We start from the raw sequence: 129,591 nt of genomic DNA, 5'->3' as shown, positions 1-129,591 counted from the left end.
AGTGATATGTTTCTGTATAAATTAAATCAGGAGGAAACAGCGCTACAACCCATTCAACTCTGCTGTGTTCCTCTATATCCCAGCCCCTGTGAGAACACTATGAGAAGAATTTACTTTTTCTCAGAGGGAGGCTTTGGCTCAGCTTGGTATTTGTAGCAGGGAATTAAAACTGGACCTGAGACATTTTTTATCTCCCCTTAGACATTAGACAGGCATATGTTGTGGTTTCAAGGCATAAAATAGAGGCAGGGAGAGGATATAAGGCAAACATCCCATAGGTTTTATGCAAAGTTTTCCCTCTCTATCATTGTTATGATTGCCATTTCTGCTTTCTTGTAAATTAAGGTTTTTTTAATGGAATTGTATTGGTAAAAATGGTAAGAATATTTTGTGCGGCAATGGGATGCACACCAGTGTCTAAATATGACATCTGCACGCATAAACACAAACATACACACACATACACACACACACACACACACACACACACACACACACACACACACACACACTCACACACACACACACACACACACACACACCATAAATGTCATTAGTAACCACCACACTACAAAAGGACTCATAGGTACCAAAGAGTACATAATAATGATAGAATTTGTTATTGTTTTATTATGTTTAGCTTTAGTTATTTAGCTTCTGTTTTACAATAAGGAGTTTTGTTTCACCTCACTGTGCTTCTGTTCTCCCCTTCAGCTTATTGACAGGAAAATCACAGTTTTCTGATGTAACCTCATTTGCCATGCTGCCGAAGATGTGCATGTGTTGATGAAGTGTGTTGATGTGGTAATATACTGACAGTGTAAACTGAGCTTCCTGCTGCGTCACATTAAAACCCTTCCACCTATGAATCACTGTTGTGAATAAATGAGAGGAAGTGCTGACTTAGCTACCAAAGGTGGTGAAACACTGCTTAGTCCTTGTACAATAAGAAAATTGCTTTACAGCTAAATTTGGACACTTTTTGGCTTTTGGGTCTAGTTAGATCAGCTTTGAAGTACCATTATTCAGTTGTTGTTTTTTTGGTCTGACCACTTGCAGGCAGAACAGACTGTAAATCATTTTAGGTTCCTTCAACTTGGACACAGAAGTTCCGCTGCTACCTTAAAAATGTGAGTTAACTGAACTTTGTTTAATAGTTTGTCATTTTATGAGTTTCAAAAATGTAAAACTAGCTAAGTTAACTGAACTTGAGAAAACAAGTTCAATAAACTTTATTATATATTAAGTTGAATCAGTTGTTTAGTCAGATGGACAGTCATGACAGATAGATTTGCTTTTCTTTTATATTTCTTAGTTTGAAGAGTCAGTTTTTCAAAGCATGTGTTGAAGGTATTTTGTACCAGAGTTGGAACAAAGACATCAGGCAAGGCTGGTTGTTCACAGTGACTTTGTTGAATTAACAGTGTGCAGGGGTTAGGACTGTATACAATACTAACCTTCATCATGGTTAACATTGTTTTCATTATTATGAAAATAATAAACTCTGACTTACCTTCACATGTATTAAAGAAACAGCAAGTTTACATCATGTCTGTTTTCTTTGAGATACAAAAAATAAGCTTCTGGAGACTTTTAACTCTAAAACAATGCATGCTGGGGAAGTTTGTTTAAAAAAAAACCTTGTTTTGTTTCTTTAAAAACTTTAATGATTTGAGTGAACTATAAGCAGTTCATTCATTTAACTCTTAATTTCAGGTCAAACGACCTCAAGTTAGAACTACTTGTGTTTAGAAGTTCTAAAGTCGTCTGAAAATTAAAAATTAGACATTCTTAGCTGAATTAACTTGAAATTCACAAACTTACATATTTATATAGCTGATTCTACTAAATTCCTGTATGATGTTTTACAGTTCACAACAAGCTGCACATCACACACAATTAGGCTTATTATAGCCTTATAGTTGTAATGGTGAATATGTTAGCAAATAATGTCTAGTCACACATCCAGCATGGAGCAACATTACCATTCATTTTGAGTCATGTTTATTTCCACCTGGCGAATCTAAGTCCAATTTTCACTCACATTTTGGTCTCCATCAACTTCTGAGAAATATATCTGGCTCTTTAGCTGCTAAATGTTGACCAACTAGCAGCTAAATTTGTCTGTCTGCCCTTTGGTGCTTGGCAGGTAGTATACAATGGGTTTATCAGAGCTTTTTATCTACTTAAAACAGCTTCCTGGTGCAACTGGAAACAAAGCTAATGAGAGAGATGGGAATCAATAAAAACAGAATAGTTGTGGGCCATAAAACTAAAACAATGAGATGAAAGAAGCTGAAAAGTTCTGTGGAGCTGAGGTAAACTGCAGAGCTAGGTAATAATTCTCTGTGGATTTTGTACACCTTTCATGTTACACATTGTCATTTGACCTTTAGTGACATTTTAAATACTGCAAAGGAGTGCTGGAACAAGTAAATATGCAGGTGAACTGGTTAGATACAGAGGTGAAAGTGGCAGGTATGCCGCTGTCTGGGTAAACTTCCAACGCATCCAGGCAAACAACACACACACACACACACACACACACACACACACACACACACACACACACACACACACAATCATACACACACACACACACACACACACACACACACACACACACACACACACACACACACACACATTTTATTCTGCTATTCACACAATCTGTTCGATGTTATGCTTCTGTCGTTGCAGTACAACATGTATGTCACATATCCATGAAGTCTAACACTCTCACAGCCATGAAATTAAACTCTTTTTCCAGGTTCTGTAGGGCTCATCTCCATACAACTGAAGTTATCTTGATAAGTGTCATGCAATACATTTCCCACAGGGGATTTGAGTTCTGGATTTGGATTTTAAGATGAATGATAGACACTTCAACCAAATGAGCCACAAGGGCAGCACATCAATTTGGCTTCAACAGGAAGTGTTTACCCTAGACAGAAAATTCAGTCGTTAAGTGACTACAGCACATTGTTGGGAATTTGGCCCAAACCACATAAATCTTATATAAATCTGTCAATCATCTGTGTCTAAACTTTAGCATACATTAGAATAGCAGTTTTATTTGTACTGTAAGTACATCGATGTCATTCTATCGGTCCATCTGTCCTGATGCTGGTCCATAGTGAAACATCTTGACCACTACTGGGTGTATTGTGGTGAAAATTGGTACAGAAATTGATAGTCAAGATAATGAATTTTAACAACTTTATTAATCGCCTGATTTTTCATCTATTGCACCAGTGGGTCAAAATATACTCAACCCTTGCACTTTCACCTTAATCTTAATATAGCATGTACACATGCTAACATTAGCATTTAGCTCAAAGCAGAAGTGAGCCTTAGTGCAGCTGAGACTGAAGAAGTATAGCTTAAACTGGATTTATGCTTGACACAACGGGATACGGCAGTCCCACCATAGATACCTTCTGCCTAGATTCATTTTTTGAGCCTCAGATTTCACCTGTTGATATAGCACCTCCACAACGCTAGACGCATGTGCTCTTCCATGATCAGGCCTTATTGTGCTTTAATTATATGCCTCACAGTCACAACCATCGCATGGGCTGTGCCAAGTGTGCGACGGCACAAGGCCTCGTGCATCTAGGCTTTTTGCCCTCTTTCCTGGCCTGCAATCCTACAGTTTTTTTGTTGTATGACTGTTCTTGACCCAACATTCTTCTAAAATGAAATTCCTGTGTCTCAGTTCCATTATGCATTGTTTAAGTCACATTAAAAAATCTAACAAATTATTCAGGTTTTTTTATTTTCGATATAGTGTATGTCGTGTGTGCTTCATCTCACTGCTCACTGCAAGGAAGAGGGAGAAGAGGAAACAATGTCGGCTGCAAAGTCGGATGCTGAAAGAAAGGAAAAAAATTAAAAAGAAGGAAGAATTTCATTAGTCAATGCAAGGATCGCTGGATAAATTTGTCAACACTTCCAGAGATGTGATGGCTGAGCAGGCGTCCTAAGCCAGTGCTTGTGAAAATGCTAATATGGCAACAACTAACACCAGCCTCACTGGCACTGTGGCAAGTGAGGCTACCAGGCCGCAACAACAGCAGGACAGAAACATGGACACTGAGGATGACAAGGTGAGGGATGAGGGTAGTAAGTGGCTGTGTGGCTTACAAATATTTATAATCAAGTTTATGCCATTTTGATTTGGACCCAATTCAGTATAAGTCGGACAGCACAATCAATTCCTTTCTTTTTCTGCTACAACTTATTGTGGACTGGGCTGGAAAATGAGGCCCCCCAATGCCTACTGATGAAGAGCATTGCTCAGACAGCGACAGAGAAGTGTCACTGTCAGTGTTTGAGACCTTAACAACCGCGGCAATTGGCCTGTCCATCTAGATAACAAGACAGTGTATTTACTCATGGAAAAAGGCCCTGCATGGTGTGCAAAAGAGCAAAAGAGCAAAATATTTTTCTGAGCTTCTTGACTGCACACCAGATATAAGCCACAAAAAGCAGATTTCACTGATTCCCCTTTTTGTCAATATGACATCATTAGAAGCGAATGTAGAAGAATATTTCATGGATTTAATCCCTGTTAACGACCAAACTGGAAAGGGACTGTCAAATGCACTCTTGACATTTGAACTTGAGATCCTTGGACGGAACATAAATGACGTCAGGGCCAAGGATATAATAACAGGTCGAATATGAAAATACAAACTCAGGGAGTCCAAGCCATATTCTACATCTCAATCCCTGGGTTTACTTCATGCCATGTAGATGAAAAGGTTGTCCAAAAGCAATATCATTCTGCAGCCTTGTACAACAACTTGACATGATATTTGCAGGCTCCTTAAAATGGTAACAAATATTCTACGCGAAAGTCCCGCCTCCAACTGTTAAGCAACTGCCTGAAACAAGGTGGGAATGTCAGGTAGAGTTTGTAAAACCAAACAAACAAGTGATATTAGGGATACTGTGCTTGAAGTGGCAGAGGACTGTAGTGACCCAAAAATTAAAAGTGAAGCCAAGTCACTGGCTAATAAAAGGCAAAGCTTTGCATTAATTATGTCTATAGTCATATGGTACGATATTCTGTTTTCCGTGAACACTTTCAATAAGACATTCCAGTTGAGAGTCATGCACCTGGATGCGGCCTTGCTGCAGCTAAATAGACTTATTGACTTCATGCAAAAATATACAGTAACCTGATTTGTGTCTGCAAAAACCACTTCAGCAGAGATTGCTTCTGATATGGTAATTGAACCTGTAATCAAAGCAACATGACAGGTGAAACGCAAACGGGATGAAAATCAAAATGAATATACTTCAGACCCAGAGCAAGCATACATAATGGACTACGTTATCGAGATAGCGGACCAGGCTCTCACTGCTCTCTGTACCCATTTTAAACAATACTGGCAACATGTTTGGATTTTTTTTCATCTAGCCTCACTGTGTGAAATGGTGGAGACTGACCTGCAAGGACAGTGCACAAGACTGAATGATGCTTTGAGCACATCTGAATCTTATTATATATAAATACACTGGACCTTTTCCACATGTTGAGGATACTTCAAGAGATAATTCCAAATGGAACAACTACAGCACTTCGAACACTTTGTTTCCTAAAAAGGACTGAAGGAACCTTCCCGAACTGTGAGATTGCGCTCAGGATCCTATTGACTATCCCAGTAACAGTGGCATCGGGTGAGCAAAGCTTTTCAAACTTGAAACTAATTAAAAACTATTTGCGTACCGCCATGTTGCAGGACAGACCATGTGGGCTCGTCCTTATTATCAATTGAAAAGGATGTTGCATCCAAACTGGATTACAAGGATTTTATTGCTGGTTTTGCAGCCAAGAAGGCAAGGAAAGGGACTTTCACTTAATCCATTTATGTGTATGGTTAGTCACACTGACTAAGCTTATCTCCTTTTTTTAAGTTACAGTACAGTGCACACTACATTAGGCTAGGACGTGTGTGACCTGACCAGTATGAAAAAAATAATCCTACATCGTAAAGAAGTCCATATCTTAAATGTCAAATTGAACCATCCCAGCTTTTGTTAACCTGTAATTTTTCCATAGAAATGTCATGTCAAAATAGTGAAAGATGGGATGACTGTCATCAGTGGGTGTAAAGCCAATAGGCTAGTTTTTACTAGCCTACTGGCTAGCTAAAAAGAATATGCAACAAGTGATGAACTTAGCTCATCACTCATGTACACATGATACTGTATTATTCTAGCATACTTGTTCAAAATTTAGGGCCTATGCCATATTGTACAGCCTGCAGTAGATCTAAAATAGCTATATCCATGTGACTGTGACTGTAGGATGTGTAAGGTCCAGTCAGAAAAAATGATCTAAAAGCTGAAAGAAATGTCAGCTATAGACCTGAAACATTGAATTGCAGTATACTATCATACTTCAACATGCCATAATAAAGTGTCAGCTGAGCTGACTTGATGAAGTAAAGACAATAATTGTACAGTTGATTTTTTTTCCTTTGAAAAAGCCAAGTGTGCATCCCAAGCTGAAAAATGGTCAACACTGAGTGTAAAATACTCTCTATCTCTGCAGCTTTTTCTCCATCAGATTAAAACAGAGTCAGGCCTTTCTTCAGGTCTGTTGTAAAGTTAGGGAAAGTTTTAATTTCCAGCTGTGTTCAAGCCTATGTCACCAAGTTTTTTTTTCTACTTTAATTAGCTGGCGGCATTAGATAATGTCATTAGTTAAACCAGCTTATTGACTGACCAGAGTGGACTCTGTGGTTGCCTGGCAACAGCAAATGCCTCCAGAGCTTCTGACTGTGCCATTGTAATGTGGGTGATGTAGGTGGGGAGATACATGCTGATAGCTCTCTCCCCACCTACACCACCCACGTTACGATGGCACAGTCAGAAGCCCCAGAATTGATAATTACCTCAAAGAGCAAACGGACATGAACTGAATGGGGAAAACCAAACTTCTACTATGTTATATATCATAAATATTACATACATTATTAAACTCTGACTGTTACCCCATGGATTAAAGGGGAATTCTATCAATTTTACACATCACAGTCTGTTTACAGGTCTTAGGGAGTAGTACTGCATACATGAAAAAAGTTGTATAAAGCCTTTAGTGTCTCCAGTGTGTGAAGTCTGATAAAGTGCCTCAAGTACCTTAACTTGAGTCAGCGTTAAGTGGGGCTGAATTCAAATTTTGAAGATAAAGGCAAGCTGGGGGTATGGAGTTAGAAATACATGAGATTACCATACCACTGAAGCCTACTCCTTAGTTCTGCTTGAGCCTAATGGCTTAAGGCCAAATTAACCATTTGAAGCATAAAACACCTGAACCCTTCACTAAAGTGTTAGAGTTTCCTTTATGGATAATGTAGGTAGCAGTTTTTGACAAGGAGGAAAAATTTGTGGAATAAAAAAGACGATATCTCTGGTTCTGCTGCTGTGTCCAACAATGTCATAGGAGTGCAATACTAAATTGGTGGACTAATCTTTTAAGAGAGTCGGATTTGACATGGCGGAGTGAGCATTACTGCCAATTTGTGACCACAAATTCAACTATAAACTATAGTACTTCAACTAAGAAATCCCCTATAGAGTCCCATTCTAAGACAAATCTGTAAAAAATGTTGACAGGACACCTCAAACATCACACAACACAAGTTCAGTTACTCTTTTTATGATAAAGTTGTAATCCATTTACATTTAAAGGAATAGTTTGAAATTTGGGGAAAAACACTTCTCAGCTTTCTTGCCAGCTATGAGCTGAGAAGATCAACACCATCCAAGAGATTGGTATCATTCTTTTCAGCTAAGTCTCTAAGAAAGTGAATAAGAGTCAAACTATTCTATAGAACTTTGTCAGATCCTAACGGCAAGTTTTGTGTGACACCAACTCAGTGTAAGCTGTACAGTACAAGGTCAGGCGAAGAGACGCTAACACTGTGTCTACTTAAAATGCGTAGCGTGAGCAGCATGTTAGAAGAGCAGTAGCCCCGTTGCTCCCTGTATGCCTACACAGGATGCTTTCAGACAGTGTATTGAGTTGTAGATCACCCACATTTTGAAAGCACTCAGAGTCCAATACACAATCACTGTAAATACATGTGTGAAACGCAAGAAAAGACACTAGTAAAACCCAAGCCTGTGTAGACAGCTGGATTGATTAAAATAAAAGCACATCTGTTACGTCATATGTAACAGGCAACTGAAAAACGCAGCCGAAATGCTTTCTGTGTAGACACCCTCTTGCGGGCAGCAGAATGCAGAGGCAAAGGTCGAAGAGAAAAGACTTCCGTTGCATATGAACAGCGGGGAAAGTGAAGTTTGAAAGAAAGGGCGACATCTTGAAACACAGTAAGGAGTTTTCATGAAATCTCCATGACCTGTGTCATGGAGATATCCTATACCCTGTGTAATCAAAACTTAAAAAGCTGCTGCAGTCACCCACGAGTGCTTAACGTAATGCCAATCTCTCTCCAGATGTCAGAGTTGTCCTTCAACTACTCAGCCTTGTGTCATACACCATTTAAGATTGTACAACAAACACAGAGTCAGCTATTCCCCTGACATTGTAATAATTTGGCTACAGCACATCTGAAATGCCATATGAGCTATTTTTGAGAGATTAACAGACATCTTATGGCTTTTGTCAGAGCTGTAAAAACATGACTTTGTCTTCCGCAGTTTGTGTAAAGGCTAAAATTAAGTTATATATTTACATCAATGCACAGGAAATCAGCTTTTTACCCTTTATATGGCTGGACAAGTAAAGGTTTTTCCCCCAGAAATGATTATCAACGGTCAAATGTGAATAAAAATAATGGTCACTGGTCAAGTAAAGTCAAGTAAATTTTATTTGTATAGCTCCAAATCATTACAGAAGTTATCTCATGGAATACTCTTTATAATAGTACTTTCAGAGACCCAACATTCCTCCATGATCAAGCACTTGGCAACAGTGGCAAGCAAAAAACAAACATGTATGATTATGTATAATATGCATACATATGCATAACGACAGACCTGTGGCTTTTCCAAAAACATACTATACAGTCACTTATATGGTTTAATTGTACAGACGCCTTTTCAGGAAACAGATTGAGGTTTGTTATGCAACTCCAAGATCAATACAATGTTTGTTTGAGCCTAAGCTGTGGGATCGTCCCCCGCTACCACTGTCACAGCAGAGAACCACTCTCTTGTTTTCCCAGTTTTTCATCCAGTCAGCCCTGCGACTGGGGACTGCTTATCCAACATAACCTGCGACTCTGATGAATTACTGCTTTAAAAAACTGCAGCTAAATTGGGTTTATGTTGGTCTGTGGAAACGTTGCACTGGAGACAGACAGGCCAGTCTGTTTGGTAGAAAACAGTGTGTTTATTGTCTTCTGTGTGTATGGAATAGTGTGTCATCCTGTGTTTGTTTCACCATGGAAACCTTAGGTATGATGTCATGTCTTGTAACCAGACGTTTTTCAATGAAAGGCTGGTTTTACTGTGTGATTGATGGTAAACATAACACGCACATGTAAACATTCATTTGCATAAAGATGTCAGTTGACAGATTCATACTTGTAAGATTGAGTTTTGAAAGTGATGTGTTTTTCACAAAGAACAGTAAAGATTGTGTCTTTTTCCAAAGTTGGAAACAACAAGTTTAGGGGCAACAGCTGCAAGTTAGCCCTACTGGTGTTCAATTGCCATCCCTTCCAGAGTAAATCTACTCTTGTACTTAATAGGTTTTGTGCATTTGCACTGAAAATGTTTGTCTTTTCTTTTTTTTTTGGGAACCAGTAATTTCAATTGTATTTAGTTATGGTTTAAATGGAGAGAAGCCTGTGAGCTAGTACAGGAGCTACATTTGATATTTGATCTATTTTATGCTGTCAAAGCTTTTCTTGATCTTTTCTTGCCAGTGCTGCTGCTTCATTGTTCACTACAGGTATCTTCACAGTCATGTTCCTCTTTGTTTAGCATTCAAATCCACCTCCACCACATCTTCCACCGGTAAACTTCCACCTCAGATTAGTTAGAAATTAGGTATTTTCCCTCCCTAATCTCCCTATTTGCAGGTTTAAAGGATAATTCAGGTTGGGACTTATTTTCGTAGTTTTGACCATCATTTCTATGCAAAAATGGCATTCTTGTTGAAAAATCACTGTAAGCGCCAACCTTGGTGACATATACTACATTACATTTCCCATGACAGCTTCACAACAAAAGCCAGCCTGTGTTTGACTAGTTGGATGTCTTCAAAGAATAACCTAACACCAGGCTAAAAAGCAGTTTTTTATGCCCTCTCTGGTTGAAACTTCCAAGCCTGTTTGAAAGAGGGAAAATAAAGCCCTATGGGGTAACAAGATTGCTAATGGACAGTTAGCAAACTCATTTGCAATTTGAGTCCAGTGCAGGAATGGCGTACTCTGCCACTAACAATGAAAACTATAATGTAACGAGGTAATCACAAAATGTAAATACATTGTATGGATGTTGCTTAGGAAATGCTGACCATAATCAGTATAAAGAATAGGGGACTTGGTTTCATGAAAATCTTCTGGATTATAACTTTAAGGTGTATTCTGTTTGGAGTGATGAGGTCAGAGCCTAAATGCCAAACATTATCTGCAAATCTCATCTTTCATTTACATTCGATATAATTACTCCACATGAGGCTGATTAAACTGATATATTATACTATGCTACATAATCTATAGAAATGCTGGAAGCAAGCAAAATGGCTAACAATTGGCACAGAAGCCAGGAGGAGGGAAAGCACAGGGGATTTAAGTGCAAACATATGTTTCACAATGCATGCTGATACACCACAGTGTGTGTGTGTGTGTGTGTGTGTGTGTGTGTGTGTGTGTGTGTGTGTGTGTGTGTGTGTGTGTGTGTGTGTGTGTGTGTGTGTGTACTTGTATGGCTATACATTGTAAGGGCCAGTATGAGTTTTAGACCACTGGCGTGAGGACATTTTGGGAAAGTGAGGAAATTTTGTCCGATCCTCACTTTCTGACACACCTTCAAATGGCTGTGTGAGGGTTAAGACTTGGTGTTAGGGTTCATATTAGAATTAGGTTTAGGTTAGGGTAAGGGTTGGGGTTGGGGTTAGGCATTTAGTTGTGGTGGTTGGGGTTACGGTAAGGGGCTAGGGAATGGATTATGTAAATGAATGTCCTCACAAAGATAGAAGTACAATGCAAGTCTGTGCAATGCAAATCTCCCCAAAAGTGACAAAAGTAAACGTTACCTGAGTGCAAAGTATGTTACTTCCTCGTTGAAAGCATATTAAAAAAATAGCAACAGAATCAGTCATAATCTGATAACACTGTTGATAAATAATAGGCTACTGGCCTATTAACCTCGTGTGCTGTGCTTGCATGGCTAGCTTTGAGATAAATTGAAAGTAGCAGCTCTGACCTGTAACAGACTGAAAGAATTCAGAATCAGAGCAAAACATCGGGTTGTACGAACAGTGGTGCATTCCCTAATGCTGTCAATACTGAATTGCATTTGAACAGTGATAGCTTCACTTACTGTTGAATGAACTGCACAGCTTTGAACGATGATGCATTCACTTACTGTTGTATGAACTACAGTGCTGTGACTGGTGATGCATTACCTTCACTAACTGCTGTTATAGGCTACATAGTGAGGTGGAACTTACATCTTGTGACTGTCAAGAGTGTGAGTGTGTGTGTATGTGCCCGTTGAATGAGCCTAAATGCATGAGACAGAAGTCAAAGGACACAATGTCAGTCATACAGTGCAGTATCTTTCATTGTTCTGCAATGCTGCTTGTGAGTGACTACAGGCCTGATTGAAATGAGGCTCTGCCTCAGCATGTGGGCTGCGGACGTCTGAGAACTGGGCATTCTAAACATTCACATAAAGCTTCCAGTGTACCTAAAATGCACGAGTCATTATCTTAAATGCAGCAAACACATTAAACATGGTCGATAGTCAACAGTCAATAGTCAATACAGCAGATCTGTGGTAATGACATCCACACACAAGCATGTCTGCACACATGACTGCATAATCAGATTACGCAATCTAATGAGAGTTATACATCGAATTCAAACCATTTAGTGGATTATTGTGAGAGATCCACAGTTTGGAAAGGGAGGTAAAACCCTAAAACAGAACATTTCTTTTTCTGATTAGCAATTGACCCCTTAATGGATCTAAGTTTCTTGTTCCTGCCACATCCAGTGTTTCATCATTATTTTCTACTAAAATTACATGCTTTGGGAGAGATGATCTAGGAACCTGCTACTTTCTGGCTGGAATATCAGAGTATCTGCTGCCAGCTGACCTAATAGTGGAAAGATGAATTGAAATATCACTTTTTTTCTCTGCATGGGTTTTGTAGACAACAAATTTTACATCTAATGTGTTATGTGTCCATTGCCACTGGCCTCTTCCGGGGTCACGCCCTGAAAAGAAGTAATGGCTGAATATCTGTTTGAAGATTCTCAACTTTATTTAAAGCTGATGCATGCCAACACATTTTCAATGTGTGATGGCAAAAAAACAATGCTTTTTCCTTCAGCTGTTTCACACCCATACCTGAATCCCGAAAGGATTCACTCTCAGAATGAAAATGACATGGAATAGCCACCGTATCAGCTTTTTCTGTATCCCAACTTAACTGAGCAATCTATCCGTGTTGATTAAGGATTTAAGTGGCTCAGGACTTTTCATTAATATGGGGTGTCAGGTAAGGATGCAGGGACTGGACTAGACTTTACTGATGGTTTGAGGTGTCAGGTACACGGGCACAAATTGCTTATATTGCTTATATTGTTATTAATCTGTCTGTCACATTGCAGGGCTGGGGGAGTCTTGAGTGTGTGTAGTCCAAAACAGTTGAGAGATCTGCATTACTAATGTAAGAAAGAAAGACAGTGTGGAGAGCTCGTGAACACAGGGCTATAAAATAAGCAGTTTAGTCACAGTTCGACAGTCGGCATACGTCTTTTGTAATTTCCTGTTAGTACAAAAAAGCAAACTATATTGGATGCCTGTATATCAAACTGAAACACAATTTGACAATTTATATATAATACATACTGTATGTAGTATGGAATGTAAATGGTTTTCACCATGGTCTTTGACTTATTTCATCTCAGCTCAGACTGAATTCACTTCAGCATGCTGCTTCAGTGGCTCCCGAAAAGTGCAACCAAAGTGAAGAAAGCTGGATCAAGAATTGCTGTACATGAATTGCCATAATAAAGCAAAAGATTTGATCTTAGATGTGTTACAAACGGCTGCCACACAACTCCTATCCAACACTGCCGGCATTTTTCTTTTGCAGAACTTTCCCAATAAATCATCAATATATACATAGATGTAACATGCATATGGCTGCAACCGACTGTGGTGTCATCTTTAAATGGATCCACAGACTTTTTTCTGAAACTGAGACAGGCATTGAATGAGTCTTCAAAATGATACACCAGACTGGATGAGACAGGTAGGTCATTCTGCACAGAGGAAAGGTAGCTCACAGCTGGAGTCGATGCATAGCTCAGCTTTATGAAAAAGGAATCTGGCGCAGTTAAAACCTGCTCAGTATTCAGATCCAGATGATGCAGCATACCTCCAGCACATGGCTGCCTGTACTGCGATGCCATTAATCCATCGGACTGCTTTCTTGTGAGAGCAGAGCCAAATTGACAACAAATGTTGTCCCTCCTTTCTTCGGCCTCCTCGAGATTCTGACAAAGTGCTTCCAGAGGGAGGTTGCAAATGGCTTCATGTCCTGAAGGCTTATATTTATGTGCAGAGAAATGAACTCATGCCTCTTTGGATCCATCAGACCCTGTTTCACTCCTCATGCAGGACTCTGCAGGTGGTTGAGGATTTGTATCCCTGCACCGCAACTAATTTGCTGGTGTTGATTTATAGCATGGCCCTGCCTACTCTCCTCAGACAAACACACAGAGGTAGCCCATGGCTTGCACAATGTACTGTGCTCTTCCCCACTTCAAACTCTATTCTTCATCATCTGAGACCCATTTTAGATCAGCAAACAGACAAGATTCATGATGCATCCCTCTCAAAAATTAACATGTATTAAGAGTGTGGTGGAGTACTGGGTTAGAAAACAAGCCCCAGGTGAGCTAGGGAAACATCTCTGGTCAAATCCTTAGCATGGAAAGTGAGGTTGGTTTCATGGTCTCTGCCAAGTAAATAAACAGGAAGAACACATCACAGCAAGGCTAGAATCAGTGCATTTTTTTAGACCAGATTCCAGTCTAAAAACTGCTTCAAGCAAAGCCTCAGTCCGCATATCCGTGGACTGAAATCATCCAGCAGCAGACATGAGTCCTACTGGGTTATCTAAGGCTTTTTAAACTCACAGCTTCCAACCAGGAATGTTTATTTTAACTGCGTGTCAACACCAACACAGGACAGGCATTTGTGATAACATAATGGATGATACTGCATTTAAATAACATAAAACAACACCCCAGCCTATGATATACTGTAAGAATAGTTAGAAACAGATACAGGGAGCCTTTTTTTTAAGGGACGCAGAGGTAAGCACACATGGAACTGTTGTACAGTATGATTCTGACATATAAAGACAAAAACTAAGCTTGGCTAAATTAAGCTAAACTACAATTAGATGATGTAAGATAGAATAAGATAAAAATCAAATAAAATTAAGAAGATAACGTAAGACATATATCAGCCAAATGTCTTAGCAGAATTCCTTTCTCTGACTGAACTTATTCGACACTTCCTTTTCTGCAACAAGTATAAGCAAACAGGCTACTACTTTCACAGTTAATTTAACTCCTTTTCACTCAGAACGAGAGGGTAACTTCCATGAGCGAAATAAAACTCCAAGAGAGCAACTCAAAGAGTGAAATGCTCAGGTATTACAGGGCAGATATAAGTTTATCTTCACAATGTTCTAAAGATGTTTGTAAGTAGCTAATACAGCACTGGTATCTTGGTGCCAAGAATTACTGCATTTTGTGTGGTCCGCCAACCGCTTGCTCAGAGCAGATCAACTGCTCGGTGCACTTTTGTTCCATCGTGTTTTGGTCACTTTATTCTGTGAAATCACACCCATATAAACCTCCCTAAAATCATGCAACGGCCTTTATTCATGTTTTGCTTGTCTTCCCACTTTTATTTTCTGTTTTTCAACCAGCTGACATATGATCATGCGGACAAAAAAGTTTTTCTGTTTACTGGCAAGACGGAATAAAGAATAATGAGTGATTGTTTCTTTCTTGACTCTGTTATCCAAGACAAGTAGTAGGTAGTCTATACTGACGGGTTTCCGTTACTGTGTTGAGTCTCTTTACAGCCATCTGAAAGCACCAGGTATCTCTTCACTCTGCAGTCGTTAACAGGATTGATGTTGTCACTGTCAAGCCACAATTACTCACGTCTGATCAACTACAGCAACCTCCGTGCTCATGATCACATCAAACATGTTTTAAATAATTATTCTACAGTTTGTACTGCAGATCAACAGGTGGCATGAAAAATCATATATCAGTTAAAATTTCTCTGTCTGCTAATAAATCCCTCTGGACCGTCTGTTTCTTCCCCCTCCCCCTAAATGATTGTCAAAAAGCTCTCTATGGGATCCCCAAACTGCCAGTGCATCCTGATGGGGAGAGTCCTGTGTTTAACGGGGATAAAATTACTGAATGCGATTGACCTTGATTGTCACAACCTCTAACAGAACCACCTACTATGTATGATAATGTATTGTTTCTAATTCCACCCTTTCTCCTAGAGTGCCACAGGTGCGCCAGACATGCCTGGCCATGAAAATTCCAAAGTGCAATTGGCATGCACAGGGCAGGGTGCAATCAACTCGCTATATGCTACTGATCTATTTCTCTCCATCACTTCTGCTTTCTCACGCTGTCAGATCCCTCTATTCACAATCCCAACATCACCATATCTGACCACTGATCTTTCTATCTGTGTTTGCTTGAGCCAATCAATCACTTGGGAATTCTTTAAATATCATTGCAAGTCTGCCCGTCTGTCTTTCAGACCTAAGATTGCTCAATCATGCTATAATGTTTAAAAAACTCATCTCTTTTCCTTGCTACTCACCTTTTCAGTTGTTTCCGATTCTGGCAGTGTTTTTTCGGATGAGGCAGTGATCACTGAAGAAGATCCTGCTCATTTAAACATCGATGGCAGGCATATAGAGACTCTTACATTTGCTCACTGTAGGGTTCAAGCATTCAGGCCTGTACTGTTCTCTTGGACATGGACTTACCCACTTGTCAAGAATATGGTGAAAGATGACTCTCCTGACCATATCACTTTTTTCCTCATCTCTGTAGCCCAGTGCCTATTGTTTTTGTACCACTGAACTCGCAAATGTGCATTTATATTTGTAAGGAGGGGTTTATGCATTGCAACCCCACTATAATATCCTTCTCTATGTAAATGACAACTGTTCTTGCTGACACAGTCTGATCATGTCTTGCATTGACATTCTCAGTCACCTGAGGAAGAGTTGCTCATCTGTTCCTCCTTAAATATCGCACTAATGCCCGAGCATAGTAGCCATCAAATGTGCGCTGTCGACCACAATTTCCAACCCTGTTCCCATCGAAACACCAGCCAGTTGAGCAGTCCTTGTGACTGAAGCTCCTGCCATCTGTGCCCCAACAATGCTCTTTCAAAGCCACTTAGAGCTGCTCCTCCTGCCATTTTGATACAAAATCAGAATCAAATGCCCAATGAGCTCAGCATTTTTATAATGCCACAAACAATGATTGGATGTTAATTGCTTAAAGGAAGTGTAGGCAATTTTGGAGAAAGACTGCTGATATTTGAACTCAACAGCAAAACAAATACATCCTTCCCTTCAAAGCTACTTCAAAACCGCCAAACCTGAAATTCATAGACAAGCATGGCCAAGGCAACGACACTAACAATTGAAGTATCCAAGGTGACTTATATGGCATAGAAATTAATACTCTAAAACCAAACAAACCTTACAATATAAAACGTCATCAAACAAACAAGATGCACACATACAAAGCATCTGAAACACAACAGAGTTAGTTACCTAACCTACAGTGACATAAGAGAGGACTGTAGGTTTGTAGCTAAGATAACAAGGAAGGTAACGTTAGCTGGCACAGCATTTTGCATTTTTTTTCCATCAATTCAAATAATTCCACTATGCTAGCAAACCTATGTTTTTACATCTCTAGCTAACATAACACCAACAAAATATCTTGACAAATTAGACAGTAAGCCAAACATCCATGGGCAAGTAATTTAACATTATCGGACACACAAATGTGACACCGGTAGCTGCTTGCTAACTAACCAGTTGGGATTAGCTATCACAAACATTTGCAAACAGGACAAAACAATATTGGCTCTGTGAAATATAGCAAAACTAATGTTTTGCACACATGTCAAGCAGGAACAGAATAATCTCCGCTTCGGTCTTTATTCTTTTCAACTCTCAGTGGTTTCTCCACCATAGTTGGACTGGCCATTGGGACAACCACGACAATTCCTTACAAAATCCATTAAACTTTCAAACTTTTTACCCCCTTCCACTCTCTTTCCCCGCCCTCTCTGTGTGCCTGTTATTTAGGATGCGGGCCAGGACCAGCGGATAAATCCAGGGCTGAATTCCTTTCCCAGTCCAACCATGCAGTCTCTACCGTTGGTAAGCCTCACTGATGTTAATATGGGTCTTAACAGTCATCTGATCATATCTCTTCTTTTTCAACTTTTGTTCCTCAGACCTTCTCCTCTTGTTAATCGGTGGCTGTTAATCGGCCATCTCTCCTTCCCTGTAGCGCAGCACGTTAGCATTAGTTAGAATTACCATCTCTCTTGCTCCCTTTACCCCCTTCATCCTCCTGTGCACAAGCACAATCACCCCCAGGTGCTGATTGGCTGGAATTGTCGGTCGAGCCACTTTGTTTATATCCCATTTACAGAGCCAGGGCTGTGTAGGAACACCGCATTTTTTTTACAGCACACAGAACGGACAGCTAGCGTGCCTTGAGGAGATATTCCCTGAATTTGACAAAAAGTGTATTAGATTAGAATCACTTACTAAAATTTTTTAACTTTCTGCTTTCTTACAGTGCAGATGCTTTACTGCTTGCATTGCCTATGCTTGCATATTTCTACTGATATTCTTGTTTTTCTGCTGTGAGACAATACGAGCAGCGACTCCTGGATACTGATAAAATACAAGGCGGGCCTTTTTCTCTAATATCTTCGCCAAAAACAATAATAATAATTCACGTGCCTTGTTTGCTACGATCAACAGGTTAACAAACCCTCCTGTGTCAGTAGCCTCTGAACATCTATCCACCAGGGCCTGCAATGAATTTGCCTCCTTTTTCACCAACTAAATTTAGAAAATTAGACAAGCAGTCAGTGCCCAAATATCAGGTACAGGATATGTGTTGCCCCTGTGTACACTTAAAGTCAGTTCAAGTAGCTTGACACAATTTGATCTTATCAACCAGAAAAACTTGAAGGTTATTATACCACATCTTAAATCTTCCTCCTGCTGCCTTGATATTCTGCCAACAGGCTTTTTCAAAAATGTCTCTAATTGCATGGCCTCAGATCTTCTACAAATTGTCAATACGTCTCTTCTCTCAGGTGTGGTACCACAGGTCCTGCTGTCATCAAGCCACTGTTCATCAATAATGAACAATTATAGGCCCATATCAAATCTCAATTTTTCAATCTTCTGTAGCCATGGATTTTTTAACAGCCACATCAAGACAATTACAAAGTTAGCCTACTATTACATTAATAACATATCAAGGATTAAAGGTCTTATGTCTCAGCAGGATTTTGAAAAACTTGCCGCATTTATCTTTAGTTGACGCAACTACTGTAATGCTGTGTGGTTACAGGTCTCTCTAAAAAATCAATCAGACAACTGTCGCTGATTCAGAACTCTGCTGCTTGAGTCCTCATTAAGACCAAGAAAGTTAATCATATTCCTGACTGTCGAAGAATTGATTTCAAAATACTGCTATTGGTTTATAAAGCACTGAATGGTTTAGGGCCAAAATATACTTCGGATCTGCTGCTACGTTTTGAACCATGCAGACCCCTCAGGTCACCTGGGACAGCTCTGATTTCTGTCCCAAGAGTCAAAACTAAACATGGAGAAGCAGCGTTCAGTTTTTATGCTCCACATATTTGGATCAAACTCCCAGAAAACTGCAGGTCTGCTGCAACTCTCAGTCTCTTTTAAATCAAGGCTGAAGACTTTTCCTTTTGCCACTGTCTTTTATTAAATCATATAATTACTAATATCTTACACTGCACTGTAACGTTTACACTACACATTTTTTTTTCTATTTAACTCTTTTTGATTTATATCTTAAACATTTTTGGTATTGTATTATATTGCTTTTAGATTTTGATTGCTTTCATGTTTTATGTTTTGATATATAAAGCACCTTGAATTACCTTATTGTTGAAATGTGCTATACAAATAAACTTGCCTTGCCTTACCTTTAATTATACCTGGAGTGCACCTATGTGGAAGCATCTGCATTTGTTATGTTTTACCCACTTATTGCGGTTTTTCCTCTACCCATGTACATATGCAATCATCATCATCGTCATCTCATACACTTTTCCTGCCTTCCCGACTGTTTTGCTTCAGTCGCGTTACAAAACATTCCAGCACACACATGCACACACACACACACACTCACACACACACACACATATACACTAAAAAAAAAAAAAAAACTTGCCAATTCACCAATCCGGGTGGCATCTGTTTGGCATTAAGTGGGATTCTAAATTCTACTTTGCGGTAATCCACTGGCCCTCCAGCTGCTGCAGCAATTTTCTTCTCATAGATGGTCACCACAATGACTCAAACAACTCTCAAATGAGAAGAATGCTCGTTGCCACTACTAGTCTGGAGTCCCTGAATATTACTCTTGAAAGTCACAAGATGCAAGTTTCGCTTCATAATGTGGCAATGTAACAGTCGGTAACATTTCAGTACTCAAGGCATCCCAGTTCCTACATCACTAATTCGAGGTAACGCATCACTGTTCAAAGCTCTTTAGTTCATACAGCAGAAGGTGAACGGATCACCTTTCTAAGCGCTGCAGTTCGGACAACAGTTAGTGAACGCATCACTGTTCAAATGCAATTCAGTATTGACAACATTAGGGAATGCATCACTGTTCATACAACCCGATGTTCTCCTCTGATTCTGGATTCTTTCAGTCCGTTACAGGTCAGAGCTGCTACTTTCAATTTATCTCAAAACTAGCCATGCAAGCACAGCACACGAGGTTAATAGGTCAGTAGCCTATTATTTATCAACAGAGTTACCAGAAACTCATTGATCCTGCTGCTTGACTGTTTTTTAATACGCTTTCAACAAGGAAGTAACATTCTGTGCACTTAGTCACCAGTGAAGAGCTCCAGTGCTTTATTTGGTCAGTAACTATGGTGAATCAGTTTGTCATTTCAGTTTGGAGATCTGTTTATAAAGATTTATAAGGATACATGTACTGAATACATCAAGTGTAAACTTCACAAACTCCTCCCCCTCATTTCGTTTTACTCAACCTAGCCTTCAGTTTTCCACGGATGCAGCACCATCTGTGGTTTTCTTTGGGGGGAAGGCCCACCATCAAGGAGGCTGGTTTATCTGTGGTCAGCCATCTCAGTTTCTTTGCTCTTGGAAATTTAGCCTATCATGATACTGTATGTCTGGGGTCACGTTTTGCAGCGCAGTCACATATTCATGTTGCATGTTGGAAACATTGGCATTATTCTTCCTCTCAGTCAGCATGCCACTCCATCCCATTTGAAGTGGGATTTCATTTCTTTTTGCAGTGATGTAAAATTAAAGCCTCACATATTTGCAATGACATGGCTGGCATTCTATTTTAGGTTTAAATTTTCAAAACGCATGGTACATTTCTGACACATTATCTTCTTTCTCTTAAATTTTAATAGTTTTCCCGTGTCTAATCTTCAACCCATCTTCAACCCTTCCCTCTCTTGTTCTGCTGGCTCTATCATGTCCTCCAGTCTCCTCAGCCTCTAGCCTTCATCGCAAATCCTCTCCTCAGGCCTTCGACAGCCCTCTAGCTTTCATCCCATGTTAACATCTATGTCTCTCTGCTCGCTTTCGACAGCGTCTAGCTTTCATCGCACGCTAACATCTCTCCTCTGATCATCGATAGCCTCTAGCCTTCATCTAAGACTATCTATGTCTCCACTCTGGCCTTTGACCTCTAGCCTTCGTCGTAGGCTATCATCTATGGCTCTACTACGGCCTTATGCCTCTAACCTTCATTGTAGGCTAACATATAATCCTCTTCACAGGCCTTTGACTGCATCTAGCCTTTGCCACACGCTAACATAAATCTCTCTCCTTTGGCCTTGGAAGGTCCTTTGGCTTTTATCGCTTAATAACATCCGTCTCTCTCCTCTCGTCTCCTCATCCTCTAACCTGCATCTTAGGCTAACCTCTGTTCTCTCTCCACTTGCCTTTGTGAGCCTCTAGCCTTCATTGCACGCTAATTTCTGTCACTCTCCTCTGCCCTCCGACGGCCTCCAGCCTTTATCGCAGGCTATCATCTATCACTCGACTCTGGCCTTTGGCCTCTAGCCGTCATCAAACACTAGCTCTCCTCTGTCCTTTGAAAGCCTTGTAGATTTGTCGCATGCTAACATCTGTATCTCTCCTGGTCTCCTTTGTTGTGCCATGTGCTTGCTAGTTTCCCCAATGTACAGGTCCATGCATTCCTCGCTGAATTGGACTACGTAAACTGTGTGACTCCATCACTAAACAGAGGAGGTGATGACCTACTGCTTTTTGGCTGTTTATAGCTGCATGTAAACACAACATAAAACACTGTACTGTCATATTGATAGCTTGTATTGGTTTTTGTGGAATTTTCGTGGAAAGCCACTACTAACAAGCATTAAAAGTGCGTTAATGTTGTAGAAAAGCTAATCTATTCATACTTGTTCATATCAGTCTGAGAACTTTGTGAAATAAAATCCTCATCGCCTTGGGTGAGTAGTTTTTAATTTATTATCTATTATTGAAACATATTTATACTATATTAATATTTACAAAATAAACATATATTAATCTTGTCGTAACAATTTAGCTTTGCCTCAGGTCACATGGATCATTTCCATCATTTTTTTCCATCATCAGTTTTTGAAAGGGAAAGGAATAAATCTGCACCTCAGAGCTCACATCAGGGGCTTAGAGATGTAATTTACATGTGCTTAATTAGAAGACATGGTTAAAACGGAGTTGCACAAAATATACAGAATATGGTGAATTTCTTCTAATCTTACTGTTTGTGTTGCATGTACACTGACATCATGGTGTATTACAGAAAACTCGCTCAAATATTACAATGGTTAGCGAAGTTCCCGACAGTTTCTTGCTCTCTCTCTCGCTAAATTATTGTCACAACATATTTACAACACTTTGACAGGGTCACTTTGCCAGTGTGTCTCTGGTGCAATGCCTTCTTGCTCAACTACTCACAGTATCTTAAAGATATTTTGCATGCAGGAGATGTTCCTCCCATATATTTTCCTCATCAGATTCACAGACAAATGGTATAACTATCCTTTCCCTCAAAATAGCAGCTGGTGCAAGATGTTTCTGATTTATACTACACTCTAAAATAAGTACTGCAGTCCAGAAACTTTGGGTAACCTTTTTTTCTCGGAGTGGCTCTCAACAGACGCTGCTTAAATTTGTTTTTTACTAGGTAAATATGCAGGTAAGATCTGCTCTTGGTTACATCTGAATATAACATGCGTATAATGCATTTCTTTAGTCTTAACTATCTGCATGGTGTGACAGAGGGGATTTAGTGTGGAAGAGACGAACAGGACCAAACAGCTGGGCAGGCTTTTCACTGTGACACAGTTGGAGCGTTGGGAAGGGAAACACCTGCTCTGTAATGGAGGGGAGACTTTGGATCCGTCCTGTAAATCCAGTCTGCCAGAAAGAGGGCTGATGCACATGTACAATATGTCTGAACGTCTCGCCCTCAGTAATAGGTTTGGGCTACATGTGGGAATGAGTAAGCGTGTGAGCTGGGAATAAGTCGTCACTAATAAATTTACTATGTGTAGTGTTCATACATTATGATTATTATTATTCATTATCATTCATCCATTCCGATGAAGAAATATAAAGTATAAACTTTTAGAGTTTCTCATTATGGTAGATGGTGGAGTTCAGAGTCCAGCACAGAGGAGGTGTCAGAGCATCAAGAAACAAAGTTGAATGAAAATGTAGGTTATGCGGGTTTAAAAAAAACAGCAGTACTAACAATACACTGTTTAAGTTTTTAATCTCATGCCATCCCTGTGGCCGTCATACAAATTACACTAATCTTCAACTACACCGATCAGCTGTAACATTAAAACCAGTTACCGGTTTTAATGTTTTGGCTGAATATGCATGCGGAAATTATCCTCAATATTTCGCCACATTTAGCTTCAAACAACATTTAAAAAGTGATGGGAGTTTTTAAAGTAACTTATTCCCGCTTTACAGCAGCATTTGTGACCTTTGTCACATTTGCTTTTCCTGTAAAAGAAAGTATTGTAATGTTAATGTATATATATATATATGTATATATATATATTCAATATATATATTCAATATAAATATTTAGTTTAAATCTAAATGTTAAATCTAAATGTTGGTGAAACTAAATAATATATAAAATATATAATAAGTAATCATAAATAATCGGTACCAAAATAAAAGCTGGATGCAGAGATCCAGTGATATCCATGGTCTTCCTCAGGTCCAATCCAGCCTCAAAGCTGTTACAATTTTGGTCCTAGGACTGTTATTATATCACTTTACTAAGTTTTGATATTTTTTCAGAATGTAACCATTTAGATTTATAATATGTGGTCAGTTTATCCAAATAATGCCTTCACGGAAATTTGCTCTGACGTTTTCGGAGATGTGAGGCCCCACCTGCCGGATGAGACAGGCGCATCTCAGCTACTGAAATGAACCATAAATGTCTGCCGTTATCCCAGGAGAAAAGTGTTATCGCTGCAAGCCCTTTGGCAATTTATCGGCGGCTCTGTTGTCTGTACCCCACTGTATATATATGTCTGTATCCAATCTATATCTCGACATATGGTGGGCGACCGTCTGCCTCAACGGATTGCGCGAGAGGCCGAGAAAGAGAGAGACAGAGAGAGGAAGAGGGAGAGAGGGAGGGGGAAGGAGGTGGGGAGAGAGAGAGCAAGAGGAAAGAGAATATAGTACAATGCAGGTTCCATCTAAAGATGTATAATGATAATAAGACTAACAATAATAATTATAATACGACAATAACAAGACTAACAATAACAGTAATAAGAATTAGTTGAGGGCAGGAGGTGGTGAGTTTTGTCTCTAATAATTATTATTTTATCATTAAAGCAGCTCATGAAATCGTCACTACTGAGAGCTATAGGAATACATGGATCAATGGAGCTATGACTCTCTGTCAGCCTGGCAACAGAGCTGAAAAGAAACCGAGGGTTTTTATTTTCCTCCATTTTCCTCCATTAGAGATGAATAATAGGCTGCTCTGGTATTACAGAGGGCTTTCCTATAAGTTCTACATTAGAACTGAAGAAGCCTTTCGGATGAGAGGACAAACGTCTTCAAGAACTTCAAGCAAGTCCTGTTGCCTTTGCATAGCACTTACAGAATACCATGACCCGCATGACTGAGAATCTTCACAGACATATGAGTTTTCAGACTATCTTGCCAGGCTAAGTAGGATTCTTCCAGTTTGGTGGTACGCAATATCCTCTTTTGCATTTGCTTTAATATGCAGGGTTGGGAATTAAACGATGAAGCTAACCTCTTTTGTTTATTATCTTCTTTTTTAAAGGGGCAATAGAGTCAAGGGGTCATTTGCATTGAGCCTGCAGCACTATCAAAATGATCATCAGTTTGGGAGGGACTAGAGTTAGCATAGGTGTCCTCTTTTATATTGTAACATGGTAGTGAATTAAGTGCTGATGGAATCACTTCCATACATTTAGCTACAACATTATCAGACAGACATCTAGTACAGACATTTTTGCCATATGGCCTGTAGTCCAATCATAGGAATTCAACAGTAATTAAATAGTTGCCTTATAAATGAGGACTCTGTAGAAAGACTACTGAATTTTCAATTGCAATGCCACATACCAGAACAAGGTCGCGGGTGTGATGGAAACAGTGAGTGGGTTTATTTACACTCTTTGAGAAACTAGTTGAGCCTATTAATGACAGAAACACAGTGCTAAGGCTATAATTGTCAATGTCAACATGAATGTTAAAACCACCTACTATAATTACTTATTCTGTAGTACTAAATGTGATAAAAACTTTGACTATTCAGATAAAAAATCAGAGAATAGGCCAGGAGCACAGTATAACACACTACAAACAGTTATAGTGTTTTCCAGGTTGGGTGTGAAAGACTCAGAACTAGGCTTTCGAATGAGTTATAATTAATTTTGAGTTTAGGGTAGATTCATAGACTTGAGTTGAAACCTCCACCTCCTCGGCCAGTGCCCTGAGGAATGTGAGTACTAATATGACTCTGAAGAGTAGATTCATTTAAGCTACTGTATGCTTCATTACATAGCCAGGTTTCAGTAAGAAACAATAAGTCAATATGATGGTCTGATATTAGATAGTTCACTAATACAGCTTTAGATGGGAGAGATCTAATATTTAATGGGCCACATTTACTTCCCCTATTTTGTTGTATTTCTGCCATGGTGGTGTTAATTTTTATTAAGCTTTTATGAATAACTCCTCCTCTGTTTATTTCAAGTCAATTAATTTAGGCGGTCGGGGGGCAGACACAGTCTCTATGGGGTTTTGGGTGAGTGACTGCTGTAATGGAAGCGCAGAGAAGCATGTAGGACTGCAACTCTGCCTCCTGGTCTCAACTCTAGGTTGCCATGGTTTTGGTCTACTAATAAACTCAGTCAGATTTCTAGGTATGAGGGCCACTCTATCAAATGTGGGACGTATGCTGTCTCACCTAATCAGACTAGGTTCGCCAATGATCTACAAATCACGCCATTTAGTGGACAGCCAGCAGTTGCATGATGACATGCGGCTATACATGTCATCGCTGGTCAGATTAGGCAGGAGCCCAGAGAAAACTACACAGTCCGACATTGTTTTTGCATATGGACACACCGACTCAACAATCATTTTTGTAACGTCCGATTCACATATACTCTATATACAGTATGTACACATCATTCTTCACATCAACAATACTGTAATGTTTATAAGCTCATACACCGCAATTTAATTCCCATACATAATGCACATTATTGTAGTGTGTGTTGTCCCACACTTGCAATTTAAGTGTATAATGTGTCTTTTATATAATTTGTATATAGCTTGTATATTGTGTATTTCCTTTACATACTATGTACACTGTCTGTATATCATCTGCACAGCTTAAGAGTCGAACCAAACCAATCAATGTGTTAACATACTTGGCATATATATATATATATATATATATATATATATATATATAAATGCCTGATTGTATTAAAGTGACTAAAGGTGTGTTTTAATAATTAGAAATATAACGTTTTATTTGTAAGAGATGAAATGTGTTATTTCATCTCTTACAATTCCTAATTGTTCCCATTTTGGTTCACATTTGGAGAAATATGCTTATTAGCCTTCTTGCCAAAAGTTGATTGTTGATGAGAAGATCAATACAAAGTTTGTACGCTAAATATGAAGGTAGAGTTAACAGTCGGTTAGCTGAGCTGAGCAAAATGACTGGTAGCAGGGGAAAGTAGCATTTTTAAGCTAACTAACATGTTGTATTTTGTAGTCTTGTAATCCATACATGAAGCAAAATGTAAAAATGAAAAAACAGTTTATGGTTTTATGGGGAGTTACATGCTCGAACATTTCTTGGCCGGGCCTGTGCAATCCTGGAGTCTCTTTAGGCAGATTTTTTCACCTTTGGACAGAGCCAGACTAGCTGTTTCTCTCTGCTTCCAGTTTTTATGACAAGCTAAGTTAAATGCCAGCTGGTTATATTTTCATATTTAGCTTGCAGACATGAGAAGGGTATCAATCTAGCTCTGGGCAAAAGAGTAAAGCGTAATTCACAAAATGTCAAAAATATTCCTTTAAGCTTTGTCACCTACTGAGTGGACTAGTAACAGTAATTATGCTGAGAGTGTAATAAATTCTGGCCAAACAGGGTTACAACAAGGGTACGTTTCTTCATGTCCATCCCTAGTACAGCTTTAACTAAGCAATGATTTGGTGATTTGCTTTTGACAATATTTCAACAAGTAGTTAGGACCTGCTTCATGTCACTGACATGCTATTGAACCAGTGGTTATTTGTACCTTAGATGCCTTTCAAATATCTTTCAAACAAATTTAGCCAAGTTTTAAGCTAGATTTATAGATGCTTTTTGACCTACAAATTATTGGAAACTATTCTTACTGATAACTTGTAGGCATAGTTTTGCTTTCACAACTGATTTGGATCATATTTAGCCTTTAATACAAGCAAGAGTGTTCATAAACATCTTTCTTTGAAAAGAGTACTTCAGAACTTAAGTTTTCAGTTCCATAAAGTCGGGGGATGTGCAAGAGACAGATTTGAATGGGAGTGGTCAAAATCAAAGTGACAGAGGCTGAGATATCCCTAGTATGGGTCCAGCTCCAAAAACCCCTAATCCTATACTTCCAATAATGCAACTCAAAAGCTTCTTTTATTAGATACTCCCTTCCTGGTAAATGCCCATACTTTCAAACTTCACACAATCATAGTTTGAAACACAGGCTTTCTGTTAAATATTTGTAGTCTGCAAGCCCGAGCCAAGATAACCCTGATGACATCATCAGGGTTATTTTCTCAGACTCATCAATGCTCCACTAGAGCTGTATATTATTTTTATACCTCATGGCTTTCAGTTAACGCCAGTCCTGCCATTCCAGCAGCCGGTGCGAAGATGAACATGGCTGGCCTGGACCAGGCTTTAGATAGAAAGTCACGGGATGTCAACACATAAACCCTTAAACACATGCAATATAGTACCAAAATAGTGCCCGCTTTCATTTATGCATGTTGACTCCCCCCATTGTCAGTAACTTCTGCAGTTTAGCTGTGTGAAAGTTGTTCAAATTCTGCAATTAGCTTTTGTCAAGAGTCTGTTCACCTGCTGTGGAAGAGCAGAATGATACAGATTGTTGACTTAAATAAAGAGAAGCACTTATTTATGCTTGTTCACTTGGAATTTTCCTTTAAAGCTGTAGAGAATTCATTACTCTCAAGACCTGGTGTGCACAAGTGCAGTATGAGAAGGAATGAGAAGGAGAATGTTTATGCGTGTGTGTGTTTGTTGTGTAGGGGAGCAGGTTTTTCAGTTTACTGCAGGAAAGCTGACGGAGGACGCAGTCTGCAAGGCCTGTTTTTATAGCCAGTGAATCTCAGTATGGAGCTGTGTGGTGCTTGAGTTTGGTGTGAAAATCACTCAGACTGCAGGATAAACACCAGCGACTCCACCAGAAAACTCTCAGCCAATCAGGACAGACACACACAGAAGTTAAAATCTGCATGATCGATCTGTGGAGCTCCTGGCTGCACTGCAGGAGTACAAATCATCCTCTTAACTGCCGACACAGCAAACACAGAGAGAGACAGAGTGGAAACACAGGCAAAAGTCTAGTTTTTGGTAATCCAAGAGATGTGTCTATAGTTTAAGTTTAACATTTGTTCAATTTCTGAAAACCTGAAGAAATTTTTACCAAGATCCTCTGAAGATTTGAAGACTTGACAACCTCCTTTTATCTGGTTTCATATTTACTGTGAAAGATACATTATGGCCAAATTAAGCCCAAATTCATTCATATCACTGCATAGGAAAATTTGCGTGAATAAGATACTTTTCCAATCAATTTTCTCAAATATGTTCACTTTGTAATTTTTTAATTTGTAAAGCTGCTTGGCAGCCTGACAAGTGGAAGACATTTCTGTCATGATTACCCTCTCTGCAGTAGTTTAATACACTTCCAGAAATTTGGGGGACTTGCAAGAAAGCAGCAGGGGACTTTTAGTTCCTAGCAGTGGCGTGCAGTCAGGACAAGCAGGGCGAGCAGTGCTTAACCTGTTACAGCTAAAAAAAAAGACATCAATTAGAGTGATACTGAAGTGGAAGCAATATCTCTTCTTACATCTCAGAACAGCATTCTGTCCTGTATATGCATGTGGACACTGTACTTGCGCAATAGAAAATTACTTTGTCTTTACTTCATAAGCATTAAGAGGTAGCAGTGGCACGTAAACGAACAAATGACACTGTCTTTCATTATCTCAAACCGAAGTTGTCTTACTAATAACCTTGGTCAACCTGTGTGACATCTTTTCCTGTCTGTTAATCGAGGTGTAGGGTTCTCCATGCAAGATCTGCAGTAGGTTTGAGAAGTTTAAGGTAGAATGTTGTTACACAAGTAGTGTAGCTCCTTTACAGGATGGCTAAGTGTGTAGGTTGTGTGTGTAGCAATGGATAATATTAGGTTTGCCCTGTGACGTTGCAGGAGTTTGGTCCCTCAGATCCCCCCTGTTATGTGACTTAATACGAGCAAAAGAGGAAATATAAAGTGTTCTGTCTTAAGGCATACCTTGTATCACTTCCACTTCGATACCAAAGTCGAAGCAATATCTGATTCTGATCTGATTCTATCAGCAGTCACATCATCAGTAAACACCAGTGACACAGTTCCATTGGCAGCCATACATGCCCATGCCATAACCACTGACCTTATTATTTGACAGATGATGTGGTATGCTTTGGATCATGAGCCGTTCCTTTCCTTCTCCATACTCTTCTCTTCCCATCATTCCAAGTTAATCTTGGTTACATCTGTCCAAAGAATCTTGTTCCAGAACTGGGCAGGCTTTTTTTAGATGTTTTCTGGCAATTCTAATCTGGCCTTTCTGTTCCTGAGTGTTACCAGTATTTTGCACCTTGTGGCTAAATCCTCTGTATTTGCATTCATGAAAGCCTCTCTTGATTGTAGACTTCGACGATGATACGTCTACCTGAGATTGTTCTTGACCTGGCTAGATGATGTGAAGGGGTTTTTCTCCACCAAGGAAAAAATTCTGCGATCATCCACTTCAGTTGTCTTCCAGGTCTTTATTTAAGACTGAATCAAATTGCTGATCTGGCCACTCCTAAAGTTTCTGCCATCTGTTTGTTAGGTTTGTTTGATTTTTCAGCCTAATGATGGCTTCATTCATTTGCATCGACACGTCTTTGGACCGCATATTGAGAGTTCCCATGAACAGCTACAAAATGTTAATTCAACACTTGGAATTAACCGAAGACCTTTTATCTGCTTAATCTGTCGTTAAATAACGAGGGAACAGGCCACACCTGGACAGGAAACTGATCAATTGTCCAATTTCTTTTGAGCCTCTGAAAATTAGGGCCTATGTATAAAAAAGACTGTAATTTCTAAACCGTCAAGGCAATATTTTTGTTAAACCCCTTGAATTAAAGTTGGAAGTCTACACTTCAATAACATCTTAATGGCTTCATTTCATATCCATTGTGGTGTTGTGCAGATGCAAAATTACGAAAATTGTGTCACTGTCCAAATACCTAACTATATGTATATACAAATATATATATATATATATATATATATACAGAGTAGAGCCGCTGAGTACAGCCAGAGTAGAGCTGCTGCTCCTTTGCATCGAAAGGAGCCAGTTGAGCTGTTTCGGGCATCTGATTAGGATGCCTTCTGGGCGCCTTCTATTGGAGGTCTTCCAGGCACATCCAATTGGTAGGAGACCCCAGGATAGACCCAGGACACGCTGGAGAGATTACTTATATCTCATCTGGCCTGAGAATGCCTCGAAATCCCCCAGGAGGAGCTGGAAAACATTGCTGGGGAGAGGGACATGTGGACCGCTTTCCTTAACCTGCTGCTACCGTGACCCGACTTCGGATAAGCGGCAGAGAATGGATGGATGGATGGAGAGTTAGGTACATTTCGACAGTGATGCATTTTTCATATTTTTGCCTCTCTACACCGTCGCAGTGGATTTGAAACAAAGCCCCTCTTGAGGCGGTAGGCATATTATTGTTAATTCTACAATCATGAGACGCCTTCATCTAACTATAAATTGAGGAATCTCTGTCTGTATAGGTTTCCTGTCTTTACTTTGATTTTCGACAAACGCTCATCCAATCGACTTCAGACCTGACATGTGTATTGTTGAAGACCCAAGGAAGTGTAGTGTTGACTGTGAAGTTATTTTGATGAGCGGTTCTCGAGAAACATAAGAGAAACATTAAACAACAGTCAGTTAGGGCTGGTTCGATGCATCCAACTGACATCATCGATTAGGACAACGGCACATTGAAAAGATGGCTGTGCCCGGTCAAAGCATGGATTCCACGGAAAAAAGCTGCAGCTACAAAACCTTGCACAGGGTCATCTAAGGTATTTAAGAGTACTTTAGACGGAGATCTTGTAATATTATTTAGATTTTTTAGTATTATTAATAGGTGGAACAAGTAATTTATGCACCTCTGCTGTTATGGTAACCTAATGTTACACCATGCGTCATTATATGTTGTTATTTGTCCGTTGTATACTTTCTGTTTCCTTTAACAACCATCTGTGATTGAGAAAATTGCTTAAAGTACTTGAATCTTTTAAAATATTTTCCTTACTGATGCAAAAATACATATTCAGTGATTTTCTTAACTGCATATTAGTCACCCATTTTAAGTTTAAAGTCAAGTTCTTCAGTAAAAATACTGATTCTCCAGTTCAGGGAAAGGGTTACTATGACACACAGCGATTAAATTAATCTATATTCACTTGCCAATTTATTAGGTACACTTAGATAAAACTAATGCAGTATAATACAGGCATGAAATAAGTCCTCCCTTCATGAGGATTGTAATGATCAGTTTTATTGAATCTGTTTATGAGGATGTTGATTTATTTTAATGGTCATTTGTAAGGAGGATGTAATTTGTTGATGCTGTTGAACTGTAATGGGTTATACTAAGAGATGTTCCCAATATTTTGTCAGCCTTAATTCTATGACACTTGAAATTTCAAGTGTCATAGAATTAAGGCAATGGTTCTGAATGCTTGTCGATGTGACATTTCAGTTTCAGTCCTTTTAAATAATTTTGTAAAAAATTCTAAAATTCTTTTTTCTCTTCATCATTATGAGTTATTGAGTATAGATTGATGAGAGAAAAATGAATTTAAATGATTGTAGCATGTAAGGCTGCAACATGAAAAAATGCAAAAAAAGTGAAGAACACTGACAACTTTCAGAATGCACTTAGTGAATATATGAATAGTTTAATGTATATAAAGTATATATACTCACAAATATATATGTGTGTGTGTGTGTGTGTCAGTGTGTGTGTGAGTGTGTGTGTGTAAAATATCTAATTTATGGATTTATCTAGATTATGGATATCTAATATATGGACTAATTATCTAATTTATGGATTTTCTCATTATTGACATTATTTTCCCATTTTTTGTTAGCCTCTTTGAACTTAAGCTCTACATTCCAATTTTTAGACTGCATGTCATGCTTTTGTGTATTTGTGCTGTTTTTACTTGAGGTATTCCATCCCCTTAGCCTTTTCCAGGCCCTGGATGAGACTTTGCTCAGGGATCCTCCTCCACATCACAATTCATTTTTGCTTTTTCTATGGGCCAACAAGTGGAGACGTGGTTTGGAAATACAGAAGATATGCAAAATCAGATATATAACAAGAGTAGGTCAGAACCTAGTGTATGGCTGGACTGCCCTTTATCTGTTTGCTTCTCTCCTACTGTCTGTGCTTACATATAAAATAATTTAATACAGCCTAATTCCCAATACAGCTGCTTCAATTTACATATTGTTCTGTTTCCATTGTCAGACAGTGGAACAATTGTGAAATAGTGACTGATGCGCGGCCCATTAAGACTACATGTCAAACAGCAGCCACTTCCAAGCCATTCCCAAGGTGCTGCTGTGCACTGGTAAATTCCCGATTTTATAACCGCGACATTGTTTGGCAAAATCACCAGACACATAATTTAAAGATAATGGCCGTGCTGTGAGTATTGCTATTGTAGTTTATTAGATGGTTTTGATGATGTGAAGAGGATGAAGGAGACTCCGCTGACACTGTCTTGATTGCATATAAAGGTTTTTTTACAAAGAAGTACAGCGTCCAAAAGGGCTTCTGCAGATCTGCTTGTGAGAGGGTGTGAAGCCAATGAACCACTCTGAAAATCCGCCTTGACCTCCGACTCTTAAGTAGGGCAGTTGTTTTCCTGAAAAACATCGCTAACATATGGCTTTAGCATTACCTCACTTTTCAGACTGCAAGGCACCTTCTGAGGACCTCTGACCGAGTGCCTTTGAGCCATGCCTCTATTTAAACACATGGCTTCAGTTCTACATATATGACCATACCCCTCCCTATATTTACTTGACTCACTCAGAGAGAAAGTTAGAAGCTCATTCACACCCGTGCCAGCTGTCATGTAGTCAGCTGAATGAGACACAAAGAGAGGTGTGCCTGCAGAGGGGAAGCCCAACCTTGCACTCGTGCAAGATACTTTTGGATCTCCTCTACGGAGAGTAGCTACGATTTGTCCAAAAAGTCACCAGATTTGTAGCTAGTTGCTTTTGTGAAGAAAAGTCACTAAAGGGGTGTAAAAAGTCAGTAAGTCTAGTGACAAAGACGCTAAGTTGGCAACACTGACTGCAAACTCCCACCTAATGATGCAATAGGAAACCAATTCATTTTGAAAGAGCAACAGCCAATGGGGAAACTCGACAATCAGCCAGCCAACCAATGGTGTAACGTCAGCACTCAGTCAAGTGGCGTTCCATTGACTAAGTTTATCACTCGTGCACTCACTCACTCACTCACACACTCACTCAGGGACATAGGTCTGGCTCTGCAGTCCAGCTAAAAACCTGTCCAAATTAGACAGAAATCTTGGAGAACCAACCTTTTAACTAGTTCATGGACACTCATTTGGCAGTCTATTAGATACATGTAGCTAAAACTAATGCAGTCTAATACAGTCCTGCAATAAATCCTGCTTTCATGACAGTTATAGTGTTCAGTTTGAGCTGAAACTGTTTCAAAGAGGTGTTGTTTCAACTTTATGGTCATTATGGAGGCTGCAGTGTGGGGTGCTGTTGAATTGTACGGCGTTATACAGACAGGGGTTTCTCTTATTTTGTCCACCCCATTTATATCAATGACGGCAGACTAAATGACAAAAACACCTCTCTGTATGATGCAATACACTTCAACAGCACCCCAAATCACATCCACCAAAATTATCTCACAGTTGAATCAACACCTCTCTCAAACAATTTCAATAAAAACTTAACATGTCATGAAGGTAGGATTCATTACAGGACAACTGCATTAGACTGCATTAGTTGTATCTAGGCTTACCTAATAAACTGCCAATTGAATGTGCTCTCTTTAATACAGGATCTGGAGCCTGAATGCCTTCTGTTTCATGGTAGAGTGCGGCCCCTTGTGTAGGAAAAAAGGAAAGACAAAAGCATAACCTCCTCCTTCTACAATGAGATACAGTTTGACAGAATTCATCCAGTTGATACTGCTATGAATGACAGTAAATGACGCTATATTAAATTACTATTCACAAAAAATTTTAAACTTTAATTATTCATTGGCTTTTTTATATTGGCAGTGTGCACAAAACACAGACATGAATGTTGCTTCCATACACACACAGACACACTCACACACAGACACACATACACCATCCAATCACCGAGTCTACAGTGCTGGTCTGATAGTAAGGTTACCATGTGCTGAGTGGATCATTAACTTGACTGATTACTGAAGACCAGAACCAACCAGTTCAGATTAAACTATGGTACCCACACACACACACGCGCACACACACAAAGTGACGCAAGCACACAGGAAACAGCAGTTAAAGTTGAAATAGTTCTGTTGAGGGAACTCTATGAATCTTTCTCGTCTTACCTGTTTTATAACCGGTCACAAATCAATGCAGGTTAGGACCAGAGTTTACTGTTGAGAGCTGAATTTTTTTAAAGTGCCAATGATGCAGGGAAGAAAATGATTGTCATTTTAGGCCAACTTTAGAAATATGTGTCTGAGTATTTTTGGATAGTTGAGAAAGTTAAGTTCTCACTGTAGATGCGTTCCTGATGTTTGACTTTAATACCTGGACCATTCATGTAGGTAAACTGACTGCAGTGGCTCAGTCATTGTTGTGCTTTTATGCTGTACACTATCACAGTAAATGTGGACAAGTCAAAAATCATGCTTTTTTCAAATTTTTTTATCATCAAATCTTCTAAAGGTTGTGACTACCCAAGGAAGAGAAATTGAAATGGTTTCCTCCTACAACTACTTAGGTATCATTATGTATCAAAAATAATTTATATCACACACGGCAAAACTCGTCTCAAAGCTACAGTTAAAATTAGGTTTCTTCTTTTATGAGTAACATTTTGTCTCTCTTTAAAAGCAAGGAAACATTTTACAACTTTACTGGATTATGTTGATCTGCTCTTTATGAATGAACCTGTCCTGCAAAGTATTTAAAGAAGTTGGATTGTGGTTATCTTGTGCACCACTGTAGTCTGCACATTCCTGCTGAGCGGCCATCACTGTATATGTGCAGACATTCCCAATGGGCCTTATATATAAAGCCATACTCAAGCTGGTCCCTCCTTCCCTGTATACACACATGTGCAGAAATCAATGCCAACATGTCCTGCGTTCTCAAGATGTTTTAGAGATTCCGGTTCCCTGAGTTAGGACAGAGTTGGAAAAAAAAAAGTTTTTAATATGCTGCACCATTAACAATGTACAGAAGGACATGAAAATGTCAGAGCTGATTGCTGTGAATTTAAGTCCGTTCTAAAGGATCTGGAAAATAGTACTCTTGGTCAGTGTTTTTGCTTTCAAATTTATTGTTCTTACTTTATTTCAGATCGTTTTGAGAATGATGCCTGTTTCTACATCTTAAATGGATTTTGTCTTTAGTCTTTTATTTCATCATAACTACATATATATATATACTTTTATCATATTTCAGCGGGATATTGTGTATATTCATATGGTGTGTGACACCATTTTAATCCCAATGAGATGTTTAACTGGTAAAATAATAATAAATAATAAATAAATAAATGAATAAATAAATAAATGAATAATATTGACTTTTGACCTTTCATGTCACAAAAGGCTGTTAAAAGTGTCCGTAGAATCCACAATAAAAGGTTAAAAATTGCTATTGGTTTAAAGCAAACAAGACTGCTTCATTCACAGACAACAAAACTATCCACTAACACAAGACATTAATACTCCTGAATCTAATCTGGGCCCTCACAATGCTTAAAAATACTCCAAACAATGTGTTCCATTATATCACGAAGAGAGGGAATACATATAACCTTTTAGATGAGAGCTCAAAATGATGCAAATACAGTACACTGATACTGTAGATAGGGCAGTGCTCTGTGACTGAAAGCTGTGCTGTCAAGGGCACATCTGCTACTTTTTCTTAAATATAGCTCCGTTATACTGACTCATATCGTAAGTCATGAACTGGTAATAAAATGCAGTAGAAAACTGAGAATATAAAAAACATGCGACAAGATACTGAAATAATGTTTCCTGTAATATGCTGAATGTCTATAAGCTGAAACCTGCATTGTTTCGTTGCCCTTTGTCAACAAACAGACTTTGACCTACCTGTCCTGTAATCTCAGAGAAGCTATGTAACACATTGCTCATTGCACCTGTGTGATTTGATTTGGTGCGTGGTGCTAGGACTTTTCAACAGATCAACAAACAGGTTGTGCAACAGTTGTCATGGATCAGGAAATTTTGACAGAGTTTAATCTTTGGATAAGAGTTAACCTATTTAGAGTTTATTGCTGTTTAATGACCTGCTGTAACTGTCTACTGGTGCGTTATTTGTGTCTCACTGCAAAATTTACTTTGATGTGCAGAGTGCTGATGAGAAAAAGTGTAAATGCAATACCGACTTAAACCAGTGTGGAGACAGAGCTATTATTTCATTACCCTAGATAACTCTGTATAAAAGTAGCTCTACAGTAGTAATGCTAAATTGGTTTTAATGAGGAGCCAAGCTCAATTAACATTACCTACTTTTATCAGCTTACTTTGATTCATTTGAACATCTTATAAATTGGCCTTCATTTGATTCAATTTGAAACACTTTATTTTACAGCTCTGAAAATTCTGATTCATTTTTTTGATTATGTCTCAGAAAGAACTAGGCTAATTATGGAGAAATTAGCCTACAGATGTGTACCATGTTAAATTGGTATACATCTGTAGGCTAAGTGAAATCAATTGTGAAAACTAGCAAAATCCCCGAGTATAGTGAATCCAGCAAGAGTGGCTGGCCTTTAATTTGTAAGAGGGAGAATGTGTTACTTCTTCTTTCAAAAGTTAAGTTTTCCCACTTTAAATTAGGCAGTTCTTTCAAGTAGGTTGGTGCTCTGTGGTATTTGTACTGCTTATTGCGCTATTGTTTTGCTTTTGTCTGTGTGGTATATTGGGTGTCTGCCATGTGTGGACTGTGATTGATTGTTTTTATCGTGCTTGATTTGATTGTGTATGTTCAATTTTTCAACTGTACCATATAGCCCTCTGGGATAATAGACAGATAATAGGTTTAAAAAAAAAAGGTATTCAATCAGTCAGCCAGATTTTTTGTAAATCATTTGCCTTGCTCTTTTCTCGCTTCAATTGTAATTGTTTTACTTAGCCTACTTTTTCTCAAGTTTTAAATTACTTTAAGCTTCATTTCTTGTTTTTCTTATTTGACTAAACTGGTCACCAACTGACTCAAAATTTATAGAAATCATTGTAGGAATATAGAAGACAAAATACAAAAAGCTCATTTGCATCATCTGGATCTTACTGCTCTTGTTATAGTAGGAGTAAAGAAAAACTCTAAGGCCACAGAAACATCGCTGTCATATTTCCATGTTTTTGTTTAGCATGGAAGGTAAATTTCGATCTGTGGGAACGGTATGTGTTACCAAATGATTGAAGCAATGGAGCTTATGGACGTATCATAGAAAAATTCAAGCTTTTGACACAAATTTTCTTCCAAACAGTTTCTTTTCCAAACAGGGCATATAAAATTCAAATTTAAAACTTTTATTAAAAAGGTTTGGGTAAAGGTAAGTCAGCGGAATTGGTGGAGAAACACGGACTCGACTGTAACGATGTGGTGATTTATCATAGTTGACATCTCTCCCTTTCCCTGTGATTTGGTGCCTTCAGGGACATTAGCGCCTGATAGGTCGCCCCCACGGGCCTCGCGGCCCGCTTCGTCCAATCAACCCGCCTCGTTTGTCCGTTATGTAATTGGGCCGCCTTGCGTGTGCGGCCGAGGGGGAGGAAATTAAAGTAACTCTCCGTCGGCTCGCTCTCGTCGGGTCGAGCGGAGGAGCACTTGTTCTGCGGGCAGGGGTAAGGACGCGTAACGCTGAAGTTTTCTTTCTCTGCTCCACAGCTCTTTTCATGGCGCATATTAATGTGAGCGCAGTCTGCTAACATTGCTCGTCTGCCACACAAATATTGTCGGTGTTTGCAACAACGGTTATGGACATCAGTGTGACCGTTAACTCATCACGGCCGCGCGTGGCTTTACAAAGTGTGGTGGCGATAATGTGAGATTATTACTATAAATGCTAGCTTGTGGTAAAACTGTATGACTTGAGTGGCTTGTCTGAACGTCGTCCCTTCCGTGGGGGAATTAAACCTTTCACCTTCCCTGTCCGTTTTTTGGGGCCAGCACCTGAGGCGTTGGGCCCAACTGAGCGACCTGACTGGTTAGAGCAGGTTGTCAGGCCCCGCCCCTCTCTGCTCAGTGTCAGTGAACTGTCAGACGGTCCCGGATACTGAACAATTCTACTTTTTGACTCGTCAAGAATTGACTGTATCATGGTTGTATGGTAGTGATCGCATTGGTGTTTTTATGTTGAGTGTTACTATGTGAATTTATATGAGTATCACAGAAAAAGCAAAGACAACAGGCATATAAAGAGCTCATGCCTCTCTGCAGGCAGTATACACCTCTCAGTATGTTTTAAAAACATATTTAATTTAAATCCATTCAAAATATTGGATTTATACATGCTTTCTTTGATCAAAAACATCAGAAACTTCAGCTAAAATACATTTAGCCTCCTCTAAAAAATAGATTAGGAGTGCTTAACATTTACATGCACAAATAGGAATAAACACAAATAAATGTGGGTGGGGGGAGTGAATGAACAGCGCTTTCCCCTCTCTCACCGTCCACAGCTGAAGTGCCCTTAGCAAGGCACCTAACCCCCCAACTGCTCCCGGGGCGCTGTGGCTGCCCACTGCTCCAGGTGTGTGTGTGCTCTCTGTGCCTAGTGTGCTCATTTGCTAACTGCTCCTTGTGTCTGTGCGTGTGTGTGCGTGTGTGTGTGTGTGCGTGTGCGTGTGTGTCCATTGCTCAGGAATGGGTGAAATGCAGAGGTCAAATTTCTGTATGTGTAAAACATACTTGGTAGATAAAGGATTCTTCTTTTTTATGTGGTGCTCATATACTGTATTGCCTTATAGTCCACCCCATTTATATCAGTGACGGCAGGCTAAATAACAAAAACACCTCTTTTGTATAATGTAATGCAGTTCAACAGCACCACAAACAACATCCTCCAAAATTATCTCACAGTTGAATCAACACCTCTCTAAAACAGTAAAATAAAAAACAACTGAATATTATAACGTTCATGAAGAAAGATTTGTTGCAGGACTGTTGTATTAGGCTGCATTCATTTTAGATAGGTGTACCTAATAAACTGCAAACAATATGTGCATAGACTTATTCTACATACAGTTTCATGTTATACCATGGTAAAAAAAAAAACATAAAGGTGGACAGTTTGCTCTTTGAACATAGGCAAGAGACGGTAAAGACTTTAACATGTTTGCATAAAGTCTGAGAGAGTGTCTTGTAACCTCTGAGTCTATTAAAAACAACCCAAACTCACAGAAATTTATCATGACATCTGTACACACATACAAACCTAACTGAATCACAGACGTGTTCTTTCCTTCCTGGACATTGTGTATTTTGAAGTCAGTCTTTTGACTGAATGAAGCTCATGACCTCTTCTAGCTTTAAGTGTACTTTAGCGAAAGAAAGACTGCAACAGATTGATACTTGTGTGTGTGTGTGTGCGTGTGTGTCCATTGCTCAGGAATGGGTGAAATGCAGAGGTCAAATTTCTGTATGTGTAAAACATACTTGGTAGATAAAGGATTCTTTTTTATGTGGTGCTCATATACTGTATTGCCTTACAGTCCACCCCATTTATATCAGTGACGGCAGGCTAAATAACAAAACACTTTTGTATAATGTAATGCAGTTCAACAGCACCACAAACAACATCCTCCAAAATTATCTCACAGTTGAATCAACACCTCTCTAAAACAGTAAAATAAAAAACAACTGAATATTATAACGTTCATGAAGAAAGATTTGTTGCAGGACTGTTGTATTAGGCTGCATTCATTTTAGATAGGTGTACCTAATAAACTGCAAACAATATGTGCATAGACTTATTCTACATACAGTTTCATGTTATACCATGGTAAAAAAAAAAACATAAAGGTGGACAGTTTGCTCTTTGAACATAGGCAAGAGACGGTAAAGACTTTAACATGTTTGCATAAAGTCTGAGAGAGTGTCTTGTAACCTCTGAGTCTATTAAAAACAACCCAAACTCACAGAAATTTATCATGACATCTGTACACACATACAAACCTAACTGAATCACAGACGTGTTCTTTCCTTCCTGGACATTGTGTATTTTGAAGTCAGTCTTTTGACTGAATGAAGCTCATGACCTCTTCTAGCTTTAAGTGTACTTTAGCGAAAGAAAGACTGCAACAGATTGATACTTGTGTGTGTGTGTGCGTGTGTGTCCATTGCTCAGGAATGGGTGAAATGCAGAGGTCAAATTTCTGTATGTGTAAAACATACTTGGTAGATAAAGGATTCTTCTTTTTTATGTGGTGCTCATATACTGTATTGCCTTATAGTCCACCCCATTTATATCAGTGACGGCAGGCTAAATAACAAAAACACCTCTTTTGTATAATGTAATGCAGTTCAACAGCACCACAAACAACATCCTCCAAAATTATCTCACAGTTGAATCAACACCTCTCTAAAACAGTAAAATAAAAAACAACTGAATATTATAACGTTCATGAAGAAAGATTTGTTGCAGGACTGTTGTATTAGGCTGCATTCATTTTAGATAGGTGTACCTAATAAACTGCAAACAATATGTGCATAGACTTATTCTACATACAGTTTCATGTTATACCATGGTAAAAAAAAAAACATAAAGGTGGACAGTTTGCTCTTTGAACATAGGCAAGAGACGGTAAAGACTTTAACATGTTTGCATAAAGTCTGAGAGAGTGTCTTGTAACCTCTGAGTCTATTAAAAACAACCCAAACTCACAGAAATTTATCATGACATCTGTACACACATACAAACCTAACTGAATCACAGACGTGTTCTTTCCTTCCTGGACATTGTGTATTTTGAAGTCAGTCTTTTGACTGAATGAAGCTCATGACCTCTTCTAGCTTTAAGTGTACTTTAGCGAAAGAAAGACTGCAACAGATTGATACTTTTTGGTTTTCTTCATAGTTGTAAAGTACTTGCAAGGACAAAAAAATATATAAAATATTCAAGATAGAAACTTTAACCCTTTGAAACCCTTACTCTTTATATAAAATGTTGTTTTCTGGGTTAATGTACCACAGTGAGGTGTGAGGATGAAGATTGCAGTGATTGGTCAGAGTCTGTTCGGCCAGGAGGTGTACAAGGAGCTGAGGAAGGACGGCCATACCATCGTAGGAGTCTTCACTATCCCTGACAAGGATGGCAAGCCTGACCCACTGGGTGAGAACTTTACTTACTGGGACCTCCTCCAGCCGCTACTAAATTATCAGTAAGAGTTTCCAATATAATGAAAACATTTTTAGCACACCTTTCATAAACATACCCATGATGGTGCCAAAAGAAATTTGGACTCTTAACACCATTGGTTTTACCACGGCGGTACTCTAAACTCACTGAAAAAAAAATCAATGTGGCTGTATTAAAGTTGCATCATCATAAGTGTTGGGTGTCCAAATGCATTGCCGGCATGTTATCTCTATATGTGATTATATCACATATATCATCATCTTTATATCAGGACTATCAACAACAATAAAATTCTCTAAGGAAGGGCTAGACATTAATGAAGTTTTGATTGGTTGTGGGTTAAAACTTCCGATTTCAACTTCTTAGTAATAGAAGTTGGAATCTGTAGTTTTAGACAACATATGCAACAGCACCAATATATCTGTGATAAGCCAATATCAGCCGATAAAATTGTCAGCCCAATATATTGGTCGGGCTCTACTTCTTAGTATTCTTCTAAGCTCAATTTACATTTCTGCCTTAAGGGGTTACGATATACCCATGGTGGCTACATAGGCTCCATAGCTGTTGTACACTTTGGTCAGCATGGACTGCTTGTGTTTTTGCCAACAATTTTCTGATGGAGGTAGAGTTTGCTGAAAAAAGAATCACCGTCTTGCCAGCATTTCTCAAAGTCCTACCACAACAATTGTCACTCATCTTAAAAAACTTAAATTTGTTCTAATGTTAGTTGTTTTACGACTGTTTTCTGTTGCTTCCTCGTGGAAGCTGGAAACATTTTTCAGTCTGATCTACAGGCTCAGCAGAGAGTGAAATGCTGTGGATATGAAACTGAAAAGCCAGCTTTTGAAATTTTACATCCCACATCTGATAAAGCATTGCACAATTTTGCAGAAAGGCAGTAATTTTCGGTATGGATAGAACTGCAAACACAATTTAAACTTTTAACCCACGTGCCAGTGCAACAATATTTTCATCCTAATTTCATATTTTTGTTCATTCTCGTTACTTGGTCCTATGAATTCCTCCAGTATGGTTAGCTTTGCTCTTTAAGCCACAAACATCTTTCCCAACTACTGGTCTCACACATCACCCCAAAAGCTCTAAACTTTCCAGCATCACATGAAGGTAATTTTCACCACCAATCTCCAATGTTATTTCTCTTTTATTTTTTATTTTTTTAATGTGAAAAAAAGTTTTATTTATAAGCTTTAAAGCAGCAGCAGATTTAGATTTTACCATGTTTACAAAATTGCAATTAAACGCAACATTACTTTTCTCCTAGTCTTAAATTTCAGTTTAAAGATACCAGAACTGATAACTGATTAATCATTTAACATTCACAACAACATTAAGCATTCTGACAATAAATTAATTAATCCAAAAATAATAGTGATTAATTTATAATAAAAATCATCTTAAGATTTTCAAGTCTTTCTGTCCCTTTGTGACTTAAACCACTTTTGAATGGCGCAATTTAAGAGTTTATCATTCTTTTTTTCCATAGCCACTGAGGCAGAGAAGGATGGCGTAGCCCTCTTCAAGTTCCCCCGTTGGCGTGTGAAGGGCAAGGCCATCCCGGAGGTGGTGGCTCAGTACAAGGCCATGGGTGCCGAGCTCAATGTCCTGCCCTTCTGCTCCCAGTTCATTCCCATGGAGGTCATCGACCACCCCAAACATGGCTCCATCATCTACCACCCCTCCCTACTGCCTCGCCACAGGGGTGCCTCTGCTATCAACTGGTGAGTGACGTCCATGTTCATCAGGTGGGGGGGGGTTTATACAATAAACAGTCTTTTACCTTATGTCCCTGACCACACAGGACCCTGATCCACGGTGACAAAAAGGGTGGATTCACAGTGTTCTGGGCTGATGATGGACTGGACACTGGACCAATCCTGCTGCAAAGGGATTGTGATGTTGAACCCAACGATACCGTCAACACAATCTACAAGAGATTCCTCTTTCCAGACGGAATCAAAGGCACAGTAAGGCTGGTGAAGGGGCAAGGCGTTGTGGGTGGAAAAAACACAAGATAAGTTAAGGTAGTATTGAAGTGGGTTTGTAGGCTAGTTGCTTAAATGAAGTGGAAAATATCAACAGTGACATGAGACACAGTGGTATGCAGAGAAAACACGCATATTACAAACACATTTCGCACACTCATTATGAATGATGCTCAAGTATGCGAATGTGTGGTATAACCACAAAACACACATTCACAATAATGAAAAAAGCACTCCAAAATAAATCACATCTTAAATGTGACCCCTCAAAGACGCCTTCTCATTGGAAGGACAAGAGTGTGTCTATTCTCACAAACCTTTGTCTTTACTCTCATCTGCCACAGTTAAACGTGGTTTAGTTTTTCCTCAGAAGTTAAAGTCACTCATCTGGCACATGCTGTGATGTGGCACATTTTTATATCCAGAGCTCAGTCTGTCTAAAGGGTGCCTTCTTTAAGAGTAGAATTCGGAAAGTCTAGGGTTGGCCGCCATACAATAAACGTAGATGTCATTCATAGTTGACTCTGCATTCAGCCACAGGAAGGAGTCATTTGTATTTGTACTGTAGCTGTACTGTTGTTGATCCCTAAGCATTGACTTTCTTGTCTTACATAACGACATTTAAAGTTGCATTAATCTTTTTTTTGTTCCACTCCACAACAACATGAAAATCAATCACCACTGACATACTATGTTCATATTAGCCGACTGTTGCCTATTTACACAGCAGGCATGGACTAACATTAGCATTAAATTGGAATCATGTTTCTAGCCACCCAGCAAATTTAACTAGAATATTCATTCTTCTTTCAGCTATTTTTGTTCTCCCAGAAACTCAGGAGAGAATAATATCCATCTCTTTAGAAGCTAAGTGCTCCACTGTGTTCACCAGCTCGTTGCAAATTGTGTTTGCTGTTTGGTGGACAGCTAGTGGACAGTGGGTTTATTGGAGCTTTTTTCACTGAAAACAGCTGCCTGCTGCCAGAAGTTAGGTCGATGAGAACAGTTAGCCTGAATCAAAACACTAAAGTTGATGGCTGTAAAAGCAAAACAATGACCCTAAAGACACTAGAACACTCTGAGCTGACGGAAACTGCTGAGTCGGGTGATAATTTCTCAGTGGTTTGTCACTATGAGTGACACCTTTCACATACACATTACAAAATACCAAGTTTCAACAAGTCCTCCAACTTAAATGACCATATACTATAGTTTGCCTTTCCCAACCCACTGATATGAGCCATAGGTGCAAACAAAAGGCAGGCGTACTGGACCTTCGTCATCATGGTAAAGATAATATGATCTAATACAACTCTAGCGTGAAAAATACTTAGTTAGGTTTAGGCACAAGATCTACTTGGTTAGGATTTAAGAAAAGATCATGGTTTAGGTTAGAATAAGTTCTTCCTTAAGGTTAGACGACCTTTGTCGTCATGGCTACAATAGTAAACGTGCAGTTAAGGTTGTGGAACAGTCATGGATAAAAGAAATAGTGTTGTACTAATAGTGTAAAATTGGTGTCAGTTTGGAAATGAACCTGGGTCTCCTGACTGAAAGTCCTGTGTTTTGTTGACCCATCCGTCCACCTCCTCCTAATGTGGACTTTCCCGCTCTATATAGTACATCACCCAACTTCCTCCTTGGCTCCAGTCATAATTACTACGGCCGCTAGAGATGACTTAACAATAAAATGTAACTATGGGTCGTAAATAAGCAAATGCAAGCTGGTGCACTCAGAAATCTTATTCATAACAAGATGGTTTGTAAAATGGACGGTTGTGATGTTAATTATAAGTGAATTGAAGTAAATGGACTAAAGCGTCCAAAACCACTGGTGAGGTTCTATCGTAAGTAACAAAATGAACAAAAATTTTACAGTCCAAAATATGAGGAACTTTTTGTATTTTTATTAGCAACACTAATAAGGGGAATCCAGCCCCTATCATTTTCCTCATAAAATCTTTATCAATCACAATGATAACATATAGGTAAAGCTAACAAGTGAATAAATCAGTGTATCGCGTTCAGATGCTTGCAGTCCATTTCTCAACATGTCAAACACTATGATGGCAAAGTCCATAGAGATAGCATCAATGTTTTGCATCAGTAAAGTGAACTACAATGTTCTGGTCCAGGTGGAAGCAGTGAGGTTGATTGCTGAAGGGAAGGCCCCAAGGATCATCCAGCCACAGGAGGGAGCCACGTATGAGTGCATCCAGAAGAAAGAAAATGCGAAGGTAATATGAAAGGACATCTGGACAGATCACTTCCCACTAGTTCCAGTTTGTTTATAAAAAAGCATGTATCATGAGTTCGCATAGAGTCTGTGACAATCATCAGTGTATCATAATGCAGCTGTGGAGTCCTTTTGTGTTGATGATTTCTGAGTGGACATGGCTATTTTAGGGGAACAACAAAGGCAGAACTGATAAATACAGACTTTTAAAGTGAAAGTAATGCATGCTCACCTGGTGATTAAATTTTTAAAGAATAATTCCCCCAGGTTACATTTGACCATACAATACTTTTATGACTGAGGAACTGTCAGGTGGCACAAAGTTCATATTAACAGTTGCCCATATTGATTGCAACATCTTTAAAACTGTGTCCTATATAATTACATTTTAATGAGAAAAAATGTATTTCCTGGAAAATTACTGTAACATTTAATGCTTTAAGGCTACCTTTAAAGTGCCTGGTGATAGTGATATAATTCTGTTTTTTCAATAATTTTAATAATAGTAATAATAACAGTGATAAGAATAATAAGGAGAGGAAGAATACTAGAAACAGATTTTGTGGAACTTTTCAAAACAATTTGTCACAAAAATTTAAATTGTAATTAATATATGCAATAATGTAATGCAACACAAATGGAAAAGACATACAAGCTATGAAACTATAGCAATTCAGTATTTTGGGGGGAATTTTGCCTTTGATGGATAGTAAACGAGGGCTGAGAAAAGTTCGCCAGATTCGAACCAGGGACATTGTGATTATTTTGTCAGCATCTTAGAAAAGACAACCTTTTAAGATGTGATTTGAAGCACCATATTTCCTAAAATAGTGAGCTGGGCCTTTATTTACCTCAACTGTAGAAAGTAACGGGCTTTCATTTGAAGCAGGCTTGTAGTAGAGGCAGGCCTTGAGTTCTAATTCCCTCTGTTTGACAAGTATAATTGGTCATACTTTAGTTGGAAGCTGGCTTTGATCCGTTCCTGTTTGCCCTGTTAAAGGTTACTGCATTACACTTCTAATACAAACTCAACACTTCCTGTAATTGTCTCAAATTAAAAGTTCTCTAGTGTTTCAATGGACAGAAACCCTTAATTTCTTAACAGGGATTTTATTGTGAAACATTTGCAGGCATACCATATGCTACTACCATGTATTGGCACTTGTATGTCACTACAAACTATGGTTGGCTGAGACATTAACACACACACCATTAAAATCAGTTACCTGTTTTAATGTTGTGGATGAATGGTGTACATCCACAGTGACTGAAATAGGACAATAATACTTTAGATGTGTAATCTAGAACAAAGTGTTGAAAACAGAATGATTATATTGTTGAATTTATTAAAGTAAAGTGGTAGAAATGTCCATCATGCTTAACTGGCATGCACATTCTATGTAAGACGCCAGGAGTTTATCCACCCTTGTTTTTCCCTGGCCTGTATTACTGGGCTGGCCTTTATTTGTTTGTGTCGACCACGCCCCCAGCCATTACCGGAGAACCAACTTTTAATTGACTACCGCTTTTTATTTGAGGGAAATATGGAATGTCACCCTGCAATCCCATATTTAGGCAGGAAGTTCCAGAGAACAGTCGGAAAAGTGCTAGAGATCTTTAGTCTTGAACTAGGATTTGGGGACATTTATAAGGACCTTCAAGGTGTCTTCAAATGAAATCCAGAGGGACAATTTTTTTTAATTCATCACATTTCACTTAGAGTGCAATACTTTTCTCTGTTTGGTGTTTTTTTTTTTTTTTGGCATTTGTTGCCAGTGTGGTTGCCAAATGAGATGAAAATTTTGTCCTGCTCATTGAAACAGGTGGAACAAATCCTGGGTTCATTTAGATTTTCGTGTGTTACAACTGAGAAGGTAATCGTAACAGTTTTTGCTGTTTGTGGACAGATTGACTGGAACCAGACTGCTGAGGCTCTCCACAACTGGATCAGAGGAAACGACAAAGTGCCTGGTGCCTGGGCAGAGGTGGATGGACAGGTGACAGTTTCTTTTACCTCTACTGGAAAGTATTTTAGGAAACTCGGTTGTAACCGCAATTAGATTTTGAATTCTTATCGTGGACAGTTAAGTAAATGTTTAAACATGAAAAAAATTGTTTGATAATTTTGAAATATAATCTAGAAGAATGAAAGTATTATCTTCTGATGTTGTCAATTAACACACTTCTAGAGCTGCTCCAATATTATATATACAGTATATTGCATATAATATAAAATATCATATTCAAGACTGACTTCAACTCAACTCTGGTTTATGCTTTTATATCAAAAAGAAAGCTTAGTATCCTTTCAGAAAAAATAGTTCTGACCCAGACAATGTTCTCACATTCCTGGATCATCGACACAGTGAACCAATGTTTCCAAAACTCAGTATATTTATCTTGGTGTGGTATTCACAAATGCTTCATGGGACTCCGAATAAATGACTTATTAATGTACGCACGTTTCAGGCAAGCATTTTTCCTTAAAGCACAAAATATAAAATGAAGCTCAGTGTGATTACAAGCAGTGAAATGACTTGCTACTGGATATTTCTCATCATCATCACAAGCAGAATATTTTCCGTATTTACCGTAAATTACAGTGAGGGACCTGTGTAAATTAAAGAGTGACACTGTGCAGTAACCAGCTGTGACAAGGAAAGTTACCATTATTTGATAAAAAAATGACTGCTCTTATTGGTAGGCTGGATTTCTCGAGTGTCTGTTAAACCAAATTCCTTCTTGTGGCGCATTCTGGTGGTGGCTCAAATGCCATGCCTACAAAATTAAATTGAATGGTAAATTCAAATAGTGAATATGTTAAAAATGTCCTTGTAGGGACTGATGGGAGGAACCTCTGTATACTGCACATATTGCCTATAGCTATGAGCGATTGTTCAGCATAGTAGATAAGAAAAAAGAAAAAAGGAAAATGGGGTATGTTGGCTGATGTCCAAGTTTGAGACGGTCATTAGAACTAGAACAAGTTAGGACTTAAGAGGCTGTACCTCTGCTTTGCTTTACCCACAATCTAAAATTAATTGTATTGCACTACTACTTGTAACTAGTACCTGTTGAACTCTAGCTTGGATCATAATAACTATGTGATACATGTTGAATGTGATACAACTGATGGCTATATTGCTTCGCTTTATTAGTATCATAAAATACACCTTTAGTTTCCACTCAGAAAAAGGACATCTGCCTGAAACATATGTACATTAATTAATAAACCATTTAATGGTGCGATTTAGCGGTATCTTATTTTTAATTAAGAATACAAGTATTTCCAAAAATGGCAACTTTTGTGTTCTATCACTTTACTGTCCTCTCCAAAGTTGTGCTGTCTTCTGTATCTTTTCCTGTAGAAAGTGACTTTCTACGGCTCCACTCTGGTGGATAATGGCACCACAGCTAACGGTCAGTCCCTGGAGATCCCCGGAGCCAGCCGACCTGGTATTGTCACCAAGGCAGGCCTGATGCTGTTTGGCAATGATGGCAAGGCAGTAAGTCAGCTTACTAAACTTTGGATGCACTACACTTGCAGTTGATTTGACCAAGATTTAATGTTCATGTATGTTTTGAGAGCTCTGTCAAACAGCAGAGCCTATTCCAAATCTATCTGTATAACCATTTGACCATAAATGACACTTGACGTGTCTCGGACTGAAATATTGTGCTTGTTTGTGATTACATTTCATATCAGGCGGGTTGACTTTATTATTTTGAACTATTTTGTTAGTATGCTAAGAGATTTAAAATTCAAATTTACTTTTCTAACGCAAACTGCATCTTTTCAGAGTAGTGAGTAGCCCTAATTGCCAGAATTTTCCAGAGCACTGAAAAACTTTTCCAAAATTGTTTTGTGTCTTTTTGGCATACACCAATTACAACACAAGTATTTTTAGGTTTTCATACTATATTTAGGGTACAAATCAATTTACCATATTAGCTCAGGACAGATGACTATTTGTACAGTGTACACATCTCCTGCAGTTCATTAAAATTAAAGTTAAAGTGACCCCGATGTATCGTGTGTGTGTGTGGGTTTGTGTTTGTGTGTGTGTGTGTGTGTGTGTGTGTGTGTGTGAGAGAGAGAATGGGTGAATGTGGCAGTAGCGTAAAGTGCTTTGAGTGGTCGATAAGACTAGAAAAGCGCTATATAAGTGCAGTCCATTTACCATTTACCATTAAAATATATCAGAAATTACCCAAAACACATATGCACACTGAATGTTGTCAAGTAAGAATATTCCCTTTAACTCTCAAATACAGTGTCACATGACTTGATGTTTTCTTCTGCTGACTCCATTCAAGACAGTTGTCCTGCTGTAGTCATATTTTATACATAGACTGAGACTATAACCCTGCTGATTTAATGTTTTTTAGCTTATTTTTGGATTTAAACCGGTTTCACATTTTATTCAGTTGTCATGATCATTTCATACGCCTTGTCTCTCTCTCACTCTCTTTCTCTGCAGCTGTTGGTGAAGAATCTGCAGTTTGAAGATGGGAAGATGATTGCTGCAGCGCAGTACTTTAGCACAGGGAGCAGTGCTGCTGTGGAGCTCACAGAGGAGGAGAACACCTTTGCTGAACAGATGAGGGTAGGTTATCTTCTCCTACAAATTCAAGGGAAGTTGAAAAACCACTAAATCTAACTGAGAAGGTGCCAGCAGAATGTCTTATGCTGACTTTTGACAATGTTTTCTCTCAGGCAGTGTGGAAGAGCATTCTGAGTAATGTGGATCATATTGAAGACGCAACTGATTTCTTCAAGTCTGGTGCTGCTTCAATGGATGTGGTCAGGTAATGAATAATACAACTATGTCAAATAGGATTGTTGTTCTTGTTCCTCTTTCATTTTAGAATATTTATCTGTTGAATTGTGTTGCCCTTAACCATATCTGCAATTATATAACTTAAATTCCCACATTACCATAATTACAATGGGTAATGAGTTTAAAATTTTAGTGCTTACAACTTCAAATAAAAAGTTAAAAAGTCATGGGTTGACCTCTGTCCAGAGCTTTACAAATAAAATCTGCATGAGTAAAAACTCTATCAAATAGCTAGTTAAAGTGACAGTCCACAAAAAATCTATTCTTAGAGCATCAAACACTCACATCCAGCAGACATGGCAGGTTGCTGTAAAAAGTTTGTAGTGTCCTTGTGAACAAAGAACGGCAGCTGTACTTAGTTTGATTTCTTATAAGTTACGTTGTGTTTTAGTGTCGTTGAGTTTTCCTAGTATCATAACGTAAAATAATAAATATGATTAAAAACATGTAATAATTAAAGCTTCTTCTGCAGCATAGCTCACTTCTCTATATCCATTTTTATTCTCAGTAAACGTTTACTTTTTTTTTTTTCCCCAAAACATGGCTTGATACACTGAAGCAACAAAAAAGTTTATGGGAAATGTGTTGGACAAACATTCTCACTAATATTCCCACCTGTGTGAGATAGTCTGCTAACTAGTTTACTTTGTTTAGGGTCATTATGCTAAGGTATCATAACTAAAATAACTTTCATATTTTGAAGTTTACAAATGCAAAAGTGAAATCCCTGTACTATAATCTCTATTTACCTTTTATTTTCCTTTTTTCCAATACTTATCATCACTCCATCCTTTTCCATTTCCTTGTCTTATGCCTCTCTGTCGGTCATATACTCCCAATTCCCCTTCCCTGTCCCCTCTCCTCCTTCATCATTCTCATCATGTGGCTGTCTTCAGGCTTGTAGAGGAGGTGAAACTTCGGGCCAGTAGCTGCCAGCTGCAGAACGAGGACATCTACATGAATACTACCTTCCAGGATTTCATCCAGATGTGCGTCAGGAAGCTCAGAGGGGAGGATGATGAAGAGGAACTGATCGTCAACTATGTTAGTGCAATTTAAATTCACAGAGAACTGCAGTTATTGACTGATACTGGTTACTGTTTTGCCAAGGGAAGACAACATGTTGGTTATAGTCATGTACACTGTTTAATTCCACAGGTGGAGAAGAACATCAACAACATGACCATCAAATTGCCTCATCAGCTATTCATCAATGGAGAGTTTGTTCATGCAGAGGGAGGAAAGACCTACAAAACCATCAACCCCACTGATGGCACAGTAAGGGGACGAAAGACAGACAGAGAATGAAGGCAAAATTAACACAACTATAGAATTACACTAACGTGAGTGAGTGAGTTCTGTCTAGAACACTCTGTCTGTCATTAAACACTGTCTTTCTCTTTATCGTTTATTAAAAAACCATTACATATTCAGGGTCAGGGTCAACACATCTAAAATAAAAAAGTTTTTTTTTTTTTTCTGGCCAGTAGTAAACAAAAGATGGTAGCTGCAGCTGTTGAGAGGTTTCTATGTTACAGGTATCGAAAAGTGCTGCTGTATATGGTTAGATATAATTGCTCTTTGGAATGCCTGTCAGCCGGTCACAATATACAATGGATGGAACTAATTTTGATATAATTAAGGTTTTACAGGCTGACTTCATCAACATTTTAATTGAAAAGACATAGTTCTCCATTAAAAGTATTCAAATTATAAAAAAAGAAAAATCATTATCCAGTATATTGTTGTAATCCCATCTAACTGACCTCACAGGGAAGGACATTTTTTTTCTTCAGGCTGGAATGCCACTGTTCTCTCCAGTATCTCCTATATGTGTCTGTCCTACAGGTCATCTGTGACGTGTCTCTGGCCCAGACAAGTGATGTGGACAAGGCAGTGGCTGCTGCTAAGGAGGCCTTTGAAGAGGGAGAGTGGGGAAAAATGAACCCCAGAGACAGAGGCAGACTCATCTATAAGTAAGTAACTCTAGAGCTTTAAAAATGTATTTACTCACTTAGCTTCTGACTTTGAGTGGTGGGATTCCTACATGAATCAAATATGACCAAAATCACACGCACACAGTCCTGATGAAGCAGCATCAGTATTTGAGAAGTAAACTCTGAATAAATAATACCTGAATATGTTTTTGTTTTTTTTTGGTTTTTTTTTAAACTTTGTTCTCATTCATTTAGCCATGAATATTTAATGTTCTAGAGAAATACACTTAATATGTAAATCTAAGTTTTCAGGACCTTTATGTTTTAAAGGGCAACATACACTGGCCTATGACAATACAAAATTACATAAAATCAATACACTCACATTTTTCTCTTTTGTAAGCCCACACACCAGCTGCCCGGTAACATCACATCTCAGCTACCGTGTGTGCTTTGAGCATCAATGGATGTGTATTGGGTAACCTCTGAAAATATTATTGCAATGATGCCATGACCACTTATCAAAGAAAAGGTGTTCTGTGGTTAAAAAAGATTGTAGTCTTTTAAATTTGGTAAGTTCTGTGTCACCATTGAATTAAATAGTAGCAAAGTATGATGCATAACTATTGGTGGTATGGCTACCTGCACACAGATTTAGGACCATGGGCAAGGCTGGATTACCCACCAGGCAAAGCAGCCAACTGCCATGAAGTAGCATGGGATCATGGGAGTTGTTGTCTTCTCCAACACCGCTGTCATTGCTGTCAACTTCTCCCGGTTAGGATTCCTTAACTGTCAATCATTCAGGAGGTTTTTACCTGGAGCCGAGTTATCTGCAGAGGTCTCCTTCTCTCCAAAACAATCGGACCAGGTGGTTAAAATGGGTAAAAACTCTGAATAAAGTAGCTTCACGTTAATAACCATCCCGTAGGGGCTGTTAGCTGCCGCTAATGTAGCTTAGCTTGTTTCTCTGGTAACTTATAATCCGGATGTTCAGGAGGTTTTTACGTGGAGCAGAATAATCCAGAGAGGTCTCCTCCTTTCCAAAAAAAACGGACCAGGTGATTAAATTTGGAAAAAAAAAACTGACTAAAGCAGTTATTGCTCAGGTTGTTTCTCTGATAACTTAAGATCAAGACGTCCAATGACTAAACTCCGTCATCCAGTTAATATATATAGTTATAAATGACCAGGATCTAAAAGGCGTATTGTATAAATGTGGCTTAAAACTGGATAAAAAAAATCAATTTTGACCGCTTCTGGCAGACAACCACAACACTGATGCATGTGCAGAGGGGATATGATGCCATTGACAGGCAACCGAATTAAATGGACCTTGATTAAAATTACGGATTTCTTTAGGTTGGAAAATTGCTGTAAACATTTGGGATACCGCTACGTGTACAAATCAACAAAATATATGACATTGGTCTAGTCGTGTTTAGACATTCTAATGCGGAAAAGCTGCATATTATACCTTTAAATTTTTTAGTTATAGTAGGGGCCCACCTAACAACAAGTCTTTGACCCATGATCCCCAATGGGCTAATCTGGCCATGACATTTGGTTAACTGTTGACTGGAACCATATTTAAAGGTTTGTGGTGACATTTCAATAATGCTATGGGGCAAATGGTTTGATGAGTGGGTCGCCATTTTGTTTTTATCTCATTATCAAGCATGTTTCCTGATGTAAGTGAGCCTCTGCCTCCCTGTCCACAGGCTGGCTGACCTTATGGAGCAACACCAGGAGGAACTGGCCACCATCGAAGCCATCGACTCCGGAGCTGTTTACACACTGGCCCTCAAGACTCACGTGGGCATGTCCATCCAGACCTTCCGCTACTTTGCTGGCTGGTGTGACAAGATCCAAGTAAAGCCTGCCAGTGTCACTCATAAAAGGAGATGAACATTTGATGAATGCTACCATCAAATGATAGTACTACATAGTCAGTAAACAATAGGATATGGATAAATACACTGAAGTAAGTTACATCCTCTTTTCACAGGGCAGCACTATCCCCATCAACCAGGCCAGACCCAATCGTAACCTCACCTTCACCAAGAAGGAACCAATAGGGTGAGAATGAGTGGTTTTTTTGGGGGGTTTTTTTGGGAATGTTTAAGCACTTTAATGTCTCTATTATTAAATACAAACATGTTGTTTAATCACATGTTGAATAGATAGAAAACGATTACATTACATATGTTATTTGAGATTACATCTTAAAATTTCATAAATAGACACTATCAGACAAACTTTTAGTTTGCTGTAAAACAGTAACTTGGTAGATTCCAACCAAATGCTGGAAATGGGTGCTGCTCTGTGCCTGCCCAGTATTCTTAAAAAGTTGTGCAGGTCAAATGCACAGGATGCATTTCTCCATTTGGATCAATAAAGACTAATATCATTTGTATCACTCACCTAGTGTTTATGCCCTAAGCAAATAAATGTTGATCAGCAGCAAGAAATGCTATAGAACACCTTAAACTTATGATCACTTAAAGTTATTGCCTTGAACCACAGTCATTCCAATGTCTCTTTCCCATATTACATATATAAATAAATAAATAGAGACAGACATTTGAGTTATTAGCAAAGTCCTCCCTTTCTTTCTTCTCAGAGTGTGTGCCATCGTGATTCCCTGGAACTACCCTCTGATGATGCTGGCTTGGAAGACAGCAGCCTGCCTTGCAGCTGGAAACACAATAGTCCTTAAACCTGCTCAGGTCAGCCTCCACACTGGCAGTCAAAGACTAAATGAAAATGACTGTGCAACTCTGCAGTAATACTGTTGAGTGCATTAAAAAACACAAGTAATTCATGTCTGTTTCCAGGTGACTCCACTGACGGCTCTGAAGTTTGCTGAGTTGGCAGCAAGGGCAGGACTGCCCCGTGGTGTCATTAATATTCTGCCTGGGTCAGGTAGGCAAGCACACATTTGGCCTGGGTGGACATCAGATTTGTTTTGTTTGTATTGTAGTTCTGTTTTAAGGTCATCCCCAGATTAACCATATGCTGTAAATACAAGCAGCTCTTCAAAGCATGAAAGCCACTGGCTTCCTTGTCAAACATCACCATGAGCCCGAGACTTACTACTGAAGCTATGAATTATTAAACTCATCCTTTTCTCTTAGGTGCTTTGGTGGGTCAGCGTCTGTCTGACCATCCTGACGTCCGTAAACTGGGCTTCACAGGTTCCACTGAAATCGGTAAACACATCATGAAGAGGTGAGAGGTAAAGGACATTTACAAAACCTGATCAAAACTGAATTTAATATACCTGCTTATGTTTGTGTATCTGTGTTATTATCCATCTAAAGCTGCGCAGTCAGTAATGTGAAGAAGGTCTCTCTGGAGCTCGGAGGAAAATCCCCTCTCATCATCTTCAGTGACTGTGACATGGACAAGGCTGTGCGCATGGTGAGTTTTTTGTCATCTTACACATATTTACAGGTGTTATATGTATGTATGTTTCTGCTCTCACTACATAGCCAAAGCGAGTTCAACTTCAAACTTCATTCCTTTACTCGCCATGAGCTGTCTCCAGCAGTGGGAAGCAACGCCAATGTCATGCCAATGTTTTGCTTCTGTTTCTATCACTTCTTTTGCTCTACTGAAATTAGCATAGCAGAGATGTTCCCCTCTATTTTTGAGCAAGCCAAAATGATTGATGACTGATTCTGACCAATCAGAGAAGGCCTAAGTCAGGGGTGGGTGGCTGTCAGTCAATACGTGAATACACTTCTGGTCTACTACTCTCCTCGCACTGAGGCTTCAGGCTTGTTTTTGCTGCTGAAAGATGTAGCTATGGGTAACACGTGGGCAAAAAAGGCCTGGATTCCTGCATTAGCTGAGACAGCGAACAGGACACGGAGGCGTGGGACAAGTCTCATGCTAGTGCTAGCGTGATTTCCAGAACTTGCATATTTTAACTTCAAATACTTACAGAGTTATAACTACAATGTTATTTTGTATGTATTCCAGGGCATGAGCTCAGTGTTCTTCAATAAGGGTGAGAACTGCATCGCAGCCGGCAGACTGTTTGTGGAAGACACCATTCATGACCAGTTTGTGAAAAAAGTGGTATGTGCCTTTTTATCTCACACTGTTTGTGTTTCTCAATTCAGATTTTTTCCTAACCTCTGAATAGACAAAAGCCGGCTAGAGGCATTTTATTCATTTCTGATCTAAATCTCATTGCATATGAATACTTGAACTGCAATTTGTCACTAGTGTCAACACAATAAGTAAATACTCTGAGGTGGTTTTCATGAGTTAGAGCCACAGCAGCTTCAAAACAGCACGTACGCACCTCACACAGAACTTAGAACAGGCATACATGTAGTTCACTAGAGCCATCTGAGGGTTACATGATAAGGCAGAGATTAAAAAAATGAGGTAAATTTCACTTTTTTAATCTTTCTGTCTACACAGTGATTTGTAAAATGCCCATCCAAAGCATATATATAGTATATAAACTTAATTCTGATTCATTACTTTTAATTAATCAGTTTTTATTATTCTTTTCAATTCAATTAAATTCTATTTATATAGCGCCAAGTCATAACAGAGGTTATCTCAGGGCAAACACACAGTTTTCTATACGGTTATTGTAATGTACCACATGATCAGAGCATACACCATGTGCACTCCGGTCCATTCGGATCCACTCGGTTACTGGACATATTGACACACAGCCCCAAGCACCCGTGGCAGTGAAACGAGACCCTAACCAACCCAATTAGACTGAGTAGAAGTTGGAGCTGGTCCGACAATGGTCCCAAATCAGTTCTTGGTTCCTCAGAACCAGGGCGACCCATGAGGACCTCTAGTCTTTACTCTTCTACAGCATCGGTAACAAAACACTACCTGTCCATCGCTTGTAAGCTACAGCAAGTTTGTTTAATTTGTCCGTCACTCCCCTGCTGCAGCTCAGCCTGCCAGCTGCTGTGAATCAAACACTGACACGCCTTTGCAGCTGCTGAAGAAGGAAAAGGAACATTTATGACATTTCTCCAGTGACCTTTTTTTCTAACTTTCAGTGACTAAAACTAAAAGGGATGACTATAAGTAATTTCCGTTGGATTTTAAAGTTTGAATGTCTTTTCTCTGAGGTTGAGGAGGTCAAGAAGATGAAGATTGGTGATCCCCTGGACCGCTCCACCGACCACGGCCCTCAGAACCATAAAGCCCACTTGGACAAACTCGTGGAGTATTGTAAGACCGGTGTCAAGGAAGGAGCCACCCTGGTCTGTGGTGGCAAACAGATTCAGCGACCAGGTAAGACAACAGGAGATCAATAGTGTAGTGCGCCTCGGATTTCAGCCAGTCAGTGTGGTCCACCTCTGATATTATAGATGATGATGCAGTTTGAGTGATTCCATATTCATTTTTCTCATGTAGTTCTATACATGTATAATGTGATGTCTTGTTATGTTTTCAGGTTTCTTCTTTGAACCCACAGTCTTCACTGATGTGCAAGACCCCATGTACATTGCTAAAGAGGAGTCATTCGGCCCCATCATGATCATTTCCAAGTTCAAGGGCGGGTAAAGCTAAATCAAGATTTCTTCACACTTTGAAATTACTCATTTTCCCCATTTTGCTTCATTTGCCACAGCTCACAGAATTTGCGTGACAAAATAAGACTAGCCTTGAGTCCTTTCTGCTCTATTCTGATTCTCCCACTGCCCCGTCTCCTCTCTATCTCCCTGTCTTAAGTGAAGTGGACGATGTCCTGAGAAGGGCCAATGCTACAGAGTATGGCCTGGCATCAGGTGTTTTTACACGGGACATCAGCAAAGCTCTGTATGTCAGTGAAAGGCTCAATGCTGGCACAGTTTTTGTCAACACCTACAACAAGACTGATGTGGCCTCGCCTTTCGGAGGCTTTAAACAGTCTGGATTTGGCAAAGACCTGGGTAAGAAAAACCGCTGCTGCTGTTACTTTGTATTAAAACCAGGTAAAGGAAATATAAGTAAATAGGTCATGTTTTAGTCACACTGTTAATTTAAAATTATTACAATTAACACTTATTTTTAATCTTACATTGGCTATTTAAAACAGGCTTGAATTAACCTGATAATGTTGCCTCTGTGCTGGGTTGGACTGAATCCAAATATTTGCCCTCCACATTTGAGGAATAAGCCCTCTCCAGACTTTGGTCATGCATACCATGATCTGTTCACAATCTTCATGTGAAATGCGCGAGGACGCTGGGTTGCAAGTAAAGTGCACAAAGATGGGACTTAATACCACAATCGTTATCATGTATATGATTTAAAGTTCCTGATCCTGTAACCATTGTATGTTTCTGAACAGTACTCTAAAAATAGTTTTACGTCAAACATAAACATTAAATGTAAAACACTTTTGGTTCCTTTAAATGTTCCTCCTGTTCACATACAGTACATCCCCACTTTGTGTTACTGTTCATCAGATTTAGCTCAACAAGGAAATGTAGTCCAGGAAAGCAGGAAATTTTGTATTAAAAAGTTTGGAAAATACCCAGTTAATTTGTTTAACTCAGATTGCTGAGGCAACGTATTAACTTAAACTCTAGAATACATTTTGCACAGCATGAGGAGTGTGGACATTGTCCTCCATCACTTAATATTAAAATCTCATTTGGAAGGGATCTCGTACTGTCAGGAATGATTACAGTATGTGTATGAGTATGTGAGTATTGTTTTAAGTCAAACTTTAAAAAAGGTAAACCTATCCTTAAAAACACTAACATTTGTAATTTATGCAAGATATGTGCAGGGTCTGCGGTTGTACTTTGAGTCTAATTATATGAACATTAGTTTTTTTTTAAATTATTATTATTAGTAGGGCTTAATTCTTTTAGCATCCAAAAGCTACACCAAATCCCTAAATTTCTTTTCATCTTACTGTCGATATTTTGATATCAAAAATAAGATGAATATCTGCTATTTATTTCATTGATTTGTGCTGTGTTGTGTGTGTGTGTGTGTGTGTGTGTGTGTGTGTGTGTGTGTGTGTGTGTGTGTGTGTGTGTGTGTGTGTGTGTGTGTGTGTGTCTGTGTTTAGTTTCAAATATAAACCTATCACATCTGTGTTTCCTTGCTGGTAAGAAACCCAAAAGGGGTACCCCAAAACCTAGCAGCCTTAGGACAGTGGACACCAGTCTGTCTTCATTAATATCCAAACTTACTGTCAGTCTCTCTGTTACTCCAACAGGACAAGAGGCTCTCAATGAATACCTGAAGACAAAGGCAGTGACCATTGAGTATTAAGCCACATTACAGAGGAAAGAAAGCAATGAGGAAATCGGCTTCCGGCATGCAGTGCCGTACTTTGTGTGGTAATTGACAGAAGAGTCATGTAGAGGGACTGTTATACTTAAAGCCTTAACATGTTAATTAATCAGATTAACATTTTAAATTTGTCTAACACGTCAATATTCAGTCCTCTCAAAAACACACACCTGAGCCATGTTGTAATATATATTGTTCTGAAATATGCAAATGAAGTATGTTTCTAGGTGGCCCGAATAACTTCTGAGACTGCTTTTGTTATCAGTGTGTTTGAGTTACAAGAGAGGAATTTCAAACAGATTGCATTCATTTTTAAAATGACTTACATTAGGTCAGAAGTCTTAAGAAATATAAATTTCTAACAATTTTTGGTTATCAATGAAAACTGCTGAGCAACCCACTGCTGTGGACCTCTTTATTACTGCTGTTATCACATCTTTTTCATGATGCATTTTAAAGGGGTTGTTTTAACATTTTGGAAAATACACTTATTTACTTTCTTCCGGAGTGAATTGAGAAGATTGATACAACTCTCATATCTGTATGCTAAATATAGAGCTGCAGTAATCCTTATGAATTATAGGCAATAATGCTTACGAATTATACGATTAGTGTGACTGTTATACTATACTTGTTAACTGAAAACTACCTAAACTGAAACCAGTGCTGATACAAAACCTGATTTCATGTACTTGTGCCACAATTATATTTCTTTTTTCCACCATCTTTTTTTGATGAATATAAGCATAATTGTCTTCTTGATCCAACAAATAAGCCAGACTTCTTACATGCATCAGTGTTTAAATCCTTAAAAGAAAAAAAGGACATACAATGACCTTGCTTCAATAAAATACAGTACAAAATGATTATATAATCAGAGAATATCTTATCAAAGAATGTAAACCAGACTGGAAATCTCAGCAGGTACTCTACACCAACTTCAGTACATAAGTTTTTGATACTTGCTAGACACACTTCCGAGTGTCAGATATTGAGTTTTGATATAACGTGAGACAAAGAGATCATTGGGATCCTGCAGATCCTAACACTTTTGGGTACTGGGTAAATGTATATGACTGTGAGTGGTGCAGGAGGTAAACATCAAGTCTATAGTATGAAATTAAATACAGTATATAAAAATATGAGGATGTTTACCAGTCATGTAAATGTTTTGCCTTCCTTTTAATTCTATGCCTCCAAATACAGTACGAAAGACAGTGAAGTTTGTATTTTCATCCTCACTTTTTAGACTAATCGTGTAGTAGTGACTTAAGTTTTGGTTAAACGTGATCATTTTAACAGGATGCTGGCATGGAAAAAGTTATGAATTTACAATTTTCCGTGACTGAGTGAGTAAGTGAGTGAAGTTACACAATTGGTCAGCCAAATGATGTGTGCCTGAATGCTAAGTTAAACCATCGGTCGGCTGGCCAAGTGTTGGAGTTCCCCCAATGGCTCTTTTGAAAATGAAATGGAACATTTTCGGATACGTCAGAGGGACATTCTATTATGTTGGGGGGAGGGATGTACCGATTTACCGATCTTTTTTTTTTTTCCCAGACCCCTTTAGCGACTTTTCTTCACAAAAACACCTAGCCACAAATCTGTCGTTTGGACAAAACGTAGCTCCTTTCCATAGACCAGAGTCACCAGTATTGCCCTGCAAGCGCAAGGTTGGGCTTTCCCTCCGCAGGCACACCTCTCTATGCATTTCATTCAATTGACCACACGGCAGTTGACATAGATGTGAATGAGATGTGAATGCTAAAATCAAAAAAATTAATTTTCTTCATCAAAATACACTGACAAAGCAAAATCAGAATTTTAGAACTGCTTGCAATTTTATTAAAAAGGAAAAACTGAAATATCATACTGACATAAGTATTCAGAACCTTTGCTATGACACTTAAAACTTAGCTTATGTGCATCCCATTTCTCTTGATCATCTTTGAGATGTTTCTACACCTTGATTGGAATCCATCTGTGGTAAATTCAGTTGATTGGACATCATTTGGAAAGGCACGCACCTGTCTATATAAGGTCTCGCAGCTTACAATGAGTATCAGATTGAAAACCAACCCATGAGGTCGAAGGAACTGCCTGCAGAGCTCAGACACAGGATAAAAAAGGGGAAAAAAGTGAAGGGGGGTGAGTACTTTCCGAATGCACTGGATAGTCAATGTCACAGCACAGCCATTTCTTTTAACTTGAGATTGTGCCAGACAAAGTTTTCGTCATAAAATCAGGATTTTAGCTGTGTAGAGCAGGAGCTTGGAAATGCCTTGGAAGTGACTGCTGGTTAACATGTAATGGGCCACGTTTTAGTCACTATTTCATACTTGTTCCATTGTCTGACAAACAGAAACAGAAAAACATATAAATGAGACTACCACTATTTCTTTTTTGTACATGATTAACACCAAAGGCAAAAGCTGTCTGATGTACTCCCAGCTGGACCCCCCAAACAGGGTAGTCGAAGCTGTGAGCCCCCTAGTCAAATGTGCCCTGAGGCCCACTCGGGGAGTACAAGCAATGGCCTTATAGCTCCTTTCGGAATGCATCAAAATCCAAACAGCAATTTGCTGAGCACACGGAGGAGCCCCTTAGCCCGCGTACCATAGTAAACGAACAAGTGACTGGATTTCCTCAGTCCCGCAGTCCACGCAGCAGCAGAGTGCCCACACAGGGCACATAATATGAAGGCGCCGCCCTCCTAACGCCTACGAGGTGGTGGAAAAAACACCTTCAGCCGATTGATTATCAACCTGAAGGAGAAAGTGATGACGTTGGGCTAAAAAGGATAGGTTAGCTTGTAGTTCCACCACATTCCTAGCCTCGCTGACAGACATGCACAAGGGGTGCACCAAAAGAGAATAGAGATCCCCAGCCCTCTCAGCAGAGGCAAGCTGGAGTTCAGTTTTAATCAACACTAACTCCATGCCCACCTGTTCCGGGGGCTCAAAAGGTGGGGCCTGATAGATCATCTATCACTGTCTACATGTCCCACTGAGGGACAAGAAGACCAGCAACTGGCTCCACCCTGCGGACCCCTCGCAGAAAGTGCTCGACCAGTGGATGGCTCCTGGCCGTGAAGTAGCCCCAACCATGATGGCCAGCAAACACCCCCAAGGCAGATGCAGTGTAACCTTTATCAACCGAACCCTGCAGAAACTAATGGACGCCTAACAGTGGACACGAATGAAGGGGTTGATGACCCTGCTCTCATACCAGGCCGCTGTATGCAGACATAAACCAGAGACACCATTAGATAGGTCAACATACTCAGTGTTTATGGACCAAATAAGGCTTACCCTTTTCTGCCCTCTTGCACTCAAACTACCCTTGGGACAGGAAACGGAAACAAAGGAGCAGTATCCAAACAACAGATCAACTGTTAGCACATCAGAGAGATCTATGAACAGCTCATGGTTCAAAAGGACACAAGGCAAATAGGATTAAATAAGCAAAATGTCCACAGAGTGAAAGAGTTCATCCCACCACAAAAAACTCATCTTTGATTAATATTTGACCTTCCCTAAAAGAAGATAACATGAGTTAAAAAAAAATATATATATATATATATATATATATATATATATATAATTATCTTCAAGGTATGAGACCTTCTTCCCACTATTGACCCACTGGACTCAGGCACAAAATCCCTGCATTCTTCTGTGTTCTTCTCTCTCCTTCTTTCTTAACAAATACCTTTCATATATAAAAGGCCACATTCAATGCAACAGGAGATTTCTCCTTTTCAATACATGCCTGAAATAATATGGAAATAATTGGCCAACTATTCTATAACCCAGGTAATATTACTCAAAGGTAACTTTTTATGTAATTTACTTCAATCCCCAGATTCTTATTTTATAAAATGGCTGAAATGTGAAATGTAAAGTTGTGACCATACTGCTGGCATCCTCCATACAAGGTAACAGGCATTAAACATTCACAATGGTGTCTTTATTATTATTAATCAAAGGACTTCTGTAACCTCCGTTCTTTTATTTTTAGTGTTAGGAACCATTTTGTTATGTTATTTAGTCAGTTAACCACATGCAGTATCTTGAAGTTTTAAATACTGTACTGATGTGATATCCACATTTGTATTGTTCCTTTCTATCAATAATAACGCTGTTAGGTTTATATATCATTTTATGTTTAATGTTTTAATGGTAATGGAGGAAGGCGGGATGTTTGATATTTGCAAGTAAACTCCAGATAAACAATTCGAAAGTTCCATAGAAAATTACTCACTTCTCCACTTGAAACAAAGTGAGAAGATGAGTGGTGCCCATAGACGCACACCCGGCTCTCAGGAACAACAACAACTGGACTTCTTTGCGCCTTGCATTTTGCCATTTGCACTTTTTCCACTTTTTGCTCCTTGCCATTTTTTCCATATAGGAATTACAGCATATTCTGTAGTTTTGTCGTCGTGTCTTTTGTTCTCTATTTGCCATGTGTTTTTCAAATTGAGGTTACCGCCTGCAGCTATCAACTCCTTTGGTTACAGCCAAAAGCCTCCAGACTGCTAACAAAAGTTGCAGTCTGGAGGTATCTATTATTTTGCTAATGACTGGGTTTATGTCAAAGTACTTGTAACATTTTCCAATCCTTAAAATTTCATTTATCGACATCCTAGGATCCATATAGGGATATAGCCATATCAGCCATAGCTTAAACAAATTCTCCTCCCACCACTTCCCAATTTATCACATACCCATTTATCAGCTACTAGTTAACAAGGTTCTTTTGCTCCACTTTGCATCTTGATTATAAGTCATTGCAGTTATCCTGTGTTAGCAGACTATAGTTAATACATTTTCATTATTTTATGCCCAGTCATTGCTTTGTGTTGCTTCCAAGTAGAAATTGGAGATCCTTTGAATCGGGAAGTCACCGCTTCCGATATTAGACTGATTCATTTGATTATTTTAATTAATTATTTTGATGCCCTGCCCAAGTCAGTGCCAAAGGAAGGTCCGAGATCAGACTTTACTCCACCAATGACATCCGAACCAGGTTTGGAAACCATCTGGCCCCGGATACTCCAGCACCACCACAATGACCAATAACCACTGCATTCAGATTCTGTAGAGCAGCAGCACCATCAACCTAAGGAGTGGAAGGGCATAAAGCAGGCCGGAGGGCCGCACTGGTTGGACGAAAGCATCGGATCTCAGAGGGGGGGCTTCGCCCACTCTCAGGGAGAACCAGAGAAGACACTGCGCAGTCTCCTTGCTTGCATCCTGAGTGCTACGTTTTGATGAAGGTGTAAATCCCCTCTTTGGCCCCATCGCTGAAAAATTTGTGTTTTTCCTCCATGTATGCAACAAAGCAAGGTGAAAATCCTTGGTCAGAGTGAAAAAGGGGTACAAGCAACGTGTGCGCTCTGGGGTTTATAGGGGACCGGAGTGTGCCTTGAAGGGGTTAACAAATAGCGAAGCCCGTTAGAGGGCAGAGCACATACAAAATAGAACCAAGATTGAAAAGAGTTAGTTGATAACCGGTTTCATGTTACATGTATCTGTTGCTATAGAATAAACAAAATTTCAATAGAAGATTCTGTTGCATGCTGAAATAACCAGAATCTCCCTAGGAGTTGGGTAACAGGATGGTGACAGAGTGGCCAAACATCCCAGAACAGAACAGTTCCATACCCAGCTCTTACTGAGCTACCTTTTGGTTCATTTGGTAGTGACTGCAAATCGTGGTCAAAAGAGAACTGCAAGTGCAAAGATAAAAACACTGACAATATTTCAGTTTCTGTAGCTTCATATTTAATTCTAAAACAAATTACCAGTGTTTATTATCAATGTCTTAGATAAGTATAACATTTTCTACTGCTGAAATCTAATATGGCTCCTTTGACAATATCAATGTTTAAGCGAGCCTTGTACAGAAACCAACTGGTCTATCTCACTGTCAATCAACATATGTTGATATAATGTGCAAATTATATAATTTGCCCTGGTCCCATTCTCCATAATGGGAAATGAGGCTGTAATGAGTTCGCAAAATAGCTGCCTTTTTGTCATAGGTTGTGAAGCTTTAGTGAGGTATTCACATGCTAGGAGTTGACCCTGGATCCCTATAAGCTCAGGCATTTCAAAGACATGGTCTGATGTGAGTAAAATTTGAATAAAAGTTACTTTAAATCTTTGTTGTTTACCTTTATCAATTTTCACCTGTTATTTATTAGTTATGAAGCTGTTATTAGCTTAAAGTTGCTGTGAGTTTCACTAAAAAACTCAGATTCAACGGGTTAGTTGTCTTACTGATCTGTAATGTATCATATTTGACACCGTCACAATCTCAGTAAAATGCATTTTGTAGCATTTTTTCCAGGTGAACCTAATGTCTACATGTGTGTATATATATATAGCCCGTCATACATCTTGACTGACTGATGTGTTGACTGCAACTAATCCTCATTTTCAAATAGTCCTGGTTATTCTGAAAAGAAAATGTGCAATACATCCATATGTGGATCTAATGAGAGACTTTGAGAGGCAAATGACTGAAAGTGGGGAAAAAACACAGTTTTTGGCCTGGGACTGAAACCACACAGTGGGCTTTCACGTCTTCTTTGCGTGGACTTGCATGTGCTTCATCATGTTGTGCATGTTTGGTTCTCCAAAGGGTTTGGAGCAGATGCCACAGTGATGGGGTTTCTCTCTGTGTATGTTCTTATGTGACATATCATGTTGCCCCTCTGCCTGACTCCTCTCCCACACAATTCATGTGTATGGCTTCTCCACTGTGTGTATTCTCAGACACTCACTTCGTGCATTTCTGAGTGTGCAAGTTAAAATTTCACATGGTCACATTCGTGCGAGTGCATGATGATTATAAGGCTTTTTTTGGGTGCACCTCCAGCACAGGTACTGTGTTAGCCATTGTTTTTAAAAGGACTACTTTTTGTCTTCACTGGCTCAATCGGTCTCTCCCTACCTGCACTTTCTTCATCAGTGCACCGATGATGAAACACACAAAACACATTTAGCTTTTACTGTGTTCCAAAGATGAAGTTGTCTGTAGCTGATTATTTAAAAAAAAAAAAAATGAGGAGAGAGGAGGAGGAGGCATGTAGAGAGGGAGAGCCAGGCAAGGAGAGAACGACTGAGTCAGTGAGGACGAAAAAGTACCACTTTCAACCACAATGGTTAATGCAGTACCCATAGTTGCATTACAAGGGGAAAGCTATGCTGTGTGTGTAATGTAGGTAATGTGGCCTGTCCATTGCAGGCAGCTCTAAACTCGTTACTGGCTCATCACAGTTTAAGCCTGTAACTTTGAAGTTGCATGGCAGTAATAGACACACAACCCACAGGGCAGTGAACAGTGTGGTTTCTGTCCTGTTTGAACCTGCATTTGTCTTTTTGAATGGGGCTTTCTGGAAAATGTTTGTCGCAGACATAACACAGATTGTCCCACCTGTGCGTTTCTACAGGCTCAGTCCCACTTTCTGCAGATGATGCATAGTTTGGAGGACAGAAAATGGCCAGATTGTTTGATTGTGATTTAACATGCATTATTAATGAACTCCTGTATGGAAAGATTCTTTGCTTTGCACTTTTCTATGACTTCATAGTCTTTGGACATGAGTTAGATCCTCCACTCTCCGTCTGTTCAGCGTCAATGGTATCATCTCCCCGATACCTGAAGAAAGCGGCTGCCAGAAATCTGGCCCTCCACAGCCATCTTCTTCTTGCTCTGTTTTCTTCCACTCCGTTGACGGGTCAGGAAGAAGAAGAAGCTCTCACTCACCGCTGGCCACCGTGTGGGTCTGACAGCAGGAGGATGACTTAGTGCTCAATTCTTACTTTAAACAAACAACAGCGTGCATACTACTTTCTATTCCTGCTGCCTGCAGACTTGAGAAAGACTCGCTCCTGCTTCATTTCGTTAAGTTACACAACTTTTAGTGCCTGTTAGTGTTAATAATAGTTTTGATTTAAATACTTCAATCATCTGCAGTTTATTTTTTATTTCTGCCTCTTTCATGATACAACATACATACGAGTTGTTAGAGTTTTGTTGACTTTGTTTACTGTAAAAATACACACAGAGCATCAACACAATTATCACAGTAAGTTAAGTAAAAATGCTTCTCGATTTCATGAGTTGTCAGCTTTTTGATTTTGGGAAAATAACGTAGCAAATTGTTTTAATTCCAAAGAGAAGCGTGTAAGACTGCGACTCTGCCTCCTGGTCTCAACTCTGGGTTGTCATGGTTTTTGGTCTGCTAATAAACTCACGTCCTTTGCTGGACACCACCTTGGCAGCCAGAGGTTGAATGATGGCATGTGGCTATACATCGCTAATGGCTAAGCTAAAGTAACTGGCCAACCCGAAAAGCGTGTCAACAACTATGTAGTGAGAAAATCGCTAAAAGCAGGAAAAAGCTAAGGGTGCCAACCATAAGCTTCCCTTAGCACGTCAGCCAATCTCTGCAAAGCAGTCATCAGTTACAAAAGTAACACACCCTCCACTGTTTGGCTATCAGCTCTGTCGTGTCTAATAGAATTGAGCTCTAAATGAGGTTATAAGTTATTGCTTATGTTCAAGGGCTTGTCTTGTGTAAATATTTTGGTAGCCTATTTTTTAAATTTTCTTATTGAAAAGAGCAATGATATGACAGGGAAAATAAGTTTTATTAGAAAATGACAACAACATATATCACTGCATAACAGTTGTTTGATTTTAAAAAAAAAAAAAGGAAAAAAAATTATTGGAAGAAAAACTGAGGAAACTGTTATTAAACTTCAAGCCACAGTATGTAAAAGTGACTGGGCAACACTAGAAATAATGACAAAGTGCCATCCGTGTGATAAAATCTGGTCTGGAACCAGACAGAAAGGACAGGCCATAGAGTGCCAGAGGGCACAGAGCAGATGAAACAGCAACCTGCCTGTGTGAGTGCTGTTTGCTTATTTAGCTGTACTCAAAGGTAGATTATCAAAACTAGATTAGCAACTAGGCAAAGTGGGCAATTGCGCCAGGGGCCCTAGACCCCTGGGTCCCCCAGAAGCTCCAGGTTCAAACAAACATTATCTGTAGCCCTAGATTTTAAAGGGGTACTCCAGTGATTTCGCATTGCATTTACATTATGTAGGGGACTCACAAGAGACGCATGTCCACATCTTTTTAAGTCCACCCCAACGTTTATAAAACAGGCTTCCTGTTAAAAATTTGAGGTCTCAACCTCAGACATTTACCACTGAACCATAGGCATACTTTTAGTACATGGAGTGCACAGTACACAGAGGGTAGTTGGTGAGGGTCAATATTTTTTTGCCCCTCTGCCTTTGTAACAGGTATTTAACTACATGTACTTTCTGTCTATTTACCATCCGATTACTGGATTATTATTAGTAGTGATAACAGGAGCAGCCAGACCAGTTTTTAGGCTCAGTGATCTATTATGTAGCGTATGTTTATCAATTTTGAGTTTTGAGGTGTATTTATTTGCACAAGATCAATCAAACAATATATAAGTGGCATAGATGGAAAATAATGTGCAAGGAGAGGAAAAAGAACAAGAGCTTTTCATTTACTTCTGCCTAAGTAATATAAAATATTGTCAAAGAAATATGCTACTACATGAAAAAGTAACCAAAAATAACACAGTGGTTAGGTTATTTTTATCAATGCTCAGCGGGACTTTAAGAAGGATGTCATTTTAACTACTGTAAATGACATTAAGAGATAAAGATTCAGGTCTCTTGTATTTTTATACTTATTGATAATTGACCTGTACGAGTAAGATGTTTGGGAGGATGAAGATTAGATGACTGTCCGTCTGGTTTAATAAGAGTACAACTGAATTAGTTTGAAAACAAGACATTAAAATCTGTGAAATTTCCCTGCCTGAATCATGTCTTGTATACAAAAGTTTATAAAATTGCAGGTTGAAGTGTCTGAAATAAATTAGCTGATGGGTAGCAGATTTAAATGGGTTGCAGAAAATATACTTTCACACACAACATTGCAGTATGGAAAGAAGTGGTGGATTGTCATTAAGTACATTTAATCAAGCTCAGTACTTAAGTACAATTATATTATATATAATAAGTATAATTAAGTATATTATAATTAGCCCCACCTTTACTATCTGCAATATTAAAGTTACACGTTTACAAATTAAGTTTATCTTAAATAGTGATGCATATTGATAGTTATAATCCAATTATATGATATATGCAATTTAAAAATGTGTCATTCTGAATAATTAGTACTTTGAGTATGTTTTGCTTCTAATACTTTTGTACTTCTACTCACATCAAATCTCAATTGCCAGGACTTGTAACAGAGCATGTCTACACTATTGTGTTAATCCTCTCATCACCACCAAAGACGGCAACAATACATTTATGAAAAACAGGCCTAAGAATAAAGGAATAAATGTTTTGATTTTTTTGTATTTTCTTGAAATTTGTATTGACTTTATTGCTATTTAACCCGTTCTATAGGCAGCGCACATAATACACACATACACATGAGCTGTCTATATGCCCACATCTTTCTCTATCCATATCAAAGGATAGGCTAGTGTTTGATTACTGTGTATCATCTCCGTCCCTGATTATTGGATGTGGAGCGGGTCGAGCATCCTGTGGATCTGGACCGCGCTCTGCTGGGCGGCGGCTGGATCGTCCATCGCGCCCGAACGTTCGACTAAAACAGGCGCTGCGGTCCGTTGAATTCAGCCCCCCCCCCCCCGCCCCATCGTGTTTCGCCCGGACAACAACACTAGCTCCTTTCACTGGTGCCTCTTGCAGGCTGGGGACGGGCACAATTCCGCAGGAGCGAATGTCACAACAGCGCCTGGAGAGGGCTTTCCTCAGGGAGAAGGAATGGAGGAAGAAGGCGTCGTGGAGCAACAGCAGGCCTGATGTCGCCGGGTAGTGTTAGATAGTATTCTTAATGGTTTCATAATGGACGGTGGAGACGGGGACGTTCTTTTCCATCCCTGTAAGACTCCGTGGCGAAGCCGAGACGCTCCTTGTCAGCGTATCACTGCATTTCGATCCCTAGACGTTGTGTATTTGTGCTTCACATGTGTAATTTCAAAAGATAACGTCGGCGGCACGGCAAACCACGGGATATCTTATTGTTGATGTATCTCGTTCGTATTTTCTTATGATTGTTATTTGGGTCAGTGGTTGTGTTTGATTTTTTTTTAATGCATTTTTTTTTTTTTTCAAGCAACAAAATGGGAAGGTGGCAGACACAATGGAAGTCACAGCAGCCACAGTTCACGTTCCCAAGTCAAGAAAATAATAATGAGAAGGTAAGTGTGAAGCAGAACTAAAACTATGAGTCGATTTAGTCATTAATTGAAATAAAATGAATTAAGAAACTAGAAAATTAATCAGCAACTACTTGGATAATTGCTCATCTCTTAAGCAGAAATGCCAAACATTCACTGATTTCAGCTTCAAGTATGAAGATTAGCTGCTTCTCTGAATTTTACATAACTGAAAATTGAATAACTTCGAGTTTTTAATCATTGGTCAGACGAAACACAACATTTAAAGATGTCGCCTTCAGCTCCAGGAAATTGTGATGGGCATTTCCCCCTATTTTCAGATCATTCTTAGACCAAAAGATGAATAAACAATGAAAATAATCGTTAGTTCCAGCCTCAGTTTTAAGTATGTTAAAAGAATGAACATTTATTAGTAATAAGTTCAAATGTATGCAGGTTTAAAAGTGTCTCTCTGTAATCACAGAGGCTGCAGCAAAGAAGAAAGCACAAGCCTAATACCCCCCTGACTAAACGCAATACCTGTCAACACAGGTGAGATTGCTGTTTGTGTAAATGTGAGGTCCTTCTTTGTTGCCTAAGTTTTAACATAATATAATCTTTTCTTTCTAGTGCTCAGGGAACCTCAGAATCAAAGTCCCGTCTGCTGTCCCCTGCAGGGGACAGTATGGAGCAAAAGGTGCAGCCAGTTGCTCGGGACTCTGGCCACAGAAAACAGAAGCACAGAGGATTCAGAGGTATTAGGCAAACACCAGGGTTTCCCAGCCACTGCCTGTCCGATTCAGGCCCTAATCTGCTGGGGAGACACCCACCAAAATTGGAGGTAGGACGTCTGAGCGGCCATGGAGAAGGTAGCAGTGACAGTGACTTGTCTGAATCAGAGAGAATTCCTCTGTCGTCCTCTGGTCAGGTTCCCCCAAAGCTCCAGCTGAGGCCAGAGGTCATTGAGGCTGAAGAATACTCCACTCGGAGCCACAGGCCCAAAGGACAGGGCCGTGGTGGTTTTGACTTCCCAGACTTCCTTCCTCCACCTTTTAACTCCTGGAGCCTCAGTCAATTGGCTGTCTTCTACAACATGGAGGGCCTGGGGACTCCTCGGCCCAGGCCAGTTGGATCTTTGGAAAGGTACCTGGAGAGACTACTGCAGCTGGAATGGCGTCAGATCCAGACTGTCCAGGAGGAGAGTGGGTATTCGGCTGTGTCAGATGTTATATCCAGCTGTCACAGGTCACCTGCGGCCGCCTCATCACGCCTCAGCTCCCCGAAGTGTATTCTCCAGTGTCAGCGCGCCTTCCCCCTCACCTTCCTCTCCTCCCTGGCCAGTCACTCTACCCTGCTTCACGGCTGTGCCTGCAATTCGTACCGCGTGCGCCACTCCACCTGTAGCACGCTGTGCTGCTGCTCCACCCACAGCCACGGCCGTCAATCTAGACTGAGTCCAATGCTGGAGCACAGGGGGCCTGTATCACTCCCCAGAAGGAGCTACAGCGAGAGCCGGGTGCACTCCTCAGACAGGAGCGCAGTTTCCCGAGCTCAGAGGTTCAGCAGCCCTGTGAGGGCCAACAGCCACCTGAAGAGAATGCAAGCTTCAGGCAACATCCGCAATCCCGTTCAAGGTGCTAACTCCAAGCCCCATTCCACTGCCAGGGACTCGAGTGTTAGGGCTGGGAGGGACTGTTTGGGAGCACGGGGGGATGTGTTGGACTACAGGACAGGGGGATTTCAGAAAAGGAGTGGCTCAGAGCAGAGGAGGTTTGGAGGAGCAGAGAGACAACAAAATGGATCAGAGAAAAGACGGAGTGGTTCTGAGTGTAGAAGAGGAGCAACTGAGCGAAGGAGAAAAGCAGAGTTTAAGGAACAAGAAATGAAACCAAATGCTGTCACTGCAATAATGGACAATTTACCTGGGTCCAAATTTTCTCCTGTTAACAGGCCAAACAGGCCAAAACAGGTTGAATTTGTAACATAACAGTAACTTGCGCATACTGGAGGTGTAATCTGTATGACACAGCTACAGTAATCACTTACAAGATTTGATTATGAATCTATATTTTCAATTATTTTTATTTTTGAAATGATTGACAAAAAGTGTAGCAAGTTTGTTAATGTTTTTCTTTTTTCATAGGAGAATGTGATGTTTTGCCATATTTTTTTGTTGTCAGCTAATTATAATTACATCATTATGTTCAAGCCAGTGCTCTGCAGTTACATGAGCAAATCCCGCAGTGTATTTCTACAAGCACTATTGATTATACATAAATCTTGTGCACATGTGGATATTTATATAAAAACTCTCATTTTCTTTTGGATTTAACCCAGTAAACCTTTATCGGCATAATACATTATGTTTATGTTTGTATGTATACTACCAATACTACCAGTTTTACTAGTGATGTGAATGAAGAAGCCATCTCTCCTGTTTTGATCTGTCAACAAAAAGAAAAGCTTCTTAAAAGTTATTAAAAGTTTCTGAAAAGGTATGACTGACCGGTGTAATTTTTCAAAGTCACTGAAAAAGTGTGGAAAAGTTGTGGTGTAGGCCTTGTCCTTCCCTTTTTCACAAGTTTTTTTTTGGGGGCTGATTTTATCATTATTATTACTTTATTTTAGTTTATTAATTGATTTATCACTGACATTCATGGGAGGACCTGTCCCACTCACCTTCCAAAACTCTATTTCTGTCGCCCTCATTTTTATTGTTTCAGGTCAGTTTTCTTACTAAAATCTCTCTAAACGTCCTCTCGCTGTCCATAGTGCAGATGAGAGAAGATGATATTTTCATCTCAGTCCCCTTCAATTATTATCAAGCGCTCACAGCAAATAGCCTAACAAGCAGGGATGAGTCTTTTTTGCCCTGGGTTTCACCTTTCAGGCTACAAGGGCTTCAGAAAATATTCAGACCCCTTCAATTTTTGCACACTTAATTGTGTTGTAGTCTTAATTTTAAATGGATAAAATTTCCATTTTCGCTCATCAGTTTACACTCAATGACAAAGTGAAAACATGTTTTTAGATATGTTTGCAAATGTATTAAAAATAAGAAAACTTAATCCATTTAAAATTATATCTGCAATACAATTAAAAAAAAAAGATACTTGAATAAAACATAATTCAAACATAAGGAGTTAAAGAACAGGCTTCCTTTTTGTAAAAATAAAACTACAGTATTATTTGTAATTTCTATCAAGGAAACTGAAATTGATTTTAAGTAGGGTTACTGCATTGACAATATAGCAGAGGTTACCATAGAATTCCAGTTTTTTATATTCTATGTAAAAAGTAATATGGAAAACACAATAACTCATTTCATCATGATTTCTTACGTGCTAGATTGATTTAAGTGTATTTGTAACTACAAATACTGATCAAATGATTATTTACTTTTTTTTTAATTATTATTAAGGAGACCTCTGAAACCTGCTCCTCGTCTCTGCTTAAAGTTGTAATCTCGAAGATTTTAATTTAAACAAATGTCTGTTAAGTCACTATCTATTACCGACTGAGGTACCACAATGGTGATTGAACTTGTGGCCCACTGATGAAAGTACTGCAATATTTATATATCTCACAACTATATTTAGGCAGGCGGTTTGTGTGTGTGCTAGTGTGTCTGCGTCTGTCCGTGTATCTGCTCCGTCTAGTAAGCGGATCGGGGCGCGGAATTTTGAGGGGAACCTCTTTCTGGAAGAGGCCGTGCGCGTATACTGTGTGATGTACGGTAATGCCGCCAAGAGGCGAGTGATATGAGATGAGACGGTGGTAACGTGGGTAAATTCGGTAATGGGCGCAGCATTAAGTGATATTCAACCAGGTGAAATGTAAATATAGTCACATAGCTAGAATAGAACAGGCAGCTGTAGAAAGTCTTATTTCCCAATATTAAAGTTGGGCTAGCCCAAATAAGTGCAGGGATTCTTATAAATATCTTTAGAGTAAGTATGTTTTGCTTTTTGCCTGATGGTGAACAAATTATTATGAACAATGTAATGCAGGTTAAAAAAAAAAGTTAAAGGTAATGCCAGACTGTTTCAGCAGCTGAATGAGTCAAAAAATTAGATTAAATTTGGTTCAACGAAAGATTCCGTGATTCTGTGTTTTTAAAACCTCCAATTGTTTATTTTTTTCTGTGCTTTAGTTTAAGAAACACCGAGACACTGAATTCTGTAAATTTAAAGAACAGCCGGAAGATGTAGGTGTTCTAAAACCTTTGACCGGATATATGTGGCAAAGGATATTAAAAACACAGAGAAAGTAAATTACAGACATTTTGATATATCGTAAAATCCAAAACTATCTTTACAACTTGATGTTGACTATTATTTACACAACAATGCTTTAAATCTGAAAATTTCACATATTAGTATTTTGCTTCAATTTGTCGGTGTCTTTCTTAGACAATATTAAACTAAAATGGTAAAATATTCAAGCATAAATCCGCGTGGAAGCGGATGCGAGAGACAGAAAATGTGTTTTTATTTGTATTGTGTGGGGAATTATTACTATGCGGCTGCCTGGCGGTCGTTTTCTGTATTCTGTATTGTTTCAGACCGGACGTATTTTTATAGCGACACAGCCAACATGGACGGTGTATCTCAGCGTGTTTTGGAGTATTTGACAGAAGTTGAGGAAGGAGCGGAGGATGTCCTCACCACTAAACAACAGGTAGCTTAATACTTAGGTGGTAACAACAAGCTGTATGTAATATGTAGAGCACGACCAGCTAGGAGGATGGATATATCGGCTAAAGGAACTATAACTGAGAGGGGTAACAGTTAAGCTAACAATCGTTACAGTTTCAGTTTTACACTCTCGCGTGAAATGAATAAACCCACCCCGGAAAATGGTTTGGTAGTTCTTTGTTTATGGGAAGGGAACAACGTTACACTGACCAGAAAAAAGATGCAATAACGTTACAAAACAATACAATACAGCTTAACAGTAACGTAAATACTGTAAATATTAGTAAGTAATACTAACTTGCTTAGTACGTTCAATGTTTTGTAAGCGTAGCTACCACTTTCGTAACTATTTAAGCAAGCTACTACCTTTTTCGCGTTGATTTGAGGCTGTAGGCCAGTCTTTGTTTAACTACCCTCAGACAAAAAATGTAAATTCTCATGGAGGGTGAGAATTTACATTTACATTCCTACCTAGTCTGAAACAGAACACTGAGGTTTTCAGTCCATATTCTAAGATGACTCCGAATGTACTGTAGAGTGAACAGCAAACATTTCCAAAGAGCCAAGGGGCTAAGTCCTGTCCTTTACAAAGCATGGAAATGGAAATATATCTTAGACATGGATCAGAAGCGAAAAAACACACAGAACAAAAAAAAGTCAAAATGTAATTAAATGATAAATATAATAAAAGTAATATTAATACATTATAGGTATAGTGCCTAACAAAGTGCAAAGTTGAAGTTACACAGTGCTTCACAGAAAAGAGAAAAAGAAGAAAAAAAAAAGACCTTAAACGCAACACTTGCACTAATATGACCTTCATGGAAAAGTCATTAGAAGAACCATTCCTGCGTCTTCACCACAAAATTAATCGTCAGAAGTTTATGAAAGGAACATCTAAACAAGCCTGATGTATTTTGGAAACTAGTCCTGTGGACTGATGAAATTAAAATGGAACTTTTTGGTCGCAATGAGTAATAGTGTGTTTGGATAAAAAAGGGTGCAGAATTTCATGAAAAGAACACCTCTCCAACTGTTAAGCACCGGGGAGGATCGATAATGCTTTGGACTTTTGTTGCAGTCAGTGGCACGAGGAACATTTCACTGGTGGAGGGAAGAGTGGATTCTATTAAATACCAGCAAATTTTGGGAGCAAACATTATACTGTCTGTAAAAAAGCTGAAGATGAAAAGAGGATGGCTTCTACAACAATAATACTCAAAAAGCGCAAGCTGAAGGTTTTGCCATGCCCACCTGGTTTTGCCAGGTCACAGTCCCCTGACCTAAACATCATTGAAAATCTGTGGATAGACATCAAAAGACGATGCAAGACAGCTCAAGAATCTCACAGAACTAGAAGCCTTTTGCAAGGATGAATGGGCAAAAATCCCCCAAACAAGAATTGAAAGACTCTTAGCTGGCTACAAAAAGCGTTTACAAACTTTAATACTTCAAATCAAGCTACATAAGCAGTAACAGAAAGCTTGACCAGGGGTACCTAAACTTTTTCATGTCACTGTATGCATAAAGGCTTTCTTATAAGAGAATGTTTTAAGAAGGGATTTTTTTAAGAAGTTACAGATGTAGTCTGTCTTATCCCAGTGGCCAGAGTATTACAAACATGGTCATCCCTATATAAGAAGTAGCAAAGTGCAAAATACTTGTAGGTGTTAATGTGCTCTTTACAATGTGTTTATAATACTAATAGATCTTGGATCTAATGATCTTTGTCAAGGTATTTGCCCAGACCAAAACTGCATTTTTTAAGTATTTTTGGGCATTTTTATGCCTTTATTACAGACAGTAGAGACATGAGAGGAGATGAGGGAGAGAGAGATGCAACAAAGGTCCCCAGCTGGTCGCAAACCAGCCATGTTGCGATTCATTCAGCGTGGTTCCTATTTTACTAGTCTGGTTGATGATCCGAGTTGAAGACCAGGACATAATGATAGTTAGGACTGACTCTATGATTAATCTGTACAGTTGTTAAAGTGTCTATCCTTACATTAAAACTCCTGAGTAAAAAAACGACTGCTGGGCTGTCTTACACAAACCCTGTATTTTGTTTCAGTTTTACAGAAAGTTTCATGGAAGAAGCCATCAGTGAGAAATTACATTACTTTGAGCAATGGAAGCTTGCGTTCCATTGCTCAAAGTAATGTCAGGTAGCCTGGACTTTATTAAACTTTATTGGCATACATTAAATTGAAATTGTTTCTAATAATTTATCTACCTCAATATGAAAGGCGCAGAAGCCTCTGAAACGCCATACAACAAAACGTATGTAGTCCACAGACATGCCACAGTCTCAGAGTTGACACAGTGTTTCATAGAGATGATATTTAATATAGGTTTGTGTCTGTGCAGATTCTCAGTCATCCAGGTCATGGTATTCTGTATGTGCTATGCGAAGGCGACTGGACTTGGTTTAAGTTCTTGAAGACGTTTTGCGTCTCATCCATTTTGGATGACAGGCCAGTTGCCTTCGCATAGCACTTACAGAATATAGGTTTTGTGTTTTGATAGTCACTCAATATATCGCATTGAAATACAACAATAACAGACCCTTACTAACCCTGACAATATTACAAGGATTTCCCCCCAAAACACTGTATGATAATGTATATTCATATTATAAAACTAGTATATAACCATCAAACATGACTCCATGACATGATTATGTTTTACTCATCCATCCAAAAAAATGATATGTGCTTGTTTTTACTTTATCACATTCCATAATGAAAACACACATTGATGTTGTCACATCAGCTCCCATGTAATGTTGAGACATAATGTTCTCTGTTGATGTTTCAGATTGTGGACCTGGACAAAAAGAGAAACAGGAACAGAGAGGCATTGAACGTACTAAAAACTGAAATGCCAGATTCAGGTGAGTGACGCCTCATAACAAGGTGTTGCCACAGAGGAGAGAAGGCTTGGTAGTGTTGAAGTTTCAGTGCATCCTGTTTGAGTCACAGCTGTCACTTGACAATCATTGATATCCATTGGCTTAGGTTATGTAAACACTGATTACAGTAATTTTACAGTGGAAACAACAGTTTTAATATTTTGATATGACTCAGGTGTATAGTAATAGTATTAGCTGTCCAGCATGCATGAAATAATCTACCAGTGCTGTCTCTGCTGTTTGCAGAGAAAGTGAAGGTTTGCTTTGGAAATATGTTCATCAAATTTCCCAAATCCAAGACAAGAGAGATGATTCAGAAAGGTAAAAACTGCCATTTAATATCTAAATATATTAGATTTCCACTATTAAACTGTGTATAAATGGATTTGTTTTACTCATACAGATGTATGCAAAAGTTTGGGCATCCCGGGGCAAATTCCATGTGTTGTTGACTTTTGAAGTGAAAATAAAAGTAAATACAACCCCTGCAGCAATCAGATATCAAAAATGAGCCTTCTTCAAATATAAATGCACTTTTTTTACCCTTCTTACTTTTTATTTCACAAACTTATAAATAAAGTGTAATTCTCACAACTAAGTCAGAATTTTGTACCCCTCGTTTGGCAGATATCACGGCTTGCAAATGCTTTTTGTAGCAGCTAAGAGTCTTTCTATTCTTGATTTAGGAATTTTCACCCACTCTCTTGCAGTTCACTTAAAGTTCTGAGATACGTTTAACCTTTCTTGCATGCACAGAATGTTTAAGATCCACCCTTAGATTTTCATTGATGTTCAAGTCAAGGGACTGTGAGGGCCATTCCATAACCTTAAACTTGTGTTTCTTGAAGTAATTCATTGTGGAGTTCGAGGTATGCTTTGGGTCATTGTCCTGTTGTAGAAGCCATCCTGTTTTCAGTTTCCTGACTGACTCCATGCTATTTTCATCCAGGACTGTCTGGTATTTAGTGGAATCCATTCTTCCCTTTATCTGTGCAGTGTTTCTTGTGCCACTGCCCCAAATGATAATATTTCCAGCCCCAGGTTTAACAGATGGCTGGATGTACGTTTCATCAAATGGTTCTGCTTTTTTTTCTCCAAACACAACTTTTGGCGGTTGTGGCCAAAGAGCTCAATTTTAACTTCATTTGTCTGAGGCATCTGTTTCCAAAATGACTCTGGCTTATCCAGATGTTGTTTTGCATACTTAAGACATCAACTTTTGTAGTGAGGTTGTAGGCAAAGTTTCCCTATGATGACTCTTCCATGTAGACCGTTTTTGTGCAAGCAACACTGAACACTGGAATGATGCACCAACACTTGTGTATCACCTAAAACGTCCTGCAGCTCCTTAGCAGCCCTGTTGTAGTTATGCTTTGCCTTTCTGCCCAGCAGATGTGCAGTTTTATCTGGAAGCTTTCTTAGTCATACAGATATTGTCTTGACTTCCACAGTTCCCTTTAACTGCAATTTCTTGAAGACATTTTATACAGTGGAAATTTCAAGCTGGAAGCACTTTGATATCTTTTTATAGCTTCCCCTGCCTTGTAGGCATCAATTAGCTTCATATTCAAATCCTCAGGCAGTTGCTTAGAGGAGCCCATGGTTGTTCTGTGTTACCACAAAGTTTGAAGAGTCATAATTTATCAAGCTCCAGAACTGCCATCAGCGGCCAAGTCCTAACAAGTCAATAAAGGCCTAACTAGTTAATGAAGTTCTGAGTGTTTTAAAAGTAGAAGGGTTTCCAATCTCTAATACATGCCACAACTACTTTGTATTTTTCTTTCTCTTTTTAAGTTAATGAAACAAAAAGTAACAGTGCATTAACATTTGAGTCTGCTGGCTGCAGGGGTTGTGTTTACTTCTTTTCACATCAGAATCAGCAAAATATGGAATTTGCTCAGGGAGTTCCCAGACTTTTTTATACAGATGTATCGTGGCTAAATGTGATCATCCTAAACTGTTTTGGTCTTCTTTCATCCATAGACCAGGAGCAGCTGGAAAAAGAGATAAACAACCTTCGCAAAGAACTGAAAGCAAAAGTCAGTCGTCTCAATGAGATGCAAGGTAATGACGAGCATTTTGGCTGTTGAGTTGGCCACCTGCATCATGCTAATTTAAAGGAACAGGTTGACATTTTGGGAAATACGATTCTTTGCTTTTTTGCTGAGAATTAGTTTAGCAGATTGAAACCACTCTCATAGGTGTGTGTTAATAGCTGGTGACAGGAGGCAATTGGCGTAGCATAAGGGCAGGAATCACATTTAAAGCTCAGTTCATTCTTCACAGAGTCTTGTCGCTGTGAGGTTGTCTGGCAACCAGCAAAGACCTTGCACAGAGGGGCTTTGTGAATGGAGAAACTCTGTAAATTAAAAAACACAATGGTTACACATATTGAACCAATTTGGTGTCCTGCTGGAAATGGCTCCTACATACTGGCCCCTAATTGTAATGACTAACAAACTTAACAATTCTAGCAAGTACAAATTAAGGAGCCATAATCAAAATGGTACAATGATGAGTACAATTTACCACACATTTTAGTCTCACATGTTCCACATACATAGAAAAACCTAAGATGACCTGCTAACCTGCAGTCTTATGTAGAAGGCAAACTTTAGTCAGAGGCCATTCAATTACATTAGACTTTGTCTGCAGAGGCACTGAACACACAAGTCCTTTCCAATCAAGGAAAGCCTCCAAAACTCTTCTGAGTGGCTAAGAACCTTGTTGGGCAGTAGGATCCATTATGAAAATGATATATTCAGGCTTTAGATTTCTCCTTTTCTTGTTCCATTTTTGCCTCTTTTAGCAAAGGTAGGTATTCCCCAAAGGTAGTTCAGAGATATACTGAAATTGTTTCCATCTTCATTTCACATACATATCATAGGCCGATCATTTAAAATGGCTTCAGCTTCGCCCATAACTTTATGAAGTCCATCATCATCCAGTCTCTGCTTTTGAAGAAATGAACTTAGAATCCTCACCATGCGGATTACACGCTCCCATACACCAAAATTATGTGAACCTGGAGGATTGAAACTCCAATTGACTCAATTTTTCTGCAAAACTACTTGAATCCGTGTATTATTCAAAGATGTAAGAACCTTCCTTAGTTCTCTCTCTGCTCTTATGAAATTGGCTCTACGGATGAAATGGCACAAAGCATTGATACATGCATCTGTATCAAAAGAATTAGCCACTTCAAGATGGACTGCTCTGCTTTACTGTGCCTTGTCCTTTCTTCACTACAGTTGGTCAAAAATAGTCAACTCCAACATCAGTAAATGGTGGATAATCAGGAAGATCCCTTTCCTTTGGCAAATCTGCCATCTTTTGCTCCACTGTTCTTCCATTATACGTGCTACAGAAGCAACATTCTGTTATGATTCTCTTCACAGCTGAGTTAGCACTTGAGACCCAGTACTTTCTCCTCAGTGTGGACAGCGTGTAGTTGCGAACATTATGTTCAAGCTGTTGATGAATGTGCTTGAGGTTGAGAGCTGCTACATGTTAATCTTTGGATGGATAGATGTTTAGTTTCCTCTGGCAAGGAGCCTTTGGTCAACTTCCCTCCAACTCTCATGAACCCATTATCCAAATACAGATCCAACCTGTAGATAACACTGCCTGCTCACGGCTTTTCCCAGATGACATAACATAGCAATCTGTTCTCCATATCTCTGCTGCTGACAGTACTGAATGATAGCAAGCTAGGCTTCCTCAAGTTAATTTGTCAACAAAGCTTGTCCTCGTCACCTGTGTTTAAAACCTTGCTTCTTTTGCCACATGACACTATTGTTTAGTCTGTGCTTGCTGGCATCAGAAGCCTCATACTCACCTCTCCTGCGACTTCTTTCCAAAAGTATTTTTCAGTTTAAGGAACCAGGCAACGGCTACTTTGAACCTCATCCAACTTGAGAAGTAGGCTATTAGCCAACTAGTGGCATCAGGTGAGCCATCTACATTAATGACATTAACCATGGCATCCCTCTTGACCTCTTGCTCACTGCTTCAGTCGCAGTCTATACCACATTTGCCGGCCAGTCCCCTTCTGGTTTACACAAAGATTTTGGACCCTGAATCCACCTGTAGTCATGATGAATCACCTGTTGTCTGGATGCATCATTCGCTGGGTTTTCCTTGAAGCTGACATGCCACCATTGTGAAGTTCTGGTGGCTCCTCTAATAGCTGAGACCCTGTTGGCCACAAACATATGGAAACACTTGTCTTCGTCCTGTATATACGTCAGCAAAGAAGTGCTATCTGTCCAAAAGACCAACTCTTGCTGCTGGAGCCTCAGCTCTGCCTTCAGCATGGACAGTCATACGAATATCAGCCACTGCCTCTGGCCACCACAAAAAGCGCAGGAAGGCTCTGTCCTCTTCTGCAACCTTAACCTGATGGAAAATTGCTTGTATGTCACCAATGATTGCCAAGGATTCAGGCAGGAACCTGAACCTGTGGGGAAAGACTCCAAGCGATGTACTTGTTAGGTTGGGACCTTGCAAGAGCTGATTGTTCAGTGATGTTCCCTTGAATGTTGCACCACAGTCAAACACCAGCAGAGTCCTTGGATGATATACACCATGGTGATGGATATATCACACCTTGCTACTGCCACGATCCAGCTGCTGTATGGGTACTTGCTTAGCATAGCCTTACTAATCACCTTGCTAAGATCATCCTAATGCCATTCTTATAGCATATGGGCTCTCCCCATGGCTATTAATGACCTCCCAAGGTTCTAATACCTTGGGAGCATTGCTTCCAATCAACAGGTCCATGTTAACCTTTATGCTGGGAATGCCAGGTATAGCCACACGGACTGCGCCACAGTCCATCACTATTATGTTCCAGCATTCTGCCTTTTAATTAATAACACCTAGAGGGAAACACTGCAAAGTTCGTTGACTCCAGAAGCTTAGACAGGCGAGTCAGATCATTAACTCTGACTCTGAAAGAACCAAAGATCCCGCACAGTAAAAATTAAGTCATAAATTTGACCTTATAAACGTCTGAGGACATTATTAACAAATCGATTACAAGTATTTGACAGTGTGCAGAAATTTTAGTTTCTTTCACAACTGATACCCTTAAAAACAAATGTGCATGGAAAAAAGAACGGGTGCGTAGAATAGAGACACAGATACTGTACTGCATTTGAAGTAATTTCCAGTCAGCTGTCAACAACTGACCTGATTTTGCTTATGGTGTTTTTAGTATATTTAATTTTAGTTTATTTGCAGAATCCAGCAAAGCTCAGTTCCCTGTTCAGTTTTTTGGGTTTGATTAATCCAAGGTAATCATGATGTGAAGTCATTTTACAATATTTTAGCTCTAATAGTAGTATTTATGGAAAGTCATTTTTAGGGTTCTAGATGGTGGTGGTGTTGTTTTGGACCTCATTGTATTGTACAGTTGTTTCTGTTTCTACTTTTTTATTTTATCCAGCCCTGTACTAAAACAGCAGTTGCAATTAACTAAGTTGAGTTGACACTTTATTGACATTACATCTTCATTGTTAACTATAAAGTATGTTACTGACTTTGAGCTCAAATCAGCTGTGGTTAGATGCACTCGTTTTTTCATTCTGACTGAAATTCCAATTGAAGATTTTGCATCAACTGTTTACATGGTATCTACTCAGAACAGCTGTGTGTCATGCATAGAGATATATACATCCACACAAACGTACGTCAAGACGGAGGACATGCACAGAAAGAATGCAGCCAGAAAGTCATCAGATTAAATTGTTTACATGGTAGAATTTTTCTTTTGGTCAAATTATTAAAAGGTTTAAATTACCCCTTTGCAATTGATTGAAATTCCACTCGGTTTGGGCCTGTTTATTTTGACTGAGGTGTTTATATTGAGAATTTTTATTCTGTTTTGGCTTTTAAACTGATTATAATCTGAATATGAGTCTCCACTGACAAGATATTAAAATAAGATCTGGAGTTATGAGGTGTGGATATGGTTATAATTAAACCTTTTTACAGGTAGCAACTAAGGAATCAATAAGCAGCATGTACAGTATTTGTCAGTCTCTCTGATGAAGTTGAGTTACATGCTTTTTGCTTTGGATTCTCTTAGACTTAAAAACATTTCCGTGACCGGAACCCTGTACTACAAAGCAAGTTCAACATACCCAGGATATCTTTTTGTTATCTGGCTTCACTGAGCCTATATTGGCATTTCTGGATAACCTATATCACGAAGCTGGTTATCAACTGGCTCAGTTAACTCTGGGTTTTCCTGTCTGGCCACGAGTGTGTTCATGTGAAAGAGGCTGAGTTGTTAATTACTAGCAACATCATCAGAGCCATCAATAGTATGTAATATAATATGAGAAGAAACAGTGAAACCTAGAGGTAAATTTGGTTATAGCAAAAAGTGAACAATATGATCACATAACTTGAATAGAAAGGAAAAACTGGAAATAATTTCCAATTACCAAATTCATTCTAAGGATATACTGTAAAGTACAGGAATTGTTGTTAAATTTCTTACCGAGTGAGTATTTTTTTGCTCATTTGTCTGATGATGAATAAACTATAATGAATATGTGATGCAGATTAAAAAGAAAAGATAAAGTAATGTCAGACTGTTTCTGCTGCCAAAGCTGAGAGGAGAGGAGAGAAGAAAAGTAGTTCATGCCTGATGAGGTCAATTTGACTTGCATGTTCATTTATAATATGGAAAATATTTTAACAGTGTGTGGATATTTTTTCTAATAAAAGACATCAGAGGGTTTAGTTTTTATTTCCATTTATCGTCACAGAGACTCCATGTTATTCTGAGCTGCATTTTGTGAACGGTACCTCCTTCGAATAAGTGTAAAATCATCAACACTGTCAGGAATCCTGTTGGGATCAAAGAAGTTTTGTGCAGTTAAAATGAAGCTTTAATAGTTATTATGTAGTTATTTAGTGTGATAAACTCTCTTTCCATCTGTGAGAAGCTCTGAGTGGACACATGGAAATCCTCAAACAGCATCTATAAAAATATCTATTGCTCTTTATTTTCTGTCACTTTATTATATTCACTCTTTTGTCCCTGTCGGGATCCTGTAGGAATGGTGACTCTAGTTTTCTAGTGATCTGATTGGTCATAATTTGGGCTGTTTACAGGTTTTGATCTGATCCTCTGAAGTTAACCTGCTCAAAAGGTTAGATGTGCAGCATAAATTACCATGACGATTAGCTATTTTAATCTTGCTTTGTAGTACAGGCATCAGGGCTGTAATCTTTAACCCTTAATTTTTGAACCCATGAAAGTTGAGATGAAAAACTAACAGAGAAAAAGTCATCACGTGAAATATTTCTGGAGTCTCTGTAGGAGGAATGTCTGGTCTCTAGTAGTTTATGTTTGTACAGAAAATTAAGTTTTCTGATAAAGCTGTGATTGATTCAGATGTGTTTTTAAACTCTGAATGTCTCCCAGTGGTTCAATTTTTTGGAAGAGGGAGTAGGAACTGAGTCCAGTCTGTGTTCAGTGAAATAGTTGTAGACTTGGAGGAGGGGTTTCAATTCAATAATTATTCCTCTGGTAAAACCATTGAAAAGGGGAAGGTCCTTCATGTTTTAAAAAAAAAAAAAGGCGTCAGTCACAATAACATCCAATTGCTGCCATACTATACATACTATTGAATATCCTCCCAGCAGTCCTCTGAAAGGTGACCTTGATGTGTGCCTTTTCTGTTTGTCTGCAGGTATGCCTGAGCTGAGAGGCTACAACCTTTCTCCTCTATCCACTGATGAAATCAAAGCTATGAACAACCTGTTGAAGAGATAACATCAGATCTGCAAACCATTTCATAGTTCTGAGGACGTAAGGACAAAGAGCATGTTAACAAGTTGCCTAAGAGCTTTACCTGCAACCACGGTACTATAATGTGCTATCCTCTGGATGATATCATACCAGCTTACTGCTACTTGGATGGTGTTTGGGTTATTTCACCTTTTGCCTTCATTTTCTCCTCCAAGTACATTTGGCTAACTTGGGTGTTTTGTTTACAGTCTGCCTGAATGTTTGACTGCTTATGTTTCTTGTGCCAATGGACTTCTTCTTAGCATGTTCACTATGTTCCCAGATCTCAGCAATTACTTTGGTGAATACAGTGTTATAACCTATAGAACTGAGGACTAGAGCTATGAAGATACATAGCGCAAGTATTTGGACAGTTTTATATTTTTTGTTCTTCAGACGCTGAGCTTCAGCGCATTCAACTTGAAATAAAACAAGAGTAGGTCAAAACCTAGTATACGGCTGAACCACCCCTTATCTGTTTTCTTCTCTCCTACTCTCTGTGCTCACATACAGTATACAGTATTTTAATACATGTGAATTCCCATTAAGCTGTTCTCATTTACGTTTTTCTATTTCGGTTGTCAGGCAACATAACAAGTATGAAATACTGACTGAAACACGGCCCATTAAAACTACATGTTAACAAGCAGTCACTTGGAAGCCATTTCTGCTGCACTGCACAGCTAAAATCCTCATTTTAAAACCGCTACATTGTCTCGCAAAAACACCATACACATACGTTTAAAGACAATTGCTGTGCTGTGGTGGTCTCAGACTTTTGGACCTCGCTGTAAGTACAGTTAGTATTAAGTATTTTGACAATGATACAATGTTTGTAATTTTGCCTCTGCACACCACAACAAGGAATTTAAAACAAAGCCATTGTGATTGAAGTGTAGACTTTCAGCTTTAATTAAAGTCAAATTTTGATATTTAATTTGTTCAGTGTGAATATCCAGTTGAAGAACTGCACCTTACATTTGGGGAGATCTCCTGGCACGTTTTGCACTTTGACACCTTAACTCTTGGCAGTTCTGCCTTTGTTTTACTCCACTTTTGGTTCGTCTTCAGTTTTTACTTAGTCTCGCTTGATAGTATTTTGAAAGTTTTATCATCTCTTGCAGTGACTATTTAACAGGTCTAGTTAGGGAGAGCGAAAATATCAGAGTTTATCCGACACCAGCATCAGCAAGATCAAGAAAGCAGCAGAGGCTGCATCACAGTCCTTCTGGCTGTTGGCAAAGCCATCCTCAGCCTTAATTCCACTCCATCCACCTCGAGCAATGTCATCAGCTGAGTAGCCCTGCTTTCAGACACTTGTTGCTTGACAACTGCTGCTACCGTGGGAGCACTGCATCACTGGAAAGCTGCGAGTGGAATCAGCACCTAAACACTTCTGTTCTAACCAAAAGGGGCCAGCTCCAAATCGACACAACCGAGAAGGCTAAACATTACTTCTGCTGTCTATGATGAGAGTTGGTGTTGGGTAGTGCTCTGAATTATTAATATTATTATTCCTAGAAAATGTATTCATCCCCATAGTGTTCCATTCTCTGATAATCCAAATTCACAAACTGTACTTCATTATTCAACTTAGTGACCAGTTCAATTATCCTTCAAAGATCAATTTTATTCATCTGTTTGATTCTGACCTCATTACTCTTTATTCATTATTAATACTGAATTTATTTAGTTGCTTATAGACATTTAGTCACAATAAATATCATCATTTATTGTCAAATCTTGTCAGGTATGTTCTTTTAAGGCAAGAAACACGAGGTCCCTGACCTGAGAACTTACCTACTTCTGATTATAAGACTGATTAATTGGTTTTATCTGTTTTCCTTATACAAAACATAAGGTGGTGCCCTAAAACAAGTGCTAGTTTAAATTTACATGTAAAGTGTGGCCTTTGTTCCGCTACAGCAGCATTCCACTTGGTGAAGACCAAACTAAAGGCACAGAGACCCCAAACAAACAAGAGCTGAATGTGACTGCAGTGAAGCTTTGGGAGAGCATCACCAGGGAAGATACAAAATGACTGCTGATGTCTTTGGGTCAGGGACTTCAAGCAGTCACTGATTTTCCACATCATAATAATAAATATGATTCTAATTGACTACATGTGTTTCTGTCCAATTACTTTTGAGCCCCTAAAATTTGGGCACTATATGTTTAAAGGGCTATATCTCCTACACAATTCTTTCTGTGTTGATGTAAATCAATTTAAAGCTGAGACTTGGCCCTTCAATGTAGTATCCAATATTTTATTTCAAATCAATGTGCTGAAGCTCAGAGCCTGAAGAACAAAATATGTGTAACTGTCCGAATATTTCCAGCCTTGATGTTATTAACCATAGTTTTCCTTTAAACATTTATTTTTATTTTTTATTTTTTTAATTGCTCTGTGGGATTGAACAGAGGGACTGAAAGACATGACCTGACATCCTGTATAGTTTGGGGGTCCAGTGAAAAATCTAATTCGGCCATGTAGTTTGTTCATGGTCACAAGATGGCAGTACAGTGAAGGTGTCAGCAGAGACATAGAGCCTTGATTCATCATTTGCCTCCATAGCCTCAGAACTAATATTCAGTTCTCTGGGAGTATTGCTGCATTGCTTTATAATAAGCAGAATTACACACCACAGCTGTGTGCTTGGAAGCTTGGAATTTAGTAAAATCCTAAAATTTAGCAAATCTTCAATGTAGCAAACATACTGAAGCTTTACTAAATTGTAGCAAATTGGTGTATGGTGTAAGATGTCAGTGTTTTATTGGTTTTCTTTTATTGCGTTTATGTTTTGTCCTTTTTTATTAATGATCCAGTCTTTGAATAAATGTATTTATATATTAATCATTTTGGCTGATTATCTTTTTTTCTACAGCCATTGTGCTTCAGTTTTTGTTTCGTATCTCTGAGTAGTCCCACCCCCCCTCAAAATGAGACATACCTAACATCCTTAGTCACAATCTGGGTGATAAACAACCAGTGTGCTCTCCTGAGGGGGAATAAGTTGCAAATAGGTGTATTGCTGTGTAATTCCTCAGTCTAGCATCCCACGAAGCATGAGGAGACATGTATAGTCCGAGGCAACGAGACGAAGGGTGGGACAATGACAGTCACAGAGTAGGTATGTTTGTAGGTTGTTTGTGTTTGCAGAGGTGGTGGTAGTAGGCGTTTTGGTTCACTCTCAGTCTTTGGCTGCGTTCCAGACCTGGAACTGGCTCTGAGTGATGAATGTATGAGTCAAAGGATGGGAACCTGCTGATCGTCTCAAATGTTAGATAGTTATACCAACATGACATGCTATAGTGCTAAGTTAAGAAGGTTACATACTGACACACTGCACACAGGTCTTCCCCCTTGGAAACTATAAATCCAGATATAAAATGATGATACAGTGATGTTGTTTGCCTCCATTAGACTACGAGAGCAAAATTAATCACACCCAAGAGTGAAAATAAATCCATACGCTATGTGTAATTATAGTGAGTTTGACAGTGTAGAGTGGAGATGTATCAAAGGCCAAATATATGGCTCTAATTGTGCCTTAGCTAAATTGACATACAGTTAGGTCCATAATTATTTGCCAAGTGGCACAATTTTCTTAATTTTGCCTCTGTACACCACCACAATGGATTCTAAACAAGGCCATCAGGATGTGTTTGAAGTGTAGACTTTCAGCTTTAATTCAAGGGGTTTAACAAAAACATCACTTTTTACCGTTTAGGAATTACAGCCATTAATATGCCTAGTTCCTCATTTGTAGAAGCTAAAAAGTAATTGGACAAACAAAGATAAATGTAAGGATTAATTTAAATATTTGAATGAAAATGCTTTGCAGTCAATGACTGCCTGGAACCCATGGACATATCCAAATGCTGAAATTTCACCCTTGAGATGCTTTGCCAGGCTTTAACTGCAGCCACCCTCAGTTGCAGCTTGTTTGTGGGTCTTTCTGCCCTCAGTTTTGTCTTCACTAAGTGAAAAGCATGCTCAGTTTGGTTGTGGTCAGGTGACTGATTTGGCCATTAAAGGATATTCCATTTCTTTGCCTTGAGAAGCTCTTGGGTTGCGTTTGCAGTATGTTTTGGGTCATTATAGACTTTTTCTGTGAAGCACCATCCAATCAATTTTGCAGCATTCGGCTGAATCTGAGCAGGTACTATAGCCCAATACACTTCAGAACTCATCCTGTTACTTCTATCAGAAGTCACATCATCAATAAACACCAGTGACACAGTGCCACTGGCAGCCATACATGCCCATGCCATAACACTGCTTCCACCATGTTTGACAGATGATGTGGTATGCTTTGGATCACAAGCTGTTCCTTTCCTTCTCCATATTCTTCTCTTCCCATCATTTTGGTACAAGTTCATCTTGGTTTCATCTGTCAAAGAATCTTGTTCCAGAACTGGGCAAGCTTTTTAGATGTTTTCTGGCAAAGTCTAATCTGGCCTTTAAGTTCTTGAGTGCTACCAGTGGTTTGGACCTTGTAGTAAACCCTCTTACTTTGATGAAGGCGTCCTCTGATTGTCATCTCTTGACTTTGACAATGATAAGACTACCTCCTAGAGAGTGTCATTGACATGGCTAGATGTTTTGAGGGGGTTTTTTTTTCTTCCCCAGGGAAAGAATTCTGCGATCATCGACTTTAGTTGTCTTCTCTGGTCTTCCAGACCTTTTGTTGTTGTTAAGCATTCCTTCTCTTTAAGAATGTCCCAGCTGTTTATTTGCCCAGTCCTAAAGTTTCTGCCATCTGTTCGATAGGTTTGTATTGTTTTTTCAGCCTAACGATGTCCTCCTTCACTTGCATCAACACCCCTTTGGAGAGCTCCCATTAACAGCTACTAATGCAAATACTTAAACTCCAGACCTTTTATCTGCTTCATCTGAAATTAGATAACGAAGTAACAGCCCACACCTGGCCATAAAACTGATTGTTTCATGGCCAAGTGGTTTAGATCAATTTTCCAATTAAAAGGCTGTAATTGTTAAACAGTTATGTGATATTTTTGTTGAACCCTTTGAATTAAAGCTGAAAGTCTACACTTCAGTCACATCTTGATGACTTTGTTTGAAACCCATTGTGGTTGTAGGCAAAATTATGAAAATTGTGTCTCAGTCCAAATACTTATGGACCTAACTGTATTAATCACAGTTTGAAGGTCAGACACCTGTATGTGTGCCAGAAAGCAGTGAAATTGCTGCAATAGTTGCATTGACAAGATTTATAATGAACACATCCAGCAACTGTCACTCTTTGGGAGAGAACTTGAATTTCTCTCCTATTGATAACAAAATTCAAATTGTGAACTACACGTGTGGAGAGTTTTGACATGTTAGCTGTGTGTGTGTGTGTGTGTGTGTGTGTGTGTGTGTGTGTGTGTGTGTGTGTGTGTGTGTATATGTGTGTATTCCCAATCTGCAGAGCCGGAGTAAGGATTTACTGTAAATTACTGGCTATTGAATGAGGAAACTTAAGAATACGCAGAGCTACAGAAGTAAATGTGAAGTCAAATTGTGAGGAAATAAGCAGAGTCTATGAGAGTTGTGTCTGTCAGTGAGGGTCTAAAGTGAGAAATTTAGCTCCATATTATATACTACTGGGTTACATTTCTTGCTTTTCCCAGTAATGTCAGTCCAATTCAGTAATGTCAATACATCCAAATAACCAAAAAGACATTTTTAACTCACAGATAGTGGTGTCTCTTCTGCTGAGACTTCTGGCTAGGGGTGAGTATTTAATCCTTTGTACTTTTTGGAGTACCGACCAAAATATGTAATGAGCTGTCATGTACCAAAATCTGCTTGATCAGATTCATACCCTACTTTTATCCATTCTTTCAGAAGACATTTTTACATTTAAAGCTGCACTAAAAAATATTGTTATATAAACAATGGATTACTAACTATGTGTAATCTCTGTGTTGCAGTTTTCCTCAGTTCTATTGAGCCATAGCATCTTTCAGCTCATCATTTTGGCTTTATGCCTCACAACTTTACTGTTTTGGTTCAGTCTCACTCTCATAGCGTTGTTTCCAGTAGCAGAGGGAAGCAATTTTCAGTGAGAAGGCTCTGATAAACCCATTATCAGCTTAGCACCAAACAGCAGACAGGCCGTTAGAAAGTAGCTGGTGTACATAGCGAAGCATTTAGCAGCTAAAAAGCCAGCTAATTTTTCAGGAGTTGGATCAGACCAAAACAGACTCAACTTCAGATCAGTGGTTATGGTGCTCTCTGTTTGCTGGATGTCTAAAAAGGCAGTTCTTTGCTAACTCATTAGACAAATCAGGCTGAGCTAAAGTTGCCTTACTCTATTTTTAATTTTTCTCCCTTTTTGAATGGATCTTGAAATGTTCTGTGAGATTATATCATATATGGGTCTCAAGACAAGGAACAGGTGGTGTGATTAATGTCAAATAAGAATAACGATATTTAGAGAAACATTTTGCTGCTGAGTTTTTTATATCATTGTTAATTGTTTTATTGTAGCACAAATTAAATCCAATCACCTCCATTGTGTTCGGGTGGATATCATACAACATCAACACAGAAAACTGAAACTACACAAAAATACCATATTTGGACACCCCTTTGTAATTAGTGGGTTCAACTGTCACAGCTACACCCATTGCTAACAGGTGTATAAAATCAAGGATATAGCCATCCAAACTCCATTGACAAACCATCTCACAACCCTTCAGATTTATCCAGTTACCCTTGAGAAAGGACAGACCCCAATGTTGGGAACAACTGGACTAAAATAGCTAACTGTATGTAAAGTAGTTAAAACTTGCCCCAACTTGAGCAGCTACACAGTGAGAAGAAGCTTACACAATGATGCATCGGCATTAATATGTACTTTATTATATTATAGCAGTTACGGGGGTAAATTTTCCGCAATATAATTACTTTTGCTTTAATTCTGTAGGTACATTTATCTAATAATACTTCTGTAGATTTACTAAAGTAGAATTTTAAATGCAGGACTTTTACTTGTAATGGAATATGTTTACAGTGAATATTGGTATATATATATTGGTACTTTTACTTAAAGTGTCAAACAAGTTTTTTGCTTTAACTTATCGTTATGAAGTAGATGTTGATTGCACAATGTAATGGCTATAGAATAATGACACCATCGGTGTTTAGATTGGTTCCCTATAAATTTCGCTTTCACTATACAATTGTCCGCAACCAGTGACGAAATCTCCTGGGACAATGAAGGTTTGATTCACTGCACAAAGAAATTGTGTATGCCATTGTGCCTCCAAAACAAAAGGGGATAGTGTTTTTGTTTTCGCCAGTAGCTATTGGTAGCTTTCCCCAGGTGGTTGAAATGCCAGACAGTGGACAACCGGAGTAATTGTGGAAACTCTACCAGGCAAAAGAAAAAGAGCCCCATTGTCAGAGGAGGCAAAGAAAGCGAAGATGGAGAATGATAGAAAAGGTAAAACGAGTGAACTACGGATGGGCATTCTCTCGATGGAGAGAGCCCCGGGACTTGAGAGGGTTAAAAAACTGACATTCAGTTGGAATTATTTCTACTAGATCAATAAGTAACAAAACTTACCTACTTAATAACATAACTGGGTGTTTTACTCTGCCTTTAGGTAGAGGTGCAGTAACAGAGAAGTTTAAGTTTTTGTGATTTGGTTTGACTTAAAACTTTAAAACCTTTACACTAATACCCTTTAAAAATAAATAAAGAGACTGGGCTGTCAAAGTATTATCATTTACTCAAGGATTAACTTGTGCTGCCGCTTTAAAATTTGCTCTAGATTTTAGTCTTTAAATATTGGGTATCCAATTTTTAAACAATACAGAAAATATAAAAAATCAAATCACATAAAGAGAACCAGATATTACATCGTATGTGGTAAGTTATGAATCCATCTGGTTTTACCTTCTCCCAAAGACGTGTTACACAAACTTGTTACTTGTGGAAAAAACTCTCTGCATGTCACAAATGTAAAGAAAAATAAATACATTGAAATCTATAGCACTGAAAACACATACTTTACACTCTGCCTAGGAGACCTTTACTTCTTTAAGTCAACAGTAGTCTGGTCTGGTCTCAATGAATTGTCAAACTTCAAATATAACTTTAAAAACAATCATGCATCATTGTGTCTCGTTCACGTCTTTTCATTACTCAAACGCAGAAAACTGTCACTGGAACCATATATTGATGGACTTGCATATGAAAGTGAAGGAGTAAGAACATGACAAAGACGATTTTCAGGATGGATTAGTGAAGAAAAGTAATTTTTGTAAGGAACAAAACTAAACAAACATGAAGGAATAACATTGCCTGTAGAAATATTTGTAGTGGCTGTGACAGAAGCCAGCAACAATCTTTTTCTGCTAAAGTGAGAGGTTAAAAGAGAACTTCTGATTGACTCTCTTTATTTTTACTTTGATGTTACTCCCTCGTGTGCCGACTGGTTGTTTTACTCCCTGACTTTGTTTTTTTGTGCTTGTGATTATCTGTCCCGCCCCGGTGTGTTTCACCTGTTCCCGATTACCTTTACATGCCTTGCATGTTGCTGTTGTTACCTCATGGTCTTGGAGGATTTACTACCTGTGTTGGAGATTTCTTCTGATCCTGATTGTACTCCCTAGTTTTCCTCCTGTGTATTTTCCTTTTGCCTGTGTTCCTGCCTGCCATCTTGTCTTCCTGACTGATTGTAAGCCTGTTACACCTATTATTAAAGTATCTTCACTGAATCTGTGTGCGAGTCTGCATTTGGGTCCTTTCCCTGGGTCCTTTCCTTGTGTCCTTGGCTTCAGCTGTAACAGGGCTGGTTTGAGTATTTCTGAAACTGCTGATCTCCTGGGATTTTCATGCTGAGCAGTGTCTGGAATTTACTCAGAATGGTGCTAAAAACAAACAAAAAAAACATCCAGTGAGCGGCAGTTGTGAATGGAAATGCCTTGTTGATGAGAGAAGTCAGAGGAGAATGGCCAGACAAGCTCAAGCTGATAGAAAGGCTACGGTAACTCGGATAACCACAGCATGCACAACATGTCAAACCTTGATGTGGGTGGGCCACGTTTGTTTCCACTCCTGTCAGTATGTTTGGCCCTTTCACTCAAGAAGACACCAAATTGACTGCATCTTGCATCAAGTTTCTATTTGGACAACTGTAGCCTGCCTCTGACATCCCTTCTCATCTTTCCAATGTCTGTGCTTCTCCACCAGTCTGAGGTTTGTGTGTAAAGACCACAGCTGGGTTGGATTTCCAGGTCATACCTTATTGGAAAGCTGTGTGCACAGTGAAGGGAGCCGCAGTTCCCCGTGAGCGCCTCATCTCACACACTGCTGAACAATTGTGCAGGGCTCAAAGCAAAAAATTAAAATTAGCGAGGGAGAATGTGTCTCTTAACTTGACAAATTAATGCTGACTTCTCGGATGGAATGAATAATAAATTGGTTGTTTACCCCCTGGCAGAATAAGAATTGCACGGTGAATCTGAAAATGTGAAACAAGCAAATGGTCACAAAATTTAACCATCAATGTCTGTCAAACAGTGCTAATCAACATAACAAAGAAACTGTACTGAAGATGACCTCCTCTGTTAGATGACCTCCTCTGAAAAATGCATTTAAAACAACCAGATAATAACCAGGTCTATTGAATTCACCTTCCATGCACCATTTCACTCCCTCGGGAGCAGGCTGTGTTGGAGAGAGCAGCGGGTTATTTTTCCCTTAGACAAACTGATTAAGTATTCTATGGTTGTTGCTCAGAGTTTATGGTTCCAATAGTGATTTTCTTAGTCACAAAGGATACATACTAAATAAACTCAAACTTTCCTGCAAATGATCACCTAAATAATCTAGCCTGTGGGGGGAAAAAAAAGAGAAAAACTTGATGCAACCTAAGAACTTTCTGTGATGATCTTCTGAACATGGAACTGTAGTAGTTCCACCTTGCTCTAAAAATTCAGCTGAGTTGACCTCTCCACCATCAGTACTTTCACACGGACACAAGAAACCAGGTTATAAGGAGAAATCATACTGTACTGGGAATGGGACAATGCATTCACATGCCCTGTAGTAACCTGGTGACCGGAAATATGTCATTTTATGTTTTAGTTGGACTTAAAAGCCAATTCCCAAATAGTTTATTCAGGGAAAACGTAGATAAAATCAGAAATCAGGTTGAGAATTTCTAACAAATCTAGAAATGAGGTTTCTCTAATCCCCAACCAAAAATCAAGTTTCTTGTTTACATAACATTGAAAAAAGTAGGTTACTGCAGAAAGCTGACATTACCTAAGGGCAGTGCAACATTGACATATTCACCACCTTGTAAAGCTGATTTGTTTTCATGAACAGTTGGCTATTTGTAGATCCTTCAGATATAGAGGAACATCAGTATTCATTTGGAGTTTTTATTTCTGTTCAGCTGATGAATGGAAGCCCAACATTCACTCTCCTTTTCGCTCTGTTTTGATCTCTACCAATTACTGAGAAAAAATGCATCTCTTTAGCTGCTAAATGCTCCTATGTGTTCACCACCTAGTAGCTAAACTGTTCGCTGTTTGATGCTGTGCTGGTAGTGTATATCAGATCTTTTTCTCTGAAAACAGCTGTCTGCTGCTGTTAGAACGAGGTTGATGAGAGCAGTGAGAATGAACAAAAATAGTAAAGTTATAAAACCAAAATAATGAGCTTATAAAGTGTTCTGTTAAGCTAAGAGATACTCCAGACAGGTACTAATTCTCTGTGGGTTTGTCCCTACAAGTCACCCCTATCACATTACACCTAGTCATTTGTTCCATAATTGATTAAAAAATATTGATCTTGAGGCTTTCAGTGCTTGTAAATGCATGGATGGGCTTTAAGAGGAGACCAACAAATCCTCCATTACAGGCACAAAACAGCGAAAGTTTCTGTTGTAGTGTTATAGCTTAAAGGATAAGTTCACAATGTTTCAAATCTGTCTTAGAATAACAGTCAGGTCTCCATATGAATGTTGTTACGGGTTTTGCTTACTGTAATCATTCCTCCTGATTAAGCAGGATAATAAACAATTCCCTCCTAATGTGCTAGCGGAAGTGAGCTAGCATGCACAGACCTCATTCCTTGGAAAAATGTATTTGCAAAGTTTATGTGAAGCTTATACGAAGCTTTAGCAGTCTGAGTCAATAAAATCTACCAAAGTTAGTCTTTTTAGTACAAAATTCCCTCTTTGTGTTTCTGTGGACATTGTTTCCCTACTGCTACAGTGGAAGAATAGCAACAAAACGAGGGAATTTTATACAAATACTAATTTTATACTTATACTCAGACTGTAACTTTGCAGGATAACTACTTCAACAGCCTTGAACTGTGTGTGTGTATTATATATAATACACACACACACACACACACACACACACACATACATGTATATACAGTGCATACAAATTCCGAATACCATTGAAGGAAGTCTCTCTTTTTCTTCAAGCCATGGACGTTGAATTATAAGATTATATTATAATATTGGCTAAAATGTAGGCAGATATGTGGCACAAGCAGCAGATATCAGCCTACACGACTAAAATCATATTAATTTCTGGGGAAGACAATGAGTTAAAGACAAAACATTACAGTAGAGCCCTTCCTTGTCACTGGGAAATATAGGATGGATAAAGTTGGGAGGCGGGAGGTCTCGTGCACATCCATGACTCGTATCTTAAAAGTTAATTTTCTGCATAAACAGTGAGTGCATTTACATGTGCACTACTAGTATGCGCACTATATGCTGGTTTCAGAAACCTGGATATGCTAGAGTACCCCAAAAGAAACCAGGATACTTCGCCTTATCCAGGTGTCATTCTCTGCCAACTTGCAAGTTCATCATCTGCTCAAATTAAGTAATAGTTGTTCAGTAAAACCAAAAACATAGGCAAATGATGTAATGATGATCATTCAGTGGAAAGTCTGACTTGGCTAATGTATATCATAAATTGTATTGTTTTCAGTTTCTACTGACCAGTTGGAGAGGGTAAATTCTGCATAGAGTAAATGCAGCAGAGTCAGACACCGAACTATGTTCATCCTCAAATTTTGAGATAACTCAATGGGTATTGAAAAGTGTGACTGAGATGTTGCGGAATCAAGTCATACCTACAGACAGATGACCAGAGACTAAATTCTTTTATGATGATGTATACGGAGATACCGAGTTTCTCTCCATGGTAATTTCATATCCCAAATATGATCAAAACCAGGATACTAATGTGCATGAAACTCCACTGGTTGAATCGTCAGACCAAAAAAGATGAGCAGCTGCATTAGAAAATATCAGTTCTATGATAAAAAGGTACAAGACTGTGTACATAAAAACCTACGGAAAGAAAATGTACAATGACTCTGTAGGGGCATATTGGTACTAGACAACAATCACGGAGCTTTATTTTTTTTTCTGTGCGCCACTTACAGCGGTCGAATAGAAAACTGAAAATGCATTCAGTTTAATTTACATTTACATTAACAATTACATTGAAGTTCAGAACAGTTTATTCGGCGGTTCTGGGCCAGTTTTGGATGTATTCATCAATTATGGTGCCACTCCAACAATGAATGCCTCTGAATGGCTTCTTCTTCACAGAACCAGATGAGATTTATATGAATGGCAGTAATCTGCCATGCCAAACAGATGGAAAAACATGATGATAGTTAAAACTTATTACCATACCATAAACCTATAGTATTATTCATTTGTACCAGAGACTGCTGTTGTTCTATGCTGAGGACCATTTGGGATTTTATGAAAATAACACTGACAATGGAGAAAAATACTTCCCTAAGCAGGAACCCCTCCTAATTCTGATCTGTTTAAAACCATCAGGAACATCGGTTTCCTCAACACCTGTGTTAGCCAATGATGCTTCTTACCTCAGGGTAGGTGCAGTTTCAAGTTAGACAGCTAATCAACGTGACTGACAAGTGTTAAGTCCCAAATTCATCCAACTCCCGGGGAAGGCGGAAGGATTAACTCTACACTTCCTACCTCGAGGCAAAAGGTCACAACCCTGCAGGTTTTGAAGGAGTCAGCTTACCCACATCTGCAGTTGTGGGGAGATTTTGTCATGCGCAGTTGTGGTGTTACTTGGATGAATCTGCACTGGACGCTTGATCTCGTAACAATGCGGTCAGCCTCCCACAAAATAAACAGCACATTTTTAACAGTTTAACCCAAAGCCAAAATCATCCAGGCACTATAACAAAATATGTACATTGTATGTGTGGAAAGAGAGCTTTTTCTTGTCTCTGTTTTTGTCTTTGGTTTATAACCTACTCAAATATCCTCTTCAGACTCAGTGTTCTCAGTGTACAAACATAGACCCATATACATTACACTGAGGAAAGGCTCCTCTGCTCTCTTTTGGGAAATTCCCAAACAAGCATCTCTTTTATGTCAGTATAAGGTTTTAGTCAGCGGGCAAAAATGAAATCCCTAGGGATCTAAATTTAAGCAATGCTCTCTTAAAGCATGAGTATGCAGTCTAAACAACAGTTCAAGTCATTCTCCTGAAGCCATACTTATTTCGGAATTAGTAAGATGGTTAAAACAAATTTATACTCTATCGTAGGTACCGCATAAAAGTGAACACTCAAAATTTTACAAAGGAATAGGGAATTTTGTTTATGCAAAAAAATGCTGTAAAATAAGTAAATCCAAACTGTGATATTTTAGTTTCTCAAGTTGAAATGTGTACTCATAAAAACTACTTTTTCAACAACCCTCAAACTTCAGCATGTTATATGTATACTACATACAACAGTTTATTTTTCTGGTCAGACAGACAGACTCATCTTTTCATCCCCCTGCTCTTTTCTTGATTGCTTTTTATTTCACGAGATGGTGCATGAGGACACAATAGCAGTTCACACATTGTCTGATCCAAACTGTACATTAACCCCACATAGATATTAAGTGGTTACACAGCATAGCAGGAGATAACTACCTTTAAAACAGAACTGAAAACGTGTATGCTAGCACAATATACTGTACATGATACCAGACACCAGGCCATTTGTTACAGTTCAAAACTTTAGAAATGACAATTCATCAGATTTGTTTTGGAGATGAATTTAACCACTATGGCATATGAGGTTGATGGACGGATGATGAGAGCTATAATGTAACTGCATTTACTGATAAACTAATCAAAGCTTTGAAGGACATTTAAAAAAGGTCAGAAACCATGAGGCAACATGTCAGCTAAGCTCATATGTACTCTTTTTCGTATTGCAATTTAAATACTCACCAGTATACACTTACTATATATAACTACTTAAAGCATATACTATAAGAATACAAAATTCTTCACTAAGTTAAAGAAACATGAGGGTACAGAAAACATTTTTTCTGCAATATGAGAGGGACAACTTGTCCCAACCAACTCTGTCTGCCTTGTCTCAGAGACAGCACCATGTGGTAGAGTTACGTGTTACATTTATACTGAGACACATCAAAAACAAATTTCTTGTGATATTAAGTTTTTTTTCTCATTCAGATGTGGAATCCTTGGGTTGCGTTGGATGTCATCACTTAAAGGTCCATTTGTATTTGTTGGATCCATAATGGCAAGAGATGATCCTAACTGTCAGGTTTTCCCTTAATTTTTGATTTAGGTTTTGAACAGGTATTGACTTCCTCAGCTGCTTTTCAAAAGCCCTGGGCAGGGGGTGCTACCGCTGGTGTATTGACCAAGTCTTGAAGGCCATAGCGGACACCACCTGCAGTGAGATTTGCCACCGCAACCATCTCTGCCTAGTGAAGAAGACCATTGCTTTCGTCAGGGCTGGGGAGAAGACAGCATCAGCTGCCAGGACCACCTCCTCTGGCATGATAGCAACGGCACAAGACCGGGAGCTGAAAGTTGACCTTTGGAAGCAACTTCCCAAAAACCGCTGCCACAACAATGCTAAGACCAGACAGGGTGCTGATCTCGGAAGACTGCAATCAGTTCACTGGGAGGACCACCCTGGGGAGGCCAAGGAGAGGAAGAGGGCAAAGTATGCTGAGGTGGTGGAAGAATGCCAAGACAATGGGTAATAAGCGATGGGCTAGCCCATTGTGGTGATGCGGAGGGTTCGCAAGCCAGTCCCTCTGCGGGGTCTACAATATGGTGGGCATCACAGGGGCCAGTAGGCACAGGGCCATCAAGATGGCCTTCAAAACAGCAGAAGTTGCTTCAAGGTGACTGTACATCAGGAGAGAGAGCCATAGGTGGGGTAGCGACACAAGCCAGGGCTTGATCAACCCCAGCTTGGTGACCTGTGTGAGGGTCTGTGATGGTTGAAAGACCCAAAACACTCAATGACCCCAGGAAAGAGAGCTGATGATGTACTGTATGTTAAAAGATATTAGACATTCCTTTAGTCATTCCAGGCTACCGTAGGGAGGGCCTTCCCATTCTTCCATATGTCATCTATAAGCAATTGTTTTCATTCTGACACTCCATTTGTGACTGTGAACAGCTGTTCTATAACCTATATACAGGAGGTAAATTTCAATCTTTTGCATTTTACTACGCCCTGATGAAGACCCTCTTTTTTAATGAATATTAAACCAGGCATTCCAAACAGCCTCTCCATGCAGATTCAGACAAAGCAAAGGGGGTGTTTATAGCAAAAGATATGAAGCCCTGTGTATTCTGTTTATGCTGCACTTTATGTTGTTGGCCTTGGTCTATAATGTGTCCATTTTTATATAAAAATGACAAAGCTGCATTTTTGTTTTCACTAATTAGAAAACCTATTCTTTTAATTAAGATTTGAGAGTTTTGAAGTGTTTATGTTCCTTACGTTCTTAACCAGAATTTTATTACGGCGAACAGATGAACCAAACAGATGCCAAGTAAATGAACCAGCTGAAATTGTCTACTGTATGTTGGCTGTCATTAACAATTTGATTTGTGAACTAAGGAGGAAAAGATTTAGCCATTTTCCAAACTGGTATGAAAACACAGATTTAGCTGACTAAGCATGGATGTAGCTAACAAGATGACAAACGAGCTAACAATCTAGCTAGTGTTCGCTCATAATAGATGCCAGAGTGCTATAGATGTCTTAACTTATTTTCTAGAAAGTTATCCATCATAAGCTGTGACGTTTTATTAATCAGTGATGAAAACTGACATTGAAAATAACTTTAATTTCAACTTTTGGGGAGTGCCACTGCCCTAACCGCATCAGGGTGTTATGGTCACAGTTCCTTACAGGATATGATTGACAGTTTATATGGATCAACGGAAGAGCAGGAGAGAAAATCCTTGCTTCAGGAATATTTGTCCATTTACCATAATCACCAAACTCAGACAAGAGTCAGTCATGGGTAAAATTTAATTAAGTTGAGCATTTTTGAGCTTTTTCATTATTTTTGCATCTTCTAATAATGCTCGGTATGAGTCATGCTTCTGAAGGTATAAACGTGGGATTGTTGTGAGGAATGTGCTGGAAATAACCGTGTGGTACAAACAGTGATGCTCTTAAGGAAAACTGCACAGACAGTTGCACTGGGAATAGAACCTTAATGATTTCTCAGTGCAGACCGAATTGTGTTGGCAAATTATTACATTTAACACTCAGTCAGATTGAGTCTAGTTTACTTCTTTGACCAGAAATTGTCTTTCCTAAATAATCGTATTTGATGTATACCGCATATACGCAAAATGTGTTTGCTCTTAAGACAGCCTTGATGCAGTATTTCATAACTTTTCATAGATAAGTTTGTTTGAATATGCAGCCCTAACTGATGCTGAGCCAAATTACTTTTGTTTGCAGGTGCATAAGGTGTACGGTATGATGGCTCTCTACCATCATCTGTCAGTGCAGTTGTTTCAAGCTGGAGAGAAATTTCTAGCATGAGAGTGATGTGTGACTGGTGCTGGAGGGAAAGATGCCCAGATCAGGGCCAGAGTGTATTTCTGGAACTGATGAGTTACTGGAGTCTCAGAAAGTTCAAAAAAGCTCACCGGAGACGATCAGAATTCAGTGCAATAGAGTTTATTCTTTCACAAGAGATAAACCCGCGCTAGCTCCGGAAACCAAGTGAAGAAAGCATAGCTAGACATCATCTTTTACACCCTAAATTCACTCCTCCTTGCTGGTGGGTTCTCCACCTACTTTTCTAAAGAATGAACTTCACATCTTCAGGAAATAATTGTGTCATACTTTCCATATTTGGCTACATCCTCCATATCCACCTGGCAACAACGGTGTCAGACCCTTTGGAACCCCCCAAACTCTCCCGGCCTGCCTGGGCAAGTCTCGGCACCCTCTGACACCATTATTTCCAAGGCGTCTTGGGCTATATTTTTTAAAACTTTAATATTTCCAAACTGTGTATTATAGCAATCGTTTTCTCAACTCTGATTAATCATAACACTTCTTCTATTCACTGCAAGCCTAACGATTGAATCGGAATAAAATTCAAATGCATTTGATCAATGTCCAATACAGTCTGGTCTACACTGTAACACACAGAGAATATATTCTTAACATACTTAATATATCTTGGCACACAGAGTATATTTCTGGGGATTTTACTGCTACACTGGCAGTAGCTGTTGAGTGATTGTAGCTGTGCACTCAGTTAAAGTTGAAGGAAGAAAATCCCCCACTTGGATAAGTACCAACTTTGTTGTACGTCACATTATTGTATGATCAAGAACATACAAGCATTTTATAACTGACATTTCAGTGATATTAGGTAAGCCATGAAATGGAAATCATTAGTTAATAGTTCCATTGTTATCCTTTCAGAATTTCCTTTTGTATCTTGTCAGATGAGTAAATTGACAGCAAAAACCGTTATAATTAAACAACTTAATGCTCCATAGTAAGTCGAAATTAAAGTGTTGCAACTATCGTATCACAAGGATTTGTTTAACAGAGCTATATGGAGCTATTATTTTTTAGACTTCACACTGATTTTGATTTATGAACCAGACCTCCTCTATAAAATGAGCTGCATGTGCAGCTGAACAAGACAAAATGTCCCAGCTTGACTGTCTGTCACGGATGAAACAAAGTCTAGAGTGGAATCCTGTCTTGTGACATATAGTTAGCCTTTTTCAAGAGGTCAAGTAAGTCAAGGTCAAGCACTGTCTCCACTGCCTTGTCTTGCATGGTGACATTTTTTTTTAGAAAGCAAGCTAAAATAATAATTCCCCTAATTCTTAATAAAATAAGAATTAGGGTAAACATGCAAGCTGTGAAAAGCCAAATGTTACTGTAATAAAATTGACTATTTCTGACTTTTTTACCAGGCATTTGGTAATGTTTTTACTAAAAGTCCCAAAAGAAAGGTAACAGGGTAAGGCCATGACTTGTTTAAATGTGGACATGATTAAATTATGAATCCAAGCCCAACATGTGCAGTGACTATTTATGTATTTCGAGTAGGTCTCTGGTCTGGTATTTATAGTCCCATGCATGATAGGGCTGGGTCTAGGCCAAAAATTCCTAAAATCCTCCCAGTGGAAAAACCTGCTCACAGTTGTCCTAAAAAGTTTATCGTTTCATGAAATTAATGTATTCAGAGCTAGTTCGGAAAGTTGGATACTGTCAAAGGAATAGGTACATTATTGAGGATTATACGATTATTGGAACAAAATGTGTTGGACCAGCAAAAATGAAAAAGAAATATCCAGTTGAATTTGATCAAATTTCTTCTTTCCTATCTCTTACTCAAGAGTTTAAACTTTTAAAATTGTTCTTTTTATATTTTTCATTCATTACTGGGTAAGGAAACTAGTCAGCCTTTGAGAGTAAATATACATCAGAGGAAAAGAGGAAGGTATGGGAGGTTAATTCACACAGCAAAACTTATTGCAGATGCCTGTAAAATTTTGTAACGTCCAGTTATTTGCACAGTATAATATCTGTGTGACAAAGGCTCCACTGCAGCCTGTGTGACCCAGATCTGTTTACAGGGCTGAGTGACCTCAAAAATCCCCACAAAAGAATCTTGACACATATCTGAAGCGTGGCCATCTGAGCACAGTCTTAACTGTCTTTACCTCAGGATTTAAATAAGGTGGTGAGTGGGATCTAGTCTGTAATGGCTTCAGGGAAAGAAAGATGCTGGGAATTTGGCTGTAGATGTGACTACATTTCAACATTTCACATCAGAATTACACTATTTCTTCAGAACAAGGAATGTATCTGTGTACAGATACAGAGCAGAAAACTGCATGTAAAACGCTGATGTTGCACGTATGAATTTTGACCCTGTCTCAACCCCTGAATCTGATTTGACAATGACAATCAGTCACAAAACAGAGTCCAGTCGGAGAGCAGATTGTGCGAGAGGGGTCCAGCTGCAGCCTTGCAGACCCAACTAACCACGCTCCCTGCAAACCACGTCCATTATTGTTTGCAGCAGGCATTTGCTAACAGCGAAGGAGAGTCCAAACCATACCCAAACCCTAAACCTAAACATATTTGGAAGTTCAACTTCCTTCACGTCCATCCTTCACTTGCAGCTGCAGCTGGTAATACTTGGATGGTTTTGTAGTAGATTTTAAAGATGGATGACGGAGGAGGCTCTTCTGGGACCCAGGTGGATTTGCATACATACACAGCATATTAATTTTCATATTAATTTTTTTCTACAGCATCACCAGATATAATTAAACCCACTTGGGTTGCAGAGAGCTTGCTTTGTATAGATACAAGATTTTCTGCTTTGTATCCACAGATATTCAGGAAATTGCTTCTTTTTTAACAGTTACTTTCTGTAACCTCACCACTGATATCATTTGTTCAGATTTTATTCAGTCTATTTTTTTTTCTACACAAATCTTTTCAATTTATGTACAAATCTGAATGTCATTTCTCATATTTACAGGTTTACAAAGGTTGATTTAAAACTGCAAACTTTAAAGTTATCTGTGACCATCACTTTACAAGCTCTTATTGATCCGAAATTGAGCCAGTTGGCTGTTGTTACAGTACTTGTTTTTTGGCAAACATGCTGGTCCTCCTGTAATTGAAATCCTGTCTGGAGCAACAGATGCATGTGTATTTTAAAGTGGACCTCTGAGTTTTTTCCACCGGAAGGGCTTCTTTTTCTTTTTTCTCGTCAGCTTAAAAGAAGGAAGAAAACTTAATTATATGAGGATAGCTCAGGCATTTTTCTAAGTGTTGTTTTTCTATTATTTCTAAGCGGATTTATGGATGTTTATTTTTGATGGACATGAGAGAAGGACAACAGCTCTGGCAAAGATTGTCGTTATGGTAAATTCATCATGATTAAGGTTGGGTAACCAAACACTTGGTTAAGGTTAGGAGAAGATTGTTGTTATGGTTAGAAAACAAACATTAGGTTGGATTGTGACAGGACACAAACTCGAGTTTCCATCAAAGAAAGTCAGATGTGCTTAAACACCCATTTACCACTCTAACCTCTACACCCCAAGTTCTCTTTTGTTTAGGGAAAAAAAGTGAGCATTCAACTTTTTATTGGGACAAGACACAAACTCTTCTTCGGTCTTGTGAAGGAAAGTCGGATGTGTTCAACATTCCCCCACCACCTCTTCCTTTCTGCCTCGCTTCATAAAGGGCACACCACTTCCTGCATTGGCGCTGAACAATGCCATAGACCCAAAATCATGCACTATATAATCACTGAATATGAATTCCTAGGAATACTGTCCAGCATGGATCAATATGATACACTTTTCTGGTAACACCAGTGGCATTAATATTAAATGTAGTGGTATAAATCTGCCTTATGGGCTTGAGCAAATACATTCTACAATAAGCTGTTGGTATGACACACTGGCATCAGTCAGGAAAAATATAGACTATAGCTAGCCTAATTCAGTGTCTCCTGATATGAAATAAGCAGGAATGTAAAGGTGAGCTGATAAATTTTAAATATGCTTAAATAAAGCCAAATGTGCAGCAGAATCTTTCTATTATGTAGCAAGGAATCCATTTTTTCCCTTTAGTCAGAGACTGAAACTGAATTACGAGTAGCACTTTACTGGGGAAGTCTTCAGTAGAGAGCGATGCCTGACTTCCAGCAAACCACTAGTTACAGCTGTCATTTTTACCGTCTTTCTTGTGCAGATGGTTGGTTGATTGAGGAATTATTTGGTGGCCCAGTTATTAAAAGACTGAAGATAAATAAGATGTACCAGGCTTTTACTGTACGGTTCACTGTTATTTTTTACTTGACTAGGTTCTTTACCACAGGGTATATACCTGCATTGTACATATAGGTATTGTACAAAAATATAATTTAAGCCTATATATACTGAAACACATTTCATATACACAAGACTTGCATGCATTCAGCTTAATAAAGTAAATACTATAAAATGAGTTTTGCTTATTTTTGTTCTCCAAAAATCTCATGGAAAAGTACACTAATTCACTGAAGAGATCTGTGTGCTTTCAAGTGTTACTAATGAAACTAACTCCATTCATAAGGGAGGAACATAATCACCAAAATAATGGATGTTTCAGTGACTGAAAAATTGTGAATTTTTAAAAGTAATGCTGAGTTACTGGCTCTGACCGCATGCTGATGCAGAGGGGCAGGTTAAATGTTGTCCCTACGGAGAAAACAGGGTTATGTGATGAGTTTTTTGTGGTGAGGTTTTAACAGTATGATTTGAGTTGGTGGAGTCGGATGGCAGCAGCTCTTAAAGTGGCCTCCACATCACACGGCATGGAACCGAGAGCAACATGTCCTTCCAAAGTCTTTCATGTTCGCCACAAACTGGCCACGTAAACCATCCTCAGTTGTTTTTTCACAGCATGGTGAAAAACATTGTCCACACCTTCCGAACAGACAAAAGCAGAGAGAGTTTGGGGGGCACGCAGTCCGTGTTTGCTGGTACCCCTCACTTTCAGTTTTTGTGCAAAACGTTTTGTGGTTATTCATCCAATCCGTGCCCTTTATGTCAGTCTGATGACAAGGCGCTGAGCACACTACAAACATCTGTCCATCTACAGAAACGTAGATTTATAAACTACTTTTCCAGGTAAGGGGATGCCTTATGTGAAGACAATGTATGTCCACCTTTCAGATAGTGACCTGGTCCATTTTAGTTCATTTCATTACAGTTGCTGTCCCCTTGTCTATTTTAAGCGCTGCTAGGATTGGCCTCTTCTCCCTGCCGGAAAAAAAAAGACACAGAGACACATATCATCGGTGTTGCCAAATTAGCCATAAATCACAACAGGGTAAATTCCACCATGAATCAGCAGAGTGGATATCGCTCAAATACTCTGCGATAGTTTCTATACTGGGTCAACTCAGAGTTAAGTGTATGTATACTGCAGTCACTAACCTGATGTAAAAAGGGTGGCATTGTTCAAATTTCTGTGTTTATATATGTAACTTGTGGGCAGGTACATTTTATGAGTTGATGTTGAACTTGTAATGCAGCATCAACAATAAGCATTACTGCTAAGGTTAGATGCAGGTCAATATGTATGTATCTTGTGCATTGAATTAGGACAGTAGCTTAAGTGTGTGATCTGATTTTAAATGGACACCAGCCGACCTTTTTCACAGGTTTTTTAAGTGACAATAGTATAATAAATATAACAATATGACATGGTTGAAGACCTCGTTTTTGGTTGGTGACTCTCTTATCTCTTGTAATATTAAATATATATAATTCTGGGAATAATATATAATATTATTCCCAATAATATATAATAATATATAATTATTATAATATATAATATATATATATAATTCTGGGTAAAGAATGCATTTGTTCTTTTCCTGTGGCACAGTTACCTGTCCATGCAGAAGCTGCTGCAGTCAGAGTCAGTCTGCAGTTTACACACACAGCGCTGGGCCTCCTTCCCCCTTCTCCGCCGCTCAGTCCCGGCGGAGCGCCTGATACGCAGGGAACCCTGGTAACTGGACATATCATACGGTACTGTATGTCTACAAAAACACAGACACACACACACATATACAATGTGCTAAGTGACCAGGCAAATAGGAACCCCTGTACATTAGACTGGCTTACTAGTTTTCTAGGCACACCTGTACTACCACAATCTGCATTCTACTGCCATCCAATGCAATAGCACTGTGGCACACACAGAGGTATACATTCAGCCTTTTTGTCTTGGAATGTTCATTTTTTTGACATCAGAGATTTTTAAAAGATTTTAAAAGGCTGCAGATAGTGGTGGTGTTGTACTGCACTGCATTGTACCGCGAGGTGTTTCCAATGTTTTGTCCTCCACTATTTGGATACAAAATGGGGAAAGACTCTAGGAAACACATTGCATTATAATGCAGTCCAGTAAAACACCACCAAAGACTGCAGTCCCCAAAATAACCATATTTAATCTCTCTAAAAACAGTGTCGACAACAATTTAAGCTTATAGTAACAGTATGATTTATAACAGACCTGTTATTGGATTTGACAGATTGTAAAGGTATACCTGCTAAACTGGCAAGTCGGTTTATTTCAAAGTCATTATATCAATAGATTTAAAGTAATCAAATCAACATTTCATTTTACACAAGGTTACTTTGGCAGATGGCAGAAAAAGGTAAAAAGTTGTAAAAAGGTAAAGGTTTGTTTGCAAGTGAGCATTCCTTTGGTACAGTGTATTTAAGTATTACTGTGTGTAACTTATAAAAAACAAAGATGAAAGCTTAAGTGAACAGCAAACAGCAATGTACTCAGGACCTAAGAAATACTTAGATAATTACCTCAGCCCATCACTGCCACTAAAGTTAGTTAAGATGAATTTGACGCATAGCCTCAAAAATAAACCCCATTGTGAGCCAGCCAGCTCCTCCTGAACTGACTCATCTGTATGAAGCTCACATCTCTTTGCGCCTCTCCTCACACTTTTGCACCGTGCATGCTGTGCAGGATGTGAAACACCAAACCAAAGGGCATTTCAGGGTCAAGAAAAACAAAGGCAACAATGTTAGTCAGTGTCTGTACTGAACAGTGTGACCAAGCAGCATTCATGCATGTTTTAAGCAAGGATATTAACAGTCAGCTGTAAAATGTACCTCAGGTAGTCAGTCAACTCCTAAATGCCCAGAAAAATTTGGAACAGGTGTGTTGTTGGGCAGGGATGTTCCAGTGATTGGAAATGTAAAACGGGTGAGCAGGCGGATCTGAAAACAGGAAGAAAGTCCAGGGATATCTGGTGGGCGGGTGGAGTATGACAGGAGGCCAATAAACAGGGCTTAGACAGAAATCATGACAACAGTAGTGGTTCTCTTGAACAACATGAAGCCTTGATAATGTTGGAGGACCTTCAGGCTGACCCTGAATACCAAGGTACGTGACCTCGCCTCCTCCACTATGACAAACAGATGCAGCAGGGTGGTGACCCTTTCCTTTTTCAAATCTTTGATTCTCCGATCCCAGATTTCCTGAAGAGGTGAGTGCCTGCCCCCCAAAAGACTAAGTTTTCTTTCCAACACGAATTGCAGGTCAGATGCACCGTCTATTAATCTTCTCGAGGTCAAGCACAATAATCCCTGATGGTCTCCACACCGTAGGCAGTATTACCACCCATAGGTTAGGATGACCACTTGGCCTGAAAGCTGCATAAAGAAAATTCAACAGAAATTTCAATAAATGTTTCTGATCCACCACAGAGCTTGTCAGAACTGTTTTAGTGTATCGGTGAGGCAAGTGTGATAACTGTAATACCTTGAGACAATTGGTAGTGATTAACTCATGACAACCATAACATTATTTCTAGGATTTCCCAAAATGAAGACCTATTTCCCAGTGCATGCTGGGACCCCTTTGAATAGGAACAACCAGATACAGAGAATGGAAGGATATATTAAATCATTTTGCCACGTGTCCCCGGGGATCAAGCTGAATTCAGAAAAACAAGGCAAGGTGCTCTTCTTACAGTTGGTATTTCCTTTTGAGCCCGCTACAAAAAAAGTGCTCTCATTTGAGGACAATAAAGGGTTTGAGGCAGAGGCATCATTGAAAACGATCCGGCTGTACTTTGTTTTGTCAGTATCTACGTAAGCATGAGAGTTTATCCTGCTGAACTCCCGTGTTCTGACCTTGTACTTGCACATCATATACTGTATTTTTACCGATCAAAATTGTTGTAACCTAACTTAATTCACCGATTTTTACACGTTAAGGTTGGTACACTCATTAAAGTTAGTACTATTCAACCTGGGAAAATGGTGGCTTTGTGGCTCTGGAGGAGCTTTATAAGTCTTATAACCCCGATCAGTTGGCAAAAACGTTGTTTACATTTCAGAAGAAAGTGCTTGAGGCCCACATTTTGAATTTCTCCCTTATCCCCTGCCCTCCGATGTAAGATCACAGGTGATGGAGGTGTGGGTTGAGGCCAACAGTGCTCTACAGCTCCATATCACTCCAAATCCCCCTTTGTTCAAAATCCTTTTCATAACTTAAACCTGACCACATATTCAGTTTAACTTAGAAATAGATCACAGACCCTCCAGCTGCCGTTTCATTGGGACTTTAAATTAAATTCCCCATGAAATATTTTTGCGTAAGCTAAATGTGTTTTTTGGGGAAGCATGTTTCAGTCCAGAACAAAAACATAAGTCCAACATGTATGCTAATGTTGCTTTGTGTCTGCTATGTTTAAACAGTCAATAGTTGGCTAACGCACCATATTAGTATTACAGTACCATAAAACTGTATCTCAAATGTGAGAATTTGCTGCTTTTTTTTAGTCTTACACTATGGTTAACCTAAAATCTCATGGTTTTATTTGAAATTCATGATGCCTGTGTCTATACCCATAAGTGAAATTTCATTTGACCAGAGAGGTAGGGTAACAAATTAAAAAATGCCCTTTTGATTTTTCATATAAACAAGCAAAAAACAGTCCTCTTTACATTCAGTATTTCTCCCTGAATCAAATTTCCTTGCTCACATAACATTTGCAAAGCCAAATATGTTAGATCACACATTGTCTACATCCACATTTACTTAATAATGGGCATCTTCTTTACTCCCTTCTTTTGCCACATTGTCGTGGTTTTTGGATACTGCTGTCAACTGTCAATCAGTTGAACAATGTGAAAGTAGGGGTAATGGTCCCAGTCAGCTCGTGCACGTGAACATATGTCCTACTGCATTTGCATGATACACACGAAGGAGAATGAGATGCTTTAAGTCTGTTGCAGCTCCACTTCATCACTAACAGTAGTCTGATATGACAGGTGGGGATTTATATATTAAAATCTTGCCAAGAGCAGCTTAAAACCTGCACTGGTCCAGGAGGATTTTCTTTGGAAAAAAATCAAGCAACGTCAACCGTTTACCAATTGTTCCAAAAACTAATCATATATCTCTCTCATAAAAAATAGTTATCTTGCACAGACATTCCTTCAAGTAACATTCAGAAGGTGCAATGTCAAGCCATTTTTTCATCCTCTGCCAAACAGTAAATGGTTTCAGGTTCACTTTTCAAATACAACCATCTATGCCAAAGACGTTTCAAACAATATAATTCTATAAATGAGGAGATAAGACAGGGTGATACATTTTCTGACCAACCACAGTATATGTCAAGAGTGCAAACCTGACACCATTTACTTTTTACTGTGATTTATCTAGGTAACCTGCACCAGGAGTCTTGAACATAGCAAATCTAACCCTTTTGCAATTCATCCTCGACTAACAACAGCCTCAATCGCTACTAGGCTACACGTCTCAAAGCGTGTCTGCATGTAAATACATAACTGTAACACACCCTGCAACACCCTGTAACACACACTGTTTTACTTGTTTCCAAAGAATCTGTCACTGAGAAGTGAAAGGTGCTGACGTACTTTTTTTGCACAGAGTGATGGAAAATGAAAACGAGTTTTCTTTTAAATGAACCATGAAAACATCGAAAGTCAGCGGAGTACGGTCAACATGTCAACTTACTGTAACAGTTGCAGGTACGTTAGAAGCTGTTCCCTACGTGGCATAAAACCTTAGGTTATTCATTATAGTCTTACCAAATATTTTCACCTTTTCACACACATGCTCCTTGCAAGCTTTCAATCACTAGCTATAACTGTCCCCTTAGAAACCAGAGTAAAGTTTAAAATATCATTTGTAAACAATTGTCAATTAAAGTTGAAAAAAAAAGCATAAATCCAAATGTAAAAAAATGTGTCATGTCCTACTCTGCTCCTTAAGTCATGTTTTTCTTTTTTCTTTTTTTTGTCATTTGTGCAGTGTTTCCTGCTTTATTTTGGTGTCACTAACTCCTCCTCTCGTTTCAGATCCCCATTCCCTGCTCTCGTGTTTTTACTGCCTGCGTGATTGTCTGTCACCGGTGCCCAGTTGTCTCCCCTCTCCTAGTGTATTTATTCCCTGTGATCCCTTCCCTCTGTGCCAGTTCGTCTTTGCTCCTTGTGACAAGCGTTCCAGGCTTCTCCCAGTGTTAGTGTCCCCTGGTTTTTGTTGTTATTAGCCTAGTTTTGGCCTTGTCTTTTGCCCAGCCCTTTTGGATTTGTTTGCCTGCTCTGTTTTTATCTGCCTGTGTACAGACCTTTTGTTCCAAGCAAGACCTTGATTTTTCAGGAACCCTGAACTGTGTTCTGATTCGTGCATTTGAGTCTTCTTGCATTGAGACTACCAGTGTTTCAGGATGACTATTGAGGCCATAGCGTTATAAAGTGTTCATTTCAAAATCTGTGCGTCTGTAAATGCCATAGTTAATATTGAACTATGGCATTAAAGTTAAGACAAAGTTGAGAGCTCAAACAAATAAAAAAGTGAACAGGTAGAGCGCATGTCTGGGCTCTGCTACACTGCTCAGATAGTGGACTGGGTTCCCCCGTGTTAACAAGTAGATTTTAAACTTTTCAGAAAGGTGAAGTGCAAAAATCTATTAATTTGGTTTCCTACTGAGTCTAGCAGGAGCTGTCGATCTGCTGCGACCCATCAGCAATTCATTTCTGCAACACATTTTCATACCAAATGAATGCAGAGGAAAGACCTACTGGCTGCAGCTGGAATCACTCCACATGGTATAACCCTGGGTACAAGAGGAGGCCAAATCTAGACGGTTGAACCCAATATCATCCTCCTCCTGACTCTCTCTTACTCTCACCGTCTCTCCCCAGTTCCACTTTCTCACATCTTTCTATCCCGAGACCAGCTAAAAGGTCTTTTTACAAACTCTTTGAGCACCAAATGAAACTAGAGCCCACCTGAGGGCCAGTTGTTTGGAGCCAACAAAAGAACAGATAAAACTGCTGCAGACGGGCATCAGTTGGCGTGAACGAATGCAAGTGATTATCTTTCGTTGTTGTCTTTTTCATAACAGAAATCAAAAAAAGGGTTCAAAGGGACTTTAGTTTCCACCCTGTTCCTAGTCAAGTGCAATATTTTGAGGTTTCACATTTGCAGATTGTGAGGCTGATTTGAAATAAAAAACAGTTATAGGAACATAAACAAATGCTGACTGACTGAATGACAGATGAAGGAAAATAGTGGTCTTAGCTAGTAAAACCCACCTTATGGTATTAGTTTGGGGATAATAAGATTAAGAAACATTGCTATTATCAGACCTCTTGTTTAAATTGGCAGCAGAAAAACAGGAATTATGTCAATTCGCAGGGTCTTTTCTATCCAAATTTCAAAGGCTACTCAATAACAAACAAAACGTCTCACACGGCCAGAAGGTGGACCCCTCCCTACTGCCTGTTGGCCACTGTCAGAAATCCTCTGGAATTAAAATACCTGAGAGCTCAGGGTCTAAACTGTTTATGATTACATTGAACTTTTATAGTTCAAAAAGTCAAAGGAAATACTGACATATGAGAAAAAAGCCTGGTTTGTTTTGCAGCTCAGTTTTTCCCCATATCTTTTCATGGGCTTAAAAAATGCGGAGATTCTTCTTCTGGCTTTCTTTCCCACATAACTCACATATTTGTGCCTCCTACAGTAATACCTGTGCTAATGAAATAAGAGCTTTCCCACACATACAACGTTCAAATAGGAGTCTCAGAGGGACAGTCTATGATTAAAGACTGAGTTGGGACTACAGTGAACAATTGATAGAACATGACGTGACACTATATGAGATGCTTTAAACTTTAAAATTATACTGATGTAAGTACATAGGTAACACAGTAATCTGTCACTATAAACCCATTAGCAGCACAGACACACTGTAAGTCCCTATAGGGGCATCAGTTAGCACTGCAGCCATTCAAAAACAGGCAAACTGAGGATGTTTGCAGAATCACTCTTACTCTGGTGTGTTGATCCAGATGATGTCCAGGTGGCAGTAATACACACACTCTTTGTCTTTGTAAGTGTAACACGTGCATCTCTTTGCACGCCTTCCGGCCCCTGGCGGGTCACAGGCCGAGCAGAGCTTCACCTCACCGCGAGGAGCAACACCGGCGCGGTCGTCCACGCCACGGGGTAGGAGCGTGCTCGGCTTGACCACTTCCACCTCCCTCCTCCGGCTCACATCTTCGCCAGATGAAGAACCTGCGGGATCGTAGCAATTTGGGAAGCGTTTGAGAACCTTAAAAAGCATTACCCAATGTAAACTTGCTCACCCTATAATATTCCTGTAGGAACTTGGGACATAGTGTGTCAGTATACACCGAGTTCATACGACCGTACCATACTGTGAGGTGATATATTTTCAAATCCTATGGTATTCGTATTATAGTCCCCATACATAATATTGCCTGATGGAGAACCTGAAAGACAGCAATTTGAGAAGCATCTGAGAACTGCCTTTATATCTTTGGAGGTAGATATGCACGTGTGTGTGGGGGGGGGCGTGTCTGTGAAGTCACTGGGTTCAGATGATCATACCATGGGTTTTTGCAGCTGGAAGTACAGGTGGTGGAGAGGAATAGGAGGTCTAAGCCAGTCCATGGGACCTGCACTACCTTTTCCTGTTATGAACAAATCTTTAGTATTATGAGATTAATTTATATAATTTTGCTTTTTGTAAAAAAAAAATTAAGATCATTAGAGGTGATCCAACCTGCAATTTTGCTTTCAAGCTAAGTTAATTAGTCCACCAAACATTTGCAGTCACAGCTCGAATGTGATGCTTTTCTTACATTCTCTGTCACACATCATTGTGAATTAGTTACCTCTGGGTTTTTGATCTGTTTTAGGTTCTAAGACATCACTTTGGGCTCCGGTTACCTGAGTCTCTGATTAATCTGTCATTTGTCACTACCCTTACATTGTCTGGACTCAATGGTTGATCAAATATCTGAAACAAATAGCTGGATGAGTGCATAATGTAAACTAGAGAATACGCTCAGTAGAGACCAATTTGACATACACCAGATTTCAGATGAAAAAAATTCCAATTCATAGTAAATGATCTGGGTCTTCCCCGGAATTTAATGGTTTCTTTCCTGGCCCGTGCTCCCTCCCTCCAACAGGTGTGGTTCAAATCGACTCAGTACTTTTTGCATCCTGCTGACAAGCAAACAAACAACCCAGCGAACAGGCAGACAGGGGTGATCACATAACCTCCTTGGAGGAGGTGATGATAGTCAGTTGCAGCACCAGTCCCCCGTGCAACAGGTTGTGTCTAGCTTTGTCTGCCTTGTGTTTCGATGAAGGAGCCCAGACCAGGATATCCTTGTACGCAAAAAAAAACTCTCGTTTATTCTGACAAGAAAAGGTCAATGACCAAATCCCCCGGTCGGTTGGGATCACGTCACTCCGAGCTCCTCTCCTGTGGAGTGCAATAGAAAAAAGCGGAGGGGTAACGGCGGGAGACCCCCTGCGTAGGGGGGGACTCACGAACGTGAACGCCGGGGTACAGAAACTGAGTTCCAAACCTTCCACATACAGACTCTGGAGGCACAACATGTTAGGTTACAACCATTTACACAGCTTGTATGTAATTATAATACTAAATTATTACTATTGTATATTGGACTCGGTTCCACACTTCGCTGCTGTCATGTTTTTCACCCGCGTCCGCGGGTTTTTGGCGGTTGGCTTGATGATTTGTCGGCTGCGTGACACCACACTGGGTGGAAGGTTGGGGCACGGGCCAGGTAAGGACCCCCCGGGTTCAAGGTGCGGATCCAACTCTCCTTGATCCCATTGCGAGAGAGAGAGAGAGCGCGCGTTTTTTTCCCGACACTGTCCTCAACACTCGGCGTTGGCGATCCTAGTTGACTCTGTTCAACTAACATCTGACAGACTTTCACAGCTCTACTGTTACATTGGTTTTTATGATGCGTTCGCAATATGCCACAGTGAAATGTGATCTTAGAGTGTCATATACTTTGACTCCTCTCGTATTGACAATTTGCACAACACCCTGCTACATTGCAGTCGCAATTTTTCTTGCACCCAACTGACTAACTGATGAGAGGCTCATCGTATGTTTTGATTCAGCCGGTTTGGTTTATTCCTCCATTTAGATAAACAATCCACGTGCCATCATTATGTGCGCAACTTGTCTATGCTAGCACTGTTTATGTAGTAAAGCTCCACAATAAAAAAAAAAAAAGACAGTGTTACTCACCGTTTGCCAGAGATGTTGTCACCAGGATAAGAAACAAAACTCCCGCATCAACCGCTGACACATTAGCCATCACACATGAAGTATCAGAAATGAATCAATTAAAAAAAAAAATCAATGAGCGAATCAAGTGAAATGTGCAGGCGGGAGGGTTTAGACCTCCAGCAAGTCCGAGGCGGCCGCTGGTTCGCTTGTCCGTGAGGCGGGGAGTCCTCTACAGGCTGCGGGGGTTGCGCCGCTGCGTCGCTTAGACCCTGCTTCTCTGCGCGCCGGCGGCTCAGCAACGGGTCAGCCGCAGTCTCACGCAGGCCCTGCCAGGCAGCTTTCAAAATAAGACGTGGGTTTTAAGACGAGGGTTTTGAGACGGGGGGGGGGGGCAGCTCTCCAGGTCTGGGGGATGGTTTGCGCTACGACCCGAATTAAATCGAATGAGTTGTTGAATTGTGCGTAAACTGCTGAATTCACATAGGCATGCAAACTGGGCTTTTGTAAATATATAAAAAAATATATATAATTATGTTTTCTTATTTCAAATCCAAAAATAGCAAAACTAGGACATAACTGAAAAGATAGTCTCATTACAAAACAAAGCCATCAAATCCCGTATTTCATGAGCATTTCATGAGGCCCAAGATTTTTTGGGTTGTTTTGTTTCGTCTCGGTTCGTTTCGTTTTGTTTTTCCGTTTTTCACTGTGGTGAGAGTCAATATTTTGGGTGCAAGAAATTACCCGTTTCCAAGCTTGCATCAGTCAGCCTGACGTGCCTTGACGCCACAGTGTCCTGTACTAACTGTGAAGGACACTATCGACTCATCTACATAACATGTAGAGTAGCATAACACAGTCGATTTATTCATCTAAGACACTGGCACAAGACATAGCTCTCTGCAAACTGACTTTGAAATTGCGACTGGTTTAATTACGGACACGAGATTTGGCAAAAACGCGGTTTAGGGAGGGTAAGCGTCATTTTTACTTTCTCCGTCCGTATGGATAATCGGACTGGTGACCTTCCCGTCACACACTCAGGTTTCTAGGTTACTAAGATTAAAGAAAGGAACTGTTTTATATTTAATACATTAATACAATTAAAATATAATCAATACAAAGGCCAATGCAAACATTGTAACTTCTCAGTCTTTGTTCTGAGCCTGATATAGCACTTATTTCCCAGAAGTAGTAGGCTTAGTTAAAAAATATATTGTAATGACAGTAAGATGAAATTGGACGAATTTGGTTAATCATATGGCAAGGGCTGTTCACTACTTTCACTTCTATTTGTTGACTTTATGTACAGTGGGGTCCAAAACTCTGACACTAAATATGCACAAAATCCGAAACAATATCAACCCATATGATAAGGCCCTAAAGCTGGTCCTGCATGTTATCCTGTTTTTGTGTGTGGATTTGGCCCTTGGTCAAATCTAGTTTGAACAGTTTGATAAAATAATCTTCAAATCTTTCAACTGCATTTCATTGTCTTCATCAGCAGATGGTGTTGGCTCAGTTGTCATGCAGATGGCTCAGCTGTCATCACGTGACCTAAGTAATACTAATTGTAAGGGCTTTCCTATTTCAGTCGATGTTGTGCTTACATGCACAATATACAGTTTGAATATTTGTATACTTACAGTTTGTATACTTACAGCAAAATCGAATGACGCTTTCATGTGTCTGCTGTGTGCTCTGCAATTAATGAGTACTTGAAGTTTATATGTAACATACAAAATACAGACAGTGGGAGAATAGGGAATATTAGTGGCCCACGGCTAATTTTGACCCCCAGGCCCCATGGTGTGTTAATCCAGCCATGTGTGTCTGTAGTCTAAAACACACCCATATGTAAGTGTTTCACGTGAAAAAAATTTGAATCTCCTACCTTGTTGTGCGCAAACACACACAGAGTACACCAATTCTGTTCACTCTCCACACTGTTATACAGTACAATTGCTTAAAGGAATGTTTCACCATTTTGGAAAGAAAATTTACCATTTTGCCAGGAGTTAAATGAGAAGATCCATATCACTCTCCTGTCTGTGCGTCAGTTATAGCGCCACAGCCGGGAGTAGATTATTTTATCCCGGCATTAAGCAAAGCTCTCCAAAGTTCAGAATTTCTGCTTCCTCTCAGAAGCAGAAATTTTATGGCAATTTTTGGGAATTAGAAGGTTAGGCAGAGCTAGGTAATGTTTATATGTCGTGACCATCTCTTAATAGTTTATTTCTTTTCCCCGCTCGTCTGGGAAGCATTTTTACCAGATGACTCCCGACAATCAACGCGCTAGGCTGCTGTTCGTCAAGACAGAGTTGGTACATTAGCCCTCCCATTAAATTACAACCTGATGTTTTTACTTGTTCTATTTGTGTACAGATTAAACAAACAACATATAACATGTTAATGGAATTAGTGGGCTTTAGAGGTCTTTATGCTAACCTCTGCTAATTGCCTCCTGACACCAGCTCTGTACTTAACACAAAGATATGAGAGCGGCGTCAATTTTCTCATCTAACTCTGAAGAAGAAAAACAAATGAGCATATTTCCAAAATTGTTGAATGATTCGAGTGAAAAAAAAGGGAAGACAGACATGAAAAGTGTAGAGAAAGCCTATAGATAGAAGATACACATGGGACCTTAATGTTAACCAGTGCAAGTCGTAAATCACATCGGTCCCGAGGAAGTCCAAGAAATTATACTGTTAGTTGATGAAGAAGCAAACTGTGACCAGCTTGAATCACAACTGAGAGAATCCAATTGTCCACACTAATTCAGACACGCACAAAGGTGTCTCAGAAAACAGGCTGCACTGAATGTAGTTCCTACTCTTCAGTTATTTTCCCCTGTGCTTACTGTATGTGTCTACACTGAGAGTCGCTCAAGTCCACAGATTTCAGAGGCACCACAGGAAACACAGGGTTGATGGAAGACAGGTGGAAGAATGAAAAAAGTCTTTCAAGTGACTGAACTGTAATTAATGTGAGGTTATGTCCCCGGGGAACTAAGATTGCTTTGCCTTGAATCATGTTCAAATGATGTAGTATACCAATACATGAAAATTAATTTTCCACATTTTCATGTCTCAAACCCTAGCACAACTCTTTACGTTTTTTGCCATGATCCACAAAACCAAACGATAAAATCACCAAAGGTCTACTATTTTCAAATTTACAATGTCATTATCAAATGCAGTAAGTAGACCTTTGGTGAAATACTCTCTGCCTGACGTGGACAGTGACGTCCCAGAGAAGCTGTGAGTAATGGGTACCGGAATTGTAATTTGTGTGAATTTGTTGTTTTTTCTGAAGAAGAAAGAAAACAAACATTTCCTGCCTTCGACATCCCTGTGGTGTTTCCTGACATCAACAAAAACAATAGGACTTTTTTTTTCCCCCTACTGGCTAACAATTAGCTATGCCCTCTTTGCGGTGGATGACACCAACGTCTAACCGTGCTTTGTATTTCTGACTTGGAGCCTGAATGTCAACTTAACCGTCCAACGCGTCAGCAAGTTTCCAGTTGGCCCAGCGTAAATTTCACTGTATAAAATCGAGTCTAAAGATGTTCAATTCAAACCTGACCCACCCCTCTGACAGGTTATAACTGTACTTCCCTGGTCAGTGATGATTTAAGAGCTGCATTTTCACTACTGGACGATTTATAGATCTTATCTTGCATTCATTTTCTGCCAGCGAGTCTTACTCTGGAGCCCGGTGGTGTTTTGACAGAAAACACACAGGCATAATGATGTCTGGAGTGGAGCACTGGTAGGGGGGTACAGGAATGTGTTTCACAAGTTACCTTGAAGAGCATGGGAATGCATGGACTTCAATTAGAGCCACCATTCCAAATAGATCCATAGGGGAAAAAAGTCTTACCAAAATACTCCCACCACTTCTTCATTGTTCTATGACTCTGCGATGTCAGTACTTAGAACCTGTGTGGTCTTGACCAAAGTGATCAGTCCTTGATTGGACCAGACTATACAGTAAGACCACATTTACAGTTGCATTAGATATAGGGACATCTAACTATAAACGGTGGAATCTCTGTCTGTCTGTCTGTCTCTCTGTCCTTCAACTTTCTCGACAACTGTTCATACGCTCAACTTCACACTTCACATGTAAGTCGCAGAGGACCCCAGGAACTGCAGTGTCGACTGTGATGTTTTTTGGATAAGCGGCTCCAGAGAAACGTAAAAAAGAGAACTATCAAACAGCTGGTTAGGGCTGGGGCGGTGCAACTTTCTCGACAACTGTTCATACGCTCAACTTCACACTTCACATGTAAGTCGCAGAGGACCCCAGGAACTGCAGTGTCGACTGTGATGTTTTTTGGATAAGCGGCTCCAGAGAAACGTAAAAAAGAGAACTATCAAACAGCTGGTTAGGGCTGGGGCGGTGCATCCATGCAACCAATATCATTGATTATGACAACAGCGGGTTAAAAAGAGGGCTGCGCCCAGTCAAAGCATTGGATTCCCTGGAAGACAAGCAGCAGCTACAAAACCTCGCACAGGATCATATAAAGTGTGGGAGTATTTTCGAAAGAGACCCCAGCTCTGCAAATTGTAAATGGCTGCACGCTCACTTGAAGGGAAAGCATTCCAGAGTGCTTTGTTTAAGAAGCAGCACCGGAAAAACAGCACCGTTTTGTTTACTTTTTATCCCCACACAAGCATGATAGCCTATATATGGATTATTAACAGGGGGGACAAGTTATTTTCACACCGCTGCTGTTATGGTATCAGAACATTACACTATGCATCATCTCATGTTATATCTATGAGTGAGAAAACGTTTTAAACTAACGTTCAATCGTTTCAAATATTTTCCTTGCTGATGCAAAAATACATTTGCCAGTGATTCAGGGAAAGGGCTACTATGACACACAGTCTTAAAATAAGTTCACTTGCCAATTTATTAGGTACACTTAGTTAAAACTAATGCAGTATAATACAGCAGGCCTGCAATAAATCCTCCCTTAAAGAAAGTTATAATGTTCAGTTTTTATTGAATCTGTTTAAGAGGAAATTGATTTATTTTAATGGTTATTTTGCAGGCTACAGTTTGTGGTGCTGTTGAACTGTATGTACTGGGCTGTCCTGAGGAGTGTTTCTAATATTTTGCCAACCTCAATTCATATAAAAGGAATGGGCAAAATATTAGGAACGCCTCTCGGTATAACCCAGTACAGTTCAACAGCACCACAAATTACAGCCTCCAACATGCTCATTAAAACAAACCAACACGTCTGTCAAACACATTCAATAAGAACTGAACGTTTTAATCCTCATGACTGGCAAGTGAGTGTATATGTCACAGCAGTCTTTTTGAATTTGTGGTCCAGAATTTTCTGATCAGATATCTGACAAATAGGGTATATTTTTAATTATTATTATTATCATAACACAGCAGTGACATGGAAATTAGATGATGATGATTACGTTATTGAATAAAATATTGAACTAGTAACGAAATAACAAGCGACAGGCATTTTGAATGGCTGCTGCACTAGTATAGTATATTTGGAAATAATATGCAGGCAGACTAGGGCTCATAAAGAAACATTAATTACTAAGTGTCAAGGTATTAAATCACAAGACTGGGCTTGGTAAGGCATGAAAAAAACAATATCCAGAAATGTTTTTTCAAAATGAGTCATATGACTCATTGAATGAATCCTACCTTTGCAAAGCACATGGGCAAGGACAACTTTTATTTTCCTCTTCAAAAATTGATTTACTGAGAACTTTTTGAGCACAATGGTCCTTTTCAGCAGTGCCTCACACTGACATCTCATGTGTCCAATACAGCCACTGTCCTTTTCTTCCACCAACTTGCTGCACCCTGCTGTTTCGGGGGATGGAACCTACAACATTCCAGTAAAGATTTAGTCTGTCTCCTAGTGTCTCCCCTGTTTATCTAATCCCTGTGAGATTTTACTCATTAATTGCAAGATTTTAGGTCACAATTACAAGATACAAAAGTCAGTCTCCTTTTTTCTTTAATAAATCCAATGCCTTTCTGTGACATCAGAAGTTGTTTCCCTGGAATAACACTGAATAAGTGGTGTCAGTGATCTCATTTCAACATGCGCCGTATACAGTAATAGGTTTTGTCCAGACTCTTGGATTTCTTCCTGTGTCATATCCTGCCTTCATTCAACTCAGGCTGTGATGAAAAACGTTAAAGTTATTTTAATTGTCTTGAAAAGCAGTCACTGCGTAGTCACTATGAGCAATGAAGTGTTTGCAGCAGAGGCATTAATCACGCTGTGATTTCAGGCCACATTCGACAGCTACTTAACAAAGGATGGGAGTTGAAGTTACACAGATTGTTGATCATGAAAAAAATATCTGCGAGATTGGGTCAAAATTAAGATGCAAGTTTAAATAAAAGGAATAGTTAGACATTTAAGGAAATACAGTTATCCCTTTCTTGATGAGAACATGATGACAAGATTGAGACCACTCTCATAACTCGCTAGCCACTGTTAAGGTTAGCGTTGCACAAAGCCTTGGAGACGGGGAAACTGCTAGCCTGGCTCTGTCCAAAGATAAAAAAATCCACAAACCTATGCTAGCACCTCTAAAACTTTAACCATGTTATACCTTGTTTGTTCACTCCGTAATTAAATTTTTTTTCCGAGGCCCCTGGCTTGGCCAAGAAATAGTCCAGCACATGACCCCCTATAAAACTACAACTTGTTGTTTATACATTTTTTTTTCTTTTGTACAGATTTAGCAAACAGGATATGATGTGGTGATTAGTAAACTTTAGAGGTGCAGGAAGGAATTTTTCTTTTCTCTTCTGACAGAGTCCAACTAGCTTTATCCCCCCTGCTTTCAGTATTTGTGCTAAGCTAACTGCCCTCGCTTCATAATTTGGCGTAGAGCCATGAGAGAGGTAGCAATCCTCTCATCCGACTCATACATCCCAAAATGTTGAACTATTCCCCTGACACACTGTGATAAGTGTGTAATACCAATGCTTTATACTTTTATGAAAAAAATTGTCAGAGATATATCAGTTATTCTTTTATTCTTTATCTCTTGGCTATTTTTCATCCCCATTAAATGTCGTTTTGCACCAATAAAGAAGTGAGAACATTTATGGACACACTACAATAGAGTAAATAAACTTAGGAGTAATTAATCAGTAGAATAGAAATCCGGAGCTATTCGCTATCATGTGCTTCTTGGTAATTCACTCTGTTTAAATTGTGTTACTAGAAAACAAACTGCTACTATGTTGTTGAACCAGTGTGTAATGGTTCCTCTGACTCTGCATACTGAACACTTTGTTATGAAAGTTCCTGAGTAGACTCTGCTAAATGGCACAAAACACACAAAAGAAAATTCTCATTATTATTTCTAACTTCATCACGCCAACATGTCAGCCCAAAACTGAAGTCAAGAAAATAGTCTATCTTGCTCTCAGTTTCACTCTCACGTTACTGGTAAGCCTTGTGTCATTTATTTATAAAACCTCCATTAGCGTGAGCAATGTTTCATTTGCACTATGGTAATGTTAATTCAATTACATTTGGATTGTTTTGTTGCTAATTACCATAGTATTGAATTGTTTTAGAAGGTGATGGGGGTCTTGGCATCTTTCTGCTTCCAAAGGGGTGGCATAACATAAAAAAATATAATATTATATAATAAATATATAAAAGATATTTAATATTATATATCTATATCTTATAATATGTATCACTTCATGAAAGACACAAGCCAGAGACAGCTGAATTCACAAAAACATTTGAATCATATTCTAATTATTCTATTTTGTTTTTCTTTTAAATCTTATTTACATCAATTAATGGATAATAAGGCAGAAAAATACTAGACAGAAGATTTTAACCGTGATGAGTAAAATTAGATTTTATATATTTCACAAGTCTATATAATAGATAGCACCTGTTGAACTCATTGTAATAATTTTCATGGTTTATTATTTCATATGCCAGAGAAAATGTAATTTGTTAGATATATGACTTTAGGTATGTGCAGGATGAGACATTTTCCTATGTCCCAATAATATCAGACCCCAATTCCGGAATTAATTAGTATGTTAAGGTATGTGTGATTGGCTTTTTTTTGGTAAAGTGCAGCATTTCTGATCTGAATTGTTCTGTTTACCTATGATGAAGACTCTTCATAACAGTCGGTGTTTCCCCCAGGATTTTTGTCAGCGACAGTGCTGTAGTGTGTGTCCATGAACACGTGACACTGGACACATATTTACTGTATGTGCTTCAATGGAGGAAAAGCTTAAAACAAGCTTCGAATCATTATAGATAGGATTTTTCATGTTTGCCTTCTCATGTTTGTTAACACTTGAAGTGCTCTGGAGGCCCATATAGGCATACAAATAAATTTTGAAGACTGAAATGCCTCAACACATAAAAATTACTTTCACTATTTTTATTGAACATAATAGAAATTGATAATATAAACTTAATGGGCCAGTCTTTGAGACTCAGCTAAATTCTAATTAAAATTTGGCTGACACGGTAAGTGCACAGGATGAAGTTTAGCACCAGTTTAGTCCTAATTTGTGAAGCTGGCCCCCTAAAGGATCAGGATATAAATAAATCAATTTTAATTCATTTCTTCTTTGTTTGTGGAGGAAAAATAAGAATTTGGGTTGCTATATGGTCGTTCTGGTTGGAGGGTTTGTTGACCTTTCTGGTGTTAGTGTTGGCTTTTCCAATAGGACTTTTCCCCACAGACATTTCGACTTTTCACAGCAGGAGAAGCACAGGTGTAGTTCATGACATGGTTCTGTTTCTATTTACGTTTCCTAGTAAGTCAGTGTCGTGGCAGTGATCAACCGTAATTAAATTTATTTCTTACACCTGTTATTTTCCTACAGTGAAAAACATTATCTGCTGTGGAAAAGGCCGATAAAAACACCATGTGCCAACAACCATTAGTGCTGACAATTGCATTTTATTTTGTTTTATTTTAAATACTTTTAAACAAAAGGAAACAATATAAAAAGACATTTTCATGGAAAGGAATTTTTTTAATGAAAAAGTAATTCAGTTAGGTGTCATGTTTTTGCTCCTAATTAAATAAAATGTGATTTACTATTATCATGTATTGTTTCAAACTGATAGTCAGACAACCAGGACAAAAGGACACTTTTCATCCTGCATTATCATTACTTCAGCCTAGCTAGCCCCTCTGATAAGGTAGCAAGCAGCATTAAAGCTGAATTTATCAACATTTTAGATTCACAGTGGATTAAGTTACTTCGGTAACGTGAAAGGGGTTGAGTTACCTCTGAACTTTGTTGTTCCCTTCAGCTTTTTGGCATCTTCCAGATCTTAGTTTTCATTTTCTGGCCTGCCAACTGTGCTCTCATCATTTCCAGCAGCCTTCTGCTGTCAGCAAAAGTTGGTTTCACTGTATTCTACCTGCCCAGCATCAAACAACGGATGACAAAGTTAGAGACTAGCTAGTGAACATAGTAGAGTCTAGCAGCTAAAGTAGCAGATACATTTTTTCCCAGGAGTTCGTGGAAACCAAACAGAGCTAAAAGGTGAGTGAATCTTGGATTTACATTCATTGAGTGTACAGAAACTCCAAATGTATTCTAACATTGTTTGTTGTCTTCTAGATGTATAATGGAAAAGCACAGATGAAAATAATACAATTAGTGATGGCTGAAACATGCTATTACAACATGTTCTTACTCCCGACTCATCATATACGGACGCTTTGTCAGGACCCCTTGGCGACACTTTATAATGCACTTGGGTGCCCGTTTAGCGTCACTTTTCGACGCGATTGGTACACTACAGCATGAATGAGGCGCTACATTTATTTATTGCAGCAGAGGCGCCAGGAGGTGGTTGGGGTTGATGGTGGGAGTACAAAGCGTATGAGAGACCGGGGCTCACATCCAGAGTCCTATCTATGGTTAGGTTCAGACAACAAAAGAGCTTTGGTTAGGGACAAAGTGTGGCTTGGGTTAAATATAAATAAACATGTTGTGTCTAAATTCAATTTTAACTTTTTCCAGTATTAAATCAGACCACAATCTCTCCCAAACTTCAACCAAATTTTGTGACTGCCCTAAACATAACCATTAAAAAGTCTAACAATGGAAAAAAAAATACTTTGTCTGTGAACATCTTACTGGTTCATTCAGCATCAACGTATATGTGACTTGCCAAATATGTAAATTAAAATTAAAATTAACATATACTCATTATGTCAATAAATAACGAAATCCGATTTTGGTTACATTCTGTACAATACTTTGCCATCTGCTGTTGCAGTTGAGTTGTATAGAATTTTTTCTTCTTTTTATTAGGAGACAGTTCTATTAGACTACCCTGCATGTTGAAAAATTATGCTAAAGGGGTATCCAGTGCGTTAAAAAGTGACACCAAGGGGTCCCAGGTCATGTTGGGTATTATGATTATTCAATACTCCTGCTTAACTATGTAGAACACTGACAGCTGCCATGCTCAGCATATTTGCAGATTTAATTCTAATTAGCTCGTTAATTAATGAATATGTACTATTATTTGTGGTTGGTCCATTTTATGTTAGTGGCACAAATGAGGTGCAGACCAAGACCAGCTTTTTCAGGCAGACTGTGGTGTAGTTGTTTGGTCCACACCAGGTTTCAGATGACAGCCTTAACATCTCCTCAGAAAAAATCACGCCAAAAAGACACCACACCAGAGAACACCCTTATAAAGTTGCACTGACCACCAACATGCATGTAGCATACACTGAATGGCTGTTCATTAAAACATGGTGTAATGGTTGAAAAAACTGACTTTAGAGGTTGAAATCATGAATCACTTTGCTGATTTGAATATTTTCATTCAGTTCAGGTCTAAGATTTGTAGTCACCAACCATGTAGTTTGTTAATTTTTTGCAAAGCTGAGCGGCACTGAGCAAATGCACCTCTATCCATAAGACAGAAAGTGAAGGAATCACTGTTCATACGGCGCAACGTT

At 39.1% G+C, this 129,591-nt stretch overlaps 3 protein-coding genes across 3 annotated transcripts; 2 read left to right on the top strand and 1 right to left on the bottom strand.

Annotated features, from left to right (window-relative positions):
* Window positions 1–38,530: 38,530 nt before the first annotated feature.
* Window positions 38,531–62,153, top strand: aldh1l1 (aldehyde dehydrogenase 1 family, member L1). The gene is made up of 23 exons (XM_040159138.1): window positions 38,531–38,606; window positions 41,956–42,094; window positions 43,629–43,863; window positions 43,944–44,109; window positions 46,263–46,364; window positions 48,271–48,360; window positions 49,732–49,869; window positions 50,845–50,970; window positions 51,081–51,172; window positions 52,101–52,248; window positions 52,363–52,482; window positions 53,053–53,180; window positions 54,863–55,013; window positions 55,150–55,220; window positions 55,765–55,870; window positions 55,979–56,066; window positions 56,279–56,372; window positions 56,465–56,564; window positions 57,129–57,227; window positions 58,259–58,424; window positions 58,588–58,693; window positions 58,866–59,065; window positions 60,349–62,153. The coding sequence occupies exons 2-23, from the start codon at window positions 41,968–41,970 to the stop codon at window positions 60,402–60,404; spliced, it is 2,709 nt and encodes a 902-aa protein (XP_040015072.1). The 5' UTR covers window positions 38,531–38,606; window positions 41,956–41,967; the 3' UTR covers window positions 60,405–62,153.
* A 13,337-nt stretch (window positions 62,154–75,490) lies between these two features.
* On the top strand, window positions 75,491–89,942 carry pdrg1 (p53 and DNA-damage regulated 1). The gene is made up of 6 exons (XM_040116317.1): window positions 75,491–75,638; window positions 76,253–76,368; window positions 79,203–79,278; window positions 79,543–79,617; window positions 81,280–81,360; window positions 87,009–89,942. The coding sequence occupies exons 2-6, from the start codon at window positions 76,285–76,287 to the stop codon at window positions 87,089–87,091; spliced, it is 399 nt and encodes a 132-aa protein (XP_039972251.1). The 5' UTR covers window positions 75,491–75,638; window positions 76,253–76,284; the 3' UTR covers window positions 87,092–89,942.
* Window positions 89,943–105,254: 15,312 nt separating this feature from the next.
* On the bottom strand, window positions 105,255–118,808 carry LOC120807048 (endothelin-3). The gene is made up of 4 exons (XM_040158678.1): window positions 118,610–118,808; window positions 116,340–116,583; window positions 109,886–110,038; window positions 105,255–109,250 (listed from the first exon to the last, which is right to left on the bottom strand). Exons 1-4 carry the CDS (start codon window positions 118,677–118,679, stop codon window positions 109,187–109,189), a joined length of 531 nt encoding a protein of 176 aa, XP_040014612.1. The 5' UTR covers window positions 118,680–118,808; the 3' UTR covers window positions 105,255–109,186.
* Window positions 118,809–129,591: the final 10,783 nt, after the last annotated feature.

Source organism: Xiphias gladius, chromosome 21 (assembly GCF_016859285.1).
Source record: "Xiphias gladius isolate SHS-SW01 ecotype Sanya breed wild chromosome 21, ASM1685928v1, whole genome shotgun sequence".
Classification (NCBI taxonomy): Eukaryota; Metazoa; Chordata; class Actinopteri; order Istiophoriformes; family Xiphiidae; genus Xiphias; species Xiphias gladius.
The sequence above is the reverse complement of the archived record's forward strand: the minus strand, read 5'-3'. Positions and strand labels throughout refer to the sequence as shown.

Excerpts from the sequence above, each read along its gene's own strand:
- aldh1l1 (XM_040159138.1), top strand. The coding sequence starts at position 41,968 with ATGAAGATTGCAGTGATTGGTCAGAGTCTGTTCGGCCAGGAGGTGTAC. Across the intron at positions 56,067-56,278 it reads TAATATTCTGCCTGGGTCAG|GTGCTTTGGTGGGTCAGCGT; the intron begins GTAGGCAAGCAC and ends CTTTTCTCTTAG. Across the intron at positions 56,373-56,464 it reads GGTAAACACATCATGAAGAG|CTGCGCAGTCAGTAATGTGA; the intron begins GTGAGAGGTAAA and ends ATCCATCTAAAG.
- LOC120807048 (XM_040158678.1), bottom strand. The coding sequence starts at position 118,679 with ATGGCTAATGTGTCAGCGGTTGATGCGGGAGTTTTGTTTCTTATCCTG. Across the intron at positions 116,584-118,609 it reads GACAACATCTCTGGCAAACG|GTTCTTCATCTGGCGAAGAT; the intron begins GTGAGTAACACT and ends ACGATCCCGCAG. Across the intron at positions 109,251-109,885 it reads AGCAGCTTCTGCATGGACAG|GGAGAAGAGGCCAATCCTAG; the intron begins GTAACTGTGCCA and ends TTTTTCCGGCAG.
- pdrg1 (XM_040116317.1), top strand. The coding sequence starts at position 76,285 with ATGGACGGTGTATCTCAGCGTGTTTTGGAGTATTTGACAGAAGTTGAG. Across the intron at positions 76,369-79,202 it reads TCCTCACCACTAAACAACAG|ATTGTGGACCTGGACAAAAA; the intron begins GTAGCTTAATAC and ends TTGATGTTTCAG. Across the intron at positions 79,618-81,279 it reads AAGAGAGATGATTCAGAAAG|ACCAGGAGCAGCTGGAAAAA; the intron begins GTAAAAACTGCC and ends TTTCATCCATAG.